This window comes from Solea solea, chromosome 8, assembly GCF_958295425.1.
Source record: "Solea solea chromosome 8, fSolSol10.1, whole genome shotgun sequence".
NCBI classification, from domain to species: Eukaryota; Metazoa; Chordata; class Actinopteri; order Pleuronectiformes; family Soleidae; genus Solea; species Solea solea.
Window position 1 is genome coordinate 5506866 of NC_081141.1, and position 144179 is coordinate 5651044.

A 144179-nucleotide genomic window follows, 5' to 3' on the forward strand; every position below is an offset into this window, starting at 1 on the left:
ACTCCATCCCTGGATTTCTATGCAGCGCGACACCATTTACACTCCATGATAACCATCACCTCGTCTTCGCTCTGATATTTCTGTGCGACTCCTACGTCTTGACATTTCTATTCCCACACAAAGCAAACAGAATCGCACACACACACACCGACGGTCACATGTGATCGTATTCTGGAAACATGCCTGATTTCTGAAATGATTTTGCATGAGATTTAAATGACATCTCAGCTATGTGAAATCCACAGTCACAGCCAGTCTTTGTGTTTTTATGTTGTGTCTAATATATTATATATATATGTTCAAGTATTAATGAGCTAGATAGTATTAATGAGGGAAGACACGGAGTGAGTGGGTGATTGACAGGCGCACACAGAGAGAGAGAGAGAGAGCGAATAATATGGGATTCTGAAGGCCCATCGTGTTTCCTGAAACCTTGATAAAGTGCAAGGCTTGGCGTTTCGATACGGCCGTTAATTAGCTCTCTCTCTCTTGTGGGGTTTGCCTGATTGAGCGACTAATGGTTTGCTTTAAACTGCTGAATGAACAAGTGTGTGTGTGTGTGTGCTCGCGTGTGCGCGTGTACTTGTATTGATATTTTTGTGAGGTCCAAATAATTTACAAACCTATCTTTTTCATCTGGGCTTTTAATTAAGAGACTTTTTCATGTTAGAGTTAAGGTTAGGCACCTAGTTTTGATGGTTAAGGTAAGAGTAAGGGGCTAAGGAATGTATTATGTCTATGATGTGTCCTCACTAAGATATAAAAACAGGTTTCTGTGTGTGTGTGTGTGTATTTGTTTCAGAGTGCAGAGTGTTTGTATTTTTTTGTATGGCTTAGCTCCTAAAGTGCGTGCGTGCGTGTGTGCGTGTGTGTGTGCTGATGGGAGCTTCTGTCTGTGGCTGTCTGTGAGTGTGCAGTCTGTGCCTGTGTCAGCATTTCTCCACACTTGACTGAGGTTGTTTCTGGGAGCTTCCGACGTCAGCCGATGCCGCAGTCCACCTCGGGTAGAATACTCCTGTGTTTTTTTCCATTTAGCCGTCCTGGAATTGGATTAGCTGTGAGTTGTCGCTGATGGGGGGGGGGGTCGGAGGCTGTCCCGACATCCCATTCACGAGCCCACATCCAAAGTGATGGCCATTTAGATTAGGGGCCGCTCAGGTTTGTGCCAGCAGTAATGCTAACACAGCTGTGAAGTCATTTCGCCTGGGCACCAGTCCATGTTTTTCTTCCCCACTCGCACTTGTCGTGACCTATGTTTGGATCTGCTTGGAAGACTCTTCCCCCGCATGTGTTCGTATTCATCCTCCATAATGGCGCTATCATCTATCACAACACAACTCTGGGCTTTTAGTGCACATTGTTTCTGCAGCGAAAATCACCTGGAGTATCTTTGGCATCCTCCTCATGAACTCACTGAGCATCTTCAAAGATGCCAGCACTTATTAGTTTTAATCAGGTCCCCAAACACTATCACCTCTGAATAATTTAATGAAGCACACTCCCTCCCACTCTACCGCCTTAATTACTGTATAAAAACTATAGATAAAAATATAAAAGCGATTGTTGTGGTGTGGCTCTACAGAGGGCAGTTTTCCGATTATCTCTTTGGTCTGTTCTGAAATATCTTAAGCAGCTATGATTAGAAACGTCAGTCTTTATATGTCAGTGCTCATTTCTATTTATTACCTTTGTTTGTTTGCGTGACAAAACCTGAGATTGTGAGATTACGCGATTCCAGGCCAGTATTGCGTCAAAGTGAATTTTGAATCATGCCTTCATTTGCCGGAGTTGAAATATTTAAACTTTCAAGGCCGTGAAAGCAGCTCGGCATTGAAATGTTCCCAGTATCTCTGAGATGAATCAGAGAAAGAGGACCATTGTTCTTGCTGTATGTGGGCACCCAGATTGAGCAACACTAGACGAGGAGAGACGGAGCTTGGCAGAAATGATGCGAGGAAACAGGACCATTTGTTAAGTTCTCAAACTGTGTGCGGTACTTGTTTCACACTATTGGTCATGCTTTCTATGAATATAGTCATAATCCTCTTAGTCTGAATGTTTTTTTAAGCTGTTTCTCCTGATTTTATCTTGATATCAGTAACTTTTTAATATCATTTTCACATTAAATCTTTTATTCCCCTTTATTAAAACGTAAAAAGTATAATAATATGTGTTCGCTCGGTAGGAAGTGTTATTTGTGGGTGGCTTGATTGGCAAACCAAAGGCCGCAAGTCCATTTTTGTCATATTTAAGCACATTACATGTATGAAACTTGGTCAGGCATATCATTTTAATCATTAGTGTTAATTATTTTAAGTGTCCTGATAATGTTCCAAAAACGTACCTGTACTCTGCACAGAATAACAGCAGGAACCAACCTCTTTATCCTTGCAGGGGGGGGGGAGTTATTACATATTTTTCGGAGTTAATGTGTTAATGTTAAATAATTGCAGTGTTACGCACGACTGGACTCTACTCGGTTTGGGTATCACAAACCAAAGTAGGGACATCTGCGCGGCAGCCCTTGTCTGCTCACTGTCATGCTCATGCCGGTTTTTAAAAAATCGTGGGTTCGATTCTTGGGTGGCAGTCTGTTGACGTCACATTTTAGTATCGGCTCAGTTTGCTTGGAACCTCGCCAGAGCAGGTACCAAAGAAAGTAGAGTCAAGCCGAACCGTATAATGGGAAATAATGCTCCCTTGTTCTTGGTGTAACCTAAGGGTTAATGCTACAGGGATACTGTGCAGGGACTTACGGGCGCTAGACACTGAGTTGTGATCTCTTACATCATCAGTTTGTGGTTCACGCGCGTACCAAGCCAAAACCGGGGATCCTTTAGGTCTCAAATCACAATCTGTGACACCAATAACCTGCTCCAGGTGGGTCAAAATATCAATTTGGTGACATATTGTCATCCTTCTTGTGCAGTTGTGATAATTGATACGATTGGCACAATTACTGATATTTTAATTAACAAATTAAGGCGTTCTAATGTGAACAGTCAGTTTCACTTGCCAGGCGTCGCTACTTCCTGTCTTTTCATTCATAAATAAAAATAACATTATAGGACACTTCACTTCCGCACAGTACATTTCCCTCTACTTTGACTTACCTAGGATTAACTTATTTTACGCAGACAACTATAATTCCCCTCAGATAAAAGTGTGACCAGCTTTTAAAGAGGATGATGTTAATGTTTCCTGAGTCTAACTCTCACTCCAGCCTCTGACGGTGACTTCCTGCCCGTCTGTCTCTGCTCCGCAAATATTAGCTGCTCACGCTCCTGTGCCCTGACAATTGATCTTCTGCCGAATTAGAGAAGACGGTGTGTCGGAGTCCTTCGGTACACTGGCTCCGCTGACATGAGACAGCTTCGCAGCTCTGTCAGGCACAAAGAGGTCCTCTGTTATACGGAGACTTCACTCACTTCCAATGTGAGGCTGTGCCTGATGGAAATGACGGCATCGGGCTCCAAAAACTGGCACAACGCTTGGTAGCACAAGTCAGAGGAGAACATGGCTTTTAGAATATATAACTTCTTAAGAGTAGAGATAGTTGCATGGTTTTGGTTTCTTGGAGAGGAGTTTGTATGGTATAAGTTCCAAAATTGAGAGACCTGTTTTTTTTTGCTTGTGTCTTTTTAAACATAAGGTTTCATCTGGTTTGGATCATGTTCACAAAGGCACTGTAAATTGTAAACAAACGCCATATGATCAGAAACACCTCTCCGCTATTGGTCAGATAGGTAGACGGTAAAAAGAAAAGGAGTGGAGGAAGAGATGTTTATCAGCAGCTCTCCTCCAGGTTCTACTGTCCTCCACCCTTGCAGCTATAGATGAGATCAGTGGAGCTGTAGCTGTTAATGCGATGCTTCCAGTGAAAGGGAGCAGATAGAGTTCACACCGGTGATGAACTGCCCCGGCGAGGTCTGAGACCACCTCTTTCAAGCAGACCAGAGTTCCACTTCAGAGGTCTTGGACTTAAATTCACACCCGTGTAAATGAGGCTGTCGTGAGCTCACGCTAACTGATCACGTTTGTCTCTGCTTTAATGTAGCTTTTAAAAAAAAGGGATACACTGTCGCTGTGTTTTGTTGTTATGCATCGGCAGATGCGTCTCGCTAACCTCTCGATTCTTTGTACACAAAACAGTTGAGAACATATGGACATGCGTCGCACACTAACAAGAACACCTCTGTGTCTGCCGTCTGTGTAGGTCTGAGCCTCATCTGAGTAGAAACAAGGATTTACCTTCCCTCCATCTCTGTTCCACTTCGTCCCTTAACCTGCTGTCTCTCAAAGCCGTTCACTCCACCTCTCTGTTGTCTCTTAACATCTCTCCCAGTCTCTCTTCTTAAAACCACTGCTGTCTCCTTCTCTCTCCTGCCGTCCTTCCTTCTCTGCGTCCTTGTGACTGTTGTAAAAGAGACTTTGTTGGAGTTGACGTCCTGCCAAAAGGACTGGGCCTTTTCTTTCCGTCCTCTAGGCTTCTCTGTTCATCTCATTCCATCTTTTTTTTGTGTGTCACTTTCTGGCTCCCATTAAAAGCTTGCTTTTCTGTTTTGTTATTGTTCCTTTTGCTTTCTTGTCATCCACAGGAGGCAGTCGTTTGGTCTCTTTCTTTTCTGTCACACCAGCATCATTGTCTCCGTTGCCTTATGTCTTTTAGTTACTTTCCCATCTCTCCATTAAATGCACAACTGTTCTCTCTTTACCGCTGGGTTCAGCTGTTTCATTTAATTATTTCCTGACTGTTTTCATCGCTTGTTCCTTAGTAGTTCCTTCCTGTTCCTGCCATCTGTGGCCTCATTCTCCTGTTACTCTTTTAGTCCTCTGTTGTCTTTCATTAAGTTTTCTGGAGTGCATGTGCAGTATTATACGGGCCTGAAGTGGACATTTGTGCAGGTTTGACAATTAAAGGGACAATCCGAAGATCTTACCTGATGAAACTGACTAGGTTGTCACTTATAACTTATCAATTATTGTATTTTAGTTAAAATAATCTGTAGAGCTGAAACAATTAATCGAGTACTAAATGAATCGACAACGAGTAATCGGTTTGAAGCTTTTTTCATGATTAAAACAAGATTTCCGATCGTTTAAGCTTCTTAGATGTTCTGAATTTCTTTACTCTGGATAACAAAAAAATCATTAAAAGTTAATCATTTTGGTTTGTGGACAAAACAAGACATTTGAGAACATCGTCATTTCAAGGTTTGACAAACACAATCAACATTTTTTAAGGTTTTCTAACATTTTATGGACCCATTAATCGAAAAAATAATCGACAGATTAATCGATTATGAAAACAAGCGTTAGTTTTTAATAATCTGAGTCCAACTTCTTAATTATGAATTCTACTAATTTTCTAAATGGCGTTTTATAATACATAAAATAAATTAGATTTTTTAAACGGACAATTCATTATGTGAAAGAAATGTACAAAATAAGCTCCCTTAATTAATACTTGTGCCAGTGCTCACATGCAAATTAATTTCTAATGAGCAAGAGCTGTCAAACCTTTCACCCTCTTCAATAAATAACGTTTAGCTGCATCCGTCTTTCAAACAATGGCCTCTTTTGAAGCCTTTTCCCCGCCCAGACACACAGCATAACAATCAACTTCTATAAAATAAAATAACAGTATAAACTAGGACTGCACGCAGTCATTTTGTTCGTCTTGGTCTATAACATCTCCCCACAGAGTTTCAGGAAGTTAAGTTTCTAACTCAATTTTGCCTCTGTTTTCACCTTAGGGGGGCGCTATAGAACCCTTGAGCATGTTTACCCCCTCAAAAATGACCGCAAATCCACGGATATAATAATAATCTGAAGGATAACCCCTGCCATTCGGGCCCTAAATATAGTGATCACTTGGTCAATGACTGTTAACCCCCCATGATAAGAAACGTTAGAGCATATTGGCCACTGGGTGGTATCAGTGTTTTTGACTCTGAGAGAGAAATTAAATCAGATTAACTTTTTGCCAGACACTCCGTCGCCCCGCCAAAAAAAACAACTACTAAATTTCTTTTCTGGTGATCATGGGAAATCACAGAGTCAACCTTTTTTTTTTTTTTTTGCTATGTGCACAATGGTTTGGTCGTAAAATCAGGATTTCGACAGTGTGTTAAATGGCTTGGAAGTGGCTTCTCGTTCACTTTTCCTGCGACCGTTTCATACTTTTCCAATTGTCACCGGAAAGTGGAAAACATGCAAATGACCACAGCCCCATTTGAAATTAGATTCCATTTAACCACTGTACAGTGTATGTGAGCACAGAGAGTCGGAGAGAGGCAAACAGATAAAGGGATGAAACTGGCTGACACCAGGCAGAATGCAAATATGATGCAATGATGACATGAATATGCTAATTCCCGAAAGGATTTAGCTTTTTCCCATTGAAAGTAGTCCACAGCAATTTCAAATATGTCCACCATGATGTCTCTCCTTTTGCAGCGTGCGTTTGTATTATTCTTTCATCAAACATCCAACTCACTATCTATATGGAATATGTATTGCCTCTTTATGTTTAATGCTCTTTTTTTGAATTTTCAAACCTAATAACCAGAACGATTACAGCGTGTGCTTGCAACCTTATCTCCTAAAAAAAAAAAAAAAAAAAACACAACGCAGCTGCATTCTCACCTTTTTGTAAGGAAAGTGTGATAGTGTGAAATTGTGTTACTTATCTACATGCAAATGTGAACATCACTGTAAAAGTGTTGTAACTGCTCGTGGTGGTTTAGGAGCATGATTATCATCAATTCTTGGTTGTGAATGAGGTTCAGGCACAGTGAGTGACCAGTGGTGATTTTTAGGTACAAACATCTGGATAGCAATCACCCCATAAAATCTGAGCTCCTGTTTTGAAGTCTCCAGATTCTCACATCTTCCATCCACACAGAGATGGAGTTTTAGGAAACCTGTGACGGTATTTTTTTGGGAAAGTCTCAAAATGCCGGCCTCGAGTTTCCGTGTAGAAGGAGAATATGCTCTCTTGCGCTGTCGCTCATCGTCATTATGTATAGACACTCATTTTCCCATGGACTTCTGTTCAAACAGGTTTGTTTTTGCAACTAGTGGAGTTGCCCCCTGGTGGCTGTTCAGTATATTGTTAAAAAAAAAAACACTCCAACTGAGTAATAGATTATCAAAATGGTAATCAATTAATCGCTGCAGCCCTACTGATGTTAGAAATCAAGCGTGAAGTTGAAGCTCATTTTCCCTGGTGGTCGCCCCCTGGTGGATAACTGCTACTTCTCTCCTACTTCCCTTTCAAAGCAGACAACTACAGTATGTCAGTTTTTCTCCACAGTCTGGGACCATGATGCACTGATCAGAAACTCATTGGAAGTTTTACTCTCTGGGACTTTTTTTTTTATATGAAACCTTTTAAAAATCCAATTATTTGTTTTTCTTTTGCTTTATCAATCATTGAGAGAGTAGTTGTCACTTTTTTTTCTCCCTGACACTGGATATCTTATTTGAAATGGAAACCATCTTTTTTTTTTTTTTTTTTAACTCAGACAGATCTATCATTTCTTTTCTACTTCTTGTTTATTGTCTCTTCCTCCTTCCTCTCCTGTCCACTCCGGGGCCCTGGACCGGTCTGTTTGCCTGTCAGGCAACCAGGATCTGATATATCCTTCAGGGATGTGTCAGGCTGTCAGTCAGTCAGTCAGTCAGTTGGTCTTCCCTTCAGTCTCAGCTCTGCAGTGATAAACATTGGTACTGGGGTGCATGGAAAAACATTTCCCTTTTAGCCATTGCTCACAAATGAGTGTATTAGTATTCCACACAGCGAGGCACTTTCCAACGCTCTCTAATCATTTGCCGTTGCTCAGCTTCCAACCAATGCAGAAAATCAATGACATCATAGCCACATAATTGCATGTTACCAACCGAGGCACGAGACGCCGGTGCCTTTGTGGATGCTTGTGTGAAAGAAAGAACATCGGCGCGCAGTTATGTTGTGCCTCTGTGCTCAAATACCTGCGCATGGTCGTTATGTGTGTAAAACAATTCAGATCATGGGATTCAAACCCCAGAGCTATTTGAGTGATACTCAAAGAGCGAGAGCCGACATGCACGGCTGTCTCTGGTGCATGTGAGCGCGCTGCTAAATGACTGTAAAGGTAGCGGAGAATGGAGTGTATTCTCATGCGCTCGGTCTCCTGGGTTTCTTAATATCTGCGGGCGAACACTGCACCATCTGCACCGCTCTGAACACGGAGGAGGAGGAGGAGGGTAAAGGAGGAGGAGGAGAGAGAGAGAACACTCTGACAGAGAGATAGCAGCGTTAGCTGCAGTGCTGAGAAGAGTGACCTGTCTCTGCCTCTGAATTCAGATTTCAATCCAGAGCTTATTCTTAGTGAACTTCACCTGTCTCCACCTTTCTTTGTCTCTCTGTCCATCTACTTGAGCCCCCCCCCCTTCCTCCTTTTCTCCCCCCCCTTACCTTGATATTTCATCTCATCCTGCTCTCAATTTGCTTTTTCAATTTCAAAACGCTTTGAAGCCATCACAAGCCACAGGATCCCCCCCGAGACTGAACTCTGGGACTCCTTACCTTTTTTCTCTGCGGTATATTTCTCCTTACTGTGTCATCAATCCTCTCTAACTTCACTCCACCCCCCACCTCGCCCTGCCTATCTAGCTCCATTTCTCTCTCTTCTGTGGCTGTATTGTTCTTGTTTGAAAAACTGGTTTCTGGACAGGGGTGAAGTAAATCTTTTGTGACCTGGTATTCCCTGCTGGGCCTCTGCCTCCCTCCCTCCCGCTCTCTCTTTGACTCTTTTAGTCAAGCCTCTCTTGGCCGACACAGGCACCGAGCTGTAACACGATACAGATGGAATATAGCATAAACAGAAAAGCTGCCCCCAAAAGAGAGAGGCTCTCCGATCTCCATCCTCCCCTATCTCTGTGTTCTTGCCTTGCTGTGCCCTCTCTTCATCCTTTCTCCCTGAACAACAAGGTTTTTTGTTTCAACTGCTTTGTTGTTTTCCCCAGTGACCAGAAATCAGGTCATTTTATGTGTGTGTGTGTGTGTGTGTGAGATCTACTTCTCCTTGTAAAATGTGTCCCTTAATGTTTTTTGGTTGTTCCTGCTGTGTGTGTTTGTCGGAACAGTTATGGCACAGGTACATAATTTGCATGCACACATTGATTTGACTCCCTGAATTGATTTGCACTGTGTTTACTATCTCAGAATTAATCCAATGTCAATAAAATCCCTCTATTTGCGAGGTGCAAGAGACTACTCCAGGGTTTTACTCCAGAGAATATCCATATTCATAAAACTACAGATCAAATAATTGAAAATGTGTGTTCAAACCTGGCATTAAAATGCATCCTGAGTGCATCTTTTGTGACCGCTTGTGATCGATTCCCACTTTGCAGCACTTTATCCAAATACAGAAGGACGGGACTACCCCTGTGGACGTCTGAGTAATACTAAAAACCAAAACAGTGCAGTGTCTATGACCTAATATTCAATCCCCACCCCAACCAGTACATACAGAGAGAGAGAGAGAGCTCTGAGAGCTCAGTTATGTGTTATATATCTGTCTTTTTATGTGGTGTTACTTGCAGCCAGTATTTAATTGGAGCTGCATGGTGAAGGAAACAGCAGCTGCACATGTAGTCAGGCAGCTGCTTTTTCAATATCGCATGATCATGAAGCCAAAACTGTGACGGAGATTAAAATATGACTGTGATTGTGTCCAACTGGACATCTAGGTTAGGTAGAGAGAGAGAAGGTAATGCAGAACTGATAGACTTAATCAGCATTGCGTGAGCCCATTTGACAATGGTTTGAACGTAACAGACATTTGTTTATATTTAAAGGTTACAAACTGCAGTTGTTGCAAAGAAAAAAAACTGGTGCATACAGTAAATACAATACATAATAATAATAATATGTAATAAAATGACGTCAGTAAAAGAGCAGTAAGAAATAAAGAAAAAAGTGGTTTGTTTAGTGATATAATTGCATTTAGGAAGAAGCTATTTTGAATTTGGTGGTGCTGGATTGTATGGACCTCTAACGCCAGTTGAAACAGGTGGTGGCCAGGGTTTGTATTGTCCTTGATGATGTTTTTTGGCTCAGTGCAATGTCTGACAGGGAGGGGAGGGGGCGACCATTGACTTTTTCTGCAGCAATTCTCTGAAGAGCCTTTTTGTCTGCAGCAGAACATGAAGTGAACCACAAAGAAATACAGTATGGCATTTCTTTAGTATTCTAGTATTAGTATTCTCTCTACGCACTCGCCATTTAAGGTTGTGGGTGTGTGTTGTGTTTTATGAAGTCTATTGTGAGTTTTTGTGGTGTTTAACATAGATTTGTATCCATACATGCAAAACAATGTGGTCACATGCACCCAAGACGCAAGTACTAGGGGCTGAGTGGGGCCTTAGGTTTTTTTTTTGGTTTTTTTTTATTTTGTTAAAAGTGGGCAGAAAGTTTAAGTGCAGCTGCAGCAAGAGCAAGGCAAAAGGTGTTGTGGTTGAAAGTGGTGTGATTCATGGTGCCATTTACCCACAGAGGAAGACCATAGCATTGCTGTCTAAGACAAAAAACAACAACCATAGTAGCTCTTATCTCATCTGAGTAACCATGTCATAAATTTAAACCACACAAGTACAGTATGTTTTCTGTCTATAAGATGGATTTCACAGAAGCAATGGTGGTAGGATTGGTAGAACAGAGAATAATACATTTAGTAGCATATTGCAGGATAGCGCCAGTTTGGTAACTGTAATGAAACTACTCATCCTCTGACTTATCTACCTCTACTCGCTTTCATTTTCAAATTATTTGTGGTGGGATTCATGGACCTACCTATGGCCACCTTCAAGAGACCTTTATGTTTTTAAAGCTACTCAAGGTATCGTAAAATTGTACAGTATAGTGATAAACTTTATGTTTGAAGCTCAAAGGCCAATGAGGAGCTAAATAATATTTAACGGTCTAAAAAAACTGGACAATCTGTTATAGTGTGAGAGGCTCTGTGACAGTATTCTTGGATAGTTGCTTACATCCAAAAGAGCAAAAGACTCCTAAACACTCTACTGACACTGGGCTGGGTCCGGGTCGCTCTCCTGTGCCTAGGTCTACCTCTTCTGAGTCAGGGATGTCGATGTTTTGCAGCCTGTGACTCTTGTTCTACTTCCAAACGGATTCGTCCTGCTTCTTAAGAAGTAGCTGTCGATGTCGGGTCCCTCTAGCTCAGGGGCCTCACACTCAAAATGACCTGCGGGCCAGTGAACTTCTAGTCTGGTCAGGAGGGGCCGGGGTCAAGTGACCAACTCCAATAATTTGTGGAAAAATGAACGGTTTTGGGATTAGAAATTAAAATTACACCTTGATAATCCATCGTGATGTTGCAATTATGAATTTAGCATGGCATTTCAAAGTAAAAGGGTTTGCTTTGATATATAGTTAATTTAGGATGTGAAATTAATCTGTAAATAACATAATTAAAGCATTAAATCAAAATATACATGTAGACAATTGTAATTAAAACTCTAGAATGTTGAATTTAGTCATTTCAAAATAAGTACAAATACAGACTAACCGCTCACCTGCTGTGGTCCCCACTAAAGCATGTGTTTGCTCCTCCGGTGGACACACATTTTCCTGTGGGTGACAAAGTCAGAAGAGATCATTTTATTGCTTTATTGTGTTTCCCACACAGTTCGTGTAATTGGTGGTTCACATGAATAGATTGAGTGACTGACCAGACAACACAGAACAGGGTTGCTTACAAGCTTAAAAGAAAAAAAGAGAGATCTGTTTGACATCTGTTTGACATAGAGAGCGTGCGTGTAACGTCCGTGTTGCATACATATTTTACAGCTTTGATAATCGATCGTGCATGCTGTCTGAAGTTGTGGGACATTGGGCTCAGTGTGTGTGTGTGTGTGTGTTTTGTGGAAACTGCCTTGTCAAGCTGAGGCCTCCCACACGTTTGTTATACTAATCAGATAACTCAAAGGCCACTGCCCTTAATGAAGCTATCAAATTAGCTTGTAAGGCAGAGAGCACACATTGATCCGGAGCTTATTTGAAACCATACATTTAACAGGACTTTACAACCACGAGGCAGTGACAGGCTTCAGAAGCTCTCCGAATGCCCTCCAACACTCTCAAAGTTGTATAAGGGAAAGAGGAAAGTGTGTGGTTAGTGACCTCTGGTAATCACACAGACACAGTGATGTTGGCAAGGAGTCAGGCTGTTAACTGAGACTTTAAAGTGAGAGACAGCAAATGGGCATATTTATGTGGAGTTTTCTTTTTTGACCACTCAAAGTTGCTTTACACTACAGTGTTGCCATTCATCTCTGGAGCACTTTCTCTTATCGTACACTACCAACAAAACCGCCAGGAGCAACTTGGGGTTAACTGTTTTGCCCAGGGTGACATCAGCGTGTTGACTAGCAGAGCTGTGGATCGAACCCACAACCTTCTGATTGTGCACATGGCTGCCCACAGTGGGAGAGCGTGATCACAGGACTAGTCATGCGTGGGCAACAAAGCAAAGAAGCATAAGAAGAAAGTCAGTCTTACTTTATTTAGCTTTCATAACATTTTATTCTATGTCATTCTATAGCTTAGTAGAAGTAAATTCAGCCTCCGCTGTGACATTTTGTGTCAATTATTCACATTCAGATAACTTTATTCATCATGAAAGGGCTGTTCATCTGCAGCTAACCCCAATTATAAGCACAGAAACACCAGCCAACACGTTACATGTTAGGTCAAGGACAAACAAACAGATGCCAGTACAAAGAAAGATGAATAAGCTACTTAAGCAATTAAAATACGAATAAATAATGAATGTAGAGACATCTGACATCTGTCCTTTTAAAATGCACAATATCGTCGGAAAATAATAGAGCTGGCCGGGAGGCATCGTCATGAACTCAGAAGACAAAACATGATTGGGCTGATCTATTGATAATAGGTTTTGCCTTTGTCACCTGTCTCTCTGAGCGACTCCAGTGATCTTTGAGCAGACTTTGACAAAGCTCTTCTCATCTTTAACGGATAAAACACTGAACCTACAGATAAATACACTGTTAAAATGTTTTTTCAGTAGATGAATAATAAAAGTCGTCCATGATCCGACCCTGAACCTTGAAGCAAAGACAAGAGAACAGTGTCCTCAGAAAACTTAACAGGTTCTCCAGAGAAGCGCGGCAGCTGCCACTGTAGATGATAAATAGAAGGGATGACAAGCCACCGCCCCGAGGTGAACCTGTACGAGACACAATTGCATTGGACATTTGACCGTTTACAAAGACCTACCGAACCCTTTCAGTGAGAGGGTTTAAAATCAGCGCGAGAAGCTTGTCTGAGAGATTAAAATCAGAAGCAAGTCTCTCACTCAAAAAAAGCCAAAGAGGACAGAGGACTCAACATTAGGGATGCACCGAAGTGAAAACCGTTGGCCGAAACGGAAACACAGAAAGAAATGATTATGCCAATTCTGTAGCATTGTTTTGTTGAATCTAATTTTGTTGTTATGACTGGGACTGTGTGTACTTACCTCACTGAAGTCAAGTCAAGTCAAGGGATTGCAATTAGAATATAGATTAATATTCATGCTTCAAAGAATAAATTAATTAAGAATTGATGAAAATATTTAGGAGGATCTCATCGAACGTATCAGACAACGAGGGTGCATGCCTCTCATCTCGTGCAGACAGACACACAGCTCTTCTCCGTATCCAAACGCAGCCTGGATCATTTCTCCCCACATCCAAACTGATCTTGGACAGATTCTGAACAGGAATAGAACAGGAACAGGCGCGTGCTGGCCACAGTTTTTGCAGTTTTTTGGAAAAATGTTTTTCAATGAAAAATGACTTCACAATAATGCAAGGTCCACTCGCAAATGGCATCAGGTCCAGCAGTTTTCCTTGACTTGATCCTCTTAAATACACAGAGAGATCAGCTCGGTGTCTCTTTAATTTTGTCTTTTTTCTTTAATGTGACCCTCCTTATTTTATCCCGTACTCCTATAAGTAACCTTTTTTTCCCCAGAACAGTAGATCTAATTCTTGTTGTTTTTGTGTGTTGATAGCAGGTGTAGGTTCCTCTGTTTTACAGGGTTCGTTCAATCATTTTAGTCCAGATGATGAAGTCCACACAGAAAGTGAAACTGAGTGAAATAACCTTACTATTAGCCGCCCCTCACTGATTTCTTCACTTTGGGGAGTTGCCTGAAGGAGGGTGTGTACAAGGGCATGATACACACACTGCTGTTATGTGATGATCCAAGGGGGAGGCATTGGCAGTGACGTGTAAGCACCAGTCACTGAGCCATAACACACATCTATGGTAGAGTTTCTCTATGAGGAGGTCACATAATGATTGTATGTCCTCAATGTGATTAAGAGTCACCAAGGACGAATTTCCGGAGCAACATGCAAACTCCATGCAGAAATGCCCCTGTTTGAGTCTTGTACTAACCAATGCACCATCTGTGTGGCTCTTACCTTAAATATGATATATAATAATACATAATAAACAAAACCAAGCTCAGTTTCAGTCATTTTACAGCAAATAAAACTTTTTATAAAATACTTGTGTTGGAAAAAACTTAAGTTTTAGTGGTTCTTAAAATCCAACTTGGAGGTGAAGTAGCTTTTTTTTTTTTTTTTAGTGCTGCTTCCTTGAGAATTCAACTAAATAATTAAGCCGTCAAGCACAATTTAAATATGTGCAGATAGACTGCACAGATATATTCATTCATTCAGTTTGTCCCTCCTGACTCCCCCCTCTCGCTCTCTCTCTTGGGTAAATCAGTGTTTGGTCTTCATGAATGGAAGTGATGCACATTATTTGGATTTGTCCTTCATCTCAAATCTGTCTCTTCTCTTTTTTTTTGTTTCTTTAATAATATATAATACTTTAGTGAATCACAGCTGACATTAAATAAGAGGCAGGGTCAGCGGCATAGATAGACAGGATTCATGTTGTTGTTGATAGCAGGTGGTGACACTGAAATCATTGAAAACCTGAAAGAGAAGGTCACACGGACGCATTCAACCTGTAGAGCTATGCGAAAACATTAGTTCCAACAGATATTTATTGAATGGAGCATCACCACCATAATAATAAAGCCATTCAAATAGGAACTGGAGTGATACAAGGTGGTCTGGGGCAACAGAAACAGACCGAGCACAGTGAAAACTCCAGAGTGAACAGGCTTCTATAAACACAGCTTAGTCACAGAGACAGAGGATGAAGAGAAACTATCCATTTAATCCCCAAATGTGAACAAATGTCAAAAAATATTGATCTTTGTTTTAATAGGCAGATACAAAAGTATCATGTATACAAGAATGTAGCTATTATTGTATGGTAAACAGCAAATAAAGCTGATATATATGTTCATGAGTGACTGGGAAACATTTGGAACTATCTTTCACTTCATGACCCACATGACCTCTATCACAGGGTCAACATACGGGGCAGGAAAACATAACTCACATTCACACCTATAAGCAATTAAGAGTCCTAACTACCTGTGATATACTGTAAATAGTACTTAGGTTTTGGTTGTTAAACTTGAATCTAAAGGTAATTGGACACCAGAGCACAAACCTCTGCCAAGGCCGCTCAGTTTCCCACGGTGTCATTACACTAATGTTAAGGATTGATTTAAAGGTACAGTGTGTCAAATCGAGCAACATTTATTACCTCATCATTGGAGAGCATTTGTAGCCTTCAGGTGACATCAAAACTAAAAAAAAAGATGTTTAGTTTGTCCATTATGTGCTATTGTAAGAGCATGGTGGTCCAAAATGGCTGCCTCTGTAGATCTGACCCAGCTCCTAATATACATTTTTAAAAAGCTCATTCTTGGTTCATGAAAAACAACAATTCATGCAATCAGGTGATTGCACAGTCATAAAAAATAAGTATAATTATTTTATCTTCTGTGCAGCCAAATAAAAAAATATTTGACCTGAATGTTACACATTTGAACTTAAAATAACAAAAAAATATATTTTTGAACAAGAAATAAATATCTAAATGTGATTATTTTGACAGGAATTGTCAAAATATGTGGGATATTTGTGCAGATCTGTGAGAAACAAAGATGTTTTCTTCAGTTTGTAGAATAAGATCAAGACAACAATTAATTTAAAATGATATTCTGACACATTTTGGCTTTAAAAATCCTGCGATTTGATAAACACACACAAAAAACAAAACAACATAATACTTACACTGCACGTCGGTGACGCCTCCTGTGCTGCTTTACGCAGGTGGAGCTAACAGTTGAGTTTTTCATCTGTTTTTGAACCTAAAATACTTCCACATGTTGCTTTTCAGATGGTTTGGTGTCCTCCATTTTCACAGAAAAATAATGTCCATGTGGTCCTCTCACAGTGCCCTCTGATGGACACATGGTACCTCAGATTGTCTGGTGCACTTCCAGGCTGCATTTGAAGGGACAGTCAGATAAGCTCAGCCAATAACACAACCCCTGAGGAGAGGCAACAAAAGCTGCCCGACACATGTAGTTAAGTAGAATTATAAGGCTTTTTATTCCCAGTATTACACAACATGTTATGTCAGATTTATTCTTAATGCAGTAGCCTACGATTTATTCGGGTTGGAAGTCCTAACAGTATGAAGTGTTAAACTGTGGATACATAGTGCTCTTATTTTCGCCTTTGTCCAAACAGTAAATCTAAAGTTGCAAGTTCAGACTGCTCTGGTGCCCAGTGTGTATCCTGTATCGGGATCTTTTCCAAAATTAGATGCATCATGTGATCCTTTTGAAGCATGCTTTATTATCCATTATCCAGCTCCATTTGTTGTTTTGTTTGTTTTTTTAATGGCCAGTGTGTTGTGCTGTGTGTTTGTGTGTATATCTGTCAGTGGGTGGTGGTCAGTCTGTTCTCAGGGCAGTCAGTGGGTCAGAACACCCTCCCTTGTGTTTGGGTAATTGTGCTTTTGTGTGAGCTGTCTGGCTGCATCACAGTAGCCAGGCCTCGCTGTCGACTCTGCTCTCATCACTGCGGCTACTGGGGTTCAACGCAGTTGGCAGCAAACACTCTCTCACACCTTCATGTGCTGAGTCCATCCATTCTCATGAGCTGAAATTGCATCAGGTGTAAAGCAGAGACGTTTTCATAAGTCCGATGCACTTTTTTTTATTTAGCCGAGGAAAGTAAAGGCAGAGTGGAGAAAGAGAGAAAAGAAGGCGGAGGGAGAGTTGTGTTGAGCCATTACATCATGGTCAGGTGGGTGTTGTGTCTTCTTGTGTTGTTGCACAGACGTGAAAGATAGTGAGAAGGCTGCGAGGTGTCAGACGGACAGATTGAACACAAGGCCAGGCAGATACGCAAAGCAGACAGACAAAGGGAACGTCAGTGACGAAGAGACAAAAGACAATGAGAGAGAGAGAGAGTGATAAACCAAGCCGGAATAAGTAGATGGAAAAATGACTGTCATGGACACAGATATATGAAAAGCAGACCCAGCATTAGGTGAAAAGGTGGGTGATATAGACAGACTGACAGACAAAAGAAGCTAATCTAATGCACTCTCCTCCAGTAGGCTCTGCTTGTGAATGTGCTGATATGAGGCTTAGCTGGAGGAGGATTTTCACCCTTTAGTTTGGCTTTTCGGCAAAGTAGTACAGCGATACAATCAGCCACTGTACAGGCCGTGTGTGCGTACATTCCATTAACCTTTCTGCCTCTGTTGGTTAAATGTCAGGGTGGTGCATGAAATTGAATTGGTCATTGACTCAGAAGCAGGACGAATCTCCCACTCGGTGGCAGACGTTTGTGTTGTACAGCTGGACTGGATGTGTATGTTCCTTGGACATCTGTGGAGACAGCTGTGATAGGTCCTCTCCGGAGACAAATAAAGCATACCCAGCTTTTCCAAAGAAACTTTCCATCTGTTTTTTAACTGACTACAGCTACACTTTCTACAACCAGCAGTCATACCAAATTGTGTTAATTGGGCATAAACGCGGAGCTACAACAAAGCAGACCACCAAACAAGTCTATATATTACATTTTAAATGACGGATTTGTTCTGTCACAAATAAAAACAAAAACAGTTAAGGGGAAAAAATGTGTCTCTGGCAAGTATTGTTTGTATTTTTAGTACCACAAGTGTCACAAGTCCAAGTCAAGTCTTAAGTCTTTTGTCACAAGTTCAAGTCAAGTCTTAAGTCTTTTGTCACAAGTCCAACTCGAGTCTTAAGTCTTTTGTCACAACTCCAAGTCAAGTCTTAAGTCTTTTGTCACAAGTTCAAGTCAAGTCTTAAGTCTTTTGTCACAAGTTCAAGTCAAGTCTTAAGTTTGTTGTCACTAGTTTAAGTCAAGTCTTAAGTTTTTTGTCACAAGTTCAAGTCAAGTCTTAAGTCTTTTGTCACAAGTCCAAGTTCAGTCTCAAGACTTAAGTCTGTTTGATAATAAGCATTCTTTAATTCCATTCAGTCTGTCCCTAACACTGCATCGTTAAATGGTTCAAATTTCAAAACAATTTAAATTTGCAAAACATGTATTGAAATCAGCCCAAACATGGTGCAACTGCAAACATAAAAAGGATTGGTGTTTTTCTTGTTATTTTACAAAGTGCTAATGTGCTCTATGAATACAATTTCACTTGAATAACAATAATAACGGGCTTTTTTTAAATTCTGTAAACCTGTAGATGGACATGTAAATCTAATTTGCTTGTTACTTATAAAATCTTTAAGGAGAATAAAAAGAGCTCTAAACCAGGGGTGCGAACTCGCTGTCGACATGGTCAATGCATAATTTGATACCAGTGACTGCAGTCAAGTTCAACAGCTGTGGTTTTATTGAAACTATTGATGAAAACCAAACCCTAGACTTCAATAACTATATATGAAGAACATATTTAATGAAAATGTGTTATTTTAAGGGATCAGTTTACCCAAGTCTGCTGTTCCTTTCAGGTTATGTTTGAACCTCCATCAGTTGCCCGTTTCCATGGAAACGTTCACAATATGTTCACATGAATAATGTGTTAGTCCTACTATTGTTCAACTTATAACTCAATTGGCACCTTACATTAACACTGCCACCTCAAACCATTTGCACCCAATGTAAAAAAATGTACCTCCCTTATATATAAATTCTTCAGAACTTGGATGACTTAATTTGATTGAAATACTAGACTTTTAAAATACATGTTAACATGTTTGTCTGACTGAAAATTGTACTAAATTGCATTTCTTAGTCAGACGTTTGGAGTCAAATTACTGTTGTACGAATGCAAGGCAGACACACTTAAGTCATTAAATCAAGTTGGTGCTTGTAGACCGGGACAAGGACAGTCGTGCACTTATCATAATTGGCGTCTTTGGTAGTAGCTTGACCTAAATGTGCATTGAAATTTACTGCGGTGTAACACTCTACTGGATTTACCCAGCGACCAACAGTGGACAGAGCATCTTCCAAATGTAGCGACTAAAGTGTCATCTGCTAAAGGCTAAAACAAATGTTAATTGATTGTATGTTTTAAACCAGTTGACTTCCTTCAACTCCTCAACTTTTTTTGTGTACGGCAGTTAGCGCTACAGACGGGCAACAAGAAAAGTAATGAGACTCCGACGCTCACTTGACCTGCCGATCTCACCACATTTTCTCGCGTCGTAACATCATTTCTAAGCCGTGAACGCAGGCGCTGAAAATCACAACATAATACAACGGACGCTTTTTTCCGAAAGAGGTCAAACACTCGCGTTGTCTAATTTTGAACATATGCAAGTTGTTGTTGAACTTTAAGCATCAAATCGACATGTTGCTGTTCTGCTCGCTCACTTCTGTCAATTGCATAAACAAATCTTGACCTTAGTACTCATTTGTGGAAGTTCAGTATGAATGGGAAGAGGGGTGTGGGAGAGCTTTTGGAAGATACAGTATATTCAGTTCAGATGCTAAAACAATGTGGAGTGGTCACAGTTCTGCAGCGCAGGAGGTCAGTGTGGATCGATGTGCAGGGATTATACTGTGCAATGTGGATGTCGATAGGTCAAGAGACATATTCACTAATGAAGCTAAATTATGACTCATTCACGTGACTCCTGGCTGCACACAAGTCCAACTTTCTTTCTCACTTCCCTTCTTTATTTTTCACTCTGTGCTGCACACAATCGCATGTGTGCTATGTTCTACTCTTTGTTTCATGCGTTAGTCGAGTGCTGCACACATACTCTCACCCTCACACTTTTATCTCCCCATATCCTTTTCTCACTCTTCTTCAATGCTCTCAGGTTACTGGTAACTAAATCTCGGTGTCCTCCATTTCCTTCCTGGAAATGTCCACCTAACCCACAGCACACACACACATACATTCCTGCCTTGTCCTCTACACGTACTTTAGAAAACACGCATTTGTGCTTGTATCTGCGAAAAACAAATCCTGGTGAGCCTCATCATATGTCACTGAGGATGTATTCTTTTGAAAACAGAAATATAAATGCACTTCGATTGAGGGAAAGACTCTTGGACATTGCCTGAATTTGTCTTTTTCAATGACTTTGTCGACACGGACATGCAGAAAATGTAAAATGGTATTGTTTTGTGTTAAAACATAGGTGGCAGTGTTGTTTGTACGGCCTTGTTTAGACTGCAGAGTTTTAGGTATATCCAGGTTGTATCTCACTTGATTTTTTTTGACAGTCTGGACAGCAAAGAAACACATGAGATCCAATTTGCTCAAACCACATATGGAGGTGGATTCCAATGTGATTCTGATCGGATTTTTACTGATCTGTTTCGATCTGAAAAAAATCAATAATAATATCTGGGATTTTTTGTTTATATCTGACCTAGTATATGTATATATATGTGTGTATATATGTATATATATGTGTATATATGTATGTATATATATATGTATATATATGTATGTATATATATATATATATATATATATATATATATATACGTTTTTTTAACTGCTGTGAAAAGTTACATCAGATGCACTTATCCAGTTTTTTTCAAGACATAAATAAGCATCACATACACATGTATGAGTTCAACCCAAGCTTGCTCATATTGAAGACCAACTTTCAGTCACACCCTTCAAATGCAATTGACAGACATTCTGAGACGTTTGCACTGTACTGTACATCATCAAAATAATGATGTATTATTCAGAATAAGGAGTATTTGTGCCCATGTAAACAAAGTCATGTTCAACTCTGGAAAAACAGTGAAGAGTTGAACAGCTGCTGCAGGTAAATAATGTGACAGGGATTGAAGCCGTTTGACTGTCTTCAAAGCGGATTGTAGAGAGATGCAGTAATCCGTGCAACACCGGGCCAAATCTCAGCTTTTAGCAACGCTTTTATATCACCACCCTCTCACCAAACATCTACTGCACCAAAACACTGTCACAAGACTATAACTCTCTGTCATCTTAGTGAGCTTTTCTTCCTCTGAACCCTCCCCTTGCCTGTCTACTCAGCTGCATTATCAGCCTCTCCTCACATAAACACACGTCAAGATGGTGACAGATGTGCATGAAATGTGCCTCCTTTATTAGTTGTGATGTGTCTGATGGTGTGTTACACTGTGTGTCTCCCTCGCGCGCATGTTAGACTATAGATGTTTTAAGTTTTATGTCAAAAATAATGTGCGCTCAATTTCCCTGTTAGTGTAAACGCACTATGTAGAGAAGAGAAGAGAAGAGGCCATTAAAAAGGACAGGCAGATTGATGGTGATGAGGGGAAAAAAAGACATTTCCAGTTGTGTTTAAGCTTTGTAAAAAAAAAAAAAATAAATAATAAAAGGGAACACAACTTCAAAAGACCCTTCAAACATTCAGCCTACTTGTACGACTGATATCTGTTAAATGTGTTTCATTTTGTATAAATAAAAAAAAGAGACATTTTCAAAGGTTTGTATTTGAATGCAACCCCCCCCCCCCCCCTTACTGAATTTAACTTGATGAAGTTCCTCTTTGATAAGTAATAAAGTTAGGGCTGGCTCTCAGCTGTCCCTTAGTTATGTTGGACTTGACAGAAGCTGTAGGGAGAACTCCAAACAGCTGGTCAAGGATTGTTGGCATACAACAATAAACCTCTCCCTTTTTCCTTCTTTTCACCTTGTTCACTATTTACTTTCTCTCGGCCCAAATGGTTGAGGCAGAGAGCCCTAAGCCTGGTTCTATAGGAAATGAAGTCATTTATTTCCACTGTCGGCACATATTTTCTCATAGTGGGAACTGTTTGGTTTTCAGTAGAGTTTGACCAATTAATCATTTTAGTTTTGATTAATCAGCTCTGATGGGATATTTTACAACCTCTTGGTACGGTTGGACCTCCTTTCCGAATAGTGCCTGATGGCTGCACTGCCTAAACTGCATGGAGGCTCCACAGCCATGGTTGCTACTGGCTGGTATCACATATTGAACAAATTGTGGGTCAGTAAATTTGGTAACCTTTGCGGAAATGCCTCTGATACTGCCGAAAATGTGGGCATCGGTATCGGCGAGTACTGAAGTCCATGCACCGATCCGATACCACGTAATTTATTAGAGCTCTGTTAGCTCTGACACGGTTCTTCTTCGCCACTCTTGGAACAGTTGCGCTGTGCTGTTTTAGAGGTGTGAAGAAGAACTGATCACCCGACACCTGTAGACGAGGAGCTAACGTTAGCTCATCATGTCGGCAGTTTGGCAGTATTTACCAGTTAGCTCCATTAGCGTTGTTAGCTGCACTAGCTCCGTTAGCGCGCCTACAGTCAGACTGGAAGTGGATGCACAACTAAATAGGCAGTCATTAGGTCACTGGAGAAGTATGGAAGTCAACTTTTCGTAATCATTTATAAAACATTGTTCAGTTTTGTGACTTTTAAAGATTGTTTTGAATATTGTCATTGCAAATTGCCTAGGAATACCATGACATTGATTGACAGTTGTTTCTTTTTTCCTTTCTCAGTGGGCTATCAACCAATAACTCAGCTATTGGATTTCTCTTGTGCCAAATGATCATTATTCTTATCATTATCAGCCTAATCATATCCAGTATTGGTTGACCTCCAGTTTTAACATTAAAAACAAGTCAAGTCTGCAAACCTTCAGAAACATGATGAAAATACTTATGTGCCAAGTAGATTTCCTAAATATGAAGATACATTTTGGGACTGAGTAAGAACCACTTACCGTGTACCAGGTAACAAGTATCCACAAGAAAAAGTAGAATTTTGGTTTTGCAAACATAGACTGTATACAGTATGCCTGCAAGGACAGGATGTTGCTTCATGCCAGGAGGTTTTTATTGATCTATCAGGACCTGTCTCAACATCACAGTGTTAATGTGCAGCAAAGACAGCAAGCAGTCAGTGCCGGCAGCAGCTCCAGCGGCATTGACATTGGTGTGTAGTTGGTTTTTCCACTGCCCTATCCCCTGCTAATGCTGCCTGCTCTGTACCAAACAGCAGACACACTAAATTAGCAAATACAAGACACTTCAAGCAGAACTTTGCAAGTCTGGTTGATTATTCGCCTTTTTCTCTACACAGCTCCCTTGTGTGTACCACTTTATCGTCACTGTCGTAAAAACTCAACACTCACGCTCCCCCCTCCCTTCCCCTCTCCTGGCCATGTGCATTTGTTTTCAATGGAGGCCAATGCCAATGGAAGAACACCCAACCACCCACTGAAAATCCAACCGGAAACAGATGTTGTTCATGAAAATGGTCGAGCAAACGCCTTTACAACAATAGCAAACATCGAGGAAGTGCAAATACACATAAATGCATAGAGAACAGAGAGTTTATCCCAAAGATACTAACAGCAACAGCAAAAACGCCAGGTCGGCATCTGTTTTGCATGCGGCTGTGTTTTTCAGTTCTCGAAAAGTCATTTGTGTTTCTCGCGAGACCCAAGGCTTTGCAGACATGATCTCGCAAGCCTGGGTTTCCAGTAGTGGGAGTGGAGACAATCCTCAATCTCGCTGCAACAAGCCGTTTAACCATCACAGTGACTCTGAAGCTGTTGCATTATGGTAAAAATCCTGCATAGTTCCACTTTAAAAGCTGATAAAGCCTTCAGCAGCTACATGTTTTCCCCTTAGGATTTGGTGGAGACCAAACTAAAGCAAGAAGTGGAATAAATTTTGGATTTCAAGTGGACATAAATTAAACGAATGGATGTTCGTCTGTTGAGGAATGTTTTAATGGAAACAATGGACAAATTACAACATGGCAGGCCCCCACAGTCTAGATAATGAATGGGAAAGGCTGGTAACAAGATGAAAATGACTGAAAATATGTGCAAATATCAGAGATTTCCAAAAGCGCTTGATTTACATTCTGTTTTCACATGTGTCTCTATCCCAGGACGTTAACTAGTAGACCTTCAGATGCTCTTCCTTAAGTGATCTAATTCACAACGCAGTGCTGTGAGGCCCGGCATTAAGTCCTGTCGGCTTTTATGATTTCCACTTATTCTACGGTTCAGCACTTCGCCTTCCTTTTACACTGGTAAAGTTAATGTGCTGTAGATAAAATGAACAGCTCCTTTATGCTTGAGTGGAGAGGTGAGGGAGTTCCAATTTCCAAAGACTTGTCACATAGGATTGTCCGGAAAGGGAGACCAAATGACTTGAATCACAAGATTGATACAGATTTTTGACACCGAGGTCAAATTGTTAATCATCCGCATACAGCTACAGTTTTATCTCTTCAACTCGACTCCAACTTGTAATGTAATTCATGATTGACAGCACCTCTGTCTTCTTTGAACCACCTTGAATCAATTCCCGTCTCTGCTGTGCGAGCATTTGTTTTTACTTGTTTTGTGCCCTACCAACCTCTGCCTTTCTCTCGGGCCTGTGGGACGGATGAGGACAAAGCACAATACCGTTGACGAGATTTCCTATTACCCATGCTGCAGGAACTCTTTTGTCTGTGGATGGCTGCTATAATGGAGTGTAATGAGAGAACTGAGGTGTTTGCGGAGGAGTTGTGCAGTGCAACAAGAGGGCCAATTTCTTCTCTCTAAATTTATTTGTCGTCGCCCCCCCCCCCCCAACACCCCACACCCCCGAACCATTTTCCTCTTTGTGTCAACGCCTAATGGTGTCATCACATCAAGAGTTAGGCACAGAGAGTGTGTGTTGGTGTTCGTGTAGCAAATGCAGTTGGAGTGCATCTATGTAAGAAAGGAGGGGGCACATGCCAGCGTGTTTAGTGTGTTGGATTGTTCTCGTCGCTTGTTAGTTTCTAAGATCCAAGCACATTTTCTCATCCCCTCCTCTTTTCTCTTGCCATCCCTTTCCTGTTCATCTCTCTTTCTCCTCATCCTCCCACTGTATCTCTCCCTCTCTCCCCTTCCACTCTCTCTCTCTCTTTCTTTCCCTCCCTCCTGACTGCTCCTGTGAGGCTTCTCTGGGTGTATCTTTCCTGTTTTCCTAGCCTCCATCCATCCGAAGCAATTTTCTCTTTATCAACATTTGATTTCCACTGAGTAAGTTGTCTCTTGCACAGAGATCAACAAGAGAGGCTGGGGCAGAGGCAGAAAAAACGTGTTTATCTAACTCCCCCCACCCTGATTTCCAACCTTCCTCTTTTTTTCATCTGCTTTCACATCTCTCTCTATGACCTCCCCTGTCTCTACGAAATGTGGCTTGTCTGTTCCCAGATCTGACCATTAGTTTGTGTTACTGTCCCACAGCGGCAGCCAAGTGACTATTCACAAGGTCCTGCCAACTCTGTCACTCTTGCTATGTTTGCTTTTTACCTACCTACCTCCATAATTGACAATGATGGCAACTGCAGATTTACAACTCCAAACAAATCATTCTGAAACAAAGGGACATTTGCAACAGTGGATTTGAGGGGGAGTTGCAGATTGCATGAATTTTCTTTTACCATTTTGTTTCGTTTTGTTCTTAGTTTGAATTTTAAAATCGAAGATTAGCGGCGCATAAGCGTCACGAGTTGTTTACTGTTGCAGCTGTTGCTTGAAAAAGCCCCTCGTGTCCTCCTGTGGTGAAGAACACTCTTTGATGACACAGATGTCCATGTGATACACAGACATATAAGCTGGGGAAATGTGGTGCGTTTGCCTTTCACCAGTCAGTGGGGTTTACATGCAGAGTAGGGGGGAGATTTTGCACTTCTGTTTCAGTGCTGTTAGATGCCTCTGAAAAGAAAGTGATCCACAAGCAATAGTAGCAATGCCACTGTGGGTGCATTCACAGCAGCTCCTTCTAAATCGAATCCTAGTTTGTTTGCTTGGAAAGTCCAATTCAGTTGGGGAGGTGTGAACGTGCAACCAAACTCTGGTCCGCCAAAACATACGCATGTGTAAAACGATAGCCTTGAGAAACGGCTGAGTCCGTTATGTGTCAATATGTGTCGTATGTTCACATAAAACCATAGGATCTTATGTGGAGGAAACAGAAGTTTTCCTGCATTAACCAACAGATGAGCCAGTTTTCTTGTTCATTGTTCGTCTCGTCTTCTCCTTGAGTAATTCTTGATGCAGCGCCGCCTCAGGCGAGGAGGGGAATACATTATTCAAAAAGTTTGGTTTGTTTCACCAAAGTGTGAGAGTGTGAAAGCAAACTCGGACCGGCTGAATGTTGCAAACCCCCAATCGTACCGAGTCTAGCGGTGACTATTAGGTGTGAAAATGACTCAGAGGCTACTTCATTTCCAGACAGTTGGACTTATTTTTCTGCTTATTATTCTGCTTCCTATTAGTGCTTTGTTTGATTTGTGTGTTTTGTTGTGTGTGAAGGGTCCAGAACTTCTACCATCTTGCAACTTTCTGTCCAAGTGAGATCATGTAACTACGCAACAGAAGAAGCACAGGATAACTCGCATTGAGCGAGTGTGCAATCCAATCCAATGCAACAGTTGATCAAAGTGATGCACAGTAGTAAAATAAATAAGTAAACGCATACAAGTAAGTAAAAGACCACCTCGCATGAATATTCCAGATAATCTGTATCTGTACAAGACAATCTACCTCTGCATTCCTCAGAAGAAAATGTCTGGAATCCTTTGAACATTGTCCTGCGTTCATGTCTGAGAACATTCTCTGTGCCATCTTTGCTTGTCCAAGGTGACAGTGCTGTTCATAATAAACATTTATTTACTTCATAATGGAAAAAAAAAAAAAAACACAGCTGCCATATGTGACTTCTGGAATTTCTATGACAATCATCCATGAACTTGAAGTTTTAGGGTGAAATTTAAGTCAAAAGTACCACAAGAGAGACACTCGATGGTTGTTGGTCTCTCTGTGTGATGGTCTGGCGATCTGTTCATGGTGTGACCCGCATTTCTCCCTATGTCAGCTGAGTCTGGCACCCATGGCCCCCGCGACCCTCGCGTGGAGGATAAAGTGGCAGAAAATGAAAAGGAAGGCATCTATATGGACCATTCTCTTGACCCCATTTGAAGGCAGGCAGGCCAGGATATGGATGATAAACTGGGATTAAACAATCACTATTCAAGGGAGTGGTTTATGCAGCCGTTAAGTTTGATTGTATTTTTTTTTTTTTCTTTCTTCTACTTTAGTTGTCCACGCCTGTTTACCATCCATCATTGGCTTTAATAGTCTGCTACTTCACCCTGCTGGCCTCACTCTTCATAAAAATTAATAAATAAAATATCCCTCTTTAATTTTACTCCCACACTCTGAGATATCCATTGTGAAAAATTCATAATTTAAAGTCCTTTTAATGACGTGATTAAAAAGCCATTTTGAGGGTTTTTTTTTGTAATCTCCAACACTAATGCTCGTGCGTGAACACTAGCACCAGCGTGCTAACACATTCTCTTTTCTCCCCATTGTTCCTTCCACCCTCTAATTTTTTTTTATGTCAAATGACAGTCCCTAATTGGCTCTTAATGAAGGCTAACTCTTAATGAGCTTGCAGCAGCCGCCGCCGCCGCCTCCACCTTCACACCCTGTTTTTGCTTCTTTCCTAACTAGCTTTCATCTTTTAGGGTGCAGCTAATAATGAGTTGCCCTGTGTTTGTTTTTTTTTTAGCTCACTGAGCAGCTGTTTCCTCTGGGAGGGGGCCTAATGAAGGCTAAATGGCAAGGTGGGATCTGAGTGAATCATATTGTTTAGGCTGGGTATTATTTAGATTTTGATGGATTTCCACTGAGCTATACGGAGCCCTGGAGGTGACATAGACGGAAATGTCTTTATAACTTGCACACGCGAAATAATAAGTTGCACACGGCCCTACAGTGGAAACAACTGTCATTTAAGCTAGCCTAACTCTCCAAATTGTTATTTTAGGGGTGTTTATTGATCCGGCGGGTGACCTGATATGCTACCGGCAGCGTTCACTTGTTGTCATAGCAACTGTAAACATCCTGTGTTAGCAGAAACTGGCAACATGTATGTCCGGCTATTAAATCTGACGTAACACCCTTTCAAAATATGATTTTTTTATGTTTTTACGAATTAAAACAGCCGAACATGTGAACAATTACAACTTATTATCTCGCATGTGCGCTTTAGTGAAGTACGCGTGCGACTTATTATCTCGCGCGTTAAAAATATTTCCGTCTTTGTCACCTTCAGGGCTCCGTACAGCTATACTGCTATACTTGAACGGTAAAGTAAAGAAGGTTAGCAAACTTGGCACTTGGAAATAATAAAAGAATCTGTGTCTGGCAAGATAACCTTAAACATAGTCGAGCCCTCTGTCGAACCAGAATAACCTTTATTAGTAGAAAACAATAAAAGTTACCCTTGATTTCTCTTCAGCACTGTTGCAAGAAAAAGGGTCACTGCTCTATTGATCCATGTATTACTGTAGCTTTCAGAGGTAATGACTTCATGAGATTCTTTAAAAAATAAAATGTAAAAACTTCAGAAACAGCAGTAAAACCCTGCGATTAGATTTGTTTTCTCTCATTGACTTTGACCACATAACTTTAATGATTAAACCAGCCGGGAAAGAGAGAGGCTGCCTAATGAAGTCTTACCCTTAGATAACATTTCCTACTATCGGTCTGACTTTGTGTTTTCAACCAGCAAAATACAATACATCTTAATACAGAGACAGGAGCAGTTAATTAACATTACAGGGACGACATAGTTTATGTCCTTGATCGCTGGGTCCTCTTTGTACATTAATGGTACTCGTGCAGTTCTTGTCATTGTAATCCAGTCGCAGTATATTTCTTATTTATCCAATTGTTGTTAATTATTGAGGCTTGATCGATCGGTCACCTAAATCTGGAAGCAATTTTCTGCTGTTTTAAGATATTTTACTGAGCCCCCAACACCTGATATTAACATTGTCTAATGATATAATTGCTCCAGATGATTTTAACCTACTTCCCAAGGAAATATCAGACTTATTTTTAATCGGGATATATAAAACTAGGGGCCATTCATATACAATATCTAAGATGTGTGTCCTTGAAATTTGAAAATTGACCTAAATAGTCATGGATCATTGAAGGTGATTGGATTCATGCAAGAAAGAAGTGATTTTAGGTAAATGTCTCCCTTGTTTGTTACGATGCCACCTGTTTCATGCCTTGCATTGATTGATGTACATAGACCAGACCTATACGCAGAACAGACCTCGAGTACTAATTACTAGCGGTGTTGTGGACACTGTCCAATGTCTCTCTCCAGATTCCATGCCGAACAATGAGTGAATAACTTTAAGCAAGAGAGAGCAAATGACATGATGCCTGGGAAATGCAAATTCCAACATCTCTGGCTCACCAAAAGAAAATGACAAAGACTGGTTTGTCCAAGATCCCAAGGACAATCACTTGTCCTGATGCGGAGTGTGCTGCAAATCAATAAAAGTGGACGCCGTTGGTGAAGCGGCTCTTACAAGATGCCCTCCCGTCCTAAGCTGTGTCAGCACATTTGAATTTGAGGAAATTGGTCCTGGAAGGTCCTTCAAAAGTCCTTGAATTTGATGTCAACCAGTGTGTGGGGGGGAAGTCGATGATTATCACAGCAACTGATTTTCTGCACGATGCTTTTGTACATACTTCACCCACTGATTCATCTGCTTTGCCTCAATGAAAGGTTCAAAGCTTGTGACAGCACTTGCATTTGATCTGGCACTTCCTGTCTCAGAAGCAATCACCTGCATTTGTTACGTCTAGACTAGATTACTGCAATCCTTTACATTATTTTCCTCATGTAAGCTTCTCTGCTCAGCTTTCCAGCATATCATTTAAAATCCTCCTCCTCACCGACACCTAAAGCCCTTAATGGTCAAGCACTATTATCAGAAAGAACTCATTATACCCCGTCACCCCACTAGAACACTGCACTCCCAGAGCACAGGTCTACTTGTGGTTCACAGCGTACAGCGCGGAGCTCAGTCTTCTTACCTGTGGCCTGAGCTCCCACTTGAGTTTCGGAGGGAAGCGTGAAGTTGGTTAAATATCCTGTATAATTAGTCCGAAAACTAACCGTGTGGGACGTGAGAGCACAGAATGAAATAAATCATTGCGAGTGAACATTTTCCAATCAAAAAGGCACAAATGCAGACTTCCAAGCACCAAACTGTGAGTAAGCAGCCGTGTCCAGCTGACTTTTGAGACTTTAAACGCGTGGACAGTGGCATCTTCGCCCATTTGATTATTTATTTTTAGCAGGCTGTTGTGTGGGTTTTGCTTTGGCTCGAATGTCTTAGTTTAAAATGCATTTTTTTTTTTTCTTTTTCGTGAAGCTGATATTTATGCCTGCTGGCTCCTGCATGTGTGTACATTGAAATACAGTAGATACAAAGAGTAGAGATATTGTAATTGTGTGGATTTGAGTGGCTTTCTCGTGTGTTATTGTTCAGACAGACAGATCAGCAGGCACAGTAGCTATTATGAGCCGACAGAGTCATGGTGCTCCATTAATAAAACAGGGAGAAGCAGTCAGAGGTGGGTCCCTGGAAAAGCTGCTCTGGTTTGGTCCAGTGTGTGTGTGTGTGTGTGTGTTTGAGTGCGTTAAATAGCAGATGTCGTTGAGAAGAGACCACAATGGGTAGCCTAGAATAATACAGTTACAGCAACCCCCTGCTGTCAGCACCACCCTGCTGTCCCTGTGTGGTCCTCTGACTCATCTTTTAAACACACACACACACACACACACACTGACTGGCCGTATTCCAGCTGCCCACAGAGGTGCGTGTATTCTAAAGAAAGGTTGTGGTATGTCAGTGTGTGTATACAGGACGACTGTGTTGGCAAGTCAAGGTGACTTGTACGTAGGGGTGTGTGTGTGTGTCTGTACTTGTATGTGTCACTTTGTGAGGACCAAAAACATATAAACCGTAGGATGTGAAGACCTGGTTTTAGAATATGGTTTAGGTTAAGGGTTAGGGTTAAGCATTTGCATGTAATGGTTATGATTAGGGGCCAGGTAATGCATTATGTCTATGTATGTCCTCAGTAAGATTGCTGCGTGAGAATGTGTGTGTGTGTAGAAGTACACAGCTGTGCAAATGTGTGTTTCCTTTGACCAGGCTCACTTTGGGGTTAAAATGAGACGAAGCAGGAAGAGGACGAGGAAACAATCCATCCGGCTGGATGTAGCACAAAGGATACACACGCATATGTACACACACACACACACACACAGCAAAGATATTTATTTCTGTCTTCCAAGGATGAACAAAGCCAACAAATGCATATAGTGTGTACACACACACACACGCAGGCACATCACTTTGTAACTGTGACTTTCATCCTCTCCCCTCTGCCACAAAAAAACTGTAGCGACTTGTCCAACATAAGAGGTGAGTGTCGGGCTGTGATGGAGCACTGCAAAACAACACCATTAAAATAAATGGTCATGCTGTCATGGCATCAATTAAAATGACAGCCTCTTTTTCCCTCACCAACACACGCACACACAGATTAAGCTGACTTTTTCCTCCATCCAAACTCTATCGCTTATTCTCCATCTCCTCCAGGCTCCCTCTGGGCCCCCCCACACTCTCTCTCTCTTATTTCATCTTCTGTGGCACACTCATTATCTTTGTCAGGCTACAGTCCTGTCGCTCTGATCAATCCTTTTCCTCTATCCAGATCTATCCCTTTTCTCTCCCTCCACCACCCCTCTCTTTCCCCCCCCCCTTTGAATTTCTGACACGGCCATTTGGCCTTAGACATGACTAATCGCTATCACAGCTTATCAGACTGCTGCTTTTGGCCCAATTGTTCTGGTGTAGCTTGCCTGCTGTGTGCGGTTGTATTTGTGTGTGTGTGGTCCCGGTGTTACCCATGTTGTGGGGACCTGAATTTTTGTACAGTCTCTCTCATTTGAATAAAGAGCAACTCCTTATCACGTAAATCATTCGACTTTAAAGTGACAGTATGTTGTAATGGCTGGGTAAGGTTTAGGGTTCGGCAAGTAATCATTATGGTTCATGTTAGACTGTGTCTCCAGGAAATGAATGTAAGTTGATGTAATGTCCCCTGAAGTCATGGAGACACAATTTGTGGTGTGTGTGTGTGTGTGTTCGTAGTTGGAAAAAAAGGTTTAGTCATGCTCGAAGTGAAAGTCCAAAATCCAAACAATGACTTGAAGGTCTCATTTCTGAGCAGCACCTGGTGTCGCTGTGGTGTGTGTGTGTGTGTGTGTGTGTGTGTGTATAAGTGTATACATGTTCTTGTATAAGTATCTTTGTCAGGGCCTTGTCAGGGTTAAGACCAGTGATTAGAATTAAACAAACAAGTTTCAGTAACAAGTTATCTAATTAATTACTCTTTCAGTCATAAAGCCGTTACCATTACTGCCAAAAAATGTGGCGTTTTTTACTGTTCTTCTGCATTTGACAACCGCAAAAGAGATGATGATTGGCTGAGGTAGAGTCAAATTTCATTGTAAGCCAATCAGAGGCAGAGTTGGGCGTTACTTCTCTGTAAATTAAATGAAAGGAAAGAATTTCTACGTTAAATGCACATTATGCTCTGGACAAACTCGGTGTCAAGCGAATGAATGAAACGTCTTTCAACGTCACACGCTTCCACGAAATGAGTGGCCGTTAACACCGAAGGAGACGAAGACAGTGCCACGCAACCAAAACAACTCAAGCTGGATTTTTTTGTCTCAGACCTAAAGCTTAACAAACTGGTAGCCAAGTATAGACTCACATCGTCCCACGGCAACATTAAAATAGTTAAGATGTGTGTACACTGTTTCTGTTAGTAATCTATTGCATAATATTCAGATTTATCATAAATAATTGAACATGAATTTTAAGTTCTGTTAAAGAGGGGGTGGAGGTGAGGTCCAAATGTGTTGAGCTCTCATTGAAAGTAACACAATAGTTTATTTCCCTAGTAACTAGTTACTTTAATAATTTGTAACTCAGTAACTAATTTAGTTACTTTTTGGGAGAAGTAACAAATAACTGTAACTAATTACTTTTTTAAAAGTACCATTTCCAACATTGGTTAAGACCTAGTTTAAGGGTCAGGGCGTTATGTCTATTAGAGCTGCAACTAACGATTATTTTCATAATCGATTAATCCGTCGATTATTTTCTCGATTAATCGTTTGGTGTTCAGAATATCAGAAAACCTTAAAAAATGTTGATCGGTGTTCGTTAAACCTGGACATGATGATGTTCTCAAACGTCTTGTTTTGTCCACAACGAAAATGATTGACCTTTAATGATTTCTTTGTTATCCAGAGCAAAGAAATTAAGAAAATATTCATATTTAAGAAGCTTGAACAATCGCAAATCTTGTTTTAATCATGAAAAAAGCTTCAAACCGATTATTCGATGATCAAAATAGTTGTCGATTAATTTAGTAATCGATTAATAATCGATTCATCGATTAATCGTTTCAGCTCTAATGTCTATGAGCAAACTGTGAGTGCTCAGGTACACGTGTGCATGCATCTCTGTTCGCTGTCAAAGAGCCTTCTGTATGTATTAAGTCTAGGTTTTTAATGAATCAGCCTCCTTTGGACGCACAGACTGATCATCTTGAATGTTATGTAGACATGTTTGTCTACGTATGTGTCCCTGTGATGGACTGGCCAACTGTCCAGGCTGTGACTCCGCCTATCGCCCTATGTCAGCTGAGATTGGCACAGCTCCCCCCGTGACCTTCATGTGGAGGATAAAGCAATAGAAGATGGATGAATGGATGGATGTTGAAGCAAGCGAACGCTCCCAGTATTCCATCGTATTCCAGGTTGTTTTGTTGTGCTGCATGCTCGTATAAGAGTGCTTTAGGCTGTGTGTATGTGGTACACACAGTGGTCAAGCTAGAAAGAGTGAGCGGTGCAGTTGGGTGTGTGTGTGTGTGTGTGTGTGTGCGCATAGAAAAAGTCAGGCACTGGTGTGTTCTGCCACTGGGAAGACAAAAATGCCCAGACTCCTCCAGATCCAGCCAGTGCCAGCGTGTGACGTCCTCTGCCAGTGAAAGTAAGGCTGTTAGCCTGAAGTAGCTGCATATTGGGCAGCTAACTCTACTCTGCTTCCCGACCATAATATAATTCAATTACATCTATTTGTGTTGCGCCAAAGCGCAACATACATTATCTCCAGGCACTGTGCATAGACGACGTTATAGAGAGCAGAGAAACCCCAACAATTCACACAAGAAGAGAAGCGTGTAACACTGCAATAGAGCAAATGACCCCAGGTTTGGCAGCTTTAGAAATAAAATGCAACAGAACCTTATTGTTCTGTTGTTTGCTCTTGGTTTTTTACAGACATTGGTAGCGGTGAATTTTTTTAATTTTATGGGTTACATTAAAAACAAACCCCTTTATATTTATTTTATTTACTTCTACAATACAGCGAGACCCGCTGAGTTATACTGGGATCCAGTGGACTAATGCCACATGCTGGTGAAAGGAGTGTTGTTGAGTTCTGTCCTTTTAATCTACATGTTATTAGGATAGGTGTAACACTAAGTAAGGCTACAACTAAAGATAATCTGTCCATTATTCGAGTACTTGTTTGGTTTGGTTGATTGCGTTTCACCCAGATACTGGCCACATATTCATACAATCCTGAATAATATAGAATACTTGATCATCTATTTAATATCTTTTTTTTCATTACATACTATATATGGGAAAATAAATGAACATACATATACTGTATATATATATATATATATAAAACCTCACAGTTGTCATAGTTTTGTGTGCACACATAAAAGGAAAAGGTTTGAATTAATATTAAATGGAGCTTCCTCATTTTTAAATACCCTGAAAACCATTTGTCTTAATCCCTTAATCCCTTAATTACTTGGTGTGATGGTGTTTGACATGTACAGTATTATTTAAATGGTTTCTTTTCATACTTCAGCGCTGTAGCTTATTTAATCATTAACCTTTAGTTACAGAAAAGGTCTTGAAGACTTCGAGTCGATCCATTACTCTGGGTCACATTTCTCATCCAAAGATGTGATGACTTATCATTTGCTCGCCTATGGGCTGATGCATCCCACTGTTTCTGCTGATACTTTGACGAGGTTTGTGATAGTAGCAGCTGAGTAGCTGATGTAGCTGGCGCTGAGACAACAACCCCACCTTCTTCAGCCTTATTACTTCCAGCTTTGCACACAGAGTACCGTCGATGCTCTTTACGCCCAGCTTTCACCACAGACCACACCATGAAACTCGAGGCCTGCCTCACTCTCTCACTCCTCATCCCGTCTTGTTGCAGCTGCAGCTTTTACTGTACACATACATGACATGATGTAGTCAGCAGCACAGTGTGTTTGTGTGTGTCTGAGTGTGTTTGCGTGAGGCTGACCTAATTGCTGGGAGCTGGGACTGGTCGTTTCCTGTGTTTATTTTCTAGTCATTAGTGGTGCACAGGGGGAAAAGGCAGTTCCTACTCTTGGTCATTTGGACACTCTTTTGACTGGTCCACTCCATGTGACTCAACACAAGGTGAGAGGAAGCAAAATAAATCCGTTCTTACTGGGATTATAAAAGCAGACCACTGAGGCTAATAAAATATGAGTCAAACTGTTAATTTACTCTTATTCTCTGCCAAATTAAACTTGGGCAATCACTTATCCCACAGTGAGAATATCTCTTTTTTATAACCTGGGTTAGTCATCATCAGAACAACTTAAATGGCTTACAGTGAAGTTACCTAATAAATGGCAAACGTTAAAGGTGCCATAAAGCATTAAAATAAACACCTTTACTTTATTTACACAGTGCAAATGGCATAAAACATATGACAAAAGATCGGCCTGAGACAAACATGGACAGCTTCTCATTCTAGACTGACCGTCATGGGCTTTATCTGAAATTCCACCTGTTACTGGCAGATTTAAAGGAATACTTCACCGATTTGCATGTGGCTTTGTATTGCTAGAATAGCAGTAGTATTTTTGAAAAATTGTGCTTCAGTAATCGTATGGTGACACATCACGATATCTGTCTGAAGAAAAAAATGCAGGATTTCTCATAAAATATGGATAGTGTCGATACTAACGTTGGTATTGGGTATTGATCGATACTTGTGTGATGAGATCGATTCTTAAGTACAACTCCAGGCATTTACAGAGTGACCGTCTGGCCGCACATCAACACCGCTCTTCTCTCACTTCACTCATGCTCAATTAGCCCCTCCCCTTTTCTCCACTGCCAACCCCCTCCCCTGCAACACTCACTCACTCACTGCGAGGCGAGCAGCGCACTGTTGTGGCTGCGTGACGGCAGAGCGGAAGAGGTGCGCTGTTTGGAGGTTTTTTAAAGCTGTAAATCAAACCAATGCAACCTGCGATGTTTGCGATGTTGTTAATTGCAAATGCAGATTACCACCCCAAAAGGGAAATTTAAGTTTTAGTTTTCTATGAACATTTCTGAGTTACTTAATAAAAGTATTTTTTGTTTTCTGACAGTAATTGCAACATACCTGAGAAAGGATTTTCTCCAAGGCAGGTCAGTTAGTAAGTGAGAGAAGAAGCTCAATAAAGCAGAAAAATGTAAACAATATTTCTGAGTTACTCAATAATAGTATTTTTATTTGCCTGAAAACGTTGTCCTGTGTTTTATTATCATCATAAACGTGATTAATTAAAGGAAAACTTATGAAATAATTAAATAATCATGAAAATTCAAGTTTTCAGTCAAATTTGCATATTGATGATGCATTCATAGATGGTAGTAGTAAAAAGCATCGGTATTGGTATCGGTATCGGCAATACTGGCCCTGTATATACTTGGTATTGGATCGATACCAAATTTTGCAGTATCGCACAGCCCTAATGGAAACCAAACCATTTCTATTTTACACTTAAACAAACAGATTTATGGGTAGTATAATCAACTTCTACTAATAAACCGTGCTACATCTTTCAAACTGGACAAACAGTAAGTCTGTATTCAGTCACTGACAGTATTGTGCAATTCCTGTTTAGAGATTCCCATATAGTGAATGGTCAGTTGCTGTGACTACTATAACAAAGTATGACAAGTACTTTGCATATATACAGTAAGACAATAACATTTGAAAAATACAAACTACTAAAGGAATAAATTACTTTGTGTAACCCACTGTCTGGCAGCCAAATCATCCCCAAATGATACTCAGAGGACTCTGTGGACAGCACTAGAATTATCAAAGCACAAGCATGATGAAAATTGCTGGATAATAGGGACCCACTCAGGTTGAGGGGGGGAAGTCATTGACATGGTTGTTAGAGATAGAATCACAATTGAAGGGCTTTCCTCTGAAACTCTTAAATAGTCTGAATGATTACCGAAAAAATGACAAATTAGTTTAAACACATTGTTTTACAATACAAAATTTGAGTGATATAATTGAAGGAAATTGTTATTCTGAATAAAACAATATTTCCATTATGAATTTACAGTATTTTATTACACAGAAACAAGTCAATCTCCTGTGTAGGATGCAACTAAAATAACTAATCAAACATGACAGGGAACAACAGTGGCAGAAGACAGAATAATGTCGTTGTCAATCAGCCATTAAATTATTGTGGGAAAATATACATCACACTTACATTGCCCTTGAATTTCACTGGAATGTTAATATAATCTGTTATACTTTTATTGTACCACGTTTCATATAAGATATTTCTTTATTGGGGGTTGTTTATTTTATTAGAGAAAGACATGACACAAGTGGGTACAGAGGAGGATCATTCATTAAAGGCCAGTTTTATGACGTGAAAGCAGCCAGGGTGATGGATGGTTGCGGCAATTGTTTAATTAACTCGAGTTTTCATTTTCTTTTAATGGCGCAACACAACGTAACCAATGGCATCACTCATGCATTTACAACTCGAATCATGAACTGCTCAGTGTGTGAACTACAGCACAACTGAGCACCTGACAGCAGTGCATACAGTTAATACACGCAGCATTGGCTTTGTGTTACTTAGTATAGTCACTGTTGTTTTTTTCTGCCTATTTACACACACATAGATATAAAATGCCAAGCAAATATCATTTCAAAAACAGACTCACCTAAGTAAGAAGTTTGGTGAAACACAATAAACGAGAGTAAAAAGATACTGGTAGCAAATTAAATGTACTGGGAACAATATTATACTGTATACTGTATACCCTAAATATGAGTCATATTTTGCAGCCCATGTTATGTTGTGTAGGCTGTACTTTTTATTCTGTGTTTGTTTTTGTATGCATGCATGTGTGTGTGTGTGAGTGCTCATGTCTGGCTTTGACCTTTGCAATTCCACCAGGGGACACCTAGGGCTGGCAGTGTGCAGCCTTCTCAATGCAACCTTGAAAGCAGAAAGACTGGGTAATATCCAGACAGGCGTCCATCATTCTTTCCTGTTGATGACAATTATTGATCAAATATAGATATGCCATACTGCTGCACTGCATTAGATTGCTATCTTTCTCTTCCTTTGGACAGAATACAGACTTGGGTTCAGTCGTAAGATTCCCTACAGCAAAGAAACCAGGAGACAGCAGAAGGTTGATTTTTCAGGCTTGTGGTTGAACTCCATCACCCTTGGGTGCTCCCAGGATGCATGGTGTACCTATAGAACATTATGTGATTTGCTGTAAAGAATAAAAGCGTGAGGTCCATCATGACCTTTAATTCCACTTCCTCCAGTTTCCTCTTGGTGACTTTTATCCCTTCTTTCCGCTTTCTCTCCCTCCCTTTTCGACCTTAATTCCATCTTTGCATCATCTATTGTTCTGTATCCGTGATGACTTTCCCTGCATTTCCTGTCTTCCAACCCTAACCCCAATCCCCTCTTTAGCATGCGTACTTCCTTTGGTTCTGCTCACTCCGGTCTTACCACACCCAGACATTGCCCAAACATCCTTCTATGGATCAATTACCGCTGATCCTCTTGAAAACCTTTTCATCACCTTTTCTATCTTTCTACACCACTCTTGATTTGATTCCCATGGTCATTCCTCCACTCCCTCCCTCTCTCCCTCTCTCTCTTCCTTCTTCACAGTCTCCCTCCCTTCCCCTGCTGTCCATCACTCTTGTCTTCCTGTCTTTGTCAGTCGGAGCTTCCAGGAATTCATCTCAAGGAAGTGTTGCTTCCCGAACTTGATAACACCTCACCTACTGTCAGCTGTTTCACTCACAATTCACATCACGGAGCATATGGGATACAGAATATCTTGCATGCTGTACATATCGCATGCTAAATAAATACGTTAAGAAACTGGGAATGGTGCTGACTCACTTTGGTGAGTCGTACATAATGTTGTATATTAATTTATTACTTAATTTATACTCGTCTTTTATCATATTCCAGATTATACTTATACTTAAACAAGGGTTCGTGTCTGTCTGGTGTCCACGCTTTCCGTACCAGTCATGGCAATGTTTACCCTTATTACATTATATCTGAAGAACCTATAAAAAAAAACACATTTTATTTTATTACAGGTTAGATAGCAAAAATATTCCATTCAGGGATTTCATCATTTAAGATAATGATAGTTATGTAATAACTGCAGTCTACAAACTAGCTGTAATCTACACAAATGGTATCATAAACATAAACATACAGACCATTTAATTTGTATGTACATTTTCAGGTGTATGTCAAACGCTCGTTTATGATAAAAGTAAATTGTACGCAACTTTATTATTTTTCTGAGGTTTGTTTTTCTTCCATTTCTTTAAATATGCACATATTAAGTTGCTTTTATCCTCCGAGTAATTAACTGTGAGGTAAAATTCATTAAGTGTCATTTTAAGTTACCAACTCTTTCATCAAAGTCTCATTATTTTTGCAAGTAAAGGTCTGAAGCTGCCTGGGCTAATTAACTATGATGATGCTCCATAATAGGGTCTTACTGTCATGTCGGCAATCAATTAGTCAGACTAAGTGTTGCATTCTTCTTCCTAATGGCGGATGGTTTTAAAGAGGAAGTGCACACGGAGGAACGCACACATGCACACAGTGACCGTATGTTGATATGCTCTTCGTCTCTCTTCGCGGCTAAATGTTGCACTGGAATCCGATCTTGCACTCTGACTCAGAGACATGACAGTAATCGTCATAATAAGCTGCTTTTAACACATGATGAGTGTCGCTGCAAGCTGAGAGAATCACTAACCACCCACTCCCACTCTCTTCATCCAGTCCCCCGACTCGTACATTCACTGTCTGCTGTGCTGTAATGCATTCTCACACCACAGAGCCTGTAAGAGATGCTATTTCAAGGCAAAAATCAAGTCAATTTCTATCACTTACAATGCAGAGAAACTAGAATTCCTCACCATCGCAGAGCGGCTTGCATTTACGCCCAACGTCTTGAGAGGATTACGTTTTAAACTCGGAACAAGAGAAGAGTGCCTACCACTGCAAACCAAATATTAAGATTAATTTGTTCCCCTCCGGTCTGAAAAGTCTCCCACAGCCAAACACAGGTGAAGAGGTCCAAGCATTGTTGTTTTCCTGCTACACCTTTGCTGAGCTACAACCACAATACCTCTGGGTCATGCAGCACTCTCTTCTTATGAAAAATAAATGTTCAGGATAAAATATAGATGCCCCTGAAATGGTAATGCAGGGGTATATTACAAACATGTTGGAGGTGTTACCATCGCAAAACTGCAATAAAGACGGCATATGAAATGGGATTCTGTGTCTTGTGGGGACGTTTGCGGCTTATGAGCACAGAGGTGTCCAGAAGCAAACTCTGGTCCACCTAAAAAATAGGGCTTGGGGATATGGACTAAAAGTCATATCTCGATATTTTTTAGCTGAATTGGCGATACTCGATTTACATCTTGATATTTTTTCTGTGATGTAATTGGAGTTTCCCCCAAAGCATTATAGCCTATTAGATGAAATGTTCTCCAGAGGCAAAACCTTTAAAAAAAATAAATAAACAGTCCATTATAAGTTTAAGCCACATGCCAAATGTCTGAGGTCACTGAAATAAAAATCTCTTTCCTGTTTGACAATAATATACAGTAATTAATTCAAAAATACAATACTGTTACAATTTTTCAGTGCGAAAGTGTGAAAGCAAACTCGGAGCGGCTGAATGTGGAACCGAGTCCCCAATCATACCGAGTCTAACGAAGACTATTAGGTGTGAAAACGACCGTAGAGATAAATGGATGATTAAATACAGCCCAATATGAATGGACACTGTTAGTTGACTATAGTGTAATGAATTCAGCGATGCTTCAGCAGCTCCCAGGGTTTTTTGTACATGCCTTGATGGTTAAAACGCCTCTTCCTTCTTCTGTGTGTTTTTCAACAATTTTTCTCTCAAGGACTAAGGACTAATGCAGGATTTCTGATTATTTCAACTTCGGATTGAGAGAACTGATTATTTGCGAGGTTCCGGCAGAAGTACTTGACTTTATACCGCTTGAATTTGTTTGATTTAGCTTCTATATTTTTGTTTTCACAAGTAGCTATCAAGTCATGGATATATTTTTTTTTTCCCTGTCTATTATTCTTCCTCACCACTGCATATTCCACTCCTTTGGGTACCTGGAAGGCTGAATATTATGAGGCTCCAGTTCATCAAATTTGTATGTGAGTGCAGTTTTAGTTTCAGCATGGCCTGCTGGGTTTTGTTATTGTTGTAGTTGCCTTGGTTTGACCCCGATTTGTTATGTGATGTATATTCTGATTCCTCCGCTCTGAATTGGTCTCTGGCCAAAACAGATGCAGATTTGATTTTAAAAGCCAGAATAGTATCCGCAGTTCAAAGTTTGTCTTAGTTTGGCAACATTTTCCTGGACAGATACTGAGTTATATGTGGTTTTTTTTGGTGTTAATAGGATTTCATTATGTGTGTGATTTTAAAAACAGGAAATAAAAATGTGCTTTGCTTGATGAGGTGGTCACTGTATGTGCACACAGCAGCAGCCGAGATGCAAATGTAGCACAGTTCAAGGCCTTGGCTGTTCAAGGGCGGTGTGAATAATTGGCATGAAATTGTGAATAACTTAGCGGTGAATTTTGACACCGCCTCACTATTCTCATCAAGTGTGATGTGATGGAGCCAAAACATTTATAAAAACGGCATCGGTGCAGTTTCGCCTCCATTTTCCTTGCAGGAACCAGGAGTGTGAGAAGCCGGGTGAGAAGTAATTCTCAATTTCTATATTTCTAAAACCCCAAAAGCATTCAAAAGTTGCAGTACAAGTGTGCCAACTAATGTAACGAGTGTGTCGAGTTCCGCTGGAGAAGTTCAGGAGCCTGAGAATCGACCCTCGTTAGCTCAAGAGGAAACGTTAGTGGCATGTGAGTCAAATTTGTTGTAGGAAAAATGACAGAAATAACGTGAACATTATATTACCTGTAGTGTTCCTGCTGAGTGCTGACACTGTCTTAAATAAACAGAGTAATATTGATCAAGGAAAGTGTGTTGGCACATGCTGTATACCAGAGGTCCCAAACTTGTGGTCCGCGGGCCACATGCAGCCCCCCAGTTGATGTAATTTTAAATTATAATGAAAACTGGCCCAAACTGACCAAAAGTGAACAATATTTTTATAATTCAACATTCTATCTTTAATTAAGTTTTATAGCCTAAGTGTTAATATCTTAGTATATTGTAATTTTCTTTTTGGTAATGCATGTAATGCATTATTTATTATCTATATCTTTACCGTCTTGCTGCTGTAACGATGCAAATTTCCCCATTGCGGAACAAATAAAGGACTATCTTATTATAATAATAATAATACATATGGTTATATTTACATTATTATGTTCTTAGCTTGTCTAGTGTTTTAATTACAATTACAAACACTTTTACTTTGAAATGGTGTGCAATATCATTCTTCTTTTTTTATGTCTAATCACCAGCCCCCTCCTGACCAGCCTAGAAGTTCACTGGCCCCCAGGTAATTTTGAGTTTGAGGCCCCTTCTGTATACTATACAGCACCCCTTGGTAAATGTATGTTCCCGCATACATGGCAGGAACCATTTTAAACATTAAATGCAGTTCTATATACAGTATATGTCATATATATATCACCTTTAACTGAAGTAGTGGTTTTACTTTTTAATGAGAGGAGACGTCATGATAGTTCACAGTTTTGGTTGCAATGTTATGAATACAAATTTATTTTCCCTAAAATCCCATGGGGCAAAGATTCCTGTGTTGATTTTATAGGATGGGTGTGGCGATTCCATGTTTGAGGAAACTGCATCAACCTTCCAAGTCCCATATATCAGAGAAGTTCCACGAGTCTAGTTTTACAGTCACAGTGTGGATTTATCAAAAGGAGGCCTTGGCACAGAACAGCAGCTGGGGAAGTGCCACGGCCTTGGCAGTGGTGAGCCGATATCTTAAGTAGGATATCCCAGGTCAAAGGTCACCCGGCACTGGCAGGAAATCCTCCCGTGCTCTCTTCTCTCACTGTTCTCCCTTCCAAATCCCTCAGCGCCAACAAATGACTATTTCAACAAGACGTTTAATCCTATTTACGGTGTTAAAATCCCAACCGGGGGGGCGAAATAATTTCAATTCTCTCCACTTTTGTCTCATGTGCTGGTGAACAATATGAGGCATGGAATTGCTCCCACTTGTTTCATGATAAAGGAAGTGGAAAAAGTCAAGGAGAGACTCCGTTTAGCTTATTGTTTTTGAACTGTTTCAAACACTGTGGTTTCTACAGTAAATTAATAGGAAAGACATAAAAGCTACCGCTTTATTTTCTGTCCCTGGATCAGCTTTTTAAGAGGGGTGTAGTGGGTGTGTGGGCGCTGAGCCAATCATAGCAGTGAATTCAGATGAGCATGTGGACAAACACTGAGGGAAGGAAGAATAAATCAGATCATAAATCATAGTCAGGGAAAAGTAAGGAAAAGTAACTTTTAGAAAATACAAAATAGAAAAAATGTTATGTTGATTTAATTAACCAATTTTTTTTGTTACGTATGCATATTATAAAATAGAAAAGTATTAAAGGATTAATTGATATACTTTCTTTGATAATATTCATATGCACTAATATTCAGTGTATTATTGCACTTGGACCTTTAAACTTAAACAAATGTCCATTACATTCAAACGTTGTGGAATGAGTTCACCATCAGCTCCACACGACTCGCTGTATTTCTCAGTTTAGCTGTGTTTAGAAATCTTTTTTTCCCAGTGACATTTCCACACTGCACACAGGAAGTGATTTGTCTAACGCCAGGACAGGAGGCGGCAACAGCAACATTTGGCTGGAGGCTCTACCTCCTTCTTTTTGGACTGTGTATTCTGAACCTTCACAAGAGAAGATGATATGCATATAATTCCTCTATCAATAATCTGGAGTATGATTGGAAACACATAGAAAGTAATCAATTTTGTTGGTAATTCAGCAATTTAATGGGATACATGCTTCTGATAGTTTTGCTTGACACATCACACAAATAATGTTTACATTGTTTTTGTTCATAAAGACCAAACAGAGGCAGAATAATTACATCACTGACAGCAAAAATCAACACAAGTTAAGCATTGCAGCTTTATCCACAACACTCGTTAGACACTATGATCTTTGCTTGCTGAACTTTTTCCACTTCAGACCTCTGGGAATATGAATTCCTCCTGATCTCGGCTGTGCTGGCTGTAGTCTTGGACACGTAGCAACACCCCCTCAGTAGTGCTCATGTTGGCTCATGCGCTACAACCCTGTGGGTTGCGTGGAAATACAGTAGCCTGAAAAATACACACACTGTACTAATAACCAGCACTCATTATTTCCAGTGAGATTTTGGAAGGCAGGCCCACGCACACAACCGCAGCACGCAGCCGTAAATCACTGCAACTCTGCCCCAATCACACTCCCAGTGAGCTACTGTTCCGCTCACCATTATAATAACTCTTATTGCTGTGAAATATGGCGCGTCTCCTCATACCTGCCCTGAGCTGAAAACAGAAAGGGCCAGAAATAAGGCATTAAATATTGAAGTGTACTCCATTAGGACTTTCCTCTCAGCTTTTTGACGTGCCATTACTCTCCTTGACAGACTGTAGCCGATCCCATTCTGCGGCACATTTCCTGAAACCCTGTCAGTGATGAGATCATTGCGTTTAATGAGCTCCTAGCTGTTGCCCTCAGGATCATGACTTTGGGCACTTGTTTCGCTTTGTTTGGTGCCACTGCAGTGCATGTGCAGTTGGAATGTTTACATTATGACCGGCTGGGATGGAGATATTTGTAAGGATTTCCTCTCCAAACTGTAAGCAGTGTAGGACTAATGTGCCCGAAGAAAAACACCCTCTGAAGTCTCCGCTGTGAGTCACACCACAACCACACTTTTTTGTTTTGGTTTAAAAAAAAAAGAAATCTGCTTTGGATAAACCTGCTGTTCACACTATCCCAATGTTTTGAAGCCCCTGAAGCAGAGAGGTCTGACTTCTCTGCTTTCCTGCTGCTGGCTTCAAGCTGCAGTGCAGTGTTAAGGTCCACTCAAATGCTGTGTCATTCGCACGCACAGATACATATTATGTCCTATGAAGCCCCTGCACCGTGTTGTAATGTAACAGTTGTAACAAGTACTGTACTTAAGTGGAATTTTCACATATACTTAACTTTGTTATTTCTATTTCTACGTCTTTTACTTTTCCCTTAACATCTTTGTTACTTGTTACTACAAAATAAAAGTTGTGTTGGTGGCGTAATGCCTCTTTTTTGTCGCTAGTTGTTTTTAGCGGCACCAGCTGTTTTCGGCTCCAAGTGGACTTAAAACACACCAGCGGCTCGTTGTTTACCATGTCCGACACCGAGACTCTGGTCTCCGGGTTTCTGGTCTCCTGTCTCCGGGTTTCTGTTGTACACTCCTTAAGAAGCCACAATAATTGTCATATTCAAAATACTAATACTTAAGTTAATTTAATTACACTTCTAATACTTAAGTACATTTTATATCAGAAAATGACTTTTGATACCTAAGTACAGTAAATGTCAGGAACTTTAAGACTTTTACTCAAGTAATATTCGAAAAGGTGACTTTAACTTCTACCGAAGTCATTTTCTGAGCACTTTCAGAGCATCTTTTGAGTCAAACTGGTCTTTGTCGAAAATTACTGTGAACCTTTATCACCCACATGGAGCTCCTGAATCAGTTGGTGAAGGAGCTTCACGCAGTTGCTGGACTGATGCATGATCTGAAAGGGTGGAGCCACCTTTTGATTGACAGAGTTGTCGAAATATACATGAAATCCAGAGACTTTTGCAAGTTAAATCTGGAAACAAATAACAGCCCATTGTGTGTTATTTGCTTGCTGATATAGCCTTGCACATATTATACATTGTAAAAAAATATCCTGTTAGAGCATTTCCCTGTTTCAGTTTTACATAATTATTGCGTTTCATTCGTTTTTGCCAGTGTGACTTTGGTCTGGGCCTGAAACGATCTGGTCCTGTTTCAAATACCAGCAACAGCTTTTGGGAAAAAGCTTCTGTTTAGCTTTGTGGAGATTGCTTCCTCCCACAGTCCAAAAACATGCAATATGAGGAATGGGTGGTCATCTTAGCAGTTCGCTGGATTTGGTAGCCAGACTGGTTCAAAAATTATAGAAAGTGACCAATTGAAAAACCAAGAAGAAAACCATCTCTGACCGCACAGCAGGTTAACTACAGCCGCAGAAGACCACTCAGACGTCTTAGGTACACCTAAAGAAGATGGCTGGTGAGTGTATGAATGTAGCTTCAGTCGGTGATGAATACACCAGGTCGCCCTGTTTTGACCTTCTTTAAAAGTGACCAACAACAGGCAGCTTCATTGAGCTTGTATGTGATTTAGATGATTTGTTATCAGAACACTGCCTTTACAGGCTGACAACAGCACTTACTCTGATAAAAATGTGCTAAACCTGCTGAGCTGGACAAGTGGAAACTTTTTCCTCTACTTTCAATTGTGAGATGAAAGTGTATTAGCCGGAAACTGCCTGCACAAAAGCACTGAACACGCAGAAAAAAACAGAATTATCCATCACCCAGATTTTAATGTCTCTCAATCTGTTACGTGTGCATCCATTTAGATAAAGGGAATAATTAATTTCCATATCAGGGGACATTTAAAATAGACTCGGACTGAAATTATGCTGTATGATCGTTCCCTTGTGATGCCAGAATAATGAGTTTGAGCTTGAGCTTGATTCTCTTCTTTGAGAAAACACTGTGTGGGATCAGGGTGCTTTCAGAGGAAAAAAAAAAGGTAAATGGTCTGTATTTATATTGTACCTTTCTAGCCTTGATGACCGCTCAACGCTGCTTTACAGTTTTGCCATTCACTCATTCACTCACGCATTCATACAGTGCATCTCGCTTTTCTATTACACATCTTTCACACCCATTTACACACATTAAATATTGCGGTCAGGAGCAGCATGAGGTCAAGTTGTCTTGCCCAAAGACACATTGGCATGGAAACAGGCAGAGCTGGGAATTTAACCCACAACCTAAATCTCTGTCTGTATAATGACACGCACAATTCAATACACACTGCACGACCAAAAACAAACCCACACATCGCTTCAAAATCAATTTAATTCCAGCCGTAAAGATTTATATCTGCAGTACTTATCTGAGGTGTTGATGGTTTACCTGTACAAAATAATAGTTATTACAGAAAAGACTGTAAAAATAGCCGGGAACATTATACAGTACAACGCACAAATTTGTTCTTGTCAAGATTTATATTGTGAACTGGGTTGTGATGGTTTATCATCTCACAAAAACTGGGTCCTCACATAAAAACAAGTCCAGAAAGAACAGATTGTCCGACTCTTCCTTAATCTCCCGGCTGTTTTCAAAGCTCTTACTTTCTAAGGACAAGCTATAAAAAGTAAAGGTGATGGCCATATAATAATAATTTGCATGTGACGACCTTCACTGACTTCTTTTCCCCATTGGGATTTATACAAATCACAAGGTTTTTACTTAGACATGGAAAGCGTACAGACTATGGCCAAAAAACAGAGATTTTAGAGAGAAGGTACAGTGTTTGGCATAGTAGTTTAAGGTTTATTTTATGGCTGCAATTAAGGATTATTTTGACCAGGATTTTTTTGGAAACTTAAAATATACAGCCTAGAAGCACATCAGAGTTCATCACAGCTTGGCCTGCATTTACAGTATGTCCTCTTTGCTTATTGGAAGAAGGCAAAAGGACACACACTTCAAACTTACACTTTAAAAAGCAGCTAATATCATGACTTAAGTGATGTAATTGAAGTGCTGGCATGATGAGATCGGAAATCTGCACGGTATTGACACCGACGTGCGAAATTCAGGGCGTTAAGCTGAAAAAAATATTTGACGTAACGCGCGCAAATTATAACGTAGCAGCCCGTTCCGCTAAAATGCAATAGCTAGTACCCTGCTCATTGTAAAAAAATAAATGTATAGAAAAGAATATATAGACAGCACCATCTTGGTGCATGTGTCTATTTATAACTCTTAAATATATAAATATAAAAAATGTCAAACTTCTATCCACAGAAGAACTTGTTTTTTGTTTTTGTCCCTGTAATGTTTTTTTGTTGTTGCTGTTGTTATTTTTTAAAGCAGCTCTCCATGAGGCCGCTCACCCATTCATGTCCGTGTTCATGACTGTTGCTGCCTGAATAAGATAGAAGGAAATGGGGAGGTAAAGGAGGCAGAAGGAGAATAGAAAGAGCGGGACAGAGAGGCTGATTGGAATTTTAAGACGAAGACAGAAAGACGAGCACACGCAGACCTGCAGAGATAATGCCGGAGCACACGATTAGCAGCAGAGAAAAAAAAACCACCTCGAGCGATTTCCATGTTACTACACTGTGCCGTATTCCTGCAACACAGACAGCTCTGCAGGCCAAACAGTGTTTTATTCATGCAAAAAGCCTCCACAGAAAAGTGCTAGGACTCAAGGCTGTTCAGGCTGATACTCATTTATTCATCAAGCAGAGAAAAATATCCTGATTGAAGTTGCTTTGAACTTAGGGAATCATTTTTCACAGCATTTTTTTTTTTTTGTTTTCCCAGTTGTGTGTAATGCGCTGCCAAACCAGGCTGCTTTTCTCAACCTTCCTCCCTCCTCCCTCCTCCTGTTCATTTCTAACTATTTCAATTATTTAAAATGCAAAAAAAAAATAATATTCATGCTAAATCAAGCCGTCATATCGCCTTAATAGCTAGTGAGCTACTGCTGCTGATGCATAATATTTCCAGTTTTAATACTTTGGGAAATGACATTTTCTGACTTTGATATATTATGAAGTGAGTGTCAGATTGTTGTGCTTTGTGATCTGTTTCATTGTGGTCATTACTGCTGTCACATCTGCATGAACCATTTATTTAAAAGGCGTGTGCAAAGGCATTTATTTGGAAGCAAGCACTCTCGCATACTCACATGTGACTGCCGGGCTAGGCAACTTATTTTGGGCATCGTTCTTTTTCAAACGCACAAATATTCGTCATCCGTGACCGGAGCACAAGGCCCTATTGAAGTGGTAGATATGCGAGATAAGATACGAAGTTCCTTTGTTGGGAAATTCCGAAACAAAGGCTATCACAGCGATGTTTTGGGTGAGATTAAGCTCTCCATCTTCTCCGTTGTTGTCTGATTTGGCCACATTTCTGCAGGGATATATATATGTATCGGTAAAAGCTGCATGAATTCTCATATGCCTGTTCACATTTATGTTACACGGCCTCATATCGGATTTATATTTTATATAAAAGCGCATAACGGAGTAACACAATTCTGATTTGAAAGTAAGAAGTGACTCAGATTCCTGTCTCCTCACAGAAGAGGAAAAAAGATTCCCACACGAGCCTGGTAATCTGAACATAGTCTTGGAGACACATTTATGTCGCGATCCTGCCTTCATGCCTGTCTTACCATTCCTGAAATGCATCCGTATTCATGAAGCATCTCCTGCGTTCTGTTGCACACACCTCACGCTGTATGTGAAACACAGCCCAGAATAATTGTATAGGTTCCTGGGAGCCAGCAGCTTAACGCATGTATTTATTTCATTCCATTTTCTGTTGCCACAAACTCTTTCTATGTACATTTCTGCTTGCCTTAGGGGAATCTGAACTCATTTTACCCAGCTGAGCTGACTTGCTCTGATATTGTGCTGGTTTCAGTGTCAAACTTGAGCTCTGTGCAACATGATGCCAGTGTGAGACATGCCTTCCCTATTCCTCAACCACCATTCTCTCCTTTTTTTTTCTTTCCCCTGTATATCTTTCTATGCTCCCTCTCTAACTTCGAGCTTCCTCTCTCATTTTGCTGTCACTTTCCACTCTCATTTTCCCTCTAATTCTCCATCTTTCCCCTATCTTTCCAAAGACAGGCTTTGCGGCTGCTTCAGCAGGCCGGATCTTATTTCAGCGGCGAATGAAAATCCCTGCCAAGTCTGCCGTTCTGTCCCAGTGGTGGTATAAGAGCGGGACGTTTTGTGTTTTGTCACTTGTGAGACGAATGACACAGATTCCTCCAGTGTTGCATGAGCAGAAGAGAGGCCTCCAATTAAAAAGCCGTTACGTGACCAGGCTGCGTGGCGTGTTTTGGTCTTCTCATAGACTCCATTCCAGATCCCGTCTGTTCTCAGTCCTCGCAGTTACAGACACATTTTTTAAAAAGTGATTTTGGTTTTTCCCGTCCTCACTAAAGTTGCTCACTTTGTACCAAGAGTTTGTGTTTAGAATAAATTCCTTTCATACTGTGGTTGAGGATAAGTTAAGGGAAAAAAAAGCCCCAATATATATTGCAGACTGTGTTTACAGCAGGAGCTGGTTTAACCTATAACCCAGACACCCTTTCATATTTATTCTATGTTACCCAGGAGTAAAGACGTATTACCTTGTAAATGTGCCTGCTTTGATCATTTGTACTGCATGTGTAAGTGTTTCACTGCATCAGTGGCAGTTGCTGGGCTTTGAAACAGGGGAAGCTCATTTCAGGCCCAGTTATTTTACATAAATTCTGCAAACGAACGACAACACCAAGAAAATGTGATAATTATGTAACCCAGAAATGCTATAATAGTGTTTTTATTTACAGTGTATAAGCCGAGCAAATAACACACAACAAGCAGCTGTTCATCTACAGACTTCTCTCGCAAAATCCACACAGCACTGAGGCAGGAAAGGCTCCGCTGTCGTTTATGTTTCTGCAACGCTGTCAATCAAAAACTGGTTACGCCTTTCAGACAGTTCCTCCAATCATCATGCAGAAGCCCAGTGTCCATGCCTGCACACTGCTCCATTGACTCCAAAAGGAAGCTGAGCTTCAATGGAAGCGGTGTTTGCATTTGTCCAATAGAGAACAGCTGAAGCTGAGCTTCAAGGGGTTTTAATGCGGAGGCTGCTACGGGAATACGAATATCACGTAAGACGATCCGTCATCCGTCATTAACAGCTGATTCTGAACTAGTGACGCGTTCTAATCACACGTTTAGTATTGAAATGTAAAAAAAAACACAGTACATGTTTGACGACCTTTTAGAGGAAGCTGCGCTTAAAGCTGTATCTCTGAACTGAGTCTGCTCCGTCAGTGATTGCACCTTGTTGCAAAGCTGCAGGTTGTGTACTGTCATAATTGATGAGATATCTCACATGCACTGCCCAGATTTTCAACATGAAGGCGCTCTGTGTGAAATATTTACTTGCTGCCAGGAAGTAAATGAGCAAGCCCTGCGTGCTTGTTGGGACCAATCAAAAGTTTAGGCACAGGACATGAAAGCCTGTGCGACAGCTTGTGGCGAGTTGTTTGTTTTTGTTGACTTGATAAACCTGCATAAGAAGATCCACGAGCACCTTGTGGCGCCCCGAGGATCTCTGCAGCCACCGGCCTCTGCTGCGGCTGCTGCTGCTGCTGTTGCACTCGCTGCTGTGAAAATGAAGAAAAACACTGCAAGTTCAAATGGAATTGCCACCCTGCAATCTTAAACATGAAAACATGCCCTTGATGTTTGATTCCCGAACCTCGGTTTAAATAATGCACGCAAGTCTCATACCGTATATGCAGAATCAGAGGCAGCTTCTGACTACGATGAGAATCCTTGTGTTGAAGGGGTTGTTGTATATTTAAGGCTATTTCCTGCTCTATATTTATATACTGGGACTTCATTAGAGTAGCACTTATATATATGCTATATGATTTACAATTCAACAGGAGTGTAACAGTTTGGTACATTTTTGGTATCGCACAAGTTTAAATGACTAAACATAACAGTAGCTTTATTTGCCCAAAGTTTTCCTGAACGAAGGACATGTGTGTTTGTTTTTTAAAATGATAAATAAGTTAAGTAAGAGAGTACAAAATAATACTCAATATTGCTGCACCGACTACGAACCAAACTTAGAGGTGAATGTGAAGGTTCCAAATAAGTAAAAAAGTAAGTATAATATTAAAATAAAGATCAAAATACTGAAAAACATTTTCAACCTCACATTCAGTTAGTCTAACAGTTCCAGCTCGTATTTACACTTTATTTGTTATATAAATTTGAAAGGGGAGCTATAACACAGGAGATTTATCCAATTTCTTATTCATTTTTAATCATTTAACCACTGCTTCACCCTCGAGATAATGAGGCTACCTGGATTTATATTGATTTTATGGTTGTAGTGTCAAATAAAAATGTTCAATGAGTTTTCCAAGACAGAGTTCACTTTCGATATCTGGCAGTTATTCAAGCATTACGGTGCTGAGAAGCTGAAGTCACAAACGTGTGACCGTCCAAACGGAGGCGGGGGTCACACCCTGGACGGATAGCTAGTTCATAATTTTTGAATCTTCTAGATATCAGAAATGGTCTAGGAGTTACGGTAATGAGAAGTACGCATGCAAAAATCCCGTCAGTTACGACGGGATTGGTCGCAGAAGGGTTAAAGTGGTTTCTGGATTTGTACAGATTTTCCTTGTACAGGTGATATTCACATTTCAATGAACTGTAAAAATAAAAAATCAATTTACCTCTAAATCCAATGCTGAATCTGAGAGAAAACACATATATACCGCATCTGGAATCACAAACTGTATATAAAAAAATTTTTTATGTGTTATGTATTTAGTCGTACGTATGGGAAATAAACTAAACCGCAGACTGGAGTGGAAAACGCCTGCTCTCTGGAAATACTAAAGTTAATTTGGCTTGTGAAATAATGTTAAATGTCTTTAATACACCTTATACAGACTGTTTGGGAGGACAAGCTGTGCTTTGAGCAGATGACAACATAAATGAATTGGTAATGAAGAACAGTAAAAGGTTGGAGTTCAGTTTTTCTCTCGCAGAAATGATTTTTGGACTATTGGAAACCTCAGCCATGTGTGAATTTGACATGTTATGAATTGAAGTAAAAGAAAAATGCTGAAGATCAGAAAAGAGCATGAAAGGTCCCCTTTAACTCATTTGCAATGCTGCTCCTGTTACCAGGGGAACACTCATTTAAAAGGGTTACTGTTTTATTTGTCAGGTTGTGTAAGTGTGTTAGCATTGCGAGTGTGAGTTTTATCTCAGCTATGCCTGCCTGATTAGCATATTCCATCATGTTAAGTAAACAGAAGACAATGAGAGCCCGGGGGATCAGCGGCACAATTGTTCATCGCATACAAAGAGATCAGTCTGTTTCCAGTGGTATATACAAAAGCCTGTTGTTGGAGGACTTGTCATTAGAAATTGATGGAGTTCCTGTGTGGTCAGCCTGACTTTATCACCCCAAGTGCTAACACTATACCAGCAGTGATGTGATTGTGAAACTCGCTCAATTTTCACAAAACGTATAATGTTGTTTGTCATTCATGAAACGATCAGAAATCCAATTATAATTAGATCCTCAGCTTGTCATAAAGTTTGAAGATGTTCAGACCAAAGCTCTAGGACAAGTTTGTTCAAATACAATTGGTGCGAATTCGCCAAAATCGCCCAAAAAATGGCCGCTTAACCCAAGATGGCGGACTTCCTGTAGGACTAAATTTTCTAGTTTTGGGCTATGATCAGGTCCTCATAAACGCGATTAATTTCTAGAAAAAATAATAAGAAGAAGAACTCCACATCTTGTGCACTCCTTTTAAGTTAAATGGCCTAGTATTCATTGTAGATCAGTATTTTCTTTGTCTTTTGTGGCTTAATTGACAGGTTTTTCTACTTAGTTGTGCAAGTTATGAGTGATAATCGTCAGCGGCACATCAGTATTAATGACAGTGGCTCTCAATCTATCATAGACGGCACACGGCAGCTGAATGAAGTGTGGAGGAAACGCTGCATGTAAACAGCCGCTGTCATTCAACATTTGTCGTCCTCAAAGCTGACGTCGGCGTAATTGAAATAAGAACGTTTGGTCAGTGACGCGCTGTAAGTGTGTGTGATGAGATTACGTACAAAGTCAATGCAAAAGCAGGTGGTCGAAATTCGCCCAAATTCCAATGGTTCCAATGGACACTACTTTCAATTCTTTAAATTGGCGAGGATTAACATATGTTGGATGAGCAGCTTACAGCTCTGCCATCGTAGTTTTATCTTAGCGGTTTCTGTGTTTGCTTTATATTCCACCACCAGATACACGTTTAGGGACGGTGGCTCCTTAGGCTCCAGCGTTGTTCATACATAAACCAGTGATAATTGGCTCATAGCCTTGCCTGCCTATGCAGCAGGCTGTTATTACCATACTAGGTCCAAAGGGGAGCTAATTTAGGTAGGACTTGTTCTGCGCTTCATCTGTATTAAACACAGGGTCTTAATAAATCACGGCTCCTCATCACGCTGCCCATTTAAAAACAACAACATGCAGCCTTGATAACAGACCCATGGGTTGTGGGAGATAACATGCATGATGCATGTGCTTACGCTTTCTTTTCCTCTCCATTCTTCATGGAGCTTTGCTCCTTTTCAGCTACTCAGTATTTCTCAATATACCATAGTTTTAATGTCCAGTGTTGTGGAAATAGTAGGAGAAGAAACTTCACTGATGTCTTTATTCGTGTTGCTGCTTGTCCTCAGATATCTCTCCTCTGCTCATCCCTGCTGTGCACCATCAATTCAATTCCCCTTCTATATTTATCAGCAATTCTTTCCTTGAAAATGGACCTTCATCATGTTCCTCAAACTGTTCTCTGTAATGAAGCTACAGCCTCAGCAGTTCACACTGCTCATTCGTTCAGAGTAATTATTGAGTCGTTTCAAAGTATGTAAAACTGTACCAGTTCTAGACCAGTTTTTTTTTTTCTTTTCCAGGAATATCAAAAGCCGAAATATGATCACAATACTCGGATTATTGTGTTTCCATGGAGAATTTTTCTGATCAGGCATTTTTAAACATAGCTATTGTGGATTATCAACCTCAGATTAGTTTGGAGGGATGATGGTTAGGTCTGTTGTTGACTTATTTGTTTTCTTTGTGGCTATGGAAATAATAACAATCTCATATTAAAGGGTCCATGTTGCATTATGAAACACAGGATACAGCTATAATGGATATTTTACTTTTATCATGAGAGAAAAATGTATATGATTAGTGCCACTGGTGATGATGCTGCCACAGAGATTTAGTTTGCTTTTGTCTCACTGTTTTCACACTTGGACACCTTGTTATGTTGGTAACACACATACAGGCAACACCACGGTGCAGGATTTTTGCTGAGCATTGTCAATGCAAGTATATAATATTTTTTTGTTATCCTTTTCATCCTAGTGTTAAAATTGGGCTTTTAAATGTTAATTGAAAACGTTCCAGCCTATTCAGTGTAAGTTTGTTTGGTTCTTTTCAAAAGCAGTGCTGCTGTTTCTTCCTTTCTCTTTCTTTGCCTCCCTGTTTACAAAGGAAATAGCTTTAACTTTTCAGAACAGGAAAAAAAAGTGGTACAAATGTACAATATAACATCTGGATACGGATACATATATATATACATAGATATATATATATATTTGTGTATTTATATATATATGTGTATATATATATATACAGACACAAGGTTGTGTATATTTGACATTGGTCGTCATGGTTACAATAATGGAGTATGTGAACAAAAGCTGCGTATTGGGCCTTGAGTGTAATAATGAGCGACATTTAGCTTGAAAATGTGTTTTCAGTGTTGTTTAGTAATAGTCCTGAACAATGTTTTACAGGGAAACATAGGAAGTATAACATGAATCACAATGCTGTGTCATCTCGTTTTCATTTCTGTCATTGTCTTAATTTTTACACAAGCTCAATATTTTTGTCTTTGTCGTTTCTCAGTGTCGCGCATTTAGTCTGAGTAGACATCCATTTTCAACTCTCCTTCTACAAAAACTGCCATTGTTTTGAGATTGTTCTTCTTTTTTTATCTATTCAGACCCACTAATAATAGCAGACAATACCTGAGAGGAGACTCATGATTTAGGATTGATTTGGTTCGTGGTTGGAATATTCATGTGCAGATTATAGAAATCCTTCCTTCCTTCCTTTTCACATTTTTTAAGATATGCATAGTCCTCACAATCGAAATACTTTATATGCATGAGGACCGTTTTAGAAATGTTTTTGTTATATCATGACACATTTTTGCACACACGCAGTGCCATGCTTTGTGTTGTGATTGCGGACGACGGACCCTGGTGTACTCACGCGTGAGGGTCCTGTTGTATCTGACTTCACCATCGGGTGGCGGTACAAGTCTGGACGTGGGGAGTAGGACGCATTCCTAACCAAAGAAGAAATTAACGATTGGCCACCAGGTCGAGGCTCGGATAGCTATCCTTGGCGACTACTTCTGTTGTCGAAATAGTTTTTCTGCTTGTCTTCCGCAGTCTTTGTGCACGGTTCCAAAATCTGGGTTGATGACGCAATGTGCGTAATGCGCACGGTAGTTGGGTCTACGTGCAGTGGAAGTATACGGGGCCTTTAGGCTCCACTGTACTTTGGTTTCAAAATGACAGCAGCACAGGTCAAGATGACACAACTTCACACCATGTTATTGAAATGTTTTAACCACATTTTTTTGGAAATGAAAATGCTGTACAGCGATTATTGTTTGTTCACCGAGATAATTAGCAGAAGAGATAATTAGCAGAAGTATATAAAAAGCACAATTTGACAGCTAATAGCTGTTGATATATGTTTTCATTTGTCTAGTCATATTTTCTTCTTGCATTAGGTCAAAGAATGTAGTGGTATGTCAATTTCTCCACCCCCTGAAGGATGAAAACTTATTTTCAAGACCTTTTCAAACCTTCTGTGTTTCCATTGTGCACAAACAAAAAAAGCTCATTAAAACAGACCCACCTAATAAGATGTAATTATAGGCTGTAATTAGCTGCTGCACAAACTATGTTAACGACATGCATTCACTGTGGCATTGCTTCAATATGGTCAGCGAGATACATCGTGTGACATCGTACTGGTGACAACGAAAGTCGCCATTGAACGCGACACAGTGGAGCACATCCAGCAGCTCTTTTTCTTGCTCGGTTTGTGGCTTTTTGTCTCAATAAGAAGGGAGTGAATCAGCTGACTGTCGTGGAAGGAGCCGGCCTCGCTCGACCCTGACCGTTCTGTATCGTTTTACTCTGGTACCCCAAAGGAATGGAACAGCAGGGGCAGATTACTGATTGAAAGTTCCACTCGATGGAAAAGCGGCTTTAGGTCGTCAGCTGTCATTTTTAGGCTCATAACATTGCTGAGCCTGGACTTGACCAACTGAACAAACCTCAGATCATTGCCCCCCACAGGTTTGAACAGTAAACATGAAGCAAAATATTCAACTATGTGACTTCTGGGAGGGCCGGGCAGCATATACTCAATATGCAGGAGATCAATCTCACATGGCGAAAGACACAGAAACCCTCAGCAGCTGGTGTGGATGCACCCACATTCAGTCACACAAATACTCCCAGTGTGCAGTTGGAGATATCGGGGATAGTTGGCGGGGCAGAACTCACCCTTCCCTGTGAATGGTTTCCTATGGTTGCATCATTGTGAGTCTTTGCACTCTTATCAGAGACCCTAAAACATGCAGAGACCTTAAGAAGTCTGCCAAGATGTTGCCTCTCTCAGACAAAGAAAGCAGAGAAATGGTGATCCAAACAAAAACAATGATACTCTCAGCAGCTTTTCAGATCCTACATAATTGCTGTCATTTTCAAATGCGTCTTGGCTGGTTATATATCAAGCTCTCTTGAAATTGTCATGAGGAGATTTGAACAAAAAAGACAACAATTTTGTTTCAGTAGTGAATGCAGAACATGAGATAAATGCTGATAGCTATGGCCAATATCATATGAATGCACATCCTGCATAGATCAGAGGGAAAGCAAACAAACAGGGCTGGGTATTGGAAAGGTCAGGTGATATGATATCCTGATACAGGGGTGACGGTACAATAGATTGGATAGATTAGGGATGAATTGGCAACTGATACTAATGTCAACCATGACATGTCATCCAAAGCCTCGTTGAGGTCACTCTGGTGTCCAATCAAATCTGTTCGGCTTTATCATTTGGCGAGTTCCGGCACTGCTCAGCTCTGCACCATTTGGTATAGTTCAACGTGGGTAGAGTCATCATCGTACGGCTGCATGAAACTGCCGTGACACACGCAAATGAGTGACTAGTGACTTGTAAAGCATTTCTTCTCTTTATACTGAATCATTAGAATCAGTCGATTAAAGAGATCTGTTCACTGAGTCATTCAGTGCCTCATGCATGACCAGAGCACAGACGGAGTCTGACACAGTCACTGAAATGAAATACACAGCAGCAGGGGTTGTGATGCGCTTGCAATCGCCGGCTTTCAGCAGTGCTGTGTGATTAGTTTAAGATTTTTAAGTCGTTTTAACTCATCTACAGTTCGGCATTGTTCTGTTTGATTTTTGTTTCGGACGTCGCACTCATGACTCTTCCTGTGACGACACTCTCTGACCAACCAGTGGCCAGAAGTCTGTTGACTTCATATTTTAGTATCGACTCGCCAGAGCAGGTACTAAAAAAAGCACCAGGTACTATGTAGTGGAAAAGTGCCAATAATGTACTAATTTCAAGCTTCCCATGGGTCCTTGAAATCCTTAAAAGTTTGTGAATTTGAAAACAAAATGTCAAGGCCCTTGGAAGTTTTTGAACAAATTCCCTAAATAGTCACGGATCATTGAAAATTCAGTTAATATTTAGGTAAATGTCTCCCTTATTTGTTATGACGCCACCTGCTGTTTCATGGCTCAACAAAGGAAATGACAAAGATTGGTTTGCCGAAGATCCCAAGAACAAACACTTATCCAGATGCAGAGCGTGCTTCAAATCAATAAAAGTGGACGTCGTGGACGCCATGAGGGAAGTGGCTCTTACAAGTTGCCCTTCCATTTGAGCTGAGGCAGCACATTCGGTCCTTTGAATTTCAAGAAATTGTTCCTGGAAAATCCTTCAAAAGTCCTTGAATTTGATGTCAATGAATTTGTGAGAACCCTGAATATATATATATATATATATATATATATATATATATATATATATATGTATATATACATATATGTATATATATATATATATATATATATATGTATATATACATATATGTATATATATATATATATATATATATATATATATATATATATATATGTATATATACATATATGTATATATATAGATATGTATGTATGTTTATATATATATATACATATATGTATATATATATGTATGTGTATATATGTATATGTACTGTATGTATATACATATATGTATATATATAGATATGTATGTATATATGTGTATATATGTATGTATGTACAGTATGTATGTATGAAGTAATTTTCCCATAGAATCCATTCAAATTCATTTTTTGCAACCAGCAGAGCGCCACCCTGGTCGCTATTCAGTATATTCTTACTTCCTGTTAAGCTTCAGTCAGCAAACTGGAAGACTGCCATTTTTATATATATACATATATATATATATATATATATATATATATATATATATATATATATATATATATATATATATATATATATATATATAATATATGACTGGGATAATAAATGCAAAGTGTCAATATTACATGCACAAGAAAAATCGTTTTTTTTGTCTCGTGAGAGGAGTGGAGACACAAAGCTACTGTCAGAAAACCACTATCAAGACTATTTCCATATTAATACAGCCCTTCAAAGAGTCAGTGCACGATCAGGCCGTGAAATGTCGCAGATTTTGCAAATGAAAAGAAAAATAGATAAACACAGGAATAGAGGGAGGATGGAGGGAGGATAAAAGCAGCTCTGAGGACACGTTCCATACATGCACAGTGCATTTCTGTCTACATCCTGTGAGCCTGTGCACTAGAAATCAAATCAACATGGCAGCATCCACGCAAGACAAAGAAATGTCTTTGAATGAACTGTGATTCTGAAGGGAGCAGCTCACCGCCTTCAAAATCAGCATCCTTTTTTTTTCTTTTTTTTTTTGCAGCTCAGGCACAGTTGGAATCGGTTTCCACGGGGACGCAGCATAATTGTGTGTCCACGCAGAGCATCTCACACACCCTCCGATGACGAAATCTACATTGTGGGAACCCTTGTGTACCATTAGGGAGACAATAACACTGGGCTGGAAGAACCAGACAGCAATAGTGGTGAGGAGGGGAGAGGGCGAGGCTAGAAATGGAGCAGGGGGGGAAGGAAATAGTTGGTTTCTCAGTCTGTGCCTCGCTGTCAGTTGAGATGTGGTGGAGACAAACACACAGCGAGCCGTTTGAAGTCGGGATGGGCTTTTCCTCGCTGAGCTCCTCTATTTGACGGTAGAGAGGAGGGATACATGGGAGAGGGATGGGGCCGCTGAGGTGTGCAGGAAGCCTGAGAAACAAAGTCGTAACAAGGTTGTAAATATTGAACAGAGGAAATGAGGAATTGGGGAGTGGTGAAGCAAAAGGTGGTAACAAAGAATCACACAAAGCAGCGAGGAGAGGAAATTCAGAGAAACATTGCATAGAGCACTTTTTGGCAGTGAGGAAAGAGGCAGCTATTCCTATCCCAGAATCCATTTAGCACCCTACTGCCTCAGCCTTATTGAATTTTAGATTCTGTCAGAAAGTATGTTTTATTATCATGTCTATATACAAGAGCACGGGAGCACTATACTCGCTGCCTGCCTGCAGAGAATGTAGCTTAGCGCTTAATGAAATAACACTTTGCTCGATCGCCGAACAATCATGTCTGAGAGTTTCTGGGCTGCAAACGGTTACAATTAAATGTATTAATAGGACGGAGATTACACTACAATCCACATAATCACATTGCTTACACTTGCTTATCTGATGTGATGGCTTTCTGCGGAGCCGTTCTCCACCTCAGCTGTTATTACCCAGCTAATCTTTTGTCATTACACTATCATGCCATATCTTTTGCTAAAGTCAATACAAAACCAATTAGAAATCCTTTAGAGATTAGTGTGTTCGCCTCGATGCATGTGTTGCCGTGTAGTGGTGCTCGTGCGGCTCTGCTTTCTATCTACAGTAGAGATATGGGATGAGTGGCAGCAAGGAGCGGTGAGAGGAAAACCATATGTTAATGTTGTGTTCATATGATCCTGTATTGTACGATATCAGACTCCACGGGTCTTGAGATCCATCCAAACGTTTTCTACCACTTTATTAGGGTCGGCAGTCCATTGCGTGGCCAACAAATGGAGACAAACAATCACACACTCAAACCTATGGTCAATTTAGAGTGTTTTAGACATGTGTCAGCAAACCAGAGAACCCAGACAAAACCCGTATTCCGGCTTCCTTGCACATTTCCAAAAAATGCAGCGGTTAATTGAACACCAGCACCATTTTAGTAGCACAATGTGCTTACGTTTTCTTCTTGAAAGGTGACATAAACACCCAATAAAAGTACCGTTAAAGTACCGGATCGATAAGTAGTATCATTAAAATCTTAATGAGGAGAAAGGAGGTTGATGTACACTACTGACACTTAGATAGTTGTCTTTAATACCAAATAAAGTGACCAGTGAGTGTATATTTATCAGTATATTATGCTCCACTATAATGTAACTTATGCTATGCTATGGCGCTCTCTTCTACAAAACAGTGTACAATGTTCTGCTCCGGTCTTCAACTGTCAGCTGTTCTGCACAGCCCACTTAACTTTACATTTCAGCGCTGGCTCTTTGTTGCTCGGATGACAATTCTGCACAGCAATTCAGTTTTATCAGAGCGTGTCGTGATCATGCAGTTCTGCCTCTGTACAAGTGTCTGTCTCCGTCCGTAGCATCAGCGCGGCTGTCTGTCTCCTTGCCTGTCTGCGGGCAAATCGCACAGTCTATTCATCGGGTCCCTTCCTGCTGCCTGATAGGCCAATTGTTCATCAATGACGGGACTGTGGGAGACCTTCACACCAGAGACGGGGCTGTTTTTGGGCAGACAGTGGACGCGTTGAGAACAGCATCCACACTTTTTTTTTTTTTTTTTTTTGGTCCAAAGGAACAGGCAAAATGTGTCAGATACAAAAAAAAAAACCCCGCAGAAGTCCACACAGGACTTTGAAGGCCAAAGGCATACCGCTTCATACTTATCAGGCTGGTGCTGACAGTAGCAACGAGCTAATGGGCCTATCTGCGAAGCATATTGACAGCACTGCTCGCCTGAATTCTGTGCTGGACTGCTCGGGAGAGAGCGTTGTGCTTTATTAGAGGTGAAATGTGACAGTGTGAGAACGATGGTCTTACAACTCCATGTTACCATACTTCTCTAAAGGACCTGAAGGGAAGAAAGTAAACTTTAGTGCCCAGAGAATCATCATGCGGTGAAGGAGCTTCTTTTCTGCAGCAGAGCTGTATTATACGTCGTTGTTGTTGTTGTTGTTGTTGTTGTGAGCGTGATGGCTGCTGGAAATGAAAATGGCAAAAGCTGCACATGTTTGGTTTGCAATTCAAAGAGCCTCGTAGAGACTGGATTTTTCTGCCAAGCTGTCAATAAAGCTATTGAGAAGGACAGCAATTTATGTGACAGCTTTGTGAAACTCACATCACCGTTTTTGAACATAATGGATGATATTGATCCTCTGTGCTGGTTGTGCTGAAAGACACCCATGGTTCTTGGGTCATTAACAGCAGTGATATCTTGCTGTTTTTTTTTACATGTGAGCTGTTTTGTTCAGTTCAACATTTCACAAACGCCTCTTTAATGGTCTTAAAACATAAAATACCTTCATGATTATTATTTTTTTTTTCTTCTTGTCATCCTCTGCCGAGTCTCATTAAATGATATTCATTTTAAAACAGCTTCCGAGTGCTGCGTCCACATGGCTGAGGTACTGACATGTGGCGAAGCAAAACAAAAAAGCAGATTTCATTAGACACTTCATTCCCCCGGATGGCGGTGTTGTTCGGGAACCGGTTATGAAATTGGAAATCCATCAGGGCTCACTAGGATTACGTGACAAGACGGATCAAATTATTCATTATTTTTCAAGTGTTATTTCAACATCAGTGGGGGGAAAAAAAACAAAACACAAATTATGAATGATAGGAACAAAGTAGAACTGTTTTTCACACTGTGCCCAAAGATGCTCTGGCAATTAATGTTAGCAGAGCTGTGGGTGTGATGACATCTCCTAAACTCTTTTCATTATCTGTGCTAATCAGTTGTCCACTGCTGCCTCGTGAGATGTTTTTTTGACGCGGTATTTTCTGTCATACAAGTACCTGAATCACGAATCATTTTAATAAGTAAGGGTGCTTTCACAGCAGCTCCTTCTAAATCGAATCCTAGTCCGTTTGCTCTGAAAGTCCGGTTTGTTTGGGGAGGTGTGGAGAAACGAGCTGCATGTTATTCACAAATGACGCAGATTCAAAAGCATCATGTCATGACTCTCCTTTGACACGGTTTTCATTTTTTGTCAGCACTCTGAGCTGAGCCGAGTTATTTGGCTGACAAGACGTACAATTTGCTCCATGTGAAGAGCTCGTTCAACTTCCTGTTGACTCACACCAAGCGGGAATCGGCATCGAGGACATTGAGAGGGTGGGTGGGGGGGGGAAGGTGAGAGTGGGGAAGAGGATAATGTGCTGCTGCGTTCAAGTCCGTATGGGAAAAGTCATTGGAGTGACTCCACGGAGTGTTTTTTTTTCCTTCTCAACATAAGTTGCTTTGATTTAAGATGATTGATGGATACTTTATTTGTCCACTTAGAGAAACTGAATTGCAGCACGATCACCTACATTTATATTCCCATTTACATTGCACCAACTAGTTCAGCTGGACATTATAGTTATTGTTGGAGTCTGAAAACTTCACATAAAAGACACAATATCATCTACTGGATGGGAGCAGGTAACATTTCAACATTTAAATCGTATTTTATGTCCCGCAGCAAAAGCATGTTCAGCAACAAACGACCAAATCAAAGTCCAGTTTTCTTCCTCTCTTATCTGTTCCACAGCTGGTGAACCAGCGTTCCAGAAAAATCTGTCCTGAAAGCTGCGCGGAGGCTCATATCTCCTATCTTCCCCAGGTGGTTTTAAACGCACCATGAGGCAGTGGAGGGCAGAAAGGGAGGGTCGTCGTCGTTTCCTCTTCCTCTCTAACTCCTTTCCTGGGTGTGGCCGCAGAAACACCTCCAGGCTCCTTTTTTTCCTTCTCTGATATTCTTTTTCTTCTTCCCCCCCCCCCCCCCCCCTCCGCACAAGCTGCAATTCCCTGCAGTGGTAGACTACCAATTTTTTTTTAGTAGATGTGGGTTGTTGTGTTGAATTTACAAGGCTGCAAATACAGACAGTGGGCCGGGTCGAGACACACTTATGGACACAGTGAATGTGCGTGTGTGTGTGTGTGAGAGAGAAGGGGGAGGAGAGCAAGTGACTGTGAAGTTAATTAGAATATCCTGTGTCTACTTTTCTCTCCTCCCCCCTCTATCTCTGAGAGGCTTTGATGTGGCTTAGTGCTTGGAAACTTAATGAAAAATGTATAATAGCCTCCTCGTTCGCTGTCTCTTGCCCCTTTTCTTTCCTCTCCTTCCCCGTGTGCGTCTGTGGCTCCTGCCTCCATGTCGCCGTGCTTGTGTGTGACACAGGGCTCAGTTGCAAGCGATTGAAAAGGGTGCTGTGCTGATGAGGATTTGAAAATCCACATTCACCAGATCCCCTAACAATGACACACACTAGATGCAGAAATGTGAAAATACACACACAATTTGTGTCACCGACCTTCTTGTGTGTAGTCATACTTTTTCTTGGTTTTATACTCACATTTCTAGTTTTTATGATGAGCTTAATACCTCACACAACCACAACAATCCCTTAAAAGACCTCTACACTGTGGAATACGATATCACATTGTGTTGCAGTTTTTAGTCTAGTCAGGACTCATTTGTTCGCCCTTGTGTGTCAGCGCAGCAGCTGGAAATTGAAATGAATGAGTGGCTGTGTGTGTGTTTTTTCAACACCCAATAATGTTGTTTGTCTGCAAATGACTTTAACTTGGACGAAACTTGAAAGCTGCCGAAAACAAATGTCACTTTTTATCACATACGCTGACTCTCTCGCTCAATCTCTGCTCCCGCCCACTCTCCCTCAGCTTCATCCTCCTGTTTCTGACCCCTCCCATTTCCCCCTCCCTCCCTCGTCGGCCGCTTTCTGCTCATCAGCACATCTCTAAGACGAGGAGGGGGAGTTTGAGCCCACCCTCTTCACCTCTCCCTCTCTCTCCCTCTCTTGCTCTGTTTCCTGTCAGCTGCTCGCTCTCTGCCGATTCACCACTCTCGCACAGAAACGGTCTCCATTACTTACCGTCACAGTCCAAGTTCAAAGATGACATCCTCCAACTATACCGAGGCCCGACAGTTCAACTCGGTTAAGTTGCTGCAGTCAGGAAACAGAAAATGAAAAGGGTAGAGGGAGGAGGAAAAAAAAAAAAGCCTCGTTCTTGTGTCAGATACAGGAACACGAGTGACAGCTCGGGCCAAAAGGAATCACCAAAGATTAGCATCGTGTAGCTATTAACATGCCTTGGTCATGCTGGGCATCGAAATGGGAATGACGAGCTATCATCCAACCACAGGTTTTCCACCATGATGGTTTTATGTTTTTTCATAGCTGCTCATTAACCATCCTCCCCATTTGTGGCTGTAGCTTTCGCCACATAGTTACCTGTCATCTCTGATTCACATCAGCACGGCCCATCTGTATCCTCTCCTCATTTCATTTCAGCATGTTCATAAAGATGAGACTCTCTTTTTCTCGCCCCCATTTTCTCCCTCCTCTCACCGAGGCTCTGGCCGCTCGGCTGTATTAGCCGATGAGGTATATGTGCTCATTTCCTCCTCCACTTCATTGTCTCGAGAAGCTACAGTTGTGAGCAGATCTGTCTGCACGTCCGTCCCTCCTCATCAAGACTTGTCTGTTAGCGACCGCTTCACCTCAAGACCTCTTTGGCAAAGAAGTAGGGAAAACACTCGGTTTCAGGTACTTCTCGCCGCCTCCAACAGCTACCTCCCATCCCCTCGTAGCAAATGAAAACTGCTCTGCGCGCTTTTTTCGATAAGGGTAGAGAGAAGAGCAGCGTTCGAGTACGAGAGTCCGCGCGACTCCTTGAATAAAGGCCGCGACTTCTGGAACATTACCTCACCGACACAGACAGCTTAATTGTTACGGGTGGAAAGAACATCTTTTTCTTTCACTGCGGATTTTTATTCCACTCTCACTCTCTCCTCTCTTCTGCTCCCTCATACTTACATTCTCTTCAAAGCCATCCACTCCACTTCACCACCTCACCACTACCCCCCCCCCATCCTTTTTGTCTCTTATGACTATTTTGGTTTTATGACTTGGATGTCCTCTATCTCACACCCACCATTTCCAAAGGAAAGTCAAACTCACCCCCCCCCCCACCCCCCATCCCCTTCTTCTATGTCCTCATTGGGTTGAGCACAAGGTCGTAGTCATCAGCAGTCCATTAGGGCACAATGGCGGGAGTTGTGCTGCCTCGATGGACTGCGGTGCTGTTAGGGAGGCGACGGGGAGCACGGAGAGCTAGCGACCGGCCAGACACCCCCAGCAGACAAACAATACTTCTCTTTCCACTCATGCTGCGCAGCAGAATATGTTGGCCTTTGCCGGTGGAATGTTGTGTCTCACAGGGCAGATCTGGACAAATATGCGCGGGGCGGCAAGGGACTGGCATGGACACCGCTGCCAGGAATATATGCAGATTCAACCACAAAATAATACAAAGCAATCTATTTAGTATTATTTGCTCAGAATGCACCCCCACACCCTCCCAAAGCAAATATTTCAACTCAAAAAGATGACATGACTGTGGTTGAAGTGAAGCATCACACTGATTTTGTCTCTTTTTTGCTAGTGAGGAAGAAATCGATGTCAAAATCTGCCAATATTTCAAAATACATGCTCTTTAATTGAAACATGAACTCATCACTTAGCTTCAAATGTGGCCATTAATGATTCAATTATATGTATCAATTTGCTGTAGCTTAAAGCTGCAGCGCGTAGCATTTAATTACGCCGTAAATTAGCTTATGGCTCTTTTTGTGTTACTGTGGTTTGGATCTCGTGTCAGACAGTGATGTGTTTTTTTCTCTCTCCCCGGTAAGACTGACGTGACGTGAAAGTCAGACGGAGGATTACTCAGGAGCAACAACATGCCAGTGAAAGGAGTATAGCTGAGAATGCAGCCATGAAAAGTTTTAGAAGTGGATTCTAGTGTTTGACGGAATAAAGGATTAAAGCGACTGCTGTGCGCTGGTTTGAGACCACGTACATAATGAAGAGGCAGTTGCAATGTTTTGGTAATTACTCAGACTTCCTCTGCGGGTGACAGAGTTTACACAAAGGTGCTTTAAAGATTTAGAATTACTCCATCACTACATTTTTTCTTCTCTAAGTCTGGGAAAGCAAAAAAAAACAGCACTTTGACGAAATGCAACTCATACTGTTTATCCCACTGTCAAGTGATGAAACTGAATTTTAGCTACACTTTCTGTGTTTTGTCTGTTCGGGCTTCTGTAGAAACACGGAGACACAAAAGACCCTTGTCTAAAGTATATAAAAGGCTTTTTAGTATTAGGCCACATAAAAAAAAAATGAAAGAAATTCCGATTTTTAAGTCATGCTATTTTATTATTATTTTTTTACATGTGGTTCTTTACATAAAAACAAAATATTTATAATTCAGAAACATTAAAATCTATACTTTAGACAAAACTCAATTATAACAGAGCAATAAAAAGCAGTAAATAATTTACTCTGAAAATATTGAAATGATGATCCGTGCAGAAAAAGATTAACATATAATGTGCTTATCATAAGTATATTCAGTTCCACTCTTGTGCAGCAATAACAGCTCAATGCAGCAAATACAAACACCAACATGTTTGATTTTAAATCCACAGTATGTGATTTCTTTCTCTCAATTGAAAAACAATGGCAAAAGATGTAGTTTGATGAATTCTGGGAGCATCATACCATCCTGAGCTTCAGCTCACTTCCCGATTAAGTGATCGATCCTCTCTGTCATTGTCCCAAAGTTGTCTTGCGTTCTGGCTTTTATTTTTTTTCCAGTTTCGTACGCCGCATGATGTTGTTTTAACAAAACAAACAATCCTGTATCTGTTTCAAAGTAAAAGCACTTAAGTGTTTTCTGAAACACTCAAGGCTTCTATTCTGAAATATTTACAGGACCAGCAAGTCCTTGACTTCACAAAGAAGCGCCGTGGTGTTTACACGTAGCGCACGTAGAGAGCATTGAAAGCCTTTGAAAGGCGGTGATTCTCAAAGGCAAACCCTATGTAAAACAGCAGCAGCTTCACAATGCACACGACATAATGAATGAAACAGTCCGTGAATAGAAATACGGATTCCTATGGATTTGTTTGTGTTTTGCTAATATACGTGCATTACTCAAAAATGTATAATATTATACTATATTATGTATAATATCCAACTTTTTAGTCATTTCTGCAGAAATGTTACATAATACTGAATTTAACCCTTCGTGGTAATGGTAACCCATGGTAATTTGCCGTGGGAATAACACACAACTCCTTATATGGACATCCAGGGTGTGTGTCTTTATAGGTCTCATATTCAGGTTTGTTCTTCTTATGTGTTGTTGAGTCAAAGTTATGATTCATTTTATATCGCATTTTTAATCGTGATATAAAACAATTTTTTGTTTGTTTTAATTGTGACTATTTCTGTACATGACACTGTCATGTCTGATTTGAATTTTTGAATGTAAGGTGAGATTATGCTGCATGAAATTCAGTTATTGTTATCCAGTGTCACACCCTGACACCCCTGTTGTCTCATTCTAACATTACTCACTCTATTGGCATTTAAAAAAAGAAAAGAAAAAGCAAAGTAAAACTTCACAGCCTCAGTAAATTACCCGTTTGCGTTGGATGACATCTTCACTGCGTCCTGACAACAAGGTGAAAGAGCTCCAGAAGCACTCATCATCGCTCATTCTGTGAGATGAAAGAGAGACAGATGGGAGCAGATGGGAAAATTATGACTTGCACTTGACGTAAAGTTCAAATTGATTTGTGCACTCGTCACCAACCAGCGATCGCAGCGCCGTGAGTCACTTATTACAGCTTAAAAGAATCATAAAAGGAACGTATAGATTTGACTATACGATTAAAGGCTCTCTAAATCTATTTTAACTGTGAGATTTTTATTGTGAGACACGGTGTCCTGTACAAATGCAACATCCAATGCCAGTCAGAGCTGTTTTTAAAATGAATTAATAGAATCCCATTCTCTGCTCAGTTATAATCCTAATCAAAAATAAGGAACAAAGTGTGTTCTGTATCTGTTCAACACGCCTTTTTTATCACTTTTTATCTTTCAAATATGGAACAAATCCTTATTTTATGGAGAGATTTGCAACTCAGAGTCATATCTTTGTCACTGTGAGCGTGTTTAACTTTGTGCAGAAGCATTTAACGCAAAGTAGTATAGAAGTTAACCATTAAAGGGCTGTTTCACCCAAATGAAGAATAAACTTAAAATCATTACGAAGATACATTTAAACAGTTTATTTTTCCAGATGACTCTAGAGCAGTGTCATTTTAGACGTTGACTTTTTGTCAATTTTATTTAAAAAATAAATTCAATCCCAACTTCCTGTGTTGTTGTGGGAAATGAGACGTGTACCTCAGATCCACTGATGATCGAATAGCACATTTATCTCAAACAAAAACTCAATCTTTTGGCCCTTTGAGGTGCCTTTCACGGCAAATGCGAACTAATTAGGTGTCAATATGCGAGTATAAAGTGTGCAAATTACAATGCCTCATTGACACAATGTGAATCACAAAGACGAGAACTTGACATCATCACTTTTTTTGTGATATGCCTCACAAAAGTGTCAAACGTGGAAATGAGCTCCGGTGTGACTTTTTAAGTGATAATTTATAAAAACGTGTTAATTAAAGACGATTTCTCACTCCAACAGGACTCATTTAAAGTTACAGAAATAAACGATAGAAATAAATCAGTCATGCTGCACCACGCGAGCGGCGAGCGAGAGGGAGAAACTGATTTGGCATCAGATGACGCAGCATGTGCTCGCGCGACAGTAACTTTCAATATTACGGCCGACATTAAAAATAGTGCCACAGACGGATGCATTGCTTACAGGCAGCTGCAGCCACAGGAGTCATTAGGTTGCCCAGTTAAAGAGTTGAATGTGGTCACTGAACCCACTTCCATCCACCATTATATTTTATTGATACTGATGGCATAGGATGGATGGAACGATAAAGCACAAGAAGAGATACTTGACTGTGATTATAGTTAACCGGGACTCCTGCAATCGGTAAATGCCTTTGTTTTAAATGCTGTCCCTACAAGTGATGCACAGATGAGGACGTGGACGTTCCGTGTGGAGATTTATTTACAGGTTTTTGGGAAGCATCGCCTCGGGCATCACCTTTTGTTCTGCAGTCGTATTCCACTACATTGAACTTGACGACAACGGCTGAGCTTCTAACCTACAGTAGCGGTGCATTGTGGGATGAAGTTTAATGCTTTGTTTTTCTTGTTTCCTTTGAAATTAGCCTCTCTAAAACGGCTCAAACTGAAGCTCCTGTGCTGTTTATAAAGACACGGGTCACTGATGGTCACAGATAATGGGCTTTTTAATGCCTGTTATTATTTTTGACTTTATCCCCACCTCCGTTGTCCTGGTTTTTTTTGTTTTTTTTTCAAAATTGCAATCTGAACAATAATAGACTGAAGAAGATGAGAAAAGATGCAGTCGTACAGTACGTTAGACGTTAGGCTGACAACTCTGCTCCATTCTAGTAAACAAACATCAAATTACTTTATGGTGTTGCAAAGGCCAACATATGCATTTAGAAACTTGTGTAAATGCCGTGCGGTGACTGTCCACAAGTCAGAGGAAAGAGGAAAAACATGCCAGGTGCTGCCTCAGAATGGACATGTTTATGTGGCAGCCTTAATTAGCTCTCAGCATGTGTGACAGGAGCTAAGTGTTCTACCTGCCGCTGAGTGCATGGTTCCTCCCGCCCCCTCTGCCTCAAAGACACCGTCGTGAGGGACATTAGAGGTGCAACGTGACATATTTTTGTAATTACGTCTGTTCTTTGTTTGTGAAAGTGCAAGAGACCGCCTCATTATAGCTCGTGTCTGTGCTTAATGCATGTTCGAGAGACAATGTGTGGTAAAAACAGCTGCGCGGAAGGCTGATGCATGTACGCCCCTCAGCCACAACAATAAATCTGCACTGCGGTTTTTATGTTGTGGCTGATTATTGTGTTTTTTACCGCGTCACAGAGCCTTGAAAACTGAACAATTGAAAGTTCAAAATAAGTTTTTAAATGCCATCACCCGTGGTTAAAGCTGTACTGGATAACCTTTAGTGTTTTTCTCTGATTGCTCTGCTTCTGTTTGGTCTTCGTGGACAGAAAAGATGTCATATTTGTTTTGTATGCCGCGTCCTTCATCGGGAAACAAGCACAACTATCAGCCCTGAGTGAGGGTGTCCACCATGGCAGGATTTCTGAAACTTCTTGTTTTACCACTGCAGTGTTGCTGTTGTTTAATCAGCATTGTATGAACTCAATTTGACAAAGGTCTGCAGTTAACGAACATGTGGCCCGCGGGCCTTGAGCTGGCACACATTCAGTTGCCATGTACCAAAAATTCGTCACCTTTTTTAGAATGAACAGACATTCACTGCTCTGCCATCATGTTCAAACCGTCTTTGTTGTAAATGTTACTGCATTCCTCATAACACACCTGTGAAGGGGGATTGTTGTTTGAGTGTGAGTGACCTGCAGACAGTGCTAACCTTTTCAAATGGCACTGGCTCTTGGTTTCCCTGGCAAAAAAAATAAAAATAACCTGAAACAATGCAGTGTGCCTCCAATAACTGTGGCCTGGCTCCCCTCTCTCTGAATCACTCTGTTTGGGTCAATCTCTCGATCCCTGTTCACGATTGATTCTGCACCCACTGCACACGCCCGAGTCTGAAACTCAGAGCGGAGCTTTTGGAAATTGTCAGCCATCGATTCTTAATCTGTGTGCTCCCGGTGGCAAAATTAGTTTTCACTTTCTCGTCATTTGGGTGCAGCTTAATTAGTTTTAAGATTTGTTCCACTTGGACCTGAATGACAGTAAATGGTTCTTGTGGGACTGCGCACACAGTCTGTCGTGCTGTCGGTATGGCACGTAGCCCAGCTGTGAGTGAAAGATGTCGTGTTTTTTTTTTTTGCAATGAATCGATTATGTCGCCAGAAGGCTCCAAATAAAACCGCCTGTTTTATTTCCCAACAAAACGTTTTACAAGGCATGCCAGTGGCTAACAGAGAGAACCCATTTCCAGTGTTCGCAACATACGTTTGAGTTATCGTCTTTTAACTGAAGCACTTGCACGATCAGGATTTTGACAGACCTTGAGTTCCTGATTTGCCATATTTGCAAGAGAACAAACCGTCAATAAGTCAACTGATCCACTGATCCAAATCCAGGACCACCCACTGAAACCATGGACTTACCGTCTTTGCAGTTGACCCCCTACTGACAACATGACAGATGGGTTGTAGCGATTTTTATGACCTCTACAAGCAAAGGAAGGTGAGCTGCGATGTCTTAAAAATCCAGGCCACAATCAGTCTCTTGATCCCCCTCAGTCTTGTTTCTGGAGGAGGAAAGTGTGTCACACGGGGGACCACAGCGCCCCCTTTTCTTGGCGAGCACCACGTGGAACAACAACAAATGAAGGCTTCGTTCTCTTCTTCCACCTTGACAGCCCAATCTGTCTCCTTCGCTCCCAAATGTTTATTTTTGCTTCAAAGCCAGGCCTTTTTTGTTGTCTTTAGTCCTCTCCTTCAACCTCACTTGTTAGTGTTTTCTTTCTGACATGTCTCTCATTCCCCTGTTTACCCTACAGCTTCTTTTCCAACCTCCTTCCCCATCTGGCCTTGTGTGTGTCACTCTTCTTCTCTCATTCCCTTCCTCCCTTTCTTTCTGTCTTTCTTCATGTCTTCCTGGCCATGGTCCCATTTCCCCAATTGGCTTAGTGGCAGTCTAATCATTCCGCGACACCCCTGCTGTCGTCTCTTCTATCTGTCCGCCTGCCACCACCCTAATCCTCTGATCAGTAAATACGTTTCCTGAGTACACACACGCTGCCTCTCATCAGCACACTGCCTTTCTAGTGTGCATCTCCATAGTGCATGCTGACGGTCTGTCAACTTCCTGCAGGCACACTGACTTGGAGGGCAGCACGAGTAATAGGTTCACAAGAAAGACTCCCCAGGCACTGGAACTAAAACATGGTGACTCCATTGTATCCATTTGCTAATGGAATTCATTAATTAAAGCTGCAGTGTGTAACTTTCAAATATAGACAAGTGGCCATCACATTCAAATCACTTATTTATCAGCTCCACACGTGTCTGTGGAGACGCAGAGTGATGCGTTTTACATCACGACTGATGAAGGGAAAAAAAAATCGCAATCTCGATTCACATCTACACGTGATCTCATTTCTAAATGACAACGATTCTTTCGCATTTTATTTCATGTGCCAACATGTGACAAGACTTGCACAACCACCTGACCCGAGCTTGTGCCGAAAAAAGGTTCAAGATTTTAGACATTTCCTTTGCTAAATGTTGGAGATTAACCCACATTTTCAGGATTGTTAACGTCAGGATTAACGTAAATCAGGACGTTTTCAACACATCTACAGCTCAGCATTGTTTCGGTTTCATATTCCTGTGGCCAATCAGTGCACGGCAGTCTGACCACGTCATACCAGGCACTATCGCTAATGGAAAAGCAAAATAACCGTGCCGTGCTGTGCCAAGTAGAGTCGCGCTAGTGGAAACACGCCATAACACTGAAGTTACACACTGGAGCTTTAAGCAATGACTCTACATAATATTTAATTATTACTGTAAAAATAGTTATACATCGATCTATCTGTCATCATGTTGATTAGAAACTGTTCCAGTTGTACAGTCATCAGTATGAGGCATTAGCCGTAGCACTCACGGCAGTGACATTTCATCCACTTTCTGTTGAGGGCTATATGGGGGGGGGGACAAACAAACACTGCCAGCAGTGACAATACACAATACACAGTAGCTACAAAATGTACACCTCATAGCTGCAGTGCATAACTTCTGCATCAGTTTACTCTTAATGAACAGAAACGATGTCACATTATTTGTGTGTGTGCAGCAGCAGTGCAGCGTTTATCCCATCACACTGCTCAACAACTGGGACTTTTCATGGGCACATGTTTGTGTTTTCAGTCATACTCCAAGCTGTTTGCAGCTGTCTTGCTTTACCGGTGCAGTATTGCTGTTGTATTCGTCCGTCCTGACATAAAATCAATCACTCCCCGTGTGCAGTGGGGGGGGGGGGGGGACTGTTGTTAGGCCACATGAGATCTAAACACTGTTATACTGAGACATAAAAAGAGTTCATAAACTATTCTATCCCTGCACCAAAGGCCAGCGATAAAATCGGCAATTTTTGTCCTGGCAGACAGGAGCTGTCGATCTGTCATTTAGTAAATATGTCTCATCTTGTGACTTTGTTGTGACGCTAACTTGTTCATGGAGGCAGCTGCAGATCGTTCGTCCAAAGGAGCTAAAAGCGGTGGTTTTCTCTGTGGACTTTGTTAATTTACTAAAAATCTAACCTGTTTTCCTGGACGAAATAATTCAAAATAACCTTAACTCCCTTTGAAGTATTTACATTAGGATGATCATTTTTGACAATATGACATCAAGTCACATAAGTCTAGATATTTCAATTTCATCAGATTAACGAGGCCCCTCCCACCTGTTTCATTAAATCCCTCTTTCTTATCCACTAAGTAGCTAATCACTAATCAGTGAGCTCATTATTAACTTAATTACCTGCACATGAAGCACTTCCAGCTCCTGGTTCTGATGCCAGCAGCATTAAGCCCCCCTTCAGAATCTGTGTAATGATGATAATGACCAGTCTAAGGGCTAATATGGCTGAAGGATTACCGGGTTCATCCCCATAATCAGGTATTAACTCCAGAGGAAATGATACCAAAAGTTTATGTCGTGCCAAAAAGGCTTGATACCTGCAAGTCTCTCTTTGCTAAAATCAGACATTCAGGTTTCAGACAAAAGTGTAGTAACTTATTTTAGGTCTTTTTTTTATTGTATATACAAGTACATGTACTACATATCACAACAATGACATGCTTTGATTAAAGCATGTAAATAATCTTTAGTAATAGAGGTAGAACACAGGTAACGTGACCTTCACACAGTGTAAAGATACCCAACACACACACACTACAGATCAAGGCTGCAGGGAAAGAGGAAAGAAAATAAATGAATGAATAACATAAAATAAATCAAGTAGACAGGTAAGAAAAAGTTGTCTCACATTTCATTTTGTCTGTCTTGTTAGTCTGTGTCTCCCATTTAAGCTTCACCAAAATCCTTCATTTGCCTTTTTTTTAAAGAGATTTTTCAAAGAGAGAGAGAGAGGCGGACACTTCAGGTGGACAATTGACCAAAAGGATTTAAAAGATAAATGTATTCTCAGGATCTGAGACAGTTGCCTTGCAGCGGTTCACAGTGTTCTTGAACGCTCCTTCTTTAAACATAGACACAGTGAGACACTGACATCTCTATTACTCCCCGTTGTAATAATCTTTCATTATTATGGTCAGGTTGATTGGTTAGTTTGTTGGTTAGGTTGTTGTGTGTCACCCGTGTACACAGGAGCGGTCAGATCAGCTGAGAACTCAGATATACTCACATATGATTCTTCATTTTATGATACCTGATCCCTGTAGGAGAATAAAGACTTAATTTGTTTCTTGCACTACACGTCAATTTAAATTCTCCTGTTTAATTATGATTATAAGTAGGACTGCATGCAGTCATTGCAGGGCCCTCGCGTCCAGATGAAAGCGTCCCCATGCAAGTCAGGGAGTGCAGCGGTTCCCTGACCCTCAATTCAAAATGGCCGACATCCCATTTGGTGAAGTTTGTGTTTGTAGATGTGTTCAGGGTCGGTCTGTTGTATCACGTATGAAGTTTTGAGCCGATCGGTCAATGTATGGCGAAGTTATAGGGCACTTCCTGTTTCGTGGCGAATGGTCGAAATTCGCCAAACCTCCAATGGTTGCTGTGGCCACGCCCCTCTTGAATCCGCAAAACCTTTCAGTACAAATTGTCACATTTTTTTATGTCGGTACGCTAAACACGCTCAGGCGAAGCGTGCAAATCGCCAAGATGGACGTCAAATTGAAAAACGCCGACTTCCTATGTAGTTGAGGCCTTGGTCCCAATGGACCCTTTTGTTCGTCTTGGGCTAGAACATCTTCGACGCAACTTGATGTTGGCGTGCTCCATCCACGTTTCACCTAAGGCGGGGCACTATAGAGCCCTTGAGCAACGCACGAGTTCGGGAACTATGTCAACATCAAACTTTCGCCAGACCTGACCTCTTGCATGCATGTTAACCCCCCTCAAAAATGACCAGAGAGCCACGGATATAATAATCTGAAGGATAACAATAGGTTCCTCGCACAAGTTCGTGCCAGGAGCCGTTCCGGGCCCCTGTCATTCTTAGCACGGGCCCTAAATATTTCCCTCTCAGTCCAACAGAGAGCGTGTATGTCCATCACTTTTGCATCACAGTTGCATCATGACCAATCTTCCTATTCTGTTGAAAATATGCATCCTCATGTAAAGTGCATCAGAGAGCATAATCAACCCAGTAGCAAGCAAGTGCTCTGTCACAGGATATTTAGTTTTATTGTGAGCTAAGCTCTTAGCCCCTACAGTATTATAAATTGCCTTAGTTTTTATCTCGACTTACATCCACATAAACCCATAAACAAGCTCAGTGTGAAACTCTTATTCTGTCCTTTAGTAGGTGATGACACCAATTCGACCTCATCACTGATCTAACAGCTTCTATAACGTACAGTTCTGTCAACTCAAAGGGAACAAAGTGCAGAGCACATTCGGCTCTTTACAAAGATCTGTGTACACTTAAAACAGAATATTCTAATAATTATATTTAATAGTGTAGCTTCATGACATCATATTACGTCTTATACACTTCATTTTGATTGTTTTTTTTGTTTGTTTTTTTTAATAGACCCCTTCTCTTTTTTGTATTAGCCTCCTGTGATTTGTCTCAATTTCCTGCAGAGCACAAACCTACAATTAAACACTTTAAACCCAAGCTTTTGTCATTCAACATCTTAATACCAGGTTGTTTCTAAGCCGGAATTTGTGTCACATGGGCCGTGCGTATTCATGAACACAGTACCTTTTTATTTCATCCCAAGTCACGTGAAGACAAATGAGCACCGCTCTCAAACAGTCACATCAGTCTACGTTTAATATTCCCTCGTCGTGATGAACAAATTAGGCAACTTGTTTAATCTAATTCAAACCACCTGGATGTACCGAGGCTTTCAGTGCTGTTGTGTTCGTGCTAATAACCATGATAAAATTCACGAAAAAATGAGCTTTACAGACTATAAAATTATACGCTGACGTTTATCTGTTAATGTCCTGGAAACCCGAGCTTGATAATTGCCGACATAAGTGCCAGGAATTAAATGAGTCCACCAACAAAAAAAAAAAAAAATAGGAGACAAATAATAAAGAATTAGTTCTGCTGTGCCTTGAATCTCTTTGGATTTGTAAATTACAAAAGCTTCTATAAAACTATTACTTGAATTGAATCCATTTCCCTAAGATAATTATGGTTTGCAAAGAGTATACAACTATTGACACTTAGGCACCGTATCTTCTTCCTCAACTCTTTTAATATAACGTGCTAAGGAACCTTCAATAGATTATTGAGCAGGGACAAATACATTGTACATTGTTTCATATAAAATATAAAATAGATGCCATGCAACAGTTACACAAGCAATCTCAAAAACAATACATACGTTATATAGAATACACAACACAGCAAATTCAGGACACATAATGACAAAAACAAGTAACGTGTGTGTGTGTGTGTATGCACATGCTCTGTGTTTGAGGGTTATTGTTAACAGGTGTTTTTCAGTTTCAACCATTGTTTTACTTGTGTGTTAAAAACCGTGAGCTCTGTCAATGGTTTGATGTCTGGTGCTAATGTATTCCACAGTTTGGAGCCTATTACTGTGAAGGACGATTGTCCAAATGTTGTTCTGCGCTTTGCTATTATACAATTTCCTCCTGTTACACCCCTGGAGAGCAGAGCAACCCAACAGTTCACATAATGAGCAAGCACTAGGCATCAGTGGAAAGAAAAAAAATCCCATTTAACGGGAAGAATCTCTGACAGAACCAGACTAAAAGATGTGCATCCATCTGCCTCGACCGGTTGGGGTGAAAGGAAATATGGGGGACAGAGGAGAGGTGGGGGGGGGAGAGACGGAAGAAAATAATAGCCTCGAAAAACTGGCTCTGGGTCCTGCAACCTGCAAGATGAGGACACAGAGAGAGAGGTGAAAAGCCAACTACTGTCGGTTACTGGTTACACCGCTGCTCCAAAGTCTTGGGGGGAAACAACCAATATTTGAGTCACAGAGAAACATTTCACAAAACTGATGCAAAACATTTAAAACCACTTTTATGTGCTGGGCTCCAGCTCCCGCCGTGACCCATGAGAGGATAAAGTGGTAGAAGAAGGACAAATGAATGAAAGAATTATATCAAATTTCAACAAAAACTATTCCCAGTCCCAGTTATCCTCAGTAACATCATGTCACACACTGTCTGAGCTCACTCCCTCGCTCATACCTCACTGGCAGTTGCACCTCAACAGTGAGGTTTAGGGCCACGTTTCATTATAACCTGATATGAAGTGGCCGGCCGCATGAAATCGATTGGCGGGCTGCATGTGGCCTGTGGGCTGAGACTTTGAGACCACTGATTTAAATGGTTCTGTATTTATTTATATAACGACGTTCTACAACTTTCTTTCACACAGCACATCTGTATGCAGCGCTTTTTTTCTCCGTCACATCTCGCATAACCATTCACACTCTGCCAGCACAGCTGTCTGCAGCAACTTGAGTGAAGTATCTTGCCCCGGGACACATTGGCATGTCGACCAGCAGAGCCCGGGATACAGCATCCGTCCTTCCTGCGGGAAGAAGGAGACCCACTCGAACACTGATTGAGTTCATTTCCTTGTTTTTATCAGAATGCAAATGAATGCAAACTCAGCGTCAGTGTTTGTGATCCTGCCTCGTGGAAGTGGGATGATACTGAAGAAGAGAGACACAGTACATTTCATCAGCCTTCCCTTGAGGGACAGATTCCGACCCACTTTATTCTCCTCAAATCGGAGCCTTGATCACCGGTAGTGAAATGCACAACTGACCCCTGATCAGTCAGGCTCAGGGGATCACTTATGACTCCGCGGCCTGAGCTATTCATCAAACTGACGGCCAGTGACTGGGAAATAAAGCCATGAGTGGAATTGTCTGCCAGACCTTAACAGTACATGTATAGTGTGTACACCCTTTAACATTTGTATATACTCTGTGTTTCTCATGTTATTCACAAAAACATTCATCAAGTTATTAAGCTGCGCCGATGCTCCGCCTCTATCTATAGTATTAATCACTTGTGTCAGTCCACACCTCCATCCCCTCCTCCACTCACCTCAAGGAAGTGATAAATTGATTCATTAATGCCAGACACATTTGCGATGTTCTGTGTTCAGAGATGCATGTGTACCATTTTATACGTCGTTGACTGTGTGAACATGTACATTTCTGGCCTTTTTTTTTTTTTGCAGTTAAGCAAAGAGGAAGAAGATGAGGATCCAGGGAGAAAACACACATGCAGGCAAGTCAACAACAAACCAACAATTGTGTGGACAAAGTGTGACACTGACAATTACTACCCATCTGCTCGTCGCCCTGTAGACCTTATTTTTGCCAGAATCATGAAAGTACATGTCGGCCATTGAGAGTGAGAGACAAGTAAAGCTGATTATGATTAAGTGTTGTTAGTGTCTGAGTTAGTGTCCCAAGTAACAGTTGATATAGTGGTGTCATTAAAAGTGGGTCATATTGCCAACTTTTATTAATTCATTTCATTTATTCACTCATCCGCACCGAGCAACAGTGCAAAAATTATTAATAATATCTTCATGAGGCCACTTCTTCATGTCGTCCTCCCACGCCATGATTGTACAAGGACGTGGAACTGAGCTGCAATTTCAGTTTGTTATTGATGGGAAACAAATACTGGAAGTACCACACATGGTACCTGGTGCTTTTTTTTTACAGCTGAGCCGACGTCCACAGACTGCCGGTCACTGATTGGTCAGAGAGTGTCATCAACCTGTAAGAAGTCATATTTCTTGCATTTATTTGACATCAAAAGATATATGTGGTGTAGAAGGCTGAGTTCTGGTCGGTGGATTTTCCTTGTAGCTCTTCAGCTGTTTCCAAATTTTCATGCAAACCACAATTTGGCAAGAGAACATCCACGTTTATTCTCATTTTGTCAAAAACGAGATGAGTGGAAAGGACAAAAGGCTTTGTCGGAGAGTGGTTATCTGAGAGTGCCTTTTTGTATCGGCGTGATTAGTTTCGAACACATTTAATCTCCATTCTGCGCCTCAGCTGCACAATAATAACTGCTCCAAAAGAGGATTTCTCTATACGTGTTTTCTCCACAAACCAAGGATACACTGCGAGGTATGAAGGTGAATTTAGCTGAAGGCCATGCACTTCCATTGACGTTGTCAATGCCTCGCTGTGCTGAAAAGGCCGATGCCCATCTGCAAACGATCTGCAAATGGTTCAAAGAACGTCTAGGATATGCTAAGAAATGTGAACACACATGTACGGGGGGGGGGGGGGGGGACCCGTTGATTGAAACTGCCATTATCATGACCAGTTGCCCTCATGATGGATGGTTCCGCCTCTGAAGTGGTTGCATGTTCATGCACTGAAGGCAGGGCAGGGTCAACTTCACACACTGACTCGTCTGTTGAGGGTGACAACATGACTCGGCTTCAGAGCCATAAATACGGAGCTGCCACCCTAACAGTCATTATGGAGCTGATTCCCCTCTTCTTACGTTTCTATTTATGTTATTCCTGCTTCTATAGCTATGTCTGAGCCTCCTTTATTTCTCGTTTCAATTAAATCCGGCTCATTCGGACTTAAATGATCACTTTCATCCGATTCATTTACAAAAGAAAAAGGTGAGATTTCTCAAAGCGCACAACAAGGATGACGAGCAAAATGACCACAAAGTGAAGTAAACTGCATCTCAAACAATGTGCAGAAATACAAGAAGCATAATCATCTTCTTTTCTTTTCTTTTTCTTCTGTTCCTCTCTCGCTCTCAGCAGGCGGCACAAGTTGTTTTGCTACAGTGATTTCACATTCTGACATTTCATCTAGGAAATCCAGCCACACACTCATTATTTTTTTCTTGTGCTTTTTTGTTGTTGCGTTGTAATTTTGTTTTGGAGTGGAAATGCTTGCATGTCTTTGTGTGTGTGTGTGTGTGTGTGTGGTGGAGGGTTTTCATCTTTCTGTGGTTTCCTAGGGCTTTCAGATTGCAACGTCATCTGCCTCTGCAGTGGTTTCATTTCCCTGCTGGATATCTCTTTCATATAAATCATCCCATAATGTACATAGATGAAGAAGCATGTGATAACAGATGCTTGTGTGTGATGCACACGTTAAGCACAGCACTGCTGTGTCCGTTTGACGAGCAAAGACGATACGGATGCAGGTCAAGCTGCACTGGACGACTTGGCAACCGCACACAGTCTGCAGCGCTTCTAGGCTGTATAATTTAAACTCAAACGGGTTTTTAAGCGACGCATTTGGATCTTCCGTTCCTAAGTTCAACCACATCCCTGAATTTCAAACAAAAAGTGACAGCCTTAAGGAATTTAGGGATCATTTATTGAGTTTTCATCCCGATTTTTCTCAGCCGGTTTCTTCAAACAACCTCAGATTTATAAGCATTAGGCCAAGTCCTTTAATTTGACGAGAGTGTGTCCAGAGCTGTGTGTTTTGAGCCAGTGATGAAGAGCACACTGTCTGTAGTTGTTTTGGAGTGAGAGTCCACACATGAAAGTGTGGATCAATGAGAAAGATATCTAAGTTCCCACATCACAGGAGGTTTCTCCGAGCAGTTACTCTGCAAACATATTGATTTGTTGAGCAAGTGTTGATTGAACAGGATGATGTTGAACGCATCACACGCGAGTGCTACAGCTAGTTGCTGTTTTAATTGTCGGTTTAGCGTCATATCTGCACTTTTGCTATCATACTCCCATTAAAATGTTACTTATTGTACAGTGAAATGGAACTAAGAGCTTCCACAGCAGCTTGAAGACACTTAAGATCCTGTTGGACATTTCCCCAGTGATCCATGATTGCCCCTTTGTAAACCATCCTTTTTATTTTTGAGCATTGTGTCACGTAAGTGTATATATTTAGTCCCTGGAGTGGGAAATTGTGGCAGGCCACCATCTCTGCACAGGAGCGCGGAAGAAAAGTTCTTCCACCTGCACTTAAAATCACACTTATTGCTCATTTCACAGTGTGCTGTCCCAGTCTGACCTAGTCTTTCACTGTCAAGAGTCGAGAATACTATGTGTACAAAAAGAACAGACACGCACACAGTTGTTTATGTCTTTTAACACCACTGCATTGACATACATGTCCTGGAGAACCAGAGGTGTAGTGCTGTACTTAAGCCAAAGTTTTTAAAAAGGGCCTGGGCCTGAAACGTCCCGGAGTCGGTAGCACAATACGTGTGAATCTAGTCTGTGATTGGACGGTCGTTCCACGGAAGTCCTGAGGTTCTACCCTAATGACAAGTATATGGGCACAAAGATCGATTTCTCTGCTTTCTGGTGTCCATCCATCCACCTTCTCCTGCTTTATCCTCCACATGAGGGTCGTTTGTGGAGGATCTAGGAGTTCCGGTAATGATTAACAGAAGGGTTAATGTAGACATGCGTGCCTTTGCACACTTCATGGTCTTCAGGCTGTGGCTGCAACCCAACGTTGTAAATGCATTTCAAATCTAGAAAGGACAAATGTCTACCTTATTAACACTTTGGAGATGGAGTGCATGTTGCACTGCGAATCAATCACTCTAAAATGTCAATATGAGAACTTTGCATTCCATTTCTTTTTATTGGCTCACTTGCAAGATGATGATTGGTTCCTTAAGTACTTGGAAAAAAAAGTGGCGGATGGTTTTTCCAGTGCAGGCAAATACATGTTGCCTTTGAACCAGCAGCTGCATCATATGTGGCTTTAATCATAAGCAGTATTCTTATTATCTGGGGTTGTTTGAGCAGTTCATGTTTAAATTCAGAAAAATTAGGTCAGCTGACTAAATGTACTCATTTTGTTTCTGGCATATTCCAAGAAGAAAATGAGGCTCAGTTCAGACAGGAACACTTCAAGATATTTAACCGCAGCGGTGTGAGGCAGCATTGGTGCAACAAGAAATGAGTGATGGACGAGTGTTATTTAAATAGTACTATCTTAGTGAGAGAGTGGCTGGGATTGGAGCGTGACTGATGGATTGCAGTCAGCTGAGGCACATGACCCCCATGTCTCGATTAAAATATCCTGGCTCAGAACGGTTCAGGGAGCGTGAAACATTTTCACACGTGGATTATCCACCACAGAGTCCAGATCTTAACCCCACTGAGAGTCTGTGGGATGTGCTGGAGAACACTTGGCACCGTGGTCCAACTGCGGAATGAAAGCTTAGTTTAGTGTATATACAGTATGCCGTGGGGAATCCATTTGGTAATCACAGCTGGAGATGGTCCAACAAAATACTGGAGAATGTCAAATCTATTTCTGTCGCTGTTCTGTTAATGTGTTTTCACAAATACACACCACTGGCCGACTTCTGTCCCTGTCTTATAGGTGATACTAATGCAACTTTAGTCCTATAACCTTAGTTCGTCACTAACAGGTTCATCTGTAAACACTTACATTTATTCTGAGGGATAAATATCTGAATATCCCCCTTGGAGGTGTAGATGATGTTGATGTTGTCTGAGGTCTCGTTTTAAGTGATGTACACAAGTCACAAAGCAGTAGTAAACTTCAAGCTCCACAGGCCTGAACTTCCCATAATGCAATTCCATAGTGTCCGAGGCTGCGTTCAAGCGACTTGGTTTTTATTTAAAAGTGCGTAAACACCTGACGTCTGAACACTGCGGCTGCATTTTAGTCTGAAAAACAACTGCACAGAGGAGAGAATCCAGTGTTCCTGAATGGCCATGGGAAAAAGATGTTAATAAATACTTACTTCTGCAGTTAGAGATCGAGAGCTCTTCTGGATGCAGATCATTTATAGATGTAAATGCCGTTATAAATAAAAATGTACAGCAGTAATATAGATGTAGCCTTTCATTAGAAGCTCCCTCCTGGTAACTGCCTGCACATTTCAAATTCCGCACCCCGTAGTTTATGACACAGATTGACTTTTTGTCCAAAGCACAATCCCGGGTAACTCCTTATGACATATTTTTCACTGACTTTACAAGACCAGCAGCAGGAATATATATGTGCCCCCTTTGAATTATATGGATTATCTTTTTGTGATGAAAAGATTTTTGTCATCTCAGCATGAGAAACTTAAATAACACACGCAGGAGAAGCTGGACAATAAATCTCCTCGCGTCTTTTTGACTTAAGACTAACCAGCATCCTGCATCAGTTTGTCATCCCCCTCTTTCATTGTCTCTCCCTCCCTGCTCTTCACCTTCCTCATCACTCACACCACTGCCTCCCCACCCGTCCTCAGATTCTGTTCCGCTCGGGCGAACGGTGTCTTTCGCTGTCTTCTATTTCTGTCATGCCTCCTGTCTCCCCTTTTTCTCCTCTCCTCCTACCATCTCCCATCACTGCTCCTTCTCAAGGGTCCTGTTCTAATTCAATACTTATCCTCCAACCTAGTTTTCTGCTTTCTCTAATCCCCCTTTACACTTTGACTGCTTGCAGGAATGTATAGTACTGATACAGTAGCAGAGGCTTCACCCAGAGCTCTCCACACCTCACCTTTTGTCTCGCTCCTTCTCTTCTTTTCTTATCCCTTTCTAACTTTTACCGATTCCCATCCCTTCCTCTCATGATTCCTTCTCTCGTCTAATCATTCTCTCCCTCCGGCCAGAGGGGGCAGTTAAGACACAAGCTTTCAAGAAAGCAAATACACCTTCTTAGCGAGGAATTTAGAAGACGGCTGCTTATCCTCTCTCAACATTTCTCAGGCCCCCTTTTTTTTTTTCCCCCTTCCAGAGTAAACAACCGTGAATCTCCTCGGCTCTGGTCTCTGCACTGTAACATCCTGCTCGGCAAACACACACGCACATGGATGCACTAACACCTGTCAGAAACACATGCCCTCATCTGATTGTATTTCGGTTTATTCTTTGCTGTGGTGCTTCAAACCTGTTCATTTACTTAAAAAAACAACAATTTTTACCTTGTAACTGCAGAAAGTTGTTATTTCTCTGAGGAAAACGTCAGAAAGCTGTACGTGAGCTACTAAAGAATGATGTTGAGAAAGACTTGACCGTCACTAAACATGCTGAGATTAATTTCCCAGCAGCTGTGTGGCAGCAATACAAGGCAAATGTATCACACTTGTGTCAGGCTGCATTGTGGGGCAATTCCAAGTGCCTGTTGCAATTTTTGAAATAACATTCACATAATCACAACTTCCCACAGCTCACACACACACGCACATATTTTGTTATGACATTAGCTTAAAGCTACAGTGCATAATTTGGAGTATTTCTGTTGATATTCTGCCTCTGTTTCAACTTCATGAACAGAAATGAGGTAGCATTTGATGCCGCATTCATCTAAGAACTTGCTCTGTCAAGCAATACTATCAGACCTGACTGAGGGAGCGTTTTTGTGTATACCGCTGCAGCACAAGTGCTTTGCTGAGCAGTAGATTTCACTTCTGACACTTCTTAGTCAGCATTGTGTGAACTTATTTGACAATGGTTTGAATCTGACAGACATTTATGTGTATTAAATATCAATAGTTTATTTGTTTACCAGACAGTTATCTGGTACCTGGACCAAAACCCATGCGGTTGTGGTGTGACGTGTCAAACAACTTGGCCAATGTAGGAGAGAAGAAGTGTAAACACGATGTAAAGTGATGAATTTGTGGTTACATATTCAGGAGTTAGCTGTAGGCAACTGAGCTGAGTTGGAGTCGAGGTGTTTCTCATCTAAGTGTCTTCTTAAGTTCTGACTAAGTGGTTCTTAGAGAGTTAAACATGTTAAACAGTTTAGGTCGCTCATTCCTTGTGGTGTGGCTTGTGATGTTCCTCATGACTGTCTGAAAATATATATATTAAATATATGTATTTATATGTATATAATGTATATACTGTATGTATATATATATATCGTTGTCAAGAAGCAAACCATATTTTCTCACCTATAAATCAAGATTTTTGGACCATTGAATTCCTGCAACTCTTCAGAATGTCAATATAAAACTTTTTTATCACACATTTGTGATCAGTTTCTTATGATTTGGATATTTTTTGAGTTTTGATTTTGATCATTTTATGATTAATTGTGTAGCCGTACAAAGTGTAGCCTCAGCCTTTCTACCCACATAGTTTTCCAACATAAAGTGATTTTGAGTTCCTAAATATAGTGTCAAAATGTTAATTTAATTAAAACATTATGAAGAAATGTACACATATGTATATGATGGTGTTTATGTTCCCTCTGAAGATAATGATGATATTTAAGTTGAATGGTTTGTGTTGGGGTTAGGGTGTTTTCTGTTTATACTTTGGTGAGAGTGGATTTATCATCCCAGGAAATATTTGTACACATTTATGAAAAACTGTAATTTTCAGTGTTTTTATTGCAGCTTCCCTCAATGTCTATGATTAGTCTGCAGTTTACTTAATGTCTCTGGAACCCACTGACGCCTCTCATGCCTAATTATGCAGAAACACATATACAACCCACAGTATATACAGTGAAGTTAGTCACAAATGAGAACACAGTGGCCTGTAGCCCTCAGGCTACTGTAGCCCTTCTGCCAGGGCCACATGAGACACACACTCGCATTCATGTGCGTCTTTCTAGAGTTGTGAAGACATTCATTGACGTAATGCCTTTAGCACTAACCTTTACCATCCTCACCCCTAACCCTTATCCTCGTTTCTAAACCACCTAATTCTAAACCAAGTCTTAAACCTGAAAGAACCATTTGAAGTATTAAGAACCAAGCAAAATGTCATCACTTTGCCAGTATGACCTAACCTAAGCAAAATGTCTTCAAAAACTCCCAAGCAGTACATCTACATGACATTAGAAAAAAACTAAATATTGTGTTAGTCCAACTAAAACTGTTCTCAGTCCGATTTCTCATAGTAGGACTAACTCACCCAGATCATGCAATGAAATATTTAAGGTCCGACAAGGAAACTGATTTCATGTGCTGTCAGCTTAAAGAATTGGATATGTTTAAGTGAACGCATGGTAGGAGGATTTGGAATGGTGCTAAACATGCTAACAACTGGCTGCACGCTCAAGTGGAAACCGTCCAATACTAGTGAGCTCTGAGCAGAGCGGAGGCAGACACACTTCATTCATTTAAAATCAATTCTCCACTGGTGCATGTATACTGGGACAAGGGCAGTAGTTCAACTAAATGGCTAATAGCTCAATGTAACTCTGCATAAACGAGTACTGATTGTTCTGACATCACCAAGACTCGGTTCAGAGTTTTCTCGCATCATCAAAATGTCCCCAACATCACCAAAATGGCCACACATCACCAAAATATCCTGACATCACCAAAATGGCCTCAAAATGCTGAAATGTCCCCACATCATTGAAATATCCTGACATCACCAAAATGTCCTCACTACAAAATATGTAACAAAAAAGTAAAATGTCCCCAAACACCACAATGTCCTAACATCATCAAAATGTCCCTAACTTCACCGAAATCTCCCCATATCATCAAAATTGCCTTCAAACCACTGAAATGTCCTCACATCATCACAATGTCACTTCATCTACACGCGAATGCATCGTCATAAATGTCCCCATATGATGAAAAAGGTGCTTAAAACACTCAAATGTTCGTGTCCTAACATCATCAAAATGGCCGTACATCTAAAAGCTCTCCTGACGTGGCCAACGTTTCCTGTTCTTGCATAATCTCAAATGTCCTCAAAACACTGAAATGTCCTCACAAATGTGGTACGTATGCGCACACTCACACACACTGAGGTGTGTCTTTCCACTGACGTTTAGGCCTCACTTGCACATTAGCAGCTGCGGCAGTATATATATATATATATATATATATCATGATGTGCTAATAACAGCTCAGTGCAGTCTTCATGAGGAAGAAGACATCACTGATAAGACTTAGCGTCACAGCTGGCTAACCTGAATCCACAGCAGTATCATTTACATGATGTCACCAGTTATTCAACGTCTAAGTTCTGCTCAGGCAATCACAAGTGCTGGGCAGAAAGGGCTCGCGGCGATGCATCGCGCCACTCTGCCTGTTAACTCAAATGTGACATGGTGTCCTCCCATTCACCCCCACCAGGCTGAGGCTCGGGAGGCAGACACATGAGATGCAGCCAAATGGCTTCAAGAACTGGCAGATTCTTGGTGGTTTTTCAGCCAGACAGACGAATGGTGCCAGACTAGAAATGAAAATGAAAGTTAAGAATCCAAAAAGAAAACTCTTTTTTGAGAATAAAGAAATGTAAGATAAAAAGATGTGCAGAAGGGACTTATTAGGAATGAGTCAAGTTAATGAGAAGCGTGTCCTTGCTGGGTCGCGACTGAGGGGAGCTGCCAACTCAATGTGAACCGTCTTGGCTGATTAGGCAGACAGACAAATGGGGGACATGTTCCCCACTGCAACCAAAGACAGGCAACTGAGGGTATCTGCGAGAGAGATGGTAATGTTCAGAGTTTGAGCCAGAACCCTGTGGTGCAATCATTTTTCTCTTAATTAGATGGCAGTTTGAGCTTAAACACCCCCTCTCTGACTGAGGGAATGCCGTGGGAGCAGATTGGGAAGATGAGGATTGTGGGTGTGCGTGTGCTTTTATTTTATATCTTTGTAAGGTCCCAAAAAATTTACTAACCTATATTTGTGAGGACATTTTGTCCTGGTCCCACTTCTTTAAATGGCTTTTTCAGGTTTCAGGTTTTAGGGTTAGAATTGGGTTTAAGGTTAGGCTATGAGGCGAGGGGATGCATCATGTCTATGATGCGTCCTCACTAAGATGTAAAAACAAGTTTGAGGTCAAAATTCCCCCCGTGTTTCTGTGACTTTTATTTCGTTCTTGTGCAGCTTGGCTACGATAACATAATATCATTACAAATGAGGATCTGGGTGGAAAACGCGGTGTTTCGGGCTGGTACATTCTGCTCTTCATTGTTTCTGTTGCAGCCCTGTTTTAATTATCCTGCTTGTGTGTCTTTTTAATTCAATATTCTTCCTCCCCTGAGAAGCTCTAGTACGAGCACAGGCCGGCAGAAGTCACATCCCTTTATGGCAATTTGTAAGCAATACAAAAACAGCAAAAAAAAAAAATCCCACACGCTGTTCAACTTACACTGATAAATTTATTGCAACTTTTTGGTGCCACACTTATCGGGTAAATGGTTTTGGGAAGTAAGAGGCCGTCTTAAATAGGAGTGGCTGTGACCCCTGACCGAGCACGTAGCCACAGGTGCCACCCGGAAACACTCAATCCATCATCATCAGGAACAGTTTGGAAGTGTTTAACGGCCTCTCCGTAGGACTGTGTTTTTGTGCGATATTCCTGCCCCACACTAGAGGGTTTTTAAATCTGACTTGACAACAAACTTTATAACCAACGTTGTAACCCTGAGAAAGCACAGATGTGATGGTGTTTAATCAGAGGCTGAGAGTGACTGAGTGACATCCGTTTCCCGGTCAACTCGCTCTCGTTGGTTATTGCAGGGGGTTCTGCTCACTCCCCCATATTTACGACGTACTTACGACTTGAAATCAGGAAATGTCTGATGATGCTGAAATCACATCTGTTAACCCCTCACACTCCAAGATAATCTGTTCAAATCAGGCTCAAACCCGGAAGGCACCCATGATTGCTGGAAGGGCCGGATCGGGACTGAAACCTGGCCAATTATCCTCCAGTGTGGGGCAGTTCCAAACAATAAACATGGATATGCAGTATTCATGTACATATACTGTATCTACCTGGACACATTCAGGAGTTACTGTCCCTAAAACAGTCATTATTTAATTTATTTATTGCCTTTGTGTGTGTGGGCTCTCTGCAGGTAATGCAGCTTCCTCCCATAGTCCAAAAACATCTCCCCACCTCTCAACCTGTCAGCTGGAATTGGCCCCGGCCCCCCTATGACTCTCATGTGGAAGATAAAGTGGTAGACAATGAGCGAGTGTATGTAGTTTTGCCTCTGACAGGTACTCCTCTAATCAATCAAAAATCCATGTTACAAACAAACCCGGCCTTCCTCAAATCTTCAAGGTGTCTGAGAGAAATCCTCAAATCTGAAAGAAAAAAAAACATGGTAAATGTTTAAAACTCCCGAACTATGCAAACTCTCCTATCGTCCAAAGTTATAAAAGTTTTGGATTTTTCATTAGTTTTAGTTTTTATTAGGGCCCGAGCTCAGTAGCGCCCCCCTCAGGTCAAAACCTATGGAGCAGCCGAAATGTAGTTGCGCCAAATTTCCCGAAATTTGGTGGTAACATCATTCGGTCCAAGCCGGACAAAAAAATCCTTTTGGGACCATGACCTTGACTCAACAGGAAGTACGCCATCTTGGATTTGGCGTCCATCTTGGCGTTTTGTCAAGTTTTCTAACTTGTCTGAGGGCGTTTATCGTAGCAACACGGAAAACCCGTCAAATTGTACGAGACCCATCCAAGGGTCCATTGTTTTTACAATGAGTTAATTTTAATTAGCTTTTAAAGTAGGTTTGCTAGTTTTTATGAGTTTTTTATTTTTTGTTAATGCTTAGTTTTAGTTTAGTTTTTATGAGTTTGAGTTTTTTTGTAATATGGAGTATTTGCCAGGTGCAAGAATCAAAAAGGTCATGATAATACAACCATCTCTGAATCAAATATACCAGTCTACAAGTAACCTGAAGTGCAAAATGTTGGATGCAGTGAGTGTGAAAGGTAAAAAATATAGCCAAGAGACGAAAGACACACATAACATAATCACATTGCTTGTGAGTCAGGAGTCTCAGTTCAATCTGAGGAAAAGCATGAGCAAAATTAAAAAAGAAAAAACAACAAACCCAATAAAAGACTTAAAGTTTGTTTCCCTTGAACCAACTCAAGCCAATTAACTACATGAAAAATGTTATGTTTAACTTGTATAACCTTATGTCCCACATTGTAAACAAAAACTAATTAAAAACATTTTATTATGAATGAATTAAAAAAAAAAATGCTGTCTCAAATAAAACCTTTCAAAAATTGCCGGCAGAGCAAAATGGAAAATAAATATGAACCTCATCTGAACTCAAAAGGATTTTGTATGAAATACATTTACAAACTGAGCACATCTCTACAGTGTTAGTTAGTTTTAGTTAGATTTATAAACACAATGATTTAAATGTTTTTCCAATTTAATTTTAGGTTATTTGGTTTAGTTTTGGTGAACTTTAATAACCTTGCTCTCTTCCTCAGCGTTGGCTGTTCCCAGGTGTTTCTTTGCTCTTTCTGAGCACCAGCTCATCATCACGAGAAGCTAACTCCGTCTGTTTGTTCACCTGAAGTAGTTTTGTCTTCCGGTCCTTCTAATTTAGTCACCCCATTACGTCGTCCTCCATTTGAATAATGAGGGTCAAAGTTCACGTCTGAATCATTCTCAGTTCTGTGCTGGTCTGTTCGCATCACTGTTGATGTGCAAAGTAAAACTGTGTTCTCGGTGAGAGAGTGTACTTTGTCCATGCTCAGTGCGTATAATCCATATGTATACATGGTGACATGTTTATCTTCACTCAAAGAAGGCTGAGATGGTTCCACCATGAGTGTATGCGAGTACATTTGTAGTTAAGGGTTAATTAGTTAATGTGGAGTTGCTGAGACTTAAGTAGTGTCGGTTGGGTCATGGTAGAACATGCACTCTCTCCGGTAATCAATCCCTGGCACACATCTGCTTTGGTTTTAGCCAGCCCTCCTCCCATGGCTCAGATTCTGCATCTGACGTCCAACAGATGTTTCTTGGTTTCTACAGGTGCTGACTCTATTTTTAATTTTTTTTTGTCTTACAACAGCTCAAAGTCTTTGAGTCATGTATTTGGAAATAACCCCTCCGGAGCATTGAAGAGTTTTGGTGAAATGTTGAAGCTACAGATGTGTCATGACAGTCCCAGGAGGTTTTTTTAGGAGGCTGCTGGAAACACAGTGTGGTACCGATGATTCATCGCTGTTCAAAGTGGCTTTAATTGCTTGTCTTAACCATTACTTTTGTAGCCATATGGCTCACTGCCTGCACACAAGGTGCTCCACCTGCACTGAGTATTGTGTGTGCTTGTATGTAGTCATTAGGGATGATAACGATTAACTCTTAATCGATTCATTGCTTTTAAAAGGGTAACAAACGCCCTCTTTTGAAGCTAACTCCGCCCAATGCCTCCGCCAAAGAAGCGGGCTGAGAGCTGAGTGAAGGGAGACGGAGGGAGTAGATGTTCATGTCTAATTTTAATACATCCCACTAAACTGTGAAGATTTCCACCTGGATCAGAAAAAACATTACTAGATACCCCCCCCCCCAAAAAATATTATCAATACTATTATTTCAGTAACTGGCTGGCCAAGAGGTCAAAGTGCATGGAAACGAAGCTGAATGAAGAGGTTTCTCCGATTGCGCTGTGACTCAGTGCTGCTAATCTTTATGGAGCATCTTTTAAATGCACCTAGACTTCCCAGACTCGCCCTCTGTGGTAATGATAGTGGGAATCTTGCTGGACAGCAGCTCTTTGGTAACACAGAGCCATTCAGTGCTCAGACATCCTTCCCAGCAGCCCACCGGGAACTCCACAAAAAAAAAAGAAGAGGAAGAAGAAGATGACGTCAGGCGGTCAGAGGAAGTCATTACATTCTGCACAGAGATTGGTTTGACCTCCGCGTCCATCCACCCCCTCATCATCATCATCATAGCCAAAACATGACTGGACACAGCAGATGTGAGTGGAGGTGGAGTCGAGGGACCCAGAGGGGCGTAAGATGACAGCTGTTCATTGTCTGTTCATTGTTTGCAAAGGGCAAAAGTGAAAGGAGACAAGACAGAGAGAGCTGGTGATTAGTGGCGTTTGAAACTGCAACACCAGTAATGTCACTGAATGAAGGAGGAGAAATGGAGGCACTAATTATATAATACTGTCTTTCAATTTTCTATTCTTAATTGAAGGCCATATTTCATTGTAAATTCAGGATGAAGACTGTTGAAGGCGGAAAGTAAGTACTTTTGCAGAAGATTCAACTTTGATTAAAGTAGACACAGTTAAATCCAAGGGAAAAAGACAGTTTGCCATTTCATAAACTTACATAAAAACATGTTTAACTCATCTTAAATCTTCTTTTTAATGTGTCTAGTGTTATATTATGTCTGATCTTTTTATTTTTGAACTTGTCATTGCTTTGCATCAGGCAAACAATGTGGTTTAAAAGCATCTTTTCTGCTGATTGCTCTCTTGCGAGGTAGATTCATACCAGAATGTTCAAAGCTGATGAGACTCGGGAAAGAAAGTGGGATTAACGGAGGAGGAGTGACGGAGACAGATGGAAGAGTGAGGGCCAGCGTCCTGGATGGTGGACAGCCGAGGCCGACAACTTGATATAGGACACAGAAAAAAAAGAATCTGCTAGGTCAGGCAAGAAGCCCCAAAGGCAGAGGAGAAAATTCATGACATTCAGAACACATCAGCAATATCAAGTTACCCAAAAACAGACAGCCAGTCGTATGGACAGACAGGGCATGAAAAGCAGGGGAGTGATAATATCGCTATTAATGCTTGTAACAACTTAAGTTAGGAAACATCTTTTCCATATGGCTCCAAAGCTTAAGGCCAGCGAGAGGAAAAAGTCAGCAGGACTCGCATCGATGCGGCAGAGGTCTGGAGAGATCGAAGAAAGGCGCAGCCAGCCTTCTCCCCGAGGGGAAAAAGTGACGAGAGTTGTTCCAGAGTCAACTGTGCAGACACCAGTTTTTTCACCAGTTACCAGTGCCAACAGCACATCATTATTAAAGATGAACAGCAGCACATTTGATAGCCTGGAGGCTTAGCCAGTGCGTGTACTTTACGCAATTCACAAGATGAAATTGATTGGAGCTCAGTGTTCTGGACACAGTATACGCTACATGCTAGAAACACAACACACGTTATTTTTGCGGTACTTTTTTAGGACCCGCTCAGGCCAGGTTCCGAACGAGATGATCTGAACTGCCACAGGAAGCGGCGTGAGCAAGACATTTGACACAAGAATCAAGCCGAACAATGCCGAACTGTAGATCAGTTAAAAAAGACTTAATCCTAAAAACGTGGGTTAATCTCCAACAATCACCAGGGAAATGTCTAAAATCTCAATATTTAATAGAGGAGTCTGGTGTATTTAGCGACAGGGGACTGCGATGGACTGGTGACATGATATAAACCATGCATAGCTTTAATTTGAAAGGGCAGAGACAGGAAGTGTGGTCACACGGTGCGGTAGTTTGACAGAAGTCACTTTAGCGTCCACGGCTGATGTGTTGCTGACTTAAGTTTATCAAATAGTGTGTCGGGTAAGAAGACCAAAGTTTGGGAACATGGTAATGTTCAGTAGAAGTTGAATAAGAAACATTTAATAATTTATTGTGGTGGTGTAAGAGGTTGATTAAGTACTGTGGTAAAAATCAACAAAATATCCAGTCTACTGTCTGGTTCATCTGACATTTGCTGGGGTGTGAGTCAGGGGTGTGCGCTGCTGCTGCTCTCGCTTGTGAAATAAATAATTAATAATTCAAAAGCTCAATTTAAATAGAGTTCTTGTTCAAGTTAGAATGCAGTTTTAATGTATTTAAATTCAACAAAATGTCCAGATCGTCTTTGCTGATTGTTCCAGTGCATTCACAGTCATTACTGCGCTGCACAGGTTGAAATAATGCGACTCGCTCCGTGCTATTAATTAATTAATTAAGTAAGGGTTGATTTTAAGGTTTTGAATACATCTATAGTGTAGAACAGTGTTAAAAATGTTACTTATAACATCCTGGAACTCAGACGTCTTTGTTGATGTTTAGCTGTTTGTGTTTGAATCAAGTTCCTGGTTTATTTTGTCGCATTGCGTCGTCTCCGTGTGTCTGTGCAGCTTCACGTCCTGCCTTTGTGTTTCCCCTGATTACCACACCTGATCCTAATTGTTCTCACCTGTGTCTCATTACCTCACCTTCCCTGACTGTGTGTGTGTGTGTGTTTCTCCGTCTCCTGCCACTTCCACTCTTGTCTGTTTGTGTTAAGTCTGGCAGAATTTGCCTTTGTGTCTGCTCTGTGTATGACTGTGTTGTTTTTGACTTTGCCTTTAGCTCAGCATTTAGTTTTATTTATTCATTTATTCAGTTTTTTATTTTATTTTATTTTATTTTATTTTATTTTATTTTATTTTATTTTATTTTATTTTATTTTATTTTATTTTATTTTATTTTATTTTTATTAATTTTTTTATTCTATTTGCTTACCCGTGTGCTTATGTTTGGCTGCAATAATAACAATTCCCCGGTCAAAAAAAAGAGGAAGAAGAAGATGTGACGTCAGGCGGTCAGAGGAATTCATTACATTCTGCACAGAGATTGAGCAAAACAGCAAAGTAATGAGCTGTAAAACCAAAGCAATGAGCTTTAAGGGGCTAAAACATGCTGCACTGCTTAAATGACTGATAATAGTCTGTGGTTTTGATGCTACAAGTGATACAGTTTTTACACTGTATATAGCCATGAAATGTGTTATTATTTAAGTATGGGTCTGTGTAGTTTTAATAGGGCAAAAAGTAGAGTTGTCCCGATTCCGATACTGCCGAAAATGTGGGCCCCGGTATCGGCGAGTACTGGAGTCCATGTACCGATCCGATACCACTTAATTTATTAGAGCTCTGTTAGCTCTGACACAGTTCTTCTTCCCCGCTCTTGAAACAGTTGCGCTGTGCTGTTTTAGAGGTGTGAAGAAGAACTGATCACCCGACACCTGTAGACTAGGAGCTAACGTTAGCTCATCATGTCGGCGGTTTGGTAGTATTTACCAGTTAGCTCCGTTAGCGTTGTTAGCTGCGCTAGCGCCTACAGTCAAACTGGAGCGGCCCGTTTATTAAAGGTGACATCGAATGCTTGTATCACACATATATGTTAGTTATGGAGGTCTACTTACATATATTAACATGTTTTCATGATTAAAAACCTCCTAATCGCTGCAAACGAGCCGATCAAAATATCTCCTCACTGACGCTCTCGTCAGCCGCGCTGTTTCAGACCAAACAGTTGCTGTGATTGGCCAGCCAACAAGAGCTTTACAACTGTCCTGTGATTGGCCAGGTACCTGGAAGTGACGTAATAGATAGGCCAGCTCTCAGATACACAGCTCCCCCTCTGGCACGGTGGATGCTCTGCATCTCAGCAGCTACAACGAGAGTAGTTCTTCTTCTTCTGCGGTTGAATGTACGCAACCGGATGTGCCCGGACTAGTGCCCGCACCGGGAGGCGCTACGGTGGTGAGGATTTCTGATGACGACATCAAATTAAGGAAGTGTCGATCCGCTTCGCAGAGCCCAGGAAAACAATACAACACTATTTTCTCAGCAGTGGCTGAACTGTTTGTTCTGAAACTTTAGGGTTTCATAAACGAGGTAATGACGCAGATACACACACAAACGCAGCGTTAATTGGAGCTTCCGGTCTATGTCACCTTCAAACGAACAGAGCAGCGCTACAACTAACCAGCGTACCTGTGTCCTGCGTATGTATGCCTCTGTTTTTAAAGTTTAGCGTTACTTCAGAGACTCATTTTAACAATCTGGAGTCATGTAAAAATTATGTCACGCGCGTCCTTTCCCGGTCAGTGGTCATGGAAACATGAAGCTCTGCCAGTGCTGCGGTGTTTGGACCAGAGTCAAAACAAACATACAAGCTGAAAAACGAAATAACATATCACTGGTAAAAATAAATAGTGTCCATTTGCTGTATTCGTTCATGTTTTACACAGTGTTTAACCTGAGCCAAACCTTACCACCAATGATAATCATATCACAGTCATACAGGTGTAGTATGATATATTTTTTTTTATAACACACTGGTATCGGTATCGGTACTCTGTATCGGCCAATACCCACAGCACAAGTATCGGAATCGGTATCAGGAGGGAAAAAATGGTATCGGAACATCTCTAGCCAAAAGGTTCTCATGAAGTGAGAATCGTTGTCCTTTTATCAAGTCTTCCTAAATCTATCTAGTCCCTCATCAGTCGTTGGTCAGCTGAATAAAAAAGGAAAACTCTCCCCAGTCTGACCTCAGCACATTTTAAAGTTTCAGTTGCAAGAAGCAGGGACTTTGCTGCAGCTTTAGTCAACTTACTGCTCACACTTCTTCCTCCGGTTTTATTGCACACTTTATTGAACCATTATGTCTCTGCCCCACAAACAAAATAAATCCAGAGAGAGCACAGGAGCAATTTTCCAGATTTATTCTGCCCTTCTACCCTGTACGTTTCTCAGAGCATCTGCTGGCCAAGTACTATCCACCACAGCCCAGTCATAACAGTCAGGTGTTCTTTTGTGCCGGGAGTCTAATGCAGGCTAACGTGGTGCATGGATGACATTAAATATTTACAGCTACATCTTCTCCCCCAACCCTGCTGTTCTGCTCTACAATAGTCTGGACAAACAAGACACAGACATACACATGTTTACTTTTCCTGAAGACTCCCCTTCACCTGAACCACAGTCACCACATTTCCCTCTCAGCTGTCCCCCAATTTTCTGTTTTTTAGCCCTGAAATGCGTGGCCATGTATTGGAACAAGGGCATTTGCATGTTCTCCCCATGTGTGTGGGTTTCCTCCCACAGTCCAAAAACATGCAATATGGGGTATATTTAAGTAAATTGGACACTCTAAATTGACCGTAGGTGTGAGAGTGAATGGTTGTTTGTCTCTACATGTGGCCCTGCGATGAACGTGTGATCTGTCCAGGGTGTGACCTGAGATGGAGAAATGCTCATGCTGTGCAGACAGCCATGTAATCGAGGTCTATAAATGACTGACAGGAAGGTAAGAAGTTAGTGGGGGTTGTCCTATCCTATCGCCCTATGTCAGCTGATATTGGCACAGCACCCCCCGCGACCCTCCTCTGGAGGATGGAGCGCTAGAAAATGGATGGATGGATAGTCTGCATCCCCTAGGGTACCAGGGGCTTTTCCTCGTAAAGATAGACATACACACATGCACTCATTATTTTCAGCTTATTATATTATACATATAAGGTTTTTTTGTTTTTTTTGAGCTGTTGACACATCAAAAAACCCAGTTTAAACCAATCTGGAACGTCTGGAAGTACATTCATTTACTAGTTACAGTAGCTGAGAAAGTCTTGTCTGAGTCAGTTTGGGATGTTAAACGGTGAGGGAGAACGGGAATGTTTATTTCCTCCGTTTTTTTGTGCCTAAGCAGAACCACGTCCTTAACCCTTTAACACCAAGTGTATCGGTAGAGAGGAGAGAGTTGGAAAAACACCTGGACATAGTTTCCATTATTTTGGCCAACACATGTTATTATAAATATGTTTTATACTGTTCAAATTTCAAATTTAACGCTAAATCTGGTGTTCATGTACTACTACAGTTGTTTTCTAAATAAACCTCTTTGTTTCTCTTCATTTTAAATTGTTAATACACTTTATTAACATGCAGTAAATTGTAAATAACTACCAGATATTGGAAGTTATTCTGGAAAAATGGGCAAAAGCATTTACTGACGGAACAATTTCTGGCCCTTTTACCGTCACACTCATTTCCTCGTTTAAGCCAACGTTCTGTAGACATGTCAATAAGTAACACAAAGGAAATCTACCGTAAGATACAAAGTGATCAGACTGTATCGTGCCTGATGCATTTTCAGCTGTCCTGGGTTGTCATGACAACGCAGTCAAAAGGACAGAGTGAAAAATGCTCCCTGGCAGAGAAAATCATTTGGACCAATAAGAAGCTGACAGGAGAGTGAATGAGAAGCTTGTTTCAAGTCTTCACCGTCTCCTGGCTGTAGCTATTATATTTAGCTCCGAGCTGTGTTTATCTTTCCACAGAATGTTTGTAAGTTTAATTCCACAAAACGCCACAAAAAACTACTCTCTGGAAAAATACAGGTGACAATTTTCAGGGGAAAATTGGCTCAAAAAAAACAAAAAAACAGTGGTAGAGTAATACCTTTGTGGTTCCTTTTGTTTCTTGTATTACTCTTTCTCTCAGACATGCCCTCTCACTCACACACACACACACAAAGGAAACAAACAAGTGAAAAAAGTGTGTGGCCGCACAAATCATAGGCTGCATTCAGTTTACCAGGCTGTGAAGTGACTCAAGTGATGGAACTGGAATCAGGTCTTTTCAGGGCTGTGTGGACACAGGAATAACAGAAACTGTTCATTCACTTCAGTATGTGGTCCTGTATCTGGTGGTTTCCTCCCTGAAGCTAGCCCAGAAGTAACAGTAATATTAGATAGCCACCAGGGGGCGAGTATAATTAGGGGCGTCAAACTCATTTTAGTTCAGGGGCCACATACAGCACAATTTGATCTAAAGTGGGCGGGACCAGCAAAATAATAGCATGATAACCGATAAACGACAAGAACCCTGAGTTTGTTTTCCTTCGTTTTGCATTTAATGAAGTATCTTTTTTTACAAAACGTGACATTTCTTGAGAGAAATAACAGTAATATGCCCATATACACATTATTGCAAAAAAGGCACAAACATTTAGTCACAGGTATCTGAAAAATAGATTTCATTCTAATCATAGTGTGAGATTTTTAACAAATTCATCCCGTGGGCCAGATTGGACCCTCTGGTGGGCCGGTTCTAGCCCGCGGGCCGTACGTTTGACACCCCTGGCTTATATGGACAGTTAATGGTCTCAATCCATAGTTTCTTCCTCAATGGAACACAATGTCAGTTTTGTAAAAACCCAGCAAACTTGAATGGACGCCAATCAGTAAATCCGAGTCCAGGTTGCAGCAGGTGACCTCTGTGAGCTTCTGGTAGACCTCAAAGCAGGAGTCCCGATTGGTATGGGTGACACGGTGAGAGTGTGTGAGAACAGTGATGTTGATGTCACTGACCTGCTCTGCCAGTGCAGCAAATCTCACCAATGTCACTGCCATGGATTCCGTCTCTGAATTTCAATAGAGGTACCTTGATCTGAAGACACTGCCTGCAAAAAAGGTTCAGATGTTCAGATGTGACCATGTCTGATCTGTAACGCGTCCGCCTCTGTATCCACATCTCAGGGTGTCATTGTACGAGGCCACTCAAGCAGGTAATTCACTGACAATGAATAAAATGAGATGTAATTATTTTTAAGCAGTCACTTGTTAGGCCGGGAAACATGTTGCTGCCAGAGACTCCATAATGATCGCACCGCGGCGCGCTCTACAGTGGAGAGGTTAAACCAAATATGTCTTCAAGTCAGCTGGTGGGTGGTGTTTAGAGGGCGGCTGGTGCAGGAGCACTGAGAGCACTTTTCCATTATACAGTTCTCGCACTAGATTGGATTTTGCTCGAGTGGCCTCGTGCAATGATTCTCTACTCAGAAACGTGGTTTTCTCATCACGGCCTCCCCCCTCCTGACGTCATGTTGTGCCAGTGACGAGCAAAGCAGTTGTTTTCAGTCTAACTGAATCATTAGAATCAGTTAATTAATAAGATTAGTGCAGTACTTCCCGCATGACCGGAGCATGACACAGTCTCTGACCGGCTTTCAGCAGCGCTGTCTCTAAATACACTAGAGTCCTCTGATTCCTTTGCTGAATGTTGGACATTAACGCATGTTTTCAGGATTTCATTAGATGAGAGGAAGGTAGAGCTGGATGTTGGTGGGTGGGTAAAAAAAAATGAAGAAGACTTTGCAGGAAATGGCCAGAGACGTCACCCCTGTGGTCCCAGTCCTCTTTGGACTGCAGATTCTTACTCTCGCTCCTTTTCTCTGTTTTGTTCTTCTTCTTCTGTCTCCTCCTCCTCACCCCCTGTTCGCTCATTCTCTCCGTCCCTGTATCTCTCATGCCCTCTCTATCTCCACCCGCTCCCTCCGGTGCACCAGAGCGGGTGGAGGACAAGCCGATAAGTCTCAGTCTGACACTTTTCTCACCGGCAGGCCGTCACTTGCACTGTGATCCTGTGGTGTTTGAAACGGCACATTTGCTGTTATCTCTGTGTGTATATATGTGGATCGCTCACACCGCCATCTATGTTTACACAGCGGACGGTTGCATTACGTTCGGGAGAGAAAGATAAATCCGCTGCCTTCTCACACAGAGGCAGTTGTGCCTCAAAACCATTCAATTTCATCCATTTGTTTCTTGAAATTTGCAGCCTCCATCCTAGAGACATGCTCAAGCACACACACACACACATCACACTCTCTCGTCTTGTCTTTTATTGCATCGGTCGTAAAAGGTTGAGCAGGACTGCAGTAAGATCATTTACCATATTACCAGCTCCCCGGGGGGGTTCCCGCTTATGCCCGCTCACTCCAGAGCAGATGAGGAGGATTCCTGTAGCCGCTGAGCGTTAAGCAGATCTGTGCGGCTTCACAGGCCCCACAGGAGCGCTGCACAAATGCGTACAGTATGCAAAACACGTAGAAGATACATGCAGGCTATGTGTAAAACATGCACTTTCATTTGTTCCTCAATTTCCTTTTCGCTTTCATCCTATAGTTCTTCAGTAAATATTGAATCCATACACAAGGGCTCAGGGTTTCTTCATCATCTCAAATTATCACGAAATAATTCAATATTTAGACGTGCGGCTCCCAGCGCTCGCTAATGACGATCATTAAACATCTGAAATGCAGAAGAAAATGGGTACAAATAAGATTTGGATATAGTTTCGGTGGAGAATACAAACAGAAACACAGCCGAGTTAGTGACTGGCGGAGATGATCAGGTCCGGTGCTAATGACCCGTGAGGTTACGAGTCGTTGGAACAAGTTAATGATGCAGTTAAAGCTGAAAACTTTGTGTTGTTTTTCACAGGATTATCGAACAGCAGATATAAAACATGCACAGTTCTATAAATCTTGCGTTATATTATTTATTTTAGACTAGACTGCAGAGTTGTGTTATATAACATATTTAGTATAAAGTAGGTTTGTAATACGTATATTTGCATAAATTATCTGGCAAAATCAGAACATCTCGGGACGTCTTTCGTGAACCTAAGCTGATGAAGAGCAGCGTACGTCACCGTGAACCTGTGCTCGGCTCAGATGTGGTTCCTGCCTCTGGCAATGGAAACAGGATGATTCTGCTCTGTTCCAGCCCAGAGTAGACGGCGTTGTTTGTGTGACGTGGGAGAGGGAGAAACATTTGTGTTCTTATCAGAAATACAGGCTGTTGTTGTTGTTTCAGACTTGAATGTAAACTGAAATACCTATTTTGATTATAAAGCGTTTTATCTGTCTCACATTAAATGATGGCTTGCTGTATTTTTATCAGGGTGTCTCGTCGGTCCATATTGGCTGGCATGACACTTGAAAATAAGGTCAATTAGTCTTTGTGTTCTAATCAGTTGGATCTATTTCCTTTTTTAGATTGTAAATGCTGTCGGCCTCCAGACACATGGTATTGTTATTGTTTCTTATTTTTACAGCTGATGACATATATGTATATATATATATACAGTATGTATACACATGTGTTCTTGCCTGCCTATAAGCACATCCATAAACACACAAATTGAACTTTGTCAGCGTAGAGCGATCTCGTTACAGTAACCAGTCACATTGCCCACCACCCTGCAGTCAGCAGTGCGTTCACATGCTCCTCAGCACAAGGAGGTCTCTATGCTGCCGCGTCCGTCGGGAGGACAGGGTTCAAAATGTATTCAAAGGGCTCAGGCTGAGACAACAGAGTCCCGTGTTCTCCAGCTGCTGCTCTGCTCCTGGCCTGGTGGAGGCGAGCACAGGGGCTGCTGATGGAGACGAGTCTCAGGTTTCAAAGGGTTTCTTTTTCCCCCCCCTCCCCCTCCCTTTTCTGCGCGACTGGATCAGGCCTAACACAAACACAGCACAAGGATGTGTGTGTGTGTGTGTGTTTTATCGCAGCATTTGAAAGAGAACGTTTTTTTACCATTCACAAAGTACCTTGTGTGTCGCGTGCTCTGAGTCAGAGCACGGCTCTGTGTTCCGTGAACATGTGTACGCGTGGAAACGCATGACAGTGGAAAGTCACAGACCCTGGCCGTGTTACCCAGGCCTGTGTGAGTGTGTCACGTGATGAAACCAAGCCCAGTTAGGTGATACCACCCTTGGGAATAATGAAGGGGGGTCGTTTCAGATCAGAACCAGGAAGTGTTTTGTTGAAAAGCAGCAGGGCCTTGGGGTGGGGTGCGGTGGGGGGTGGGGTTCTCCAACCCTTCCTCCTCCTCCACTTATCCTTCCCTGCCAGCTTAAACACATCTGTCTGGCCTGAACCCCACCCCCACCCCTCAGCCCTTACAGCTGGGGTTGCTATAATCAATGCCACTTTTAAGTGTTTCAGCAGAAATGTTGAAGCGGGAACTTGAGGACACTGCAAATGCGAATCATCGCTAAATGTGATTAGAAAACATTAAGCAGTTTGCATATAGGATTTGTAAAGCAGGATTAGGAGGCAAAGGAGGATAAAGTTAATGTGGAAAACACAGAAACCATGGAAAGAACTGACACTAAAACACTTAATTAAGTAGTACTCCTTGTATGTAATTGGAGAGGTTTTGGAGCACAGCACGCCAACTCACAAAATGTATCTCTTGTATTTTTTTTTATTTTAAAGGCAAACTTCTGACCTGTGGCAGATATTATACATTGGCAGTGGTGGGAGAAATTAGAGGGGGCTACACTTCTGCCAAGGATTACAGTAATCCAGCCATAGCCCCAACAATAAATTACCAGATGTTTGACTCCGATTTCCTGAACTCTGCTGCTGTTTCTCCCTCTCTGGTTGATCACTGCTCTTTTCTCTGTGAGACACAGCAGAGCTTTGAACTAAAATGCTAGAGTCAATATACTGAACTTGCTCTGAATTGTGACCTTTCCATACAAATGGAAACTGGAAATTTTAACGTTATTTTAACAAAATCATCTCATTGAAATATGAATTAATGTTTCGACTCACTACTGTAAATGTTCAAGACTTCGTCCGATATTGCTGAAGTATTGCTCATGTACAATTATTGTATTGATGTGCAAAAGCAATATTTTCCGTTAATCAAAACACACATGCATGTTAAAAGTCCGATTTTAGTCAGACAATAAGACAATAATTTGGTTCTCCATGTCAAGTAAATACGACTGAACTCAAGCTAGTCTTAGTCGGACTAATTTAACTGGATTATGCGATTCATAGTCTGATTACTCTTGCATGTATACGCTTAGTCGGACTGGAGTCGGACTTGGCGTTCTGCGCATGCACCAAAATTTCCTCCCCAATTTGTGACTCGGAAGTAGAAGGAGACGACGTCTAAACTGCACTACTGTTGCTGGAAATCATACGGCGGTGGTGTCTTTCTCCGGACAACACAGCTAACACAACTCAGCTCGATCCATACCACCTCCCATCTCTGTTGGTTTTTCTGTGACGTACAGGTCAACAGGAAACTGATTCAATGCACAGTAGCTTACTGAGAGATACAGCGCCACCTACGCAGGCGGAGTCATAGCCGACGTACATAATAAATGTACGTACGAATAAAACGATTTTCGTGTGTACACTCGGGTTGGCAAGTTGTCCGATTGCCTGTCTTAGTCGGACTATGGTCTGTAAATGTACTGACTGTTCTTCAAAAACACCTTTATAGCACCAATTCCTCAACAAATGTTTGCACTAGCTCAATGCTCGGCTGCGTTCTTGTATAACAGAATGGACATTTAAAACAAAAGTGGGAACATATGCTAATGACAGAGGTTTTTGAATGAAAAAAGCTCTTAAAAGAAAAGGTGTTGGCGCTGTGTCTGTGCTTAATTCCCCCCCCCCTACTCAAAGATCACATCTCTGCACTTTAGGCTACCACATTTAATGTTCTTTACATGCTCCTGACTCAGTATTCCAATATTTCCAGCAGAATTTGAGGGCAGCACGAGATGTGTGGTGCTGCCCAGACCCCCTCCACCCCCCGTCTACCCTTTGCCCACCCCGCCCTGGGTCTCACTGGGAGGGTTGTTAGAGAGCTGGTTGTGTTTTCTTTGTGCGGCCAGGCCTTGCTATCACATTACTGCACACATGCTGATGCAGCAGCTCCTGCAGCCCTCGCTGCAATCGCTGCATCGCTCCACCCCGACCTCTTCCCAGTGCTTCTCACTGAGCCGCCCCGACAATAGAGTGAAACAAATTACTATTTTAATTTAAGTAATGCCAGATTATGGTTTCCAATCAGAGAAATAAGATGTCACGTTTATTATCACCACTTCTAAATATAGGATTAAATTTGAATTATCCGGGAAATACATCAAACCACTGCCACCACCCACTCCCTCACCCCAGCCACCCTGATTAATTTTCATAGTCAATCATCGTCCTATCGCACATCAAGTTGAGCTCAGATGAGAAATAGTGAAAAACTTGGCTCTGTCTGGGGGGAAATTTCTCTTAACTTTGATTTTTATCACAGCACACAGAGCAGAAGAGAAATTAAGTGGAGTCCTAATTTTAGAGGACAGGGGGTTGTAGCTGACAATTTTACAGCTATAATAGCAAGGTCGTTTAGTTTAGAGTAATAAGCAACCATATCTTTGTAGCTTTCTGAAAGGAGTCCAAGTAATTGTGACTTGCATTACCTGGCCTATTAATCATAAACCTCCTTGGCAGTTGCTTGCTCTTTCAAAGTCAAAAGTCCCAATAACTCGCGTGGCTCTTTGTCAGTGACCAGGGACAACAAACAGACCTGGCAACCAGTGTTTACTCAACGAAATTAAAGATAATTCAGACGGTATCTGGTGTGGAAATCCTGTATTTTGGGTGGATTGTGTTCAGATGCAATATGTTTTCAACAAATAGAGCTCCATAGACCCTTTCATTGTATACAAACATTCCAGGCCTAGCGAGAATGCGCGTGCAGTTTGGGGTCAGAAAAGGTCACAACAGGTAAGCGAATAGCATGTATATCCTCCACCGAATAATTCTGAATATGTTCTTTTGTTGTCGATTAAGGATCGCAAACAACCGTCAGTCTATGCGCATTCAAGTCTTACAAGGAGTGTTTTTAGCACACCATGTTTACTTGTCAACACGCTAGCCGGCCGGCAGCTAACTACAAGCTAGCTACATCCAAGACCACAACATACGCGAGCCTCTTTGACTGCAGTAGCATCACCCTAGTCTATTTTTTTTTGAAAGGGATGAGATCCTGTTGGGATTCTCAAGAACTTGACACCATTGCTGGTTCTATTTTCACAGCCAACTACGTTACTAGTAGACATCTTATGTGTTGGACTGTTGTACGAGCTGTTGTTGACCCCAAACTGCTCTCGAAAGGGTCTATAGCACCAGGAGATGATGTCAAATTACCTGACTGTCACAAAAGACACCAGCAATATGGTAATTCAATGGATTGTTCAAATAATATAATTATGTTGTGTCTGAAGACACTTTTTTTGTTGTAGACCAAACCCAAACCGTTCACTAACTTCATAGAAAACATCACCATTAAAAGGTTTTAACAATGCTGAAGGTGAAGAGTACCAAGATGTGATCATTTGATACTCAGATTGATTTCTTTTTTGCAGAATGATAAACAGAATGGGTAAGCGATGTTGTTGTGACGTGACAAGTCTTTTTTCCTGCTACTGTGCTACTGTTGGTTTGCGACATGTGATGATGGGCTGTTCATGGACTTAACTTTATTTGACTGAGGAACAACACAGATATGATGCACTTTGCAGTTTACTTTGAAATGTGTTCACGCGGCGAAGATAAAACTAAACGTCTCACGGAGAGCGAGAGTCGATATTATGTTAAAAAGCTGAATTCAAATCCAAAATCTGATCAAAAGAGCTTTCTTTCTTTGGAAGTACTAACAAAATTGAAACAATTTGTGGCAAGCCGTTCCAACTAGACCCCCATACCTTTTCTTTTTTTTTTGCCACCTTCTGTTGTAGCAGACAGGGAAGAGCTGTTTAACTGTACAAACACATCTGAACTTGACCTTTTCGGCTCGATGCAGATGATGAAAGTGGACGAGACAGGAAAGCCACGAGCCTAAGTTGGGAGCTGTAACTACAGTAGCAGCCTCTGTAGCAGCAGACTGGAGCGAAAGCAAAGGGAAAAGAGTCCGTCAGAGTGTTTATTTTTCCTCCCCGCTGAAAAAGGCCTACATTGATGGTTTTGGATATATATGCTGAGCGTTTTTTGACCCGGGCCTTTCATTCTTTCTTTCCCCCTCCCAAGCTTTGCCTCTCCCTCTCTTGCCTTGTAATGTCAGCTGCTATACATTGTGCTATAAAAATAATCCAGGTTTTATTGGGATGGCCATAGGAGGGTGGGCATATGGGATGAAGTGGTTATACAACACAATTCACCTTTCTTGCCAGATAGAGCTGCCCTGTTAGCACATGCCCACACCGCGAGACAGAGGAGCTCTTAGAAATAACACCGGTCATTTTTTGGAGATAGAGCACAAAGGTAGGAGTGTTAATGTGTGTGTGTGTGTGTGTTTCCATGTGCATGTGAGGAGGCAGTATGCGTGAAACAGCGTGTGGGGGTATTAACAACATGCTGGTATTTAAACTGCTCCTCTAACAATGAGTCTTAAGTCTCCAGCCAGTGCTCACAGTCTGTCTACAAACTGTACCAGGCCACTCACTTACGCAGCAGGATGGAGACTCTCCAGTGGCTTTACACAGTGCCAGGAAATGCTAAATATCACTAAACGATCCTATGGAGCCCCGTATAAATGTCACATCTGCCTGTAAACATTTCTTCCTTTTTCTGCACTGTTTGATTAAGATTTCCGGGAACTTGACAAGCAGCAGCAGCAGCAGCAGCAGAGAGGCAGATGCGGTATGTCAGGTTGAACTTTAGGAACATCTCAGTCACGGTGCGTTTAGCTAAAGGTCACCAGAGAAGCGTGTCACTGAGCGCAGACACCCAGAGTTTAAACACCGTCTGAGGCATTTTCAGTGCGATACAATCACGGCTGAGCACAGTTGAAGGACAAAAGGCTGGAGAAGAAATTGATAGATTAGAAAAGGCCACAGTCAGTCATTTGTCTTTTGCTTTCCCTATCGGAGTCCTTCAGTGTTGCCCCAGACAACATTATAAAGCTTGAAAGATTACCTAGCTTATGGGCATTTATGGCAAGTGTAAGTATTTTCACTGCTTTTCACGGCTGAGCGAGTTGCCCTTTAGGATTGCAAAGATGCCTCTCGCAGGGATTCCGACGCCCAGACTTCAGAGAATGTGAGAAATGGCGTGGCTTAAGGCAGAGCGGCTCTGCCAGACGGAAAGATAGAACGACGCTCAGTGTCTGTCCATCATTGTCCAGACGTCCGAGGGACCACTCAGGTTCACGGCAGCGGGAAAATGCCCTCAGTGGGCTGGGCGAGGCGTGGGAGGCATCAACAGCTGTTTCCAGAATTTAAAACCCTTCCGAAACGTGTGTCGTCTCTAACAAGATGAACCTGTAAAATGAGCCCGCCGAAATGAGGAGTCGTTACAGTGACAGAGGCAGCGGTGTGACGGGGATGTTTGTCAAGAATTGGATTAAAGCGGATGGCTTTCTGAAACATCAAACCAGCGTGATTAGATTAGATTACCAGTGAACACTGACTGAAGGATGATTGTATTAGATGACACGGGAGGGTACACACACCAAACAAACTGGATTTTAGAATGGTGGCAGTGACTGTAATCCTGTCTGCCCCGGTGTGAGCACATGGATGCCTCTGTCGAGCCGTCCTCCCCAGTGAATATACATGTCACGCTTAATGTGATCCTGATGTTAGATGTTGTGTTTAAGTTTGGTTTTATTAGAAAAGTGCTTTCAGGATGATAATGTCGGTCTAATGTTAGGATTTGATGGATAGCTCCAAAGTTTGATTGAATTCAGCAACAGGATTGTCATTTATGATTGAAATATTTATTGTTAAACAAAGAAGAATATCTATTAAAAGTCTTTAATATGTGTCATTCATGTTTAGCGATATCCACTAATCTGTGTGCTTGAAGTTTAAGGATAAATAAAATATACAAGTTGGCAAAAATGTCAAACATAAGTCCAGATATTAGTTATTTTAATATAGTTTAAAATACGTTTTCAACCTCATTAACATCTTCTGGTATCTTTTATTTACTGAAGAGTTTCATAATTCGGTGTCTAATGATTTGGTAATCCTCAGGATGTAGAGGAACAAAATTGACTCAATACCCTTGTGAACCTGTGTGACAGTATCAAAAAAACTCAGCTGCAGTAGAGCGGAGTAAAACGGAGGTGAGACCGTCGTCGTCCCACTGCATGCCCGTCATCTTTCACACGCTGCTGGTGGTAAAAAAAAAAAAGCACCTTGGGTATAAAACTGTAAAGGGAGCTTTTACAACCCCACTCCCCCCATAACTATGAAAGCTCAAGAGATCACAAAATACATCAGTCGATAAAACCAAACACCTATTCGCCTACTTTCTGTTGTAGACATTGAAGTATTCAAATCCTATCATTAGTTAAACACTTGTACCACAAAGAGACAAAAGTTAAAGTTAAACAGAACTTTAAGCCACCTACTCGTGATAATATCACAGTAAATGTTTTACCCTTTATTCCATCCCGATATTACAATAACTGTAATACCCTATGAAGTATTGGCTTCATTGTCATAATTCCAGCCTGTGAGACATCTCATAATTACTCTGATTTTCGCCTCCTGCACCTTCACGGGCGTCGACATTTACGGCCTCGAGCGTCTTCACGTCTGTTGAATGACGCTTAGTCTCGTCGCGCGCCGTCAAAGCCCTTGATGTTACCAGCGGATTCAGTCGTACCATGCGTTTAACGGTCATTATTAGCGTTACAGCACGGGTTAGGATGGCAAACGCGATACCCTCCAAGCGTCAGCGTATTAGCCTTGTGATTGTCAGCATGTTATGCTAACATTAGCATTCGGCTCAACTGCAGCTGTAAAAATACTGGACAAAAAAAACGTGTGATACTAACATTAAATATAATTGTGCACAGGTGTGCATGATTCAAACTGACACTTTGTACCATTACTGTCATCGCTGAATTTCTTTTAGGTCACAAATCAGCTTTGCATCCACCAACTGTTTGTGTAGTCGACTCAGTCCTGACTGTTTTTCCACTGAGGTCCTGTAGATTATTGGATGGGTTTTGAAACGCGGTTAAAGCTGATCATGCATTTTACATGAAACCCAGCCGTGGATACAAAACTGCATAATGCAAAATGAGTGGAGCGTTAGCCGCGCTCTACGTCCGGGGCAGCTTTTCCTCAGCAAACAAGCCGACGCGAATGATGTGCATTTAGAGGCAACTTTCAACAAGCCTCAGGCAGGAAGTGGCCTTTCAAAAAAAAACAAAAAAAAACACACTCCATTTTGTTGAATCAAGGATTGTTTTTATTCACACGCTGGCTGAACCTTTGGCCTCCCAAATGAGTATCAAACTGCAGGCGGAATCGGAGCATATTCCCATGTATCATTCTGCAAGCGAGCAGAACCGTGTAGGAGTTAAGCTGCCCATGTATCATTTTTCTCAGGTTCGCCAGTGTGTTTGCATAAGCATGGCTGTTGAAGATTTGTCAGGCAGACTTTGAGCAACAAGAGCGATGGAGTCGGAGGGAGGGAAGTAAGGGCACTCGCTTGCTGTTTATTATACTAAGCCAGCTCGGGGCCAGGGATGTAGGAGAGGAGAGGAGAAGAGATACCGGGTCCCAGGGGCCCCAACCCTGCCTCCCACACAAGTTCTTCCCTCAGTGTTGACAGGTGACACACGCTCTCTTTGGAAATAAAGAAATCCCCCCCCCCCTCCCCATACAGATTCTAGTAGAATTTAATAACCCCCTGCAACTATTCCTCTTTACATAAGACAGAAAATTAGCATACTGTTATCCAATCAAGAGAGACAGAGTAGCATTGAGGCAAACTGTGCACAAATTAAGTAGAGATCCAACTCTGATTTATAGGCTTGCAGACTGTGTGAATTTAAGTGAAAGAAACCCAGAGCTGAACCAGCGGTTTATCTCTGTCATCTAGCTGAATTATCTCCCCGACTTTTAAGAAAATTAAACTCCTTTCGAGTGCTTGAAAAACACTCTTCTAAACCAAACTACCTCACTCTAAAGAAAGTAGGTGCTTCTCTTCCTTTTTTAATCAGTCCGACCTGAAGGTCAGATCCAAAAGAAGAAGATGTTGGTGAAGTGCAAATTGAAAAATAATTCTGTCACTTCCTGTCTTTTTTTTTTAATTAACACGCAAAATGTGCGTGTTAAAAATGATATTACCCACCGTGTGGCTGCAGAGGCAGCGAAGTATTTTGGCCATTTGTTTAAATTTCTCCACTCGGTTTAGCAAACGTTTGTCCGTGGACGGCACTGGAATGGAATGTGACAGATCAGCAGCAGATAAGAGCTTTTCTGTCAAAAAGCAAATGACCTTTTTATCGACTATGACAGTGTTGGTTGTCCGTGGTTAAAATCATTCATTAATGTTCATTTCAATCTCTTTTTGATCCAGATGAGAGGGTGGTGTCCCAATTCTGTTGTAGGGTCACTTCTGCCGCCTTTAATTGCACTAATGTCTGGAATCAGAGAAAACAATACCTAATAATTTGAGAAGTTCAAGCATTTGAACAGAAAATACTCCTTTTTTTATCCAGAATATGCAGACTCCAGCTGACAATGAAAGGTAACACGAGGTATATGAGCTAATGGCCCACAGCATCCGTTTTCCCAATTCCAACTATTCCCCAGAATATAAATCCAAGTCAAACTGAAGCCAAAATGTTGCTGCGATGGAAAAGCGATGCAAGGAAAGCAGAGTCTCCCGGGAGGTGACCTGTGCTCTGCCTTGTAATGAGACTTTAGCCCACTTTCTCACCACCTGGCCTGCTTTCTGCATTTGCCAGACATGTGCAAAACAATGTTCCTGTTGCTGCTTGTCACTCACTCGGTGCTACTATGCACTACTAGCTCTACAAAATGGAGCAATAAAGGGATTTCTGCATTTGTAGTCTATGAGTTGAAGGTGTATAATTTTAGTTTTCTTTGTCGTGGCCTTAAAGCTGAAGCTCTTTACGGTTTAGTCCCTATAATACAGGAACATCTCTTTTTCTGTTGTTGCTGGGAAAGATTGACCTGGATTGTGAATCCAGGAGTTAATCCCTCCCACAGTCACTATACGAAGAGCAGGATTTCCTGAGCCAGCCTCGTAGACACAGTCCTAGATTAATCTGCGTTCTGCATCAGACTGCTGTCTGCTTGCACACTGCATTTATTTTATGACTTCGCTCTGAATCAGCCCTGTTGCCAAATGAAACCGCTGTGGGAGACGCGCGAGTGTCACAGCAGCAGATGAGCAGATGCAGGCGGAGCTTTTACAAACCCCTACTGCAACAGAAAAAGAGAAGTTTAAATAAAACATACTTAAAGAGTGCGCTGACAGAATTAGAAACTAATAAAGTGTAATTAGACAAATAAAGTCACAAATACAGTGAGGAGGCAATAAAGGTTGTAATTAAAGTGACATGCACAAATAACTCGAGAATGAGAGTCGTGTGTTGAGTCTGGCGCTTGGTGCCGGAGGAAGTACAAATACTTCATTACTGTACTTGAGTAGAATTTTCACATATTTGTATTTTGTTATTTATATTTCTGACAACTTGTACTTTAACTCCGATACATTTAAAGTTGATTTAGTGGTGTAGTTGCCTAGTTGTTTTTAGCGGCACCGGCTGTTAGCCGCTCAGCTGTTAGCCGCAGATTTCGGCTCCAAGTGGACTTAAAACACACCAGCGGCTCGTTGTTTACCGCGTCCGACACCGAGGCTCTGGTCTCCGGGTTTCTGGTCTCCTGTCGCCGGGTTTCTGTTGTACACTTCGGACGCCGGGTTTCAGCTATCAGATGCTAGCTGAGCGGCCAACCGGTGAGCTAGCTAGCTCGCGCAGATAAACCACAAAATCTCCACAAATTCAAAAAGTTTCAAAAATACAAGCAGACACAGGGAGGTTGAGCGCGAGAGAGTTGTTTGAAGTGGTTCGCCTCTACCTATTATGCTTTTATTGTCAAAATTTTAATTGCTCACTTTGTTTAAATACTTGTACTAGTACATTTTATATCAGAACATTACTTTTGATACTTAAGTTAAGGAAATGTCAGGTACTTTAAGACTTTTACTCAACTTTAACTCCTACCAAAGTCATTTTCTGGTAAGATACTTGTACTTTTGCTCAAGTATCGCTTTCAAGTACTTTATACAAGACTGCTCAATACACAGCAAGAGTTGTTAATCAGCTCAGTTTTATCGCCAGACCAAGGTCCGTTTAAATAAAAACAAGCAAAGAAATCATCAGGAACAAGAGAGAGAATTGTTGTTGTTGCTGAGGTGATGGTTGTGTGATGTGCGGGTGCAAGTTGTCAGAAAAACTCTGATAATGGGGAGAAAAACTTTCCCCGAGAGCTGGTGGTGTTTGAGCTGAAAGTGTGAATGTGGCTTGATTGGCTGAAAAGTTGGAAAGTGGAAAAATTCTCACATTCTGCCACATGCAAGGCGAGCAAAGCACGTGCGTGTGTGTGTGTGTGTACATGAGTTTATATCTTTGTGAGACCCAGAAAACATACAAACGTATCTCTGCGAGGTAATTTTGACCTTGTGAGGACATTTTTTAAGGGAGGTCCACTGTGTCCTCACTTAGACATAAAAACAAGTTTGTTTTTGTTTTTTATTGAAAAATCAAGGGTAGTAACAATGATTTAACAGCAAAGTTACAAAAGATTTTCTTTCTTTTTCTTTTTTTAAATACACACACAAACCACCCCCCACCCCGACTGGACCAAAATAATAATAATAAGAAGAAAAATAACCATTATAATAAACATAAAGAAAAGGTTTAGTTTTAGGTGTCATAGACACATGTACACTTAAATAAAATTAAAACACAAATAAATGAACAACATGACTTCAGATGTCTTTATGATCGGCCAAGTGAACCTTAGTTTGGGCCCAAGCTGCAAGACTATAGACTTGTAAAATCTTTTAATTTAGTCCATCAATGTCTGAGCGTCTTATTGCAAATTTAATCTTTCCACATGTAAAAATAGCATTACGTCTTTCAACCACTGTGCAGCAGTGGGCGGCGTATTTGACTTCCAATGAAGTTGCTTCTTGGTCAAGTTTGCTTCATATAAACAAGTTTGTGTGTGCGATTTGGAAAAACTGTCATGTAGTTCTGTCAGTGTCGCTGCGTCTTTGTCCAGCTCGTTTTAGTCTGACAACAAGAGAGTGTGACAGCAGCTGGGACTAGAAAGTGCTCATTCCCACACCACAGGTGGAGCAGCCTGTCATCAGGGAAGCTGCTCGCAGCATTTCAGGGGTTCTTCTTTTGGGGTTAGAGGTGTTTGTGTTTATGACGGCGATCATACTTTCCCAGAATGGAGCTGGTCTCTGTTTTCACTACCTTGACCTCTGGCAGTGACCAAACAACAGGACAGAAAAGAACTGAACAAGTTTGTTCTTTTGTCTGTCAGCGCAGTTCACTTGTGCTGCGAAAAGCTTTTATGACCGTAAACTCAAGCTCAGTTTCATCCACATGCTGCACCATGAAGGGCACAGGAAGTAAATAATACAAATCCATACATCTATTTATATTCAGCAAGCATGGCAACATGCATGTACGTCAGCACGGGTGCAGTCAAAAACAGGTAAAAGCAGGAATATCACAACACCTCTGGATTAGCTGCAGTCTGTATTCAGTCCTTTGTTTTTGTGGTTTGGGGCATAGCAAACATGCTAACTGGAAAACAATAAGCCTATAAAAGGCTGAGGATGAAGCTACAAGAAGGAGCAAAATGACTGCAATAAATTGATAGTATAAATGTGTACACTAGGAAAATATGTGCAGTTTTTGAATATAATCTATGTGCAAACATGCATGAGAACCGAATTAGAAGTTAAATAATTGATTCATTCTTTCATTTTCTGGAGCTGAATAAATAATAATGTTATTATATTAGCATTGTTTCAGATTAAACCAACCAAAACTGCAGGTGTGAACGGGACTCAGTCGTTGGCTCGGTCCACTTTGCTGCTGAGGTGAACTCCCATGTTCATGGCATGAGCCATGATAGATGTGGAGAGACCATAAATCACCACGGCCCGCCGTTAAATGACACCCTGCAAATGACGGTCTCCGGAGTCTGAGCAGAAATTGGAAAGAAAGCTTTTAACTCTGCTGCTCCACTTTCCTGGAATCATTTATAGACGGAGCTTCAAAGAAGAAAATGTTACTCTTGGTCAGTGTAGATGTTTTTTGTTATCGTTTCTTAATATTGCTCCCTCTTATTATTTTGTTTTACTTCAGTTTTACTTTACACTCTCACACAACCCTCTGCTTTCCTCTGTATAGCGGCGTTAACAGCTCGTGTCACCCAGCGTCACTCCCACACTGCACACAGGAAGTGATTCATTTTATGTTGAGACGCAGCCGCAACAATGTGCTAGTAAAGCGAGACTGCCGCAGACAGGTTGAAGTTTGGAGTTCATCAGTATGCTCTGGATAAACACTTCTCACTCCGTCTAAGTCCGAGTAAACATGAGGAGGAGAAAATCGATTTATTGGCCGTGTGCGTCTGACTCCGCCTCCGTAGGTGGCACTGTAGCTCTCTATAAGCTATTGTGTAATGAATCAGTTTCCTGTTGACCTTTACGTCACAGAAAAGTGAACGTTGAGAAGGATGGTGCTGTGGTTCTCTGGGTTTCATACCTGCTGTGCATGTTCATCGTGAAAAGTCCACTCTGTCAGTCAGTCTGACTAAGCTTATATATATATATATATATATATATATATATATATATATATATATATATATATATATATGTATTATGCAGGAGTAATCGGGACTATGAATCGCATTATCCAGGTACGTTAGTCCGACTAAGACTAGCTCTATTTTAGTCAGACTAATGTGTTTACATGACTAAAATGCATATAAGCGCAGTGGGTGCATACACACAAACGCTTGAGTAGGGGCGTCCATGCTCCTGCAATACTGTAATTACTTCCGTGTCCTTGTTTCTGTTTATCCGACGCTGTGAAAGCCGGAGTAAGCGAGCGCTGAGCTGCTACCTTCCCTCGCCTCTCTGTCAACCATTAGCCTATAATTCTTTCCTTCACACTCTCAAGGCCGCACACTCGACGCTATCATTCTGCTGTGTGGCACAAAGTTTTCTCTTTCACTCCGTGCCGCCGACTAATAAACAGAAACGCTGACGGATTGAGAGCTCCCTCACACCCACTGCAGGTGTTTGAACAAATAAATAAATAAACGTGATTTGAAAAGGGACTGGAAAAAAAAGCCTTCCATCGGACGGGAGGTGTAAATTAAACTCCTCCACAGTTTGGCACCAAACGTGATACATTTTGTTTTGGAAGGTTCAAAGCGCACAAAAGAAAGAGCCAAATAGACTCTGACTGCGTTCTCATAATAGAGAGTTCAAACAGACGTCTCTGACCACACGACTGACAAGCAGAAGCCAGAGAGTGAATAAAACAGTGATATATGATCGCGAAAAAAAAGAAGCTGCAGTTGCCTCTCTGAGGAATTTAAAGATTTTAAGCATTGCAGAAAGACTGCGGTATTGTCAGATCAGCACCATGGATTACTGAATGGCTTTTACAGGCCTGCGGGCCATGAAACTGGCTCAGCGTATAGGAAATTGACTAAGAGAGCAAAGTAGAAACATCATATAACGTCGTTTGGCACGCTGAAGAATTTATTTATTCCACTCACAGTACATCAATAACAATTTGAACTCGTGGGGTCAGGCGCGAAACCTCACCCATGACTGCTTCTTGTCTGAGGTCGTTTTTTGATTCAACCTCGGGTGCAAAATAATCCCTGCAAATTCATTTCCATCACAGTTTATTCTGGGGCGTTGGTGACTGGGAGAGAACCTAAAAACATGCAGGGAAGGTCAAACCCTGTGTGGGATTTCCTGTTCCGTATTTCTTTGAATGTAAAATCCTAGAAGGCCATATTTGCTCTCACTTTCCGACACGTTTTCTTGACGGCGTCTCTCAGTGTTGTTGCCTGAGGCTGTGCTACTTTTCCTTCTCATCACTAAGCCACTTTTGAGACACTGCCGACTGAGCGCCTGACTCCAAATTAGTGTCCTAAATCCACACTCATTAACTCCCAGACCAAATAAATCTGTGCCACAGCGTCTACATCCTGATGTGGGCTTCAGATTATGAGCATTATAATGTTTACTTGGTAATCTGTCTGTGCAACCACGACGCTTTAAGGCGGAACTTACATTTAAAACAGAACGTCCTCATCCCAATAGCATGGAATCCATTTATTGAATGTGGCGTATCTACCTCCACTGCACCAGGTGGCGCTATGCCCCATTTAAGGTTGTGTTTTCCAGTCTCTTTATAAAATCCATTACCAAGTATTTAATTCCTTAAAATGACAGAACATAAACCATAATTTTAAAACTCTGGTTTTAGTAACACAGCTGTGCACACAGTGATTCTATATTTTCTCTGCTGTCAGATAAAGTGTACCGTGTGAGACAGGTGTGCGCGGAGCTGTAGATGCACAGTTCCAGGCGGCAGTAAACAGTGGTTTTAGTGCAGAGCGTTGTCCTGCAGTGACAGACGTCGTATGAGGTCTATAGTTACAGATGCTGCAGCCTTCGCTTTGGGAGCTCGCCTTGTGTCCGCCTATTGATTTGTGCAAGGGTTAAAAAGCCCCATGGCATCTGCAGCTACATCAATACTAAGACCAAAAATAATTCAATTCGATATGTTTCCGTGCTCATGCAGAGATTATAATTCCAATGTTTTTGCCTTCTATTCTGTGCACTTAATCTCCGGATCATAATCTAAAGTATTGTATGTTATGAGCTGTTTTTTGACCTCTCGGCTCAGGATTATTTTTTATTAATTAACCCCCCCCCCTTTAATCTTGAAGCCTCCATGTTGGATCATCATGTTTTTATGATACCCCACACTAAACAGCTGTATTTGACTCACACAACACACTTAGAAGGGTAAAGTGAGGGATATTCAGCTGCAACATGTGACTTTACCAATAAATGTTGCTTAATTTGACTCACTGCTGTTGAGACTGGTACTGCACAAAAAGCACGACTCCAAAAACACTTAATAATCCAAAAACAAACAAACAGGAAAACAGATTACGAGGAACAACTAGAAGGCTGGAACGACATGTCTACATATAATATCTTTATTGCTTATTTCTGTTCCAGTGTTGTATTTGTCACTCGCCTCTTCGACTGTTTCACAGCAGTGATAAGGATTCAAACAGCAAACCAAAAACACCCTGCACACTGCCTGGCTTGCATTGATTAATTAATTTGCAACGTCTCAGTGCCAGGTAAATGGTTTGTGACAGTGTGAAACAATCTTCATCAATGTTAGGCAGTGTTTTTTAGTTCTTTTATTTGTTCTTTGAATCCAGTGCACCTGTACGTTAGTTTTCTTTGTTTTCTTTGTTTTCTTGCTGTCACAAGGACATTTCCCCTTCATGAAAATCAACATAGTTCATTGTAACTCGTCCACTTATCTTTAAGTAGCTGGGGCATAATGTCGAGCTGCAACTAACGGTTATTTTCATAATCTGTTGATTACTTTCTCGAGTACTTGTTTGGTTCATGAAATGTTGATTGGTGTTTCCCAAACCTGGAAATGAAGATGTTCTCGGGTGACACTTTTAATGATTTCTTTGTCAAGTGGAGCAAACGGAACCAGGAGATGTTGACATTTAAGAAGCTGAAAAATCAGAAAGCTCTAAAACGGAATAATTGGTCATCAAAATGGTTGACAATTCATTTAGTCTATCAATTTATAATCGATAAATCGAATGCTGTAGGAGCGTGACTGATGTGATGACAACCTATTTAATTGACGGTGGAATAAGCCTCATATATATATATATATATATATATACATATAGCTATCGAAACAATCGAAAATCTTGTTTTAATCACGAAAAAAGCTTTAAACCGATTAATAGATTATCAAAATAGTTGTCGATTAATTTTGTAATTAATTAATAATATGTATACATATATACATATATGTATATATATACACACATATATGTGTATACATATATGTATATATGTGTGTGTGTGTATATATACACACACATATATACATGTGTGTGTGTGTATATATACATATATACACATATATACACATATATGTGTATACATATATGTATATATGTGTGTGTGTGTATATATACAGTAGTATATATATATATATATATACTTCGGAGAGGAGCCTTGATTTATGGCGCTGCAAGAAAACAAGAAAAACATCCTCCTGTCTTGTATGTGAAGGCCGCTGTAGTTCCCCCACATGTGAGAAAGGGAGGGCTCAGTGAAAGAGTCCTCTGTTTGTCTTTTGTTCTCTTCAAACACTAGACCTTCAAAGTTCCCAGTCACATTTTAACACTTAACTTGTGTAAATGTCTCCTGTTTACAACATAAGAGGACGACACGACCTCAGATCCACTTTTCTGATTTTTCATATTGTACTCCAATCAAACGCTGCATGATTCGGCCACTGCCATCTTCCATCACGAGGAGGAGCCTTTGTTTTACCGCTCTCCCCCTCCTCAGCAGCCCACCAGCATGGTGTATCTGTTACAAATATACAGGATATGGACGATACAGCTGTGTCGTAGCTGTCACGCCTCTTCAGGCTTAGCGATGACTCTTAAATGCCAATCAATCCGGTCGCAGGAGCCTCCCTTACAGCCAGGAATCTATAAATGATAGCCAGGACTTTAAAATTCTATATCAACTACTGTACGTACAGGAGACTGCAACAACACCCTGGCCAGAAACCCCATAATGAGGCACCATAGCTGCCAACATCTTCATAATTTAAGAGCAGCAATGTTTGGAACATGAAGTACTTGTAAACTTAGAAAGAAACTGAAGGAAAGACAAGGGTGAACACGCCCCTGCAGGGTTCAGGGCTTTATCTAAAAGGGGATCAAATATTCATGAACAAAAGATTAGATTTTATCCTTAATTCCCTCTATTTTCTTCAGCACAGTCCCAAAACAGTGCGGGGTTAATCATAATAAAACTGTATTAATGCTGTATTGATCTCGTCTGGGAGATTTTCTGTGCTGCAGAGGGAGAGCGATCGTCACGGCAGGAAGTGGACGTGGACCAGACCAACAATGGTTTCTTTCCAGGGCCACCCTGCTCCACACTGTGACTGTGGGAGCCCTTTTAAAAACGTGACCCCTGGGTGTCTCGGGGTCAATCCTCCTGGTCGGGAGGTACTTTGTTTAAAAACAGACTCTCGCTTTGCACAAATGAAACAAGTCTTAATCAGGTGGTGTAATGGCTCCGGGGGCCCCTGCTCTGTGTTAGTAAAGGCCAGTGGGTGGAGAGTGTGTGCCTTTTTTTTTTTTTTTTCTGGTCCCTGCTGTGATGTGTTCCGCAGGAGTACACACACACTTGTCCCTCTGCACTTGTGAGGACCAAACTGGCAAAGAGCCACACTTTGAATCATGGCAACAGCTCAAATCTGCGATCGCATTATAACACATGCTCGTGTGCAAGCTACACATATTTAGATGTTAAAGACTGAGGTTTAACCTGCAGAGCGAGTTGCTACGAGAACCATCTGTAACACAATGTCCATGTCTGAGATGAAAACAGCACAGAAACAAGACCTTCATTAAGGCGGACACTTACTTTTGTAGCGTATTAATGTGGTAACATTAACTTCGCCATAAAAGTCGAGCAGTGTTTCGTCACTTAAAGTTTAATATGAAGATGCAGCAGTGGGAAGTAAAAGGTTTTTTCTCTAACACTTTACAGATGCTGAGGATCATCTTACATAATATTTACTCTCACTGGTACCTGAAGGATCTAATTTGCGGCTGTGTTTTCATCCATAAGAACCTGAGCTGCCGTGTTGAACCTTTTCTGGGGATTTGTCTGGTGCCATGTTGATGTTGATGATCGGTTTTAAACCGAAAATCGGATTTATCTGTTTGGACGATGTTAAAAAAGTGAAAATCGATTTTTCCTTTTCCGCTCCAAAGAGAATAGAGAATAGAGAATAGAGCAACCTTTTATTCATTTATATTACAAATGAAGTCTGGTGAAACTGTGAAAGTTTGGCACTTTTTTATTTATTTGTTCTGTCATTTAAATAAAAACATTTGAAATAATCATTTTGTTTTTAGTAATAAAAAAATTCAAAAATCGGATTTGGTATAAAAAAAGAAATCGGGGATTTTATTTTTCCAATAAATGGGAAAATAGTCTATGGGAAATTGATGTAAATTTCCCATAGACTTCTGTGCAAATGGAGCTCTTTTTGTACGCAGACTCTGGCTATTCAATCAATTCTTCCTTCCTGTTTAGCTTCAACCAGCAAACTGGAAGATTGGGAAAGATTGAGAATGTCTGGGGTCTGGATAAAGCCGGTCCTAACCCTGTGTCTCTGACCCAGAACAGGCACTTTAATGTCCTCACAAGGATGGTTTGGATGCAAACTGTGTCGCAGCCTAATAAAGAAACACACATACGTTTACATCATTCTCGGTCCAGATTGGCACAGAGACGCAGCGCCACTGCCGCTGTGGAACAGACCGGGACTGTAACTTCAGCACAGACCCTTCCAGCTCATAGCCAGTGGAAGAGAATTACGATATTTTTTTTTCTCCTTCCCTTTTTTTCCTCCTTCTTTCTCCTCCTCCTCTTCCTCCCGCCTCCTCCTCCGGTTTCGTGTTACACAGCCTTGGGAGTGAGTTGCGCGCAGAGCCAGTTCCTCTGTGTGTGGAAACTGAATGACAGGATCATATGGCTCCATTTGCCTCTCAGCAGAAACACTGAGAAATCAAATTTTAAAAAAAAACACGAGGCAACACGAGGGGGAGAAGTGAGAGACCGCGAGACGAGCTCGCTCACGAACTGACGAGGATGTGGAATAATTTCTAACTGAGACCCAAACACCGAGAAGAGCCGAGATAACGGTCAGGAGAGGCGCGAGAGGCGGATAGTGGATCTGTCGTCAGAGAGAGAGACGGAGAGGAAAAGCGCAGGACGCGTGGGCTTCTTCTCATTCACCGTTCACTCGGATCACAAGGAGGTAAGTTTGGAGCCTTTGTTTACAGCTGTGTTGTGCGCGGAGTGGATTCAAAGTGGACGTGGACGGAGCTGAGGCAGAAAACAGCCTCGTCCCGAGTCTCCGGGTTCTCCAACTGTTGCCACGAAGAACCATGTCCCGATGTGTTGTTGTTTTTTTCTCGTCTTCTTCTTGTAATGAAGACGCGTCATGAAGCTCCGGTGCTCCGCGCGCACACGCCGCTGACAGTAGCCGCTGCGTGTTGCGCCGTCTCGGGGCTCGACGTGGTGCAACTTTATCTCGGGTTCGCGCAGTGTAAACACAGCGCAGTGCGGCCACTGATCCTCTGCTGGAAGAGGATCAAATCCGCGTTCGACTCCCGTTGAAACACAATCACAGCCCGGTAGCGTTTGCATGAGCGTGATCTACATGGTATCTAAGTCGAAATCACTTCATTTGTTGTTATTAGTGTGTCTTTGTCTGGCTGTGAGGACACATTTTGCCTCTAAACCATCATTTTTAGTCATCATTGTAACTTTAAAAGGCTCTTCCTTTTAGTCTCAGGTTTAAATGAGGGTTAAACATGTGATATGAATGTGTGTTGTTTTATTTCTCTACAATCATCAGTGTCACAAACAACAATCGTCCAAACTTTCTCTGTGTTTTGCCTGTGGAGAGTTTCTAGCTCTTGTTTTTGCAGCATCACGACTTCACGACTGTACACGCTTCAGCGTCCTGTAGTGAAAACACACGTGTGGACATTTGAGCTTTAACAAAATAAAAAAAATAAAAAAGGTGTGTGACGACGTACACTCCCACAAAGAATATGTGGAAAGGCTGCTTCCACTTCCTCAGATGACATGAGATATCACTTTTGGAGCCCCCCCCCCCAAACACCCCCAAACACCCCCCACCAACCCTCACTGCCTTTCTTTTAATGAAGTAGGTATTAGCTTCACTTGGGTGATTATTGTAATTACTAAGGAGGGAGTGGAGGCAGGCGTCCCCGCCGGACAGTGAGCAACGGTTGGTGTACAAAACGTGGTAGTTTGTAGTATGAGGAAGAGGAAGAGGAAGAGGAGGAGGAGGAGGAGGGGGGGTGAGGGTTTTTTTTATTTTACAAGCTGAATGGTGCCACTGCCACTTAACTAACAGACTGTACAGAGGGACGACACACAGTGAAGGATGTGGGTAATATAGTGGAGTCGCGTTATTGCCCCGCTGTAATGGAGGAGGTAGATAAGGATGACTCCATGTCAGCGTTTGATTTATTCCTTCAAATCGTCTGTTTGTCTTCTTCTTTTTTTTTTTTCATCATCACATCTGTAGGCGCACTGATCCACCGGCGTCCTCCGCAAAGATTAAAGAGAGTTCTACTCATGTTTCAGTAACTTTCTACCTCGTGACATCACGTTCCTGGACCTAACGACGCAAGAAATGTTCTTAACCAAACGAATACCTCACAGTAACCAAGAGTATTAAGAGGAAGAAGACATTCAAATGATGCTTTATATAAACACTGATGGGATTATGTAAGAGAGAAGTTCTAGAACCAATTTGGTTGTCTCTCTGACATCTGAATTATTTCAAGGGTGGGGGAAGAAGCTTTGGAAATACACACACACACACACACAGAGACTGCATGCAGCCCTCTAACCCCAGATGTTAATGCCTCCATTGAGAGCCACAGGACTCCTGTCGACTCCATCGCTTCATTGTCGGACACACAATGGACTCCACATCCTCACGGGACAGCCGGCCTTTCCCATCTTCCTTCACACACTCCCTTATGCTCCACACACACATAATTAAGCAGCATACATGCACACAAAGAACCAAATGTGCATGAACAGGCAGGCTTGTGCCGCGAGCCTCGTGCAGACAGAGGTGGGCAGGTTCGCGCGCAGGTACAGCGCGGACAGATGTCCCCCCCGGGCGTCCTTTGTGTTGTTCGTGTGTGGTTTCATAACACGTGAACGTGCCGGTGATTTCCTGCAAAGATCGGTCCAAACCTTTGACAACAAGTGCGCAAAAGTCCTTTTGTAAACAACCTGAAATACTTCACTTCTAACAGTTTGACGTGCGTCGTTAGGGAGGACATACTAACAAAAGATACAACTAACAACATAGTCGTTTGAGACGACGGGATTTTCAGAATCGGTGGAAGGGATATCAGAAAAAGAGTTCTTTTAAGATAAAAAGTACGATTTTGTTTAAAAACCGACAGTTTTAATGAATAAGTGGTGTTCTAAGCAGCCAGAATGATCATTTCAGTGTTCAGTGGCTATAGAATCTTCAACAACTGCCCCAATTAATCAATTAACTGAACCCTCCACTGCCCCCCACACACACTTCATGTGACATGACCTGTTTGTTTTGACACCAAAGGGCCAACGTTACATCATGACTGTTACACAGTCACTGCAGCAGATGTCTCCTCTCTGCTGTGTGTGTGCGTGTGTGTGTGTAATTGTCATCCCTGTGTCACATGCATCACGTCAACGCAACAACAGATCCCGTAGCCCACATGGGGGAGCAGGAGAAGGCTCAGGAAGCTCCCGTGATAGGGTGACGATGATGTAAGTCTAAAGCAGCGAGGAACACACACACACACACACACACACACACACGGTCCATTCAGCTCGTGTTCACGCTGGCTCCGAGCCGATGATCTCAATTCGCTAATGATAATGTATTTGCGATGGTGGGAGAGCATTTTATATTATTTTTTTCCCCTCTCTCATCCACCACTGAGCAACAGTTGAAGTGCCAGCGTTTTCTTTTTTTTTTTCTATCCCAGCAATGATTTAAATACTGCAATATCTGCCTTTCTTTTCTTTTAAATATCCCTTCTTTTTTTTTTGTTTTCGCTGTTTGAAACGAGCCCGCTGCTCCCGCTGAGCCGAGGAGAGTTCACATCTGTGTGAACCCGCGTTCTGATGCCTTCACTGACAGAGCCTGCGAACCTGAATGTGTGTGTGTGGAGTGCAGATATGGTTCATGGCAGGCCGGATGCAAGGTCAGGAGAGCAATAGCAGATTTTTGTGTGTCTGTGTGTGTGTGTTTGAGAGGGCGGAGCTGGTGTTTAGAGAAGAAGGAAGGGAAGACACTTGTTTATGAAAACATCGTGGTAAATGGGCTCCGGTGAAGTGCAGGGTCAGAGTGATCGATAGCTGTGACACATGTCCGTGGCTGACTTTATCATATTCATACCGAACTATTAAGCAGTGTAGCACATTAGCATATCACTGGCACATCACATGACGCACCGTGTAATTACCGACGACTATCTTTGGGCCGTTTCCCCGAAGGAGGATGTTGCTTCTTGTCCTTCCTCGCTCTGTTCCCATGACTTTATTTCTCTTCGCCCTTCCTGAACAGTGACGGAAACCCCCACCACACACTCGCACTTTTTTGTTTGTTTCATTGACCTTTTTTCCCCCTCTCAAACCACGTGTGATTTGGAAAAAGAAGGCGATTACCTCCGCTAGAACAGCGCCCTCTGTGTCTGCATTGAATGGAAATGCTGTGGCAGGCTTTTATTTTGGAAAAACGGCACACGTATCTTATACATTTATTCCTTAGAATGTCTTTTCGTGCGGTTTTAACTGGAACTTTACAGCGTAAGTGTCGCGAAGTGCGTTTGTTTCGCGTCCCGCTACAACACTGTAAATACATTAACCGGAGCTGCGACCGCTTTAAAATGTCACCGCCAAATTAACTTCACATTTTCTTGCTGCTGTTTTCCAACAAGAGAAAGTAGTAGACTGTAGTAGACTTTATCGTCACGTTGGGGGAAACACTAACCCCCGGTCAGATTTCTGACGCCATGTTGACTGTGTTGTGTTCAGTGTCTTCCTCCCTGCTCCGTACACTTACATGTTTTCATGAACGCCCCCTCGGAGCTGCCTGTGCTTTATTTTCACGTATGCGGCGCACGCGCGGCCAAGTGCCGATGATGTTTGTTTACCCGTGTTTGTGTTATTTACATTTAGATCACAGAGGCGTTGCTGGTTTTTCGTCTCGTCGATGCGGCTTTGAGCTATTGATGTTGCTCCGTTACAGAGCGAACAAGTTTCTCTTGGTATTGAACAGAAACACACGCACACACAGCACATCCTCCTGCTAAACCCCCCCCCCACCCTCCCTCACAGTGGCTTCAAGGCCTGTTGAGAAGTTTCCGTCAGACACTGAGGATGGATCCTGAGGGTTTTGGCAGCAGCTGTGATTGCAGTTTCAAGAGGAGAAGCGTTTACTCCTCTGCAACTTATCCTTCCCTTTGAGCTCGTTCTCTCCCTCTCTAATCATTCTGACTCTCTCACCCTCTCACACACTCTTCTTTTTCCTCCTCCTCCTCCTCCACTCACGTACGCGCCGGGCTCCGTTCGTCCAGCATAATGAGGTCATTTCTGCTTTTGCCACAGTGCGTGAACTCGCCACTTATATGGCTCGGCATTAATTGAACAGACAAGTGCATATTCAGCCCATCGTGGATGAAAAAACACGGCGCGATAGAGGAAACGTCCTATTATCCCCGCGGTGGCTGAAGGACCGGTGCCAGTCGCTTTCCAACTGAACCTAATTAATATTATTGTTAAAAAATAATAGTAATATCTGTCGCCCTCCATGAATATTGCAGCTTCCCTTTGGGCCAATCAATAAATAAATAAATAAATAAATAAGCCCCCAGAGGAGGAGAAGTGTTTCCAGGAAAGTCAGTGATGGAAAATCCAATATGGTGCATGCTGATGTTCCTGGAGGCAGATCCTGTAGAGCAAGTCAAGCTGCACCAAACCTTCTCAGTTTTGTGTTTTTTTTTAAGCTGAGTTGACCCATAAATCAGTGCAGCAGTGAGAGGCATCACCCAAACAGATGGAGTCTAATCCGCACTCTCCGCCCATCATTTAAAGGTTTGTTGTTGTTTGTGTTTTTGTTGTTGTTGTTGTGTGTTTTTTTTTAGCTCCACTGAGTCTCCGGGTGTCTTTATGAGACGCGCTGGTGGAGTTGGAGGCATTTAGAAGAACGTGGTGAAGCTGCTGCTCGGGGTGGCTTCAGCCCCAATGCATTATTTATGAGTGGTGGAGCAGAGGTGGAGGAGAGCCCTGACCTGCTTGTTTGTTACTAGCTGACCACTTTTGTCCATCTGCTGGCCAATCAGCTACTGCTTCAAAACAGACTGTATGTAATGTGGTCTCCTGGCAGCGTTTGTGTATTTTGCTCATTTTATCCTGAAACTGTCGTGATTTAGGCCATTAACTCTGTTTACTGACATTATAAATAACATTTTTCCATTCAAATTGAGTTGTTTTTGTGACGCCCCCTGGTTGGGTTGCTGTAGAAACAATGACATCGTCCATAAAGCAACGTCCTTGCCTGAAGTTTACGTAAAAGGCTTCTTCTAAGGCCACAAACTCCAAACTAAGACCCTAAATTTCAAGTTACAACACTTGAAATAGTCAAACTATTGTGACTGTTTTATGGTTTGTTTGTTTTCTCTCATTAAGGCCACATTTCTAGGTTTAAGCTCCTCGGTTGTGCTGATTGTCTCACCGTAAATAAATCATTTTAGAGCCAACGAGACAGTTCTGTGACATCTGGCCCGGAGGAAAAGTCATGTGGCTAATGGACGGATGGCGGCTATTTGTTTTGATTTAAGACCAAACGATTCATCAATTAATAGAGGGAATAATTATCCGATGTGTCGGCGATTAAAATATAATGAGCTTGGAGCATATGGAATGATTTTAAATAATGCATCATGAGCTTTTAAAGGTGTGAGCAGCTGGATGTTGGTTCTCTTTGTGCATTAGGAGATAATATCCACTAATATGAGAGGGATAGCAGTGAGTTTTGTTGAGTGCTGGATCATTTAAGACTATTTTCCTCTTCACATTGCATCGTCACGAGTGGGCCCACAGTCGGGTTTAGTTCAAACCGTACAGCTGGCTCGGAGAGATGGTCAGTGGGGCCAACTGTGCTTCTGGGGCACCACGTAAGGTAGTTAGCATGTTTTTTTTCTGAGGCCCCTCGACGCGCTTGTTCATCACAAGCTTGTTGTTGTGTTTGTCACGACTCAGCAGATGTTTTCGGGCCCAGTCGTCCGCACAGTTCTGTGTACAGTGGGCCGCTGGAATGGCTCTCTTTTGTGTTATTCTGGTTTTGGTGACATGTCGAAACTGTTTGGGCACAGAGTAAGCAGAGGTTCCAATTGTTTGCTAAGTCTGTGCTTGTGTGTGTGTGTGTTTGGCATTGAGTGCATAGATATATATATATATATGCACATTCAGCTCTGTCGTTGTTTCCTCAATAGTGTTTACAAATAGACGAACATAACGGTAAAGAAAACTGGAGCAAGGACCGAGTGTGTGGAACTATGTGTTTGTAACGTGTGTGCGTGAATAATCATTCACATAAAGTGTGCGTGTGTGTGTGGGGTGGGTGGGGGGGGGTGTAGAGGAAAGCAGGCCCCTTCCCTCTCTCTCTCTCTCTCTCTCTCTGCCCTGTGCTAACCAGAGCATGGTAGTTTGTTTTTATGACAGCCTTTTTCTGGCATTGTTCTGGTCCGGTAGAGCTCACTCTCCCTACCGTGGGATTGGCCGTTAGTGGGCAGGAAGTGCTGGGAGTGCGCAGCTTGAGCTCACACACACACACACTATATTGCAGTCTCCATCCCACACAGCTCCTCCTAAGCCGTTGCCCCACACTCACACATAAAGTTTGGGAAGGACAATAAAAAGTTGCCCTCCGGCTCGTAGGCTGGTATAAGCCACAGCTTATCCAGGAAGGGGCTGCAGCCGGGCTAATGGCCTCTCTCCGGGGTAGGCACTGCAGAGGGGCCCATGCAGACTTATCTGCAGCAGGAGGGCCCATACATGGCTGCTCTCCCTCTCTCAGAGATCCACTGAGCTGCTGCGTGGGAGTAGCTTAGCTCTCGTAGCCCGTCCGGAGCCTAAGAGCTACCCTGCCTATTTCCTGCCCGTGTTTGTTCTGTGTTATCGTGGCCTCCCAGAAAATCAGAGAGAGTCGTTAGCCCCTCCCAAACGAAAATATAGACGTTCACCCTCTGTAGCACCTCTAATTGTAAATCCAAAGTTAACTCTCGTGGTAACTAAGCCAATCAGGGCTTACTGGAAAGTCAGTGTTACCCTTTATTGTGGGTCTTTTGGGCCAGTGTGAAGCGGTTGTTAAACTCTGGCCAGAGCATGACAGGCATCGTCTTCTCCGTAATGTGAAAAGAATCCTCCCAAAGAGCCAGTGTGATTTGTAGAAATGTAATCCCGGTTGCGATGAAGAGGAGTGAGATGTCTTGTCTCGTGACTGGCTAATCAGATTATGACAGCGCGGCGACTCCGAGTCACGGCTCCTCTTCCTCGTCTGTAGCAGAGGACGAAGTGAGACGCGGCGAGGTTCACAGCCAATGTGAACTCCACTCCTGCGAGGTAACCTGTCACTGTTGTTGTGTCTCTTCCTGTGAAAAGAAGGGAACCAGGTGTACACACGTTCACTGGGGCTTCTTCACCACCCACCACTCTGTGATAGATGCAGGCAACAATACTCAGATGGACACTGCTGAATATTTGATCCTGTATATGTATATATATATATATATATATATATATATATATATATACATATACGCTGCTGTTTCAGTAGTTAAACAGGCTAAAATGGAAATGACTGTTCTTAAGTCCAGTTCTGTTAGAAGAAACAAGCCCACAGATGCTCTTTAAAAGCACAGTTCAGCCTAATTACATGCAGGAGCCTGCCTTTGTTTTGCGTCACTGTGGAGCTATTAACAGGTAAAGCCATGCATTCATTCCTAGATGAAAATCTACACCATTAGCATCCACGTGAGGGCTTTTATCGAGTATGAATCGACTCCATTTAGGCCTGCTTCTACTACCACAAGACTCCTTTATACCAAATTTCCACTGGTCAAAAACCCTATTTAATCCCGGTCTTCAACAGGTATTGAAATGCAGAAGAAATGCAGTGCACTTTGTTTTTTGACAACGTTTATTGTCTTTCACTAGGCCCCCTAACTTTCTCCACCCTGTCCCTTTTTCTGTGATTGTCTAATAAAGCTCGGGGGATGCTTCATGGCCTGGCACCAGTGTTTCGAGGCCTTTAGTGTGGATGAAGAAATTTCAAAGATCACATTAGGAAATATCTGTTTCCGTGTGGCATTGGTTTCACCTCACACTACTATCTCCTTCTTTGAGTTGTTTGTGTATTTGTGGTGATGTTCTGGCGAGATAGAGAAAGGCAGACTCTGTGCTTGTCCCCTGTCCTGCTGCAGACTCATCTCTGACCCCGAGATGGCCGCACTCCTCTGCATCTGCTGCTCTTTTCCAGTCCACTGCTCTCTGCTTGACGTCTGCTCGGTGAGGGGTGAGGGGAGATGGGTGTGGAGTGAGATGAAGCTGCATTGAGAAAAAAAAAAAAAAGATACAAGAGGTGAAAGACAGAGATTGAGAGAAATACAAGGGCGGGGAAATAGAGAGGAGTATGCAAGTTGCCAGGTTTGGTCCACTCAAAGACAGATTGGAAAGCAAGAAAGAAACAAGCTTGGACTGAGAAGAGCTCTGTGAAACCAAGATAAGAGTGGAGCGGCAGTCAACAATTACGCCATCAATTTCCAACTTGGCTTTCTCTTTCTTCTCACTTTGTCTGTCTCACATTTTGCTCCTTGGTGCTAACTCCTCTTCACCTTTCTCCCTTTTGGTCCCCACTGCTTAGTTCCCCATGCTGTCTGATACACACAAACACACGTTGAAGAAAACAGCCGTCCAGCACTGTGGACTTAAGAGACTGGACTTAGAGAATTAAGAATTCCGATTGTGAATTTGTAATTGAAAACTGGAAACGAGTGCCCGTAAGAGCAGTGGTTTTGCACGTGTTCGTTGTGTGATCGTGTTTCTGCGCAGAGACGGTCGATGCTTTTGCTAGAAGCAGGAGTAAGAGCGCTCCCTTCACTGCCTCCCAGGCTAACTCTCATAACATCAGACAAATGTGGAAGACCACATGTTGTTTCTGGGTCACACACACACTCACCTGCATGAACATTGCTTGCCTAACACGCACATATTTTCTCCCTCTCTCTCTCTGACACACACACACACACAGACCTGTGGCATATGGAAGAGATTATCTCAGTATTATTATTATTCTTTTTTTTTTTTCCTCTGGCCTATTAGAGAAAGTCTTTTTTAGAAACACCAGGGAGGACAGAAAGTCTTTCTTTATGATTTTTTTGCCTGAGGTTAGACCAGCTATGGAGAACACACACACACACACACACACTACCGCTGCACATCAGAAAATCAATAACATGTCTCCTGGCATGCCTGCAAATGAATGGAAATAGACAGTGAAGGAAGAGAGAAAGGGAAAATTATTACAGTCGGGAAAAGTGAGAGGAGTCGTGTCAAATTGAAGCGACCAAGTTAAATTGCCTTGCCTATTTAAAATTCATCAACCGTCCCTCCATCCATCCTGTCCTCTCATATCTCTGCAGCTGAGTAGCTCTGATTTGTGTACCAGGATTAAATTACTCAAATTTGTCTTTCCCTCCCTGTGGGAGAAGACTATGCTTTTTAATTAATTGATTCTGAAATTAAGTTAGCTGCCGTGTGCATGTGTGAGTGTCCTTCTATAGACGAGTGGAGGAAAAAATAGATAAATAGACTTTAAACTATAGAACGGCAGTGAGTTCCCCATCAAAGGAGCTAAATCTCCATAAAACAGTTTTGTGCATAATAACACAGAAGATTATAACATGTTAGTAAGAGCTTTAGCATCTAAAACCGTTCACATCCACAGACAGATACATGAGTCCAGCTTTGTTTTATACAAATGAAGTCATTTGCTGTAAGATAAATTAGGAATTGGCACTGGGTATTGATTATTTAATCATAATTTTGCTCTTATGTGTGCAGTTTCAGGGTTTTTTGTTTGTTTTTTGACACTAATTAGTGCTCATACATTAATTAATTTGAATATTTTAATAGTAACAGTGATTGACACAGTTTTTTTTGCTAATGATAAGAAAAAATGTGGTTTTTTTTCATGTTACAGCAGCGGGAGTAGTGCTTTGCTCCTGACACACACACACACACACACACACACTGGCAGCAGACATATTTAAAGTCAGACTCGGGAAAATCATTATTTTGCCCTCTCAAACAGTCGGTGACGTCAGCGTGAACACAGGGTGTGGAGCTGATCTCGTGTGGTCACAGGAGACGCACCGAGGATGCGTTTTAGCGCGCGGCCGCATTTAGAGCTTTGCGTATGGGGATCACTGAGGACAGACGGTAATACCATGCAATTGGAAGCGCCGCAGCTTCCTTCCCCGCTAACTGAGCCACACGTCGCTAAGATCACTGAGATCGGTATCTTTCTCACTTCACTTGCAGTGAGGTTAATACTAGGAACGGTGAAAGCCACCATTATGTTAAGTGAATTTACCACCAAGTCATTTTATTCCTCTACAGTGGTATTATGATAATATTTATTCTATAATAATAATGCCGTTCATGTGAGCCACAGTGTTCATGATTATTATTCCGTGTGTGTGTGAGGGTCTGAGTGCTCTGCTTTGTGTTTTCCTCTCCTTTGCACCTGCACGAACACTCGCTTTGTTGCCCAGGGCTGCCGTGTTGTCGAGCGCCTCCCGCGCTGTGTACCACACTAAACTGTCCTCTCCAGAGCTGCATTCATGACGTGTTGCCTCTGCGCTGGGTAGCATATGAAGACAGTGTTGTTTCGTCGGCAGGCCTACTTTGTATGGAACAGCTCTGGTGCTGCTGCTGCTGCTGCTGCTGCACGCTGTCAGGCTCGTGCCGTCTGTTTAGTGGTTCTGTGCGTGTTTGCTTCTGTTTCTTTGTGTCTGTCCCTTTGTTCTTTGTGTGTGTGTGTGTGTGTGGCTCTTTCTTTGTGCATGCATGACTTTGTGCCACTTATACCCACTTATGACCATCAAGATAATGAGGCTGCCTGGATTTATATTGATTTTATGGCTGTAGTTTTTTTCAAAAATAAGCATGACGCGCAGTCTGTGATTGGATCACATCCATCCATCGGTCTTCTAGCGCTTTATCCTCCACGTGAGGGTCATGCGGGGTCACACCATGGGCAGATCGCCACACTACACATACAGTATGAAGAAGACGTGACGTCAGCTACGTATACTGTATATTTACACATTCACAGAAACACACATTGATGATTTTTGTGTATGTACAATATATACCTTATGCACGTACACACACACACACACACAGACTCTCAAACACCTGGGAAAGTGCACCAGGGAGTTGCCGTGACCCCCACAAGGACACGTTCAGCGTTTTTATTTTCTGTCTGACTCTGACTTTGACATCATCCCGATGTTTATCCCTTCACTACAGACGGAGCCGGAGTCTATGAATATTTTACTTTACAGCATACAGACAGACAGGAAGGAAGCGCAGGGGCACGACAGCACGCTGGGCTCTATCCCAAGTCATATTTATGTGTATATGCATATTCTGTTCTGTTTATGTCCAGATTACATGAAGATATTAATATTCAAACAGAAGCAAAACATCATCTCCTTTTAGTCTTTGTAAATGAATCTGATTTCGTATCAGTGAGCTTTAGAGTCAGTGTCGCAGGTGCACCCATGGTCATTTGCAGTCGGAATAATACACAACTCCTTATATGGACATCCTGGGGGTGTGTTTATAAGTCATATATTAATGTGTTGTTGAGTCAAAGTTATCATTCATTTTATGATATAAAGTAGCAATAATTGTGTATAAAGTCACAAAATTAGACCGTTTCTTTCTTCTTTTTGTTCATAAAAACGAGCCATGTGACCTTTGAACTGTGACGTTTTTCCAAAATTCACAAATTCACAAACAATTTTAAACATTGTGAGTACTTTGTTGCTCAGGTGTGTTTATATAGTTGGTGAAAATCTTCTTTTTTTTCATCAGATTGCCTAGATTGTGTTGGAAAAAAAAAGGATAAAAGACATTGCACCTTCTTATAGCCTCGGTATAAACTGTATGTTTTACCATAGTAATGGAAAAAAGCAGCCAGAATACTTAAGACTTGCTGTTTCCAGCTGCCTCCACTCTTTATGCAAAGTTAAGTGACTCCTTTATATTCAATGTACACATATAATTGTGTCAGGAAAGTTGTTTTGTTGCCATGTCAGGCATCTTAGTAGATGGAAATATGGGAGAAAGAAGAGGACAAAATGAGAAAGTCAAAAAGTGCCTGAGAGAACAGAGAAAGAAGAAAATAGAGGCTGAATCAAATGAACGGGGGGGGGGGTTCTCATTTTGAGGGAATGAAGGAGACTGAAAAGTGTCTGGAGCGACAAAAGAGACTTAGAAAAGTGAGACAGACTGATGCAGACAGGAATAGGAAAGTGGTTAATGCTGCAGATAAAGTGTCAGGAGGCGGAGTGTGATTGTTCTGACCTAAGCTCAGTGACCACAGGCTCTGCACTTCATTTATTGTCTGTCTTTATTTGATTTCTTTTTGCCACATGTCATTTTTCCTCCTCGGCGTTTGCCACCCAGACACCGAAATGTCTCTTCTTTTTTTTTTTTTCCATTGCAGCAACAGAGTGTCCCAGTTCTTCCCTCTAAATTTAACTTAAAGGGCCAGAATCGCCCGGCTCCACTTGCTGTTGTTTTGCTGTTTTGTCGGAGCACCAAAAACCGACTAATCTGTTTACATCTTTGTTTATGAATGTCTCAGCATGGGGCCCTTGTTTCCATACAATGCCATAGACAAATCAAACCGTTAAATGTGACGCGTTCCTTTGGAAACGCACCAGTTTGTGCCAAACAAACACAAAGCCTCAGCGCTGCGTCTGGTTTTGCACAGATGTGGCCTCCATTCACCACACCATGGACGTTCTCTCCCTTTAAACTCCTGACGACCGAGCTTTTGATTGGAGGGCTGACAGCGTGCGTTAACTCCCATCGCGCGTCACATTTATTCAGCGGCAGGTTTGTTTATGTTGAAATGATTCTAAATGGTCTGCAATTTGTGACGGCTGACGGAGAGTTGTAAAAGCTTCCCGGTGACAAAGCTGCGTGTGATGACAGCCTGTATGAATAAATCACAGGCTCTAAAAGCTCATTTTGATGTTTTGGGTAGAATAATATCAAACTGATTTCACTGAGGCTCCATCTGTGATCGTGATGAGATGAAGTAATGGTTTTTCACTCGGAGCTGTCGGCCTGTAAAACCCCGCGAAGTCGTTTTAATGAGCTGCTAACCCACCTTTAAGAATTGTGTTTGCTCGGCTTTTATTGACTGTCACAAGATGGTGTAAAAGCCTGAGAAGGATAAACTGCGTGGAAAGCTCTGGATCCTAATTGTTTGTTTGCAGGCTAACTGTGAAATTCCTAAATCTCGAAACATGTCGCGTTTAAATTCTAAATTAAAAAAAAAAAAAAAACAAGTAGATGAAACCTCTCAGCTCCACATGACCCTGTCTCTCTCTCTCTCTCTCTCTCTCTGTATCGCTCAGTATAGCAGTGTTTGGACAACATTCCCGCACTGCACACAGGAAGTGATTTATTTTATGTCAGGACAGATGGAGGCAGCAGCAACAGTGAAGCGAGACAGGCTGCAAACAGCTTAGAGTCCCAGTGTTCCACCTGCTGGTCCTGCAGATAAATCTCCGTCTTGTTCCCGTCCACCCCTGCTGCTGCTGCTGTATACACACAAACGCTCCCTCGGTCAGGTCTGATAGTATTGCTTGACCGAGACGCAGCTTCAGTTGCAGACGCAAACAGACGCCGAAAGCCCAGCTCCGCTGCATCTCCCATCATAAACTTTTCCCTTCCTCCGGTTTTGTCATTCAATTACACAGCGAGCATCAAGTGACCAGCAACTGCATTTACCAGGTAGCATTACACTGTAACACAGTTCCTCGCCGCCCATTACCGCGCCACTTATTCCAGTTAGGCTCACATTTAGAGATCAATCAAGTGAGCTCAGGATTTGAGTGGGGAGTTTAATCTCGTCTCCACCGGTCCTGATGGTGTAAAGCACAACGAGTGATTGGCTGCAGGCCCGCGGTGATCTCATGATGAGGTGATTTCATCCGCGCTGGTCAAGGGCTGCCAGTTGTTTACCGTTTCGTTCACAGCAGAGGAGTCGTTCGTATCAAAGCCTGGCATTGCAGCCTCTTTTGTTTTATTTTAGAAAGCATAGACTTTACATCTGAATACACATAAGTCCCTGGTTCTCAAACAGTGGTATGTGTGCCACCAGTGGTACACACGCTTCCTCTGGTTAGTTCTGTATTTATAATATATATTTTTATTTAGAGATTTATTTTTGATTTTATCATTACATAATCAAAACAGGCACTTTTATTTTGAAATCTGAAATCTGTTATTCTGCTGTTTCCCGCCGTGTGTCCGCTCGGCAGCGTCCGAAAGAAGCACGGATTCCATGAAAAAGAAATTGCTTGTGAAGCGAACGTTGAACGGTGAAATTCACCGGCTGCTCTGCGTTTACTGAGCACACCCGTCCACTGAGACGCGTCACATGTTCCCCGAGCGAGATCTGCCATGACGATTCATCTGTACATCATGTCACGTATAATTCGGAGGCGCTAACTGCGTTTCACGGTTGGATTCATTAATGTGATTATCTGTCACACACTCTTAGCTCCTCGTGTTATTGAGAAATGGTACAGTCCTCTCTCTGGCGCTCACAGAGCTCGTCTTTGTGTGCTTTACTTGAGCCTTGTTTTTGTAAACAGTCGGCCTTATGTAAGCCGTTCCCGTGAAGGATCCTCTGGAACGAGCAGCATCATGGGAAGTAATGTGTCTTGCTGTTTGGCAGCAGCAGCAGCAGCAGCACTTTGGAATAACTAGAGGAAGATGCATCATGTGAAGCTGAGCAGTGACAGCCAGTGAGGCTCCAGAGGGAAACAAGTGCCACCTCCAGACCCCCTCTCCCAAAAATAATGTAGTTCATCTCGCGCTGTAATTTTGACGACATGTGATCCAGGAACAGACCTGTATTAGAACGGCAGGGAATAAAAGAGTGCAGCTGGAAATAGTTCCTTTTCATCTTCGCCTGAAATGAACGCGTTCCTTTCTGTTTATATCACACGGCCTCATGAATGTTGTCCCCCTTGATTTACAGGTCAGATCATGAGCAATTAGTATATTTAGGTTCCAGGCTGTGAATAGAGCCTGCTTCCCCCCCCCTGCTGTGTTGGTGTCTTTGACTTTGTTGTGTAGAAGTTTGGGCTGTGAATGAACAGTCCACACATGATCAAATTAATATGCGGTTATTAAATTTGGCTGAGTGTCGCTCAATAAAACTGTTGCTTCCTCGGATTTTGAAAATTTCCTGATGGATTCGTTCAGGCAGCGGTGATTATTTACAGAAACGCGATCAGTGTTTTTCAAGACCTGGAAACGAGGATGTTGAGTCAACAGGCTCCGCCCTGATAATGCGGTCTAGAAATGGCCGTGGGACGTGTCCAACTGTTGACACCGCGGGGCCAAACCCAGAACATGCTGGAGGGATTCTCCTTTACATCCCATATGGCCTGGAAACATTTCAGAGTGCAGCCACGGAGCAGAGATGGAGGGATGAGTTAAAGCACCGCACTCGGCTCGTTCTCAAACTTTGTTTCTGAGCCGCTGCGTGCGCTCTCACGGTATTAAAATGAAGCTTTGATCAGACGCTTTGATGCAAATTCAGCTAAACACCCGGCGCTCACCTGTCTCCCTCCCTCTGACGCGTCGTGTGGAGAAACATCGCTCTCCTCTGCTGTCAGCGGGAACAAATGAGCCGGGGCATGTGTCTGAGTGTGTGTCTGTGTCTGAGTGTGTGTCTGTGTCTGAGTGTGTGGGGCAGACACACACACTCATGCTTCACAGTGTTTCCCTCCGACAGATCACTGACATACTGTCTGTAGGCCATCCGTGTGTGTGTGTGTGTGTGTGTGTGTGTGTGGTTGCAGACAACCCCCCATCGGGTCAGTCTGGCAGTTGCCATCCCTCAAGAAGCTAAAGGAGGGGAGTGTGCGAGAGTGAGTGTGGGGTAAAAAAAGGAGGGAGGGCGAAGGCCTTGATGTGAGTGTGTTTGTTGTCAGAGGGTTTATTAATAAACATGACCTCAGCCAGAGCTGCTCAGATGGTGTACCTGTGTGTGTGTGTGTGTGTGGCTCTGCTGCTTTTGCTCAAATAATTATTATCTCAAAGTGGGGAATTCCATTTTCCTTCTCCCGTCTTATCTCGTCCTCCTTTGTCATCCTGTGGCAACAGTCCTGAGGTTGTTTCGCGTGGATTTCGAACGCGTCTTTGCAAGTCCTCTGTATACAGTATACGTGTGTGTGTGTGTGTGTGTGTTATAAGGATAATCCTCCTTAATATAACTCCTTTGTCTCTCTGTCGTCTGTGGATGTAATTACGTCCTCCGCGATGGCCAAACAGGTTGTGCGTGTGCGTGACGACGTCAGCCGCCCGCTCTGTGTGTGTGTGTGTGTGAGGAACAATGTTAAAATCAATGTCTGAAATGATTCAGTTGATGGAATAAATGGTACGGAGCTAAGACTTGAGTTTATGTTGTGATGCCCGGAGACAAAGGCAAGATGGCCGAACACAACCACCTCCACCTGCTGATGCAGCACCCGAGCGTCGGTGAACCCTCGGCAGACGAGCGTCACAGCTAATGGGAGACTTACTTTTGGAAGCATTGATCATCTGCATGGACTCGGGTCAGGCTGAGGTAGATTGTCTGAAGTGCTCGGTGATCTCATTTGTTTAGCTGTCAAACTCCCCTCGGAGTCTTGTCCCCAAGGGGCCCGAGCCTGAGTGAGGCAGCCAGACAAGCAAGCGGGCCCTCAGGGGTCCAGCGGTTACCATGGAGGGGGGGGGGGTGTGGCACCCTGCCTTTTGCCCTTCTCCCTCTCTCTACTTGAACATAATGAACACAGAGGCCATGAGGGACAGGGTCCTGCAGCACGGGAGAGACACATAATGAGATAATGCGGCGACCTCACGCTGATACTGTCACACACACACACACATGCAGGGGCAGATGTGAGTGATGTGTGCAGAAATTAATCGACACAAACACAGCAACCAGTGGGGAATATTGCTGTGACACACACACACACACACACACTTACACACACTTACTTTTACTGGAGTAGATGCATGAATTGATCCACGCTCACATGTATTACTCTTTAACCTTCCACTCTGTCAATAATCTTCAACTCATGTACGATTCCCTGGCTGTTTGCCATTTCAGCTGTGGCTCCAAACTCTCAGCCAGCTACAGTTTGTTGGAGGAACAGCAGCAGCAGCAGCAGCAGCAGCAGTGAGAGGAAAGCTAATGAAACAGGATATGCTCCCCTTGAGTGAGATTTTAAAATCTCAGACAATGGCAGCATTTCTTCGCCCACTCTGCTGATGCAGATTAACCGCGAGTGTCTATAGCGTACTGAGCTACTGTGAAGGCAGTGACATGAAAATGGAGGATAAAGAAAGAAGAGAGGGTCAGTGTCTGTTTTCGAGTTCATCCATCCCTCACTGTTCCATCCGTTTGCACGTCTGTCTTCCAGTTCTTGCTTTTTCTCATTTATAATTGATTTGAATTCATAATTGATCAAATGTTCTTGCTTACTGCGCAGGGTGTTTCCTCAGTCACTTTGCTTCTTTTGTGTGGAGCTCATCACTTTACTTTTTGTTTGCTTTACAATGCGTAATATGACACCTTTATAAATAGATTTGGAAACATTTAGTCCTTGAAACAACTAATTGTTGAATCCCCCAGTTTTTTTTTTTGATTTGTTTTTTATTAAAAATCCTTAGCAACAGCGTTTTTGTTGGAGTATGTGAGAATAACTGGGTTTATTATTATAAAGTCACAACACGGCCTTGACATACTCGGGTGATTAATGACACATTTAATTGGTTTTTAATACAACAAAAATATGTATTATTGTGGCTTTAACAAAGCTTTTTTCTAGTGGTGAAAAGCAGCGGAACAGTGAAATAGCAGCGGAGTAACGTTGGACGCTGCCTCCGCTGGAGGGATTTGTCCGGCTTTGCTCTTCTATGAGACAAATATTAGGATAAATCTCCTCGCCGCCCCTGGGCCTTGTTGTGAAAAGAGCCAAGTCAGTGCTTTTACCATCACATCCTCCCACTTATGTAAACAAATGTCTCATACAACATGTATGCATGCACACACACACACACACAGAGACCTCACCACTCAAAAACACACTTATTATTTCAGATGAGTGGAGGTCTAACCTTGTACAAAGTTGTCGTACATATGTCGCGGACGTATCTACGTGGACGTGTCCCCTCTCCGTGTGTTTCACCCACACACACACACAAACCGCGGGTGCCGCGCTGTGCTCGTCGTCCGCCGTGTGTTCTGGCACAGCGAGAGGAATAATCACAGCTCCTCAGCTCCAATCAATATCAGTTGCCAAAAGCACCGACGCAGCATCGCGCAGGAAATGAGTGGATGATAGTGGAAAGGTCCACTTCACTGAGAAAACAAATAAATCACTGTCACTTTATCTGTCAACACAGAAAAATGCAGAGGTTTTTTTTTTTTTTATTCTTTCTTTGTCTGTTTGTTTAGAGACAATAGGACTCGAGTTGAGCCAGGAAAAAGTTGGTGGATTTGCTCAGACTGCCTGCAGCACCAGAGGCGCTGATAACATCTGTGCTGTGAGCTGCACTCACAAAGTTTTGGAGCTGGCGAACTGATCTTTTTCACCGGCGCTGTGGTTGTTACTGGAGCAGCCATGAAGTGTTTCACGTTTGACATCATAGACGTAGAATAGATGTTGTAGAGACACAGAAAGACGCTTATTTTTCATTTCCCTCTGTCTAATAACGCTTTCGTGAGCATTTTATAATTTGTAACTTACTTTCTATTATATTGCATTAGAAATAAAGAAGGTTAAATGTTAGGTTTAATGCAGGATTTTTTAATCCTTTGAGTAAAAGGAAAGGAGCGTGGCTTTGTTGATGAATATAAACCCTTTATTAAGCAAGCTTTATTTGATGGCTTTGATGGCTTTGATAGATAGGTGGAAATGTTCTGGTTGTTGGTCTGTCCGTCAGAAACTGTGCTACGTTTGGTGTGAACAGATTTTTTCGACCGTTTTATTGTCTTGTGGAACCGAGAGAGGCTGGAAATTGAACCTGGATGCACGGTAAGTGCAAACCCTTTACATGACTCGTCCCTGTGTTGGTGATTGAAGGACTGAGGAATTGAAACAGTACCAAGCAGATGCTGCAGATTTGGTATGGAAGACACAGTTTTTCCTCCTTTTTTTTAAACACTTTTGCAGTAAAAAAAACTAAATATGTTTAAACTCAGATTATTACACGCCGTATGAAACCTCAGTGAGGAAAGGAAACATTGTGTTTGGTCATTGTATTGTGTATATTTGTCACTCGTCGTTGCCGTTAGCTGCACATTGTGCTGAAACACACTGGGGGAACCAAAGCGAGACAACAATTCCCATGATGCCGCGCTGCTTCCCAACATTGTCAGAGTTGTAGTACTTTTTTTTTGTTTGTTATTGGTTTGATTGAGAGGACGTGCTGTGCGTTAAATAATTAAAGCTGCTGTCAGTGTTGTGGACTGACTTGTTTGCTAACTTCCTGTCTGTTATTGCCTTGAGCATTCACCTTCCTCCCTCCCTCCCTCCCTCCCTCCTTCCTCCCTCCTCCAGCATTACATCATGCAGGTTTGGCGAGGGGACGAGCAGAGAGCATCTCTCCTCCTCATAGTATTCAGGGAAAAGTTTCTCGCAGATTTACTGTCAGCTGATATTTCACTAAATAAGCCTTGCAGGAGGTCATTCAGTACGACTGGCCAAAGGTATTTTTTTCCCCAAATTGGTAACACAGCTGTTGTTCTTATCAGTGCTTTATGATGGGTCTCTAAATCTCTATTAAATAATCTATTAGCATTAATGAAGCCATCGGGTGCAACTTGAAAATGTAATACTTTATGGAACAGCGCGTCGTGAGTGCAGAATAACATCAGCCGTCACTTGTTAAAATGCCAATACCTTCTCGCAGGTCTACCGTGGCACCGAGCTCATGCAGTAATTCACCGGCGGAGCAAAGCATGAAGAACACAATAGCTACACTGTCAGCTGTAAATCACTCATTTCTGTGCCTCGCTGAATAATTGATCCTTCACTCGAGTACAGATTGACGACTCTCATGAGGGATCTCAGTGGGAACTGAGTCAGTCGTCGCCGCTGCCACTGATAATGGGGGCCCCCGCCAAGATGGCGACCACCTCCAATTTTAGCTTGTAAATCACACCCGGCGAGTAATGGGCTGCACTTAGAGGGGTCAGAGTTTACGACTAAATCGCCGCAGAGGACAAAGACTGTGATGTCAAGTTTGTCAGCTCAACCTTTTGAGTTCCTGAAGGGGTGCTTTTTATTGGCATGTTGTTGGGGGGAGGGGTGGGGTCATCACTCACATCAGGCTCTGACCTTGGCCAGATGTCCAGTAAGATGAAGCGTTGTGTAAATACAGTATAAAAACTGTCCCTGACTCCCTAATTTAACGTAAGTGGCCATGTCGACAATTTAAATACCTGCTGTGAAAGAATCAGGTTTATTCAACACCTGCTTTTATGTCAATGATCC